The sequence below is a fragment of the Aedes aegypti genome, chromosome 1 (assembly GCF_002204515.2).
Source record: "Aedes aegypti strain LVP_AGWG chromosome 1, AaegL5.0 Primary Assembly, whole genome shotgun sequence".
In the NCBI taxonomy this organism is placed as follows: domain Eukaryota; kingdom Metazoa; phylum Arthropoda; class Insecta; order Diptera; family Culicidae; genus Aedes; species Aedes aegypti.
In genome coordinates this window covers 108,617,854-108,739,749 of record NC_035107.1, presented here as the reverse complement: position 1 = coordinate 108,739,749, position 121,896 = coordinate 108,617,854, and the positions used below count along the sequence as shown (strand labels likewise).

Below are 121,896 nucleotides of genomic sequence, written 5' to 3'. Positions count from 1 at the left end.
AAAATGTAGTTTTCCTCATAAAAATATACGGAAAATCGCTTCAGTGTGCAATTGCATATTTCAAGAATAATATTAAACGTAGCTTAAAGAATGTCTATGTTAAAAATAAGAAGAAAAGTTTTCCCATTGGAATTATTTTCTCCCAGAAATCTTCTGAAAGTTTCAGTAAAAACAACAGCAACTTATTATTATTATAATTATTTTTATAACCGAGACTTTCAGCCTAAAACGGCAGCAAATAATCAAATGATAAATTCAAGCGTGTGCTGCAATAAGGGCGTAAGTTGCATGATCGATTTCTCTTCGTCGATCCTCTTTGGGCTTGTTCATTTATTTCATAACGCTAAAATTGGCCATTTTGGACACCCACCCACCCCCTCGTGACGCTTTTTGTATTGATACTCTACAATTTTTGTATGAGCCGTAACAACGTTCGGACACCGACCCACCCCCTAAAGCGTTATGAAATTTGTGAATGGGCCCTTTTCTGCGAATAAAGGTGACAAGGTGCAATTTTTTAGCAATTTTTCACTTCAGGATGATAGGCGGCGATGCAATCTTGAGAAGAAAATTTCCAACAAACTTGCATCTTGCCACATTTATTTACAGAAGAGATCTGTAAACGTAGTAGCCGTTGGTTTACTGACGTGAGCGCCCGCGCAATTTTTTCAGCCCTATTCCACATTAAGACACCGAAGTGTACAGACCGTTTCCTGTGAATAAACCTTGTTCGTTATTGTTAGAACCCGTGTCCTGGTCATTTCTCCCAGCCTTCTCCGCCTCAGATTCCATCAAGATCAATGAAGAGTAATAGAACATGCGACTTACGCCCTTATTCCAGCATACGCTTGAAATCTATCATTTATTAGTGTATGTCGTCGCAATAAATAATCGCGCAATAGTCCATTTTACTAGCCGTTTTTGAACAGCTGATCGCTTATTTTATTAATGAAATTATGACATTTTGCGGTGTCGTAACGTGTGAGAAAGTAACAGCAATAACATTAGTGTTGTCGTTTAGTAAAATAGACTTTTCACAGTATTGCAATGTTAGGGAAAACTTTACGTTTTACGGTTCAACGAAAAGCTACCGCAGCTGTCACATCACTGATACTATGATTGATTTGTTTGCTACAATGATGGAATGATTTTAAGCCTGCGGTAGAACTTTGACAGCTGCGGCTACCGCAAACCGGAAAATTTTCTTAACAACCGTAATAATTTCCGGCAATCATGAACATAACAAAACAAATAAACAAAAAAATGTCCCTAGAATTCCAATAGTTTGCTTAAATCCCGATTTTATTGGACCCATTTAAAAAATTTCATGACGCTGGAGGGGGTGGGTGGGTGTCCTAACGAGGTTACGGTTCATACAAAAACAGAAAAATATCGATACAAAAAGCGTTACAGGGGGTGGGTGGGTGTCCAAAATGACAATTTTTAGCGTTATGAAATATAAATGTGAACAAGCCCTATTTCACTTTTCCATATGAAAAAATATCTACCTTTATCTTCTCAGCGTGTAGGTATAGATCATTTTCACCGTGAAATCAAAGACAAATTAAAGACCCCCATGTCCCTTGCAGTTGCCCAAAATTTTATGGCTCATAAGGACTGTTCATTTTATAAAGTGGACACCTTGTTTATGCTACATCTTTTATATTTATTGATGAAATCGTAAACGGTTTTCTGTGTATCATTCAACTTTTATTCTACAATGTTATGAAAATACAGAAACTTACAAAATGCTTTCGGTTGAAGAACTAAATAGTTTTTGCAAAAACTCCTAAGAAAAACTGTTCGTCAAGTTTAGGCATTATTTTTCGCATGAAAAAAATCCTAAATTTAATGAACAAATTGTATGTTGGTATCCTTTACTATTCAACTTAAGGTAGAGCTTTTAAAAACATCAATAATATTCCATCAGTTCCTGACGCTGAGTCACTTTAGTGATCTATTCCTTATGGTCAAATTTGCTGATACACCATCTTTTTACTACCAGCAAAAAAGTAAAGTAATAAGCGTGTTCAAAACTGGTTTAGATTACTAAAGAAACTATATATGTATAAAAAAGCAAAATCTTGAGTTTTAACCGCATTCTTGGGTACCAAATTTACTCTTTATGGTCGTTTTATTGAAAAATCCCATACTTTTAAAACTATATACGCATGTTTATCGATCTAGAGCAAACTGTAAGCGTTTTTCTCAAAATATTTTGATAGGTAGTCTTAGAATAACACATTCTGAAAATAATACATGCAAAATAAATTTGATTTAATTCAAGCAGTGTTCCCAATCTTGATGATTGTCATTGTGCTTTGAGTGGTCTTCTGAAAATAAATTATTTGTTTTTCTATTGTGCTTAAAATATGACGTGGGGACTAAATCAGCAACTCTATGAAGGCGTAAGTTATTTTTATTATAAATACTATATTATTACTTCCGTCAGGACGTACTTTAAACCTTAAAATTCTACTCATATCAGTTCCATTTAAATTTAAGATATTTTTCTTTAAAAAAAAATTGATAAAAAATGATTTTATGATATCTGCAAAATTGCTTCTCCAAAAATAACTTGATATTTTTTAGCAAGCTTCTAATTGATGATGCTTTCTAAATACAACCATTTTTTGAAAATAAAAAATATAAATTGTCGAATTTTCCTGCCGATTTTTAATAATCCTTGATTTTGATAACCTCCAAAAATCGACCGTTCTAAACGTTGTGCCTTATTAGTGTGAAATCATATTATTTTGGTAACTTTTTTATTACCACAGCATTGTACAATATTAGTCGAACGATGTACAGAAAACCGATTTCGATTTCATTGATAAATTAAAAAGATATTGCATGTCCAAAGTGTCCACTTTATAAAATGAACAGTCCTTAAGGTAATCTAGAACGCCGTTCAAAGTGTACTGCGATCTGTCAAACTTGGGTACCTTTTGCACTACTGAGGGACCAAATGCAGTACTAGAAGTGATACCCAATCCGAGCCCGAGTGGGACGGACCTGGTGAAATTGTTTCTCTCTTTCGTTCTTCAAAAAAAATCAGAACATAACTGTGCCAGTACCTGTTCAACAGGTACATTGGCACTGCTGTTTTCTGCTTTCCCGCAAAGGAAGGAAGAAGACCGATTTTCCGATGATGTCACCGTATACATTCCTTCCTTTAAAGCCCGCCTTTCTACATACACATTCACGAATCTATCTTTTGCTTACCTGTAGAATACAAAAAGGCTCGTACTTGATCCGTCGTTCGTTCATTTCGTGTTCTCACCCGTAGAAGAACGGACGTGCCGATAAAAATCTAGAGTGTAAAAAAAAAGTGTAGAACATGGCGGTCGTACTGTTCCAATTGCCCTGCGAATATTCCTCTGAAGATGGAACCTAGCGTTCCATCGGAAGGGAATATTTCGCAGAGGCAATATCACGTTTCGAAAACACTTTGTTGTACGAACATAGCGGGAGAAAAGAGAAGCTGACATCAGATAAGGTAGGTACCGAAAATTACAAGTTCGCTGCAATGGCGGCGGCATCAATTGGAAGAAAATGTACTTGAAAATCATGGCGACGCTAGACCGAATTACCACTCTGACACTGCAAAGTACAATTGTTTTCATGAATGTACCTCGAATTTCACTTGTTTTTAGAAAAATAAATTTTTAGTGTCCCGTTTTAGAAAATGTGGATCAGTGAAAGTGGACCCTTAGTATGAGTCAAACCGACCCATATTATGGATCAGAACATTACAACAGCAATTTATCTTCGAGTCAAATTAAGGGGCCTATTTTGTAAATCGAGCAGATTCATGTGACTCGTCTGTATTCATTGTCGATCAAAGCAAGCATGCATATTTCAGATGTCACCCGTCGACTCCCATGGACCGATGCACGGGTTCACTAATTTGACGTTTGAGCGGTGCCGAATTCACTTGTTTCCATGATCACGTAAATAACACGGCACCGCTCAAACGTCAAATAGTGAACTCGTGCATCGGTCCATAGTAATCCAGTCACATAAAGTGACAACTGTCGATAAACTCGAGTGATAGAGCCAAGTCGAGTGAAATTTTTGGTCGACAGTGACTCCAGTCGAGTCGTTTTTGATCGACTCGACTTATAAAATAGGGCCCTAAAATGTATCATAAATCATAAAAAAAACATGCCACAATGTCCTCCAAAGAGGAAATTGTCTCTGATTATGTGCTCTTTCGATAATTACGATGTTATTTAAGAACTTCGTCAATTAATGTGATGTAAAATATTTGTTTTAACAGCTATTCTATGTCAAAAGAACACAAGTCAGTCGAAACATGCAACTAATTAACGAAAAAGAGCGTATTCAAGGGAAGCCTCTCTTTTGCAGGTAGGACCGATTGACATGTTAATTATTGATAGCAAAACTGAATAGATTGACAGTCCACGTTAGTAAAGTGATCTCCGCGTGATTGTAAATCTAGTTGATGAGAGTTTCTGCGTTCAATTCGATACTGATCCAAATCTGTGCGTTATCCGTAACTGTTCTTCATTATTGAGTCGAACAGGAAAGCTGAACATGTCCAGCTCGTAAATTGAACTACATTTTCTCATGATTAACTTTCAGTATTGCTTGATACTTTTCCATAAACTAATTATCATAATTCTTGTCATTTCAGATTTTACAATAATGTCGTTTTCGTTTTTAGGAACTGGGTCGGTGATCAACACATAAACAAACCAATGTCAAGTAAATTGTAGTTCGGTCGAACTCGAATCGGGTTGGGGTTGAAACTGTGATTCAGAACGGGTTGCGCCAGTTCCAACCTAGGTTCAAAAACGAATTCGACATAAGACGAATCAAATCCAAGCAGGAGTTTCGGATGATTTACAAACTGGATCGCAGAAAATACTAAGGCAACTTATTTGTTATTCAACACAATAGTCAGTAATTATAAAACAACAAAAAGTATGATTGCTAATAAACAAGTATTTTAAGCAAAAAAGTCATCCTGCATTTGTTTAAATCAGAAAGAATGCCTACTAGTAATAGCCTAAGTTTGGATTTCCTTCATTGTATTTCAATACGTACACCTATGCGGGTTTCCTGCACCTCATCCTGGAACCACTTATCACCTAGATATTCGTTCATAACGAACACTTGCTTCTGGAAACACTAAAGTGTTTGTGCTTGGTAGTCTATCCTAAGCCAATCTCATCCGCTTCTACGAGCCAAACTGCTGCTCACTGCCATCGATGGGTGCATAATCGTACGCTCCATGTCCATCGAACTGCAGATAGTAATCGTGATGTTTCCACAGCGACTTCCGGTGGGATACGGTGAACAGCGTAATGCCAACCTTGCGGCAATACTCGTACATGCTGCCCTCGACGTCCACCGAAACGGCCGATGTGCATTCGTCGAGGATGGCAAACTGCGGGCTGTGGTAGAACAGACGGGCCATGGCGATACGTTGCTTCTCTCCGCCGGACAAGACATCGATCCAGTCCTCGATTGCGTCAAGACCTTTTTCGCGAACCTGTAGGTACGACAGCTGGACCAGCTCCAGATATTCCTGCAGATCGGCATCCGTCCGACCTCGTCGCTTCATTTCCTGGTGCGTGTGTGGGTAGATGATCTGCAAAAAGGTTGACATTAAAAGCTGATCATACTCTGACTGTGTTCTGGGTTCAATGTGACCCCAGAGCACTTTGTAGAGCTTTAACTTTTTTGTTAATGAATCGATTTGTGATTTTTTTTCACACGTTCATTTTTTTGAAAATAGTAGGTTATATTGACCCCAATGCAAATAACTTTGATAAATCAGAACGTATTTTCTATTTTTTTACTGTTTTGGGAAGGAAAGTTCAGTTTGATGTTGACAAAAATTATATTATACGTGGCGCGAAAAATTTGTCTTCTGCGCGATCATGCCTTGGACAATCAGGAATAATCGCGCAGAAAACAACAAAACGATTTGAAGTAGCTGCGACGATCTACAAGCATTTTAAGAAGTTGTCAAGATCGCCGTGCGATAAATAATCTCGCAAGGGATCGTTCAAATATTACGTAACGCAATAGGGGGAGGGAGGGGGTCTTACATGGTGTTACGATCCATATAGAAATTTAAAATTTTCCATGCAAAAGCTTGCTACCAGGAGGGGGAGGGGGTCTAAATATGACAAATTTTGCGTTACGTAATATTTGAATGAACCCCAATGCACAGTAACAAAATTCAAAAGAGACATGAAGGGGGTTTATATAGAAAAAGGTTAAAGAATAACGAATTTTGAGGTTTTGGACGCTGGTCAGCAAAAATATACATTTTTCAGTATAAGTATTAACATTGAAAGGGCTACTCTGCTCTAATGTACATTAGTTTACTATTTATTGTGCATTCAGATTGAGTCATACAGTTTATAGGAGAAATTAAATATCACCAACAAAAGTTCGGTGTCGGCATTCTAACGAAGTGCTACGGTGCTACGCCGACAAAGGCATTCCTTTTGCGTCGACAAAGCACTAAATTAGAACGCCGACGCCAAACTTCGTTGAAGTTTTAACAGCCAAACGTCTTTAGAAGTAATTTTATTCAAATTTCAAAAGCGACTATCTAAAAACGGTAAACCTTAAAAAGCCGAAAGGACCTAACTGTAAATTTCAAACCCATTTGCGATTTTACTAGTTTTATACTTGTGTTCGATACTCATTATAGTTTATCATGGAGTTAACTTTCCAGTCGTCGCGCAGTTCGCCACCGTCTGAACCACCACGCTGCTGTTGTGAGCGAAAATCGAGCTTTTTTCACCAGTGTTGTACAAAATACAACAGCGCGACGACTGAAGTGTTAAATGAAAGTACAATCGGCTTGGTTGATGGTCTAACGATATACTGCTTCGCGACTAAAAATGGATGAACCAACGTGCGAAGTTCGATTTTTGACCAACTTCGCCGCGTCGCGAGTCACTTCGCTATAGTGCGCATCTATGCTCTCCGCCGTGTGCATTATGCGCACTATTGAGAATTGAGTTGCGACGCGGCGAAGTTAGTCAAAAATCAAACTTTGCACGTTGGTTAACCCATTTTCTAACGCGAAGCAGTATAACTGATAATATATCAAGCGTGTGCTAGAATAAGGGCGTAAGTCGCATGATCGATTTCTCTTCATCGATCCTCTCTTCTGTAAATAAAGGTGACAAGATGAGGGTTTGACAGCATTTTTTCACTTCAGGGCGCTAGGCAGCAATGCAATCTTGCATCATGAGGTGAAAAAATGCCGACAAACCCTCATCTTGTCACCTTTATTTACAGAAGAGAGGATCGATGAAGAGAAATCGATCATGCGACTTACTCCCTTATTCTAGCACACGCTTGATATTTCAAATTAACTTATACACTAGTTATTTCATGGCATACTTGAACATCGCACTTGCACATGCGCCTACTTCAACACTTCTCCTCAAGGACGATGTTCTGCAGGCCGATTTCCTCCCTCATCTTCCGCAGTTTGATCCGGCTCAAGAGTTTTGTTAGCACGTCCGCCAACATATCCTCAGTCGGACAATACTTCCTCTCGACGATCCCAGACGTGGCCAAATTCAGGACGAAATTGTACCTGATATCTATGTACTTTGTCCGTCTGGTCCCATCTTCGGCGCTCAACATACTGATACAACTTTGGTTGTCGTGGATGGTCACTGGGTGTTGGATGTCCATAGCAAAGTCCTCGCGTCAGCTTGCCTGAACAAAAATTCGGAATTGGATTTACGGTCGCCTGTCCAATCGGCGTTCACATATCCCTCGAGATTGCCGCTGCCTCCTAGCTTCAACTTCTGTTTTGCAGTGCTCTTCAAATACCGCAACGCTCGCTGTACTTCCGTTCAATCGCTTACGACTTGCTGACTACGTCCAAGAATGGAGCTAGTAAAGCTCCCACCAGGCTCTGGTACTTTTCGGTGCTGGTCCTTCTCCTGCTTCTCCTCCTTTTTCTCTGCGATGACTTATGCTGGATCCATTGGAATCGGTGATGGCTTCGCTAGTTCCATTTAGAATTTCGAAAGCATTTTTTCGATGTAGCTGTCTTGAGTCATCTTGGCAGTGTCGTAAAAATTCAGCCGAATGATACCCGATCAGTGCGAAAACGAACAAAAACAAACTCCGCTAGCAAGAAGCCAATCTGACTTCGAGTGCGAATGCGACGAGAAAGAGAGTGGGTGCAACACACGCACACATTCAGTTTCGCCCACTGTTGGTGTCATTCCAAAATTCAGTTTCACCTAGAGGCACTGAAATTGAAAATTGAATATAAAAAATTACAAATGAATTTTATATTACTGGTGTAAGAAAACGGCAATGTGATGCCTCCAATTGATGAATCATGATTGTCTTTTAATAAAAAAATACAACTTTTGCAATTTGCGAATGTTTTGTGGGGTATTCTGACGGAAATGATTTTTTTCACTAGTGAAATTGAATTTGAATGTCAGTAGTGGATGAGAATTAGTGTAGCAAAAGTAATTGAAAACTGAATGCACGTTCTACCAGATTCGTGCATGTATTGTCAAACAAACATTCACACAAAGAAGAATTCAACAATGACGGAGCCTACTGAGGATCGGCGTTGTTGACTGTATATTGAAATATGCAGACACTGATCTTGAGTCAATTCTTCGCGTTACCAAGACAACTAATTTCGAATTTCTTTTCCGCTCATACGTAGAGTAGGATGTACGATGATCCATCGGTCTTCGTGAAAAGGCAGTTATCGGTTTCCGTGGCTTCATATCCCAACTCCTTCAAAACGTCGGTGATAGTCCGCTTCCAGACCTTTCCAGCTTGCATCAAGCCATACAAGCTCCTCCTCCATACAAGATTTTCGGAAACTTATCCGGGGTGTTGACGCATGTAAATGGTCTCCGAAAACATGACATTCGAATATGCCGTCTTGATGTCACCATGCTTCACCTGCATTTTCTGTCGTGCTGCAATATTTGTGGTGGCATCCTTGGGCAACTAATCGTATCTCGTATCTTGCTACATTCCTGTGCTCGTCGAACATCTTCTGGAAAACTCATTGGCAGCCTATTGCTTTGCGGTTAGCGGTGAGACGGACGATATCCCAGGTGGAGTTTTCTTGCTGTGCTGCATACTCCTCATCCATCGCGGCCTTCCTTTGTTCCCACTCTGTTCTTGCTAAAGCTTCTGCTAACGGCCTCGGCTCCTTCGTACGCTGATTTGCTAGGCTGCTCGTTTCTCGGAATCGAAACGGTGGCACTCCTTTATTTGCACGGCTTGACACACGAACCGGCGTACTTGTCGTCAAAGGTCCTCTCAGTGCGTTGAGGGGTGTATGCTGGGTGTGCCCCATGGAATAATACAACTTTTTTTTTCCTCATACTGAGCTGGGCCAGTCCAATACCACAAACTTCAAGTGTCCCACTGATCGCTAACTTTTTCCTGAGTAGCTCTTGGACGGCTTCGTTATCCCGGTGGACAAGCTTCCTGACAGTTCGGCGCGTTTTCACCCTTCATCCAGGTTGAGAAAGGAGTACCGCTCGAAGCACATTCGCGATACCGCCCCCGAGTCAACGATCCAACTTCCGGTTCCCTCAGTCCCCTTCACGGTGAAAGCTCAGCTGCCATTCGTAATATCACGAACTGCATTCGCTTGGGTGGATTTTTCCGGTATTTCTGGTCCCTTTTTGTTTCCGAATCTAGATCACTGGCTTGTTTGCGGCATTCCCGTTGCTTGTGACCCGACTTTTTACAGTAGTGGAAAACAATTACCTTCTTACCGGAACCAGCCTTCAAAACGGATTCGCCGAAACTACTCTGCTTCGTCACTTCGTCGATCAGTTTGGTCTTCCCGAGATCCAGCGTCAAAAGCCGTTTTTGTCTGCTTGATGAGGCCATGCTGGTTACTGTCCATCAAGAGAGCGATAGTCACTCGAGCACGTTGATATCCGGAATCTCAAGCTTCGACAGCAGCAGCATTTCCCGGAGCGGTTTCCGTCGCAGCTACTTCTTCCGGTCGGGGCTTGGTGACAAATTTCCAGAGGTCTTTCCGGTTCATCAGCAGTTCGGTGCTCAACTTAGCTGTTATAATTCGATCCATTGACCTTTGGAACTTGAACTTTCTATGCATCAAGATAGGCCGAGAAATTATTGCTGTCGTCATGATGATGGTTGACGAGAGCAATGTCAAACTCATTCATGGTTTCAAAACATTCGGAACAAAATATTTATTTTCACCGCTTACTTCACTTACACTCAAAAAAATCTAAACGTCATTGCTACGTGAAAAATCACGTAGATCATTCGAAATTCATTTTACCTCCACTTCACCTGACTAAGATAAAGATCACTAAATCATTCATAACCACCAAATAGTGACTCGGTAATGTTTACTGAGGTTACCTATCGCACTTACATAGGCCAGGAGAAGTGGATGAACTTGTCATTCATTTTTCTGTCAATTCTCATACAAAATCTACTTTTTCTTTGACATAAATTCACTCTAGGTGAACCACTTCCCCTGGCCTATGGAATTCACGTAGCTGCCTAAGTTCATTTTGACATCTGCATAGTGTACGTACATTCGGTGTTGAGCTCAAATCCTAAGATGGCGCCCGCTTGATTTTTGAAGAACTTCAGAAGCAGCTGCGGCTTTAAACACTGTGTAAGATTGATTTCAAGGTAAATATGATTTGAATACCGAAGAATCCCTGCATTACTTCATATTTTATACCTGATTTTTAACCTCTATCAATTATAGCACGCGAAGGCTACAACAAGACAGACCAAACTCACAAAATAGGGGAAACAGGATTCAAAATGCTCAGATTGACAATAAAAATAGCACAATCTTTAAGTTTGTTTACATTTTCCAATTGGGAATTAGTTCTCTTCCAAAGCCTATTAGAAATAAGATTGGTCTTTATTACAGTTAAATTTAATGCAAAACCATCTAGGTCCTACTGAAACGCTTCGTAAAGTCTACCGGAAAATCCACGTAGCTCTTAAGTTTAGCGACGGTGGAATGGACGAACTTCCAAAGTTCATGCGTTCATTCTGGGCTACCTAGGATTTATGTAAGAGCTACGTGAAAAGTGCGATGGAAAAAATCACGTATGTTTTCACGTAACAATGACGTTTGGATTATTTTGAGTGTACCATTGGATCTCATTCAATTTCATACATACACTCAAAATAATCCAAACGTCATTGTTACGTGAAAACATACGTGATTTTTTTCCATCGCACTTTTCACGTAGCTCTTACATAAATCCTAGGTAGCCCAGAATGAACGCATGAACCAAGGTATTTATAGAAAGGTACATTGATCTAAGCAGTCAGTGGATGCGGGGAATGATAAGCAGCGAGGGGGTAGAAAATGACAGCTGGTGAGTTGGCTGGCTGGCTACTTCCTATCACCTCCACTGATTGATCTCGTTTCCATGGCACAATTATTATTTTATTATGTTTTCAAAAACAAATTGAAAATATGTGCTCTAGCAAAGACAGATTCCGAGTAGAAAGGTTGGTAAGCGTATTTTCTGGTTTAAATCCATGTCTTATTTCAATTATCTAGTTCTAGAATGTCGTGATTGTGCATTGAAACGAAATTCATACTCGAAAAGGACCTACATGCACTCATTCCGTTGCTGCTAATCTGATGTGACATGGAAAATGTCAGCTTGTTTGAGACTTCAATTGGCCACTGTGCTTTACTCGGTTTTATTTCGAATTAAGAACGAAGTTTTGAGCTATGAAGGTGGTTATGATTGAAAACTAAATTATATTCTTCTTTTCAGACTGTTTCTTGCAACGGTGACAGACAAAGTAGAGCATGAAAGTCGCTGAAATGGTGTCTCATTTTGATCGTTTTTTGGAGTTACATTACATATAGTTAATTACATTACATATTAAGGTCTTTAATTGCATTACCATCGAGTCAGCTTTTTGCGATGAAAATGTATGATCAGCACTGAATAATTTAAAGAAGTAATTCGAAAACAGAATTCTCAAACTGCGGTTGATTGTCAGGAAACAAAGTGAAGTGGTTTAAGGGGAAACATGTTGCTAGGATCTCAAGGCTTGCTGACCTGATAAAGCATAACAAACCAGCCAGCTGTCTGATTGTTTTCCAATATGGCGGAATGCCCTATTTGACACATTGAACTACCTCCCTTTTAAATACCTTGGCATGAACTTTGGAAGTTCGTCCATTCCACCGTCGCTAAACTTAAGAGCTACGTGGATTTTCCGGTATACCGGAAGTCTATAGACTTTACGAAGCGTTTCAGTAGGACCTAGATGGTTTTGCATTAAATTTAACTGTAATAAAGACCAATCTTATTTCTAATAGGCTTTGGAAGAGAACTAATTCCCAATTGGAAAATGTAAACAAACTTAAAGATTGTGCTATTTTTATTGTCAATCTGAGCATTTTGAATCCTGTTTCCCCTATTTTGTGAGTTTGGTCTGTCTTGTTCTAGCCTTCGCGTGCTATAATTGATAGAGGTTAAAAATCAGGTATAAAATATGAAGTAATGCAGGGATTCTTCGGTATTCAAATCATATTTACCTTGAAATCAATATTACACAGTGTTTAAAGCCGCAGCTGCTTCTGAATTTCTTCAAAAATCAAGCGGGCGCCATCTTAGGATTTGAGCTCAACACCGAATGTACCAGGGTGGGTGTACGGCTGTCAACTACAATCAAAGCTTGCCTAACAATCATCTCTCCGGCGGGCCGACCCAAACAGCATCATCTCTCACGCGGGTCGACCCAAACAGCACAGGTTGAAACGCGGGCCATGCCAGACAACACTTGCTGATGCATTTCAATACTCAAACAACGGGATACCCAGCAGCGTTGTAAGCCAAACGAATACACCCACAAAACATGAACGGTAGGCGCACCTCGTTGCGTATACCCCCCCTGGAATGTACGTACACTATGCAGATGTCAAAATGAACTTAGGCAGCTACGTGAATTCCATGTAAGTGCGATAGGTAACCTCAGTAAACATTACCGAGTCACTATTTGGTGGTTATGAATGATTTAGTGATCTTTATCTTAGTCAGGTGAAGTGGAGGTAAAATGAATTTCGAATGATCTACGTGATTTTTCACGTAGCAATGACGTTTAGATTTTTTTGAGTGTAGAGAATTCATTTATCTACCCAATGGTATTTTTAGGGGCAGCGGAGAATGTCCCGAAGCGTGTTTTATTCAAGCGCAAAAATCGCTCAGGCGAAAGTTCCAATGAAACTAACCTCACATATCCTGGTTTTCCAACCTCAAACTAGTGCTCCTACCAGCCGGATCTCAATTTTTATGAAAGTAGTGCAATAATACAAAAAACAAACGTATGTAGAACATAGAGAATGGATATTCCTACCTTTTCCGAATAACTGTTTCACTGTTAACCGTCTTATATCAGGAAAATAAAACATTTACCCCACAGCGACATGTGATGGATGCATGAAAAATCAAATCTCTCATCATCTGACTAGTTGCGCTACCAAAGTATAGATGGCTAACAGTATGTTGCGTTTTGCGATTGGAAGCGTATAAAAAATTTTGCAACATTTCGAATACAGGTCGGACTCGTTTATCCGGAATTTTAGACTCGATTATCCGGAGTATGTTTTTCAGCTTTTATGCATAAATTTGAGATAATTTAGTATTGCATTATAAAAATATCTAGTTATAGAACGTCACAGTCTTCTTCTTTCTGGCGTTACTTCCCAACTGGAACAAAGCCTGCTGCTCAGATTAGTGTTCTTATGAGCACTTACACAGTTATTAACTGAGAGCTTTCTTCACAGATTGACCATTTTTGCATGTGTATATCGTGTGGCAGGTACGAAGATACTCTATGCCCTGGGAATCGAGAAAATTTCCTTTACGAAAAGATCCTCGACCAGCGGGATTCGAACCCACGACCCTCAGCATGGTCAAGTTGAACAGCTGCGCGTTTACCGCTACGGCTATCTGGGCCCCACACACTTAAATTATTTCACCGACCTCAGTAAAACTTTTCGCCGAGAACCCAACAGCTGAGAATTCGGTAATTATCAATGCCGAATCTCGGTACTTATTTTACCGAGATTTCAGCAATCCATTTTTTGCCGAGATCTCGGCGAACGTTACCGATATTCGGTAAACGTCTACCGAGATCTCGGTAAAAGTTTGACCGAGAATCGTCAAATTATTACCGAGATATCCAGCTGTTGGGTTCTCGGCGAATAAGGCCGTTTAAGTGTGCACAGTCATTTATTTATTTATTTATTTATTTATTTATTTATTTGACGTCAAGCATTTTGTAGACCATTCTTAATTACATTGTGTTCTTAATATCTATTTGATTATATACAATAAATTTGTTGAGTATACTCGATTCATAATACATTCCTCAGTTACTATTGTTTTGTATATCAAAAAAGTATTTTTTCAGTTTTGTTCGAGACATGTTAACATCAATCATTTCACAATGCTGATTATATATAGTCATCATCTGATTCAACGGACTAAATTTAGCGTAGTTCGTGCGATGATGACCTACTGTGAACAAGTAACGATTGCGCAAGTGACGAGTTGGAGTGTAAAAATTCAGTTTTGAAAGTATATCAGCAGAATCAATGCGCTGTGAAACAATATCGTTAACAAAAGAAACCATAGCATAATCACGACGCACTTTCAGTGATTTCATATTGATAAGCATGCATCGTGATTCATATGATGGTAGAGGAAGTACTGACCAGCCTAAATTACGTAGTGCGTATAATAAAAACTGCTTTTGTATCGATTCTATACGTTCTTCATGTTTTTTTGTGTAAGGTGACCAAACAATACTACAATATTCTAATATTGATCTTACATATGCAACATAAAGTATTTTTAATGTGTAAGGATCACGGAAGTGTTGGCCAAATCGTTTTATGAAATTGAGCATATTTCCTGCTCTATGAGTTATTGCATTATAGTGATCTACAAATGATAGTTTTGAGTCTAAGATAACTCCTAAGTCTCTTATTTTATCACATTTTTTTACATGTTCGTTTCCTAAAACAATAGACATATTTGGTGTGGTTCGTTTTCTGCTATAACTTATGAGGTTACATTTTTTTATATTCAATTCCAATAAACTTTTGCAGCACCACGTGTAGAAAATCTGTATCTCATTCTTAAAAACATTATGATCGTCATCATTCTTTATTTCTAAAAATAGCTTCATGTCGTCAGCATATATAAGGACCCTCAGTTTGTTTAGAATATAAGAAACGTCATTAACATATAAAATAAAAAGAAGAGGGCCTAAGTGTGAGCCTTGAGGTACTCCAGATGTAACATGTATTGGATTTGATCTTTTCCCATTGAATTTGACTATTTGCTGACGGTCGTTTAAATAGGACTTGATCCACTTTAGGAGACTCATTTCGATTCCCATTTTTTCAAGCTTGAAAGTCAACATTGGAATGTCAAGTTTATCAAATGCTTTACTAAAGTCAGTGTAAAGAGCTTCTACGAAGTAACCTTTATCCATTGCACTCAGTGAGTAACTTACAAATTCCAGAAGGTTCGTAGTGGTCGAACGACCTTTGAAAAAGCCGTGTTGAGCGTTTGTTATACGATTTTTTATTTGGGCAAACATATTTTTGTTCACAATTGACTCAAAAAGTTTTGGAATACATGACATAATAGCAATACCACGATAATTTCGAATGTCCGATTTCTTACCTGATTTATATATAGGTATAAGGAATGATTTTTTCCATACCTTTGGAAATTGACCAGTTTGAAGAGACATATTGAATAACCAAAATAATGGAGTTGTGAGTTCAGTTGCTAAGTTTTTAATGAATCCGGGTGGAACTTCATCTGGCCCTGATCCTTTAGTGGCGTCCAAATTTTTAAGACCAAACAAAATGTCTTGAACATTTATAGAATTAACGCCAACATCACTCGGAAAGTCAGCAAAATGTGAAAAGTAAGAATAATCTCGATCGTTTTCCGAAAATGTTGAATAATTTTCTTGAAAAAATTTTGCGAAAAGATTGCAAATATCTTCAGAATTATTTCCTACTTTTTCATCCAAAGTCATTGTTGATGGAAAGTTGCACGATTTGAGTTTAGTTTTAACGTAATTGAAAAAAATCTTTGGACACGACTTTATTTCATTTTCAGTTTTTATGTTGTACTCGGTAAGTGCTGTAGAAATGGCTAAATTGAGTTGGTCGCATTTAGGAGTAGGTATTAGAGAACAATGTTTCCCCATCTCCTGTTGCAAATCGAAGAAAGTAGAATTTCATATGAAACTGTTTGTTTCATATAAAAATTAGTTCCTAAATTTTGCTATTTTCAGATCTTTTATCACAATAATCCCTCTCCGCGATAAATCATCTCTCCTTTTGAATTATTTTTAAGTTAAATTGAATTCAAATTTCTTTCCAAAACAGCAGTGATATCGAAGATCCATTCAGATTACGCGAACTTGGAGTCAATATAACCTCAACGCACAAACAACATAAATATTTTAGGCACAGACAGAATATTAAATATACGAAAAAATGCCTTACCTGATCCCTCAACGTTCCCAGCGTCATGTACGGCCTCTGTGGAATGTAGAACAACTTGCCGGCTGGAGGTTTGGTCACCTTCCCGCCCCAAGTGGGCCACAGCTCCCCAAGAATGCGGAACAAACTGCTCTTGCCACAGCCGTTCGGTCCACACACCAACACATTCATGCCGGACTTGACCTCGAAGTTCAAATCCTTTACCAGTACGTCACCGTTCGGAGTGACCAGCGGTACGTGCTCGAAGCGGATGATGTTGTCCTGGAACTTCATCAGACCCTTGCCGGGACCAATTTCGGCATCGGCCACACCCGAATTGCTGACCATCGTTCGCTCGTACCGTCCGGAGTTCAAGTCCTTCAGCACCACCGTCAGCTCGGTCATCCGTGCGGTGAAGCCAGCCAGGCGGGACATTTCGCGACCAGCCAACACCAGGCGTCCGATGGCTTCCGCCAGTTTGACCAGCATCCGTCCGAAAGTGTAGTATCTCTGGAAAGAGAAAAAACAGCAAGGTTTTTATGACTACGTGAATTTCAGTAATGTTTTGTCTTGTCTGATTTTATTGAAGATTCATCTGCGAAATCCGGCAAATATTTCATCAGAAGTTTTTGCAAAGATACTTGTAGGAAGCTTATCAGCTTAGTGTTCTTATGAGCATATCCATAGTTAGGGCTTTCTTTGCCAGTTGACCATTTTTGCATTTGTACATTGTGATACTCTATACCCTGCCCTTCCAGGCAAAAACTAAAGATGCGTTTGGAATTTCCATGAATTATTCTGGAGTTTTTTCAAGGATAAAACAAGACACAAGTAATGGAAAATAAATAGAATGTTCAGGAATCTCATCATTCATAAGTGATTCTTTCAGCATTGTCGTCAGAATCATCTCTAATATTTTTCATTAAGAATTGGTTTTGCAATTTTTTTTTAATTTCCTTAATAAGTTTCGCAGAGTTTCTGGAGCCTGGACTCATCAAACACTGATGTCGCTCTACGGACACGGAGTGTTAAAAGCTTAATAATGACGATGAGATCATATAAAAGTATCAAACAATGTGTTCTTTTATCTACTTACACTTAAACGCTCGCCAGCTTGGTCACCCGTCAACAGTGGATGGTTCTTCTCGAAGAACGGCAACGACACGGCGTAGAATCCAACCACAGTGGCAATATCTGTAAGAATTTCAGAAAAGAAAAGTTGATAGCAATTCTAAAAGGAAATTAAATTAACTCAATCTTACACTTTGCAACCATGTTGTCAACGATGCCCATTCCGACGCGGAACTCGAGGAATTTGCGCATGTGGCCCACCAGCTTGTTGAAGCTAGCCAAAATGGTTAGCTTTTCGCGGTTGTTTCCCCGGTAGAAGGCAATCTGTCGAATAGAACACAAGGTTTTATATGTTTTATATGGCATAAATTTTTCTTAGATTAAATGTGACGGACTTCAAACGAAGTAATTGGAAGTACGGAACGTGTTTGCCACTGGCCAACGACGAATAGGACGCGAAAGGTTCAATGAAGAGCACCAGTACTTCCCGGGTAGAGGTGAATAAGAAAATAATGGTAAAATAAGAACAAATTTTGCAATCATATCTAGTTTAACCATTATTATGTTATTAATATATGACATTAAATATCTCATCAATAGCAAAACATACTATCATAGCAAAATTTGTCATTGATATGTTATTCTTGAAAGTCATGTAATAAATAATCAATAACAAAATATACTATCATGGTAAAATTTGCTATTTGTGCAAAAATACTAAAAACATTAAATATCTAAAGAATAACAAACATCGTAATCATAGTAAAATATGTTATTATTTTGATATTTGAAAACTTTATTTAAATAATTCATGAGAACAAACCAATATCAAGTTTTGCCATTATAGCTCATTTTACTATTTGTATGATATTCATTAAAGATTCAAAAAGCAAAAGTTGTTTAGCAGGAAAGCTAAAAGTTCATTTTTTAATCATGCTAAATTTAGATATTAAAGTCAAAGAACTAAAATTACCGTCATTTTGATCTACTCGTGAATAGCTTATTTAGTTATTATTTTGTTATCAATATCAAAATAATAACATATTTTGTTATTCATGGTTGCCTATATTTTTGCTATTATTTTGTTATTACAATAGCAAAATATGTTATGATTTAGTTTTTATGCCATACAAACTCAGTTATTATTTTTGTTATTTTATCTCTTATCTCAAACAAACAAAGAACAAATTTTGCTATTCAAACATTCTATTTTAACGGTAAAGTTTGTTATTCTTTTGCTATTTTCCTCTACCCGGGTTGGCTAAACAGTGAACGGTACAGGGCAACGAGTGCTAAAGAAAAGCGAATCTAATGCAGCAAGAAACGGCTGCAAAAGATAATATGAACCGCAACGATATGCGAAGATTTCATGCAACCATCAACGGCAGGCGGTTTAATTCAGTGTCCGGGCCTGCCAGTGGAATTTTTTGATCGATAAAACGGCGGTGGTTGTCGGGTGGAAGAAGCATTCAACAAAAATGTAGCGTGAAATAGGGCGAAGAGGATGACGATCGAATTATCGACCTACTGATCACAGAAGAGGTTAAAAATACTATAAGTGGTCTGAAAAGCTGTGAGTCTGATAGGAAGGACGAAATCCCGATCGAGCTTCTCAAGTATGGAGGTGAGCAACTTTACCGATCGCTCACCGAAAACTTCTGAAGGTATGAAAGGACGAAGAAAGTCCATTGGCCGATTGGTTGGTCTCATACGCCAATCTACACAGACTGAAGCAGTCAAACGCCGAAGATCGTCAGGTCACCAATGACGAGCTTGTAGCAGCGGTGAAAGCATTGCAGATGAGAAAGGCCCCCGGATCGGATGGAATACCGAATGTGGCACTTGAAGTGACGATCCTAGCGTACCCGGATATGTTCCGAAACGTGATGCAGAAATGCTTGGACGAATGCTATTTCCCAGATATATGGAAGATCCAGAAGCTGGTAGTACTACCTAAGCCAGGAAAACCACCCTGTGATCCATCATCACACAGGCCTATATGCTTGCTAGATACACTGGGAAAACTCATGGAACGGGTCATCCTAAACAGGGTGGCTTAATATACGAAGAACGTGCATGGACTCTCAGAAAGGTAGTTCGGATTCCGGAAGGGAAAGTCGACGGTAGATGCAATTTGAACGGTCCTGAAGAGGGCCGAGAAGGCATCGAAGCAAACACGTAGAGCAAATCGTTACTGCACCGTAGTTACGATTGACGTTAAGAACGCGTTCAATAGTGCCAGTTGGGAGGCCGTCGATACAGCGCTACATGGAATGCGGGTTTCTGACTATCTGTGCCGGATGCTGCAGAGCAACTTCGAGAATCGGGTGTTGGTGTATGGTCGGCGGCCGAAAGGAGTTACCAGTAACGGAGGGAGTTCCGCAAGGGTCCATACTGGGTCCGACGCTGTGGTGGATGTACAACGGGGTCCTACTTGCCATGGAGGCAATGGGCACGGTCGAGAACTGGATGAATGGAGTCATGCTGAAGATAGCCCACCACAAAACGGAGGTGCTACTAGTCAGCAATCGCAAAGCGGTTCAACACGCTAAGATTACCGTCGGGGGACAAGTCATAGCATAACAGCGATCGCTCAGACATGGCGTGAAAACCCGGTTGGCCGGATGGCCGGTTAAACTTCAACTGCCAAGTCGACTATCCATGAGAGAAGGCGGCAAAGGCGACCAACGCACTGACAAGGATCATGCCGAACGCTCATGGCCCGAGAAGCAGTAGGAGGCGTCTTCTGGCTAGTGTATAATCGTCGGTACTGAGATACGGAGTTCCAGCCTGAACCAAGTGCAATCGGAACAAGCTCAATAGCACGTTCCGACTCATGGCCATGAGAGTAGCAAGCGCATCCATAACAATATCGTCGGAGGCAGTATGTGTGATCACCGGGATGATTCTGATTTGCAACACCCTGGGAGAAGACATCGAGTGTTATCAGCGGAGAGGCACTAGACAGATGAGGATCGGCTCGCTGGTCAAGTGGCATTAATGGAATGCCTCTAAGAAAGGTAGGTGGACCCACAGACTCATCCCGAATGTGTCGCCAAGGAAGCATGGTTAAGCGAACTTCCACCTGACACAGTTGCTGTCAGGTCACGGTTGCATCAAACAGCATTTGCATCGGTTCGGTCACGCGTTGTCACGTTCTGCCTCGTGTGTAGTGAGAGAGAGGAAGCGCCGTAACACTTAGAATGCCCGAGGTTCAACATGGAACGAAGCGCGGCGGCGGCTGATGGTGGTGGTGAAGATAACGTCTATCTTGCAGAGTAACTGGCGGGAAGAGCAGCGAAACGAGAGACCGAGCATCGGGTCGTCGGGGCATAAATGAACCGGAATCGTTTGACCGACCTCGGCATTCGAGTCAGCCTGACGAAGAAAGAAGAAGAAGATCTCCCCTGCGATAGCCGCCGATAGTCGGGGCACCATTAGTACGGACGTCTCCCCAAACGGTAACAGCCTCCGACGCCGGGGGACGTCAGGAGGAGAAGAAAGCGAGAAGGGAAGAAGAGGATGAACGACGGAAGGAGACAGACAAGCGTAGGAAGATGAAAAGGCGGTCTGCTCAACATGCAAGAGCACAGAGCGGGAAAACGTCAAGAGCGTAATAGAAGTGCAGATGCGCAGCCCCCACCCCAGAAGAAGTCGCATAGTGTGAAATCCGGGGGGATCCAGGCTACCGCCGAAAGTGAGGACATGTGTTTAGTGGATAGGCACGCAAGTGAATCCTACAAAGTGCCAATTCTCTGCAGGCCAGGGTTTTAAAACTTTTTGACACCTCACTATAATAAAAAAAACCACACACAGACTGAAGTGTACCACACACAGAAGAGCATTGAACATTTTGAGATCGCTTGAGGAATTCTTCTTCGGCAAACACCGTTTTGTCTTAATTTCCGGATAGACTCATATTCCGAACACTTGGATTTTGTATGGACATGTTGTTAGGATATTTCACTGAAATATACTCTCAAATTTCGAAGACATGACGGTCAATTGCTACTAAATATTAATGCCTTCAAAGCCATTTCAGCCACTGGGAGTTGTAATTTTTGTTTTGTTCGAGGTCAGTAAACTAGCTCATGTGATTTTGTTTGCAAAAAATGTTCATTTGAATACTGACTGGAGAAGTATTGCATAAGACCGAGGAAGACAATACTTGTGCTTTGCGATCTTTGTACAGGGTATACCAAGCTCTGACATGAAGCTATTCTGCAGTCATTCATATAAGTATCTGAATAGGTCTCCTATCGAGTTAGAATTTAAGAAATTAGAAATATCATCATACTCACTTCTTCCGAGTTTGTAATCAGCCTGCTGTTGACGTACCGGAACTCTCCCTCTAGCTTCTGCTCCATTACCGTAAGTCGACCTAAAACATATACCGTGTCTCATACAATTCTACCATGCTTGGAGCTTCATACGTACCGGTCGGTTTTCTCAAGTTGGTCAAGAACACACCAGAGAAGAACAGATACAGCAGCAAAATGCCCGGAGTCGTACCGCCCAGATTGGTCGTCAACCGGTACACGTATATCACAATGTCCAACAACGGTTTGCAAATGTTGGAATAGAGATCGGTCACGCTTTCGCAAAACTTGTCTATGTCGGTCGTCAACAGTTGGTCGGCATTGGCTATCCGATTGTCTAGGTTGGACATTTTGTAGTAGGTGAATCCCCTGTAGAAGAATCAAGATGTGTTACAACGATTCGATGAAAAAGAAACCGAAAAGATATACTTACTTCAGGTACTCCGAGTATAAATATTGTGACATATTGGTTCTAAACCTAAGCTTCAGTTCACCAATACTCCATTTTAGTACGTTATTAACAACCGCAATCTGAAAGAGTAGCACAACATTTTTAAATCATTATGAATTATATTTTCAACAGAAATATAAAAAAAACTCACAGCGGGAAGCGCCGCGAGATACTTGACTAACGCCGTGTGGAATTGACTTTTGTTCATCGTTATGATGGTGCTCTCGATGGCCGTGGCGTTCTGGATCATCCAGATGTCGCTGATTGAGCGGGCGATCAGCGAGGCAGCTATCACCAGCAGCAGACCATTCTCGGCACTCCATTTCTTCGGAATGATAATTCCTGCAAAGAAACACAGAGAAATAATCGTTGGGAATTAGATACGCGTGGCTTTAAGATTCAAGATTTAACTGCCTTATGATGGCAATGAATTTGGGTTAGAATGTATCTGGTTGATTAGCGATTGTATAACTAAGTGACTAGCACTAGATCACTTTCTTCTAGAAATAGAACAACCATCTTCTTTTGCTGTTTCTACATGATTTGAGCTTTGAGTCCAAATGAGAATAGTAAATCTGGATACACCGGAGCACCGAAACAATATTTTAGGATGTGTACTTGTTCGAATATCAACAGCCGCAGCTGTAAACGTTGTTCAACAAGACTATCCAGGGTTTGAGTCTCGCCGGTTAAGGATCTTCTAGATATGGAAAGTTCAACGCCAGAGAAAAAAAGATCCATATTTTTTTTTATTTAGTCGCAACGCTTTGGGCCATCCCCCTCTCCTTCCATAATTTGTTTACGGCGGCGCCTTGTAGTATTTTTTGACGTTATTCCAGGAGGTGATGAAGAAAACAAACTTAACTTTATGAGGAATTGTTAGCGAAACTCACAAATGTCTAAAAAGTACAAACAAAGTAAACATACATTTATGGAAAATCGTATAATTCTTGGAAGATTTCCTAGAGAAACTTTTTGTGATGCTCTTAGAAGCACTACTGCAAGAATATTTAAAGGAATTCTAGGACAAAGTTTCTTTAGAATTGCTAATAAGTTTCTGAAGAAATTACTACATGTATTGCTGAAAGAATTCCTTGCTGTAATGCCCAGAGGAAGTTCTAGACGAATTCGATACGGAATGCCTAGAAAAAATGCAGCACGAGTTAAATAATGATTGACAATTATTAGAAAAACATTCTTAGAGAAATTTCAAGGGATGTACTTGAAATAAATAAAATAATTCCTGATAAAATCTTATAAGTTACTCGTCAAGGGATACTTGCAAATATCCCTGAGGTTCTCTTCGAGTGGACACTAAGTGAAATTTCTAAGGCCTACTTAGTGAAATTTATGACTGAACGCTTATAAAATTCTTAGAATCAAGAAAGATTTCACAGTAGAGGGAATCGTTACTGTGCCGTAGTAACGATAGATGTTAAGAACGCGTTCAATAGCGCCAGCTGGGAGGTCATTGCCACAGCGATGTACAGAATACGGGTTCCCGACTACTTGTGCCAGATTTTGAAGAGCTATTTCCAAAACCGAGTACTGATGTATGAAACCGACGCCGACCGAAGGAATTAAGAATAACGGCTGGAGACCCACAAGATTCCATACTGGGCCCAACGCTGTGGAATGTGATGTACGACTGGGTCCAATCGCTGGAGCTACCGAAGGGGGTAATGCTAGACGATCGGCTGAACTTCAATAGTCACGTAGCTTATGCATGTGAGAAGGCGGCGAAGGCGGGAGATATTCCTCCGTCGGTGAACGCTCCATCGGAGTAAGCTAGCTTTACCATCGATCACCACGAACCACCGGCTTTGAGTCGTCAAGAAACACAGTAGCATCTATCGAAAAAAATCACACATGACCCAAAAATGTGGGAGACGTTGAAGAGACAAATTGCAGCCAGAGCGAATAGAGGAAGAGGTGACGAAAAGACGTAGAGGCAGCTACAAGCCCTCAGCCTCCTGAAGTAATAACATGAGATAGTTCCAGGGGGCCATCGGACCTGTAGCCCAAACCAAATAAATGAGGCGTGATACAGAGTTCTTTTTCCATTTTTTCTATGTTACCACACTCGAAGCGTGCATCCGCAATAGATCGTTGAGTAATAGAGCATAATAGAACGTTGAGTGAGAACCCCATGAGCTCCCCAAATAGCCGAGTTAGGTGAAAGTTTCTAGTCCAGCGAACAAGTCTGGTTGGTCTCTACAAACATTTTTTTGCCGTAAAAACTACATGTCATCGCTTTGAAGTTTGATTTAAAGACAAACAGGTTCGAAAATTTTAGTTTTTTAAGCAAAATATATTTTGAGTGTAATGAACACATTCTATTTCTGCGCAAGCATGTTTGCTTTTAATTATGTTTTATCGTTGAATTTATGATAAGAATGGAATAAAAAAAAACTAAGGAGTGTCTTTGCTTAATAACTTTGAGTAGATTGGGGCCTTCCTTAGCCGAGTGGTTAGAGTCCGCGGCTACAAAGCAAAGCCATGCTGGAGGTGTCTGGGTTCGATTCCCGGTCGGCCCAGGATCTTTTCGTAATGGAAATTTCCTTGACTTCCCTGGGCATAAAGTATCATCGTACCTGCCACACGATATACGAATGCGAAAATGGCAACTTAGGCAAAGAAAGCTCTCAGTTAATAACTGTGGAAGTGCTCTTAGAACACTATGCTGAGTAGCTGGCTCTGTCCCAGTGGGGACGTTAATGCCAAGAAGAAGAAGATTGATCTACTTTGAATTGAACAGATTGATCATTGATCATATATATATTAGAGGAGGACTACCTATATTCGCGACCCTAAAGAAACAAATAAATCAAGACCTTTGATCACTGTCAGTACGTTGAACGAAAACTTTCAATCAATGTTTAGCAGGAAAACATAAGACTTGGTCCGAGACTTTGAATTTTTTTTTTATTAAAAATTAGGGAGGCGAATACTGGATTTTTAATGTCGGTTCCTGAATTCGCCATTTACGTTGATTTCTTATGAAGGGTTGCGAATTCTGGAACACCATGGCAAAATAAGGTGCATAGGAGCAAAAATTTCAAGGAACATGGTTTTTTTGTCTGAGCAAAATATGAGATTTGTAGGAAGGTTTCCGTATCATTTTAAAGCAGCTTGACAAACACTAAACATTTGCCGGAACATGTTCCAATAATAGTGGAAATGATTTTCTGAAATATTCAATAATTTTATCATTCTGATTAGGGAAATTCCTAAAATCCCGCGAAATGCCCCGAAATTTGTTAAATTTAGGAAATTTATATGACAATCCCAGTAAATTTAGGATGTTTGCTTATGAAAATGGGTAATTCATTTTTAATTCGAGGTTCCATCAGAACTGTTCTTATCGTTTAGTTTCAAGTTGGATGGTTCTCTGGTATTCTTGTTGTGTTTTAAATTTTGTATTGACAATATAATATAAAAACTTATCATTTAAATTTTAAATAAACGTTTAATGAGGTTCCGTTGAATTTACACATCTGAAGATTGTTTTCACTGTAAACATACATTTTCATGTAAAATATGGTCAAAACTATGGGACCGCGACAAAGCCGCGAAATTTTGGTTTCATCGCCTAGGTCACCCGCGAAATTTAAAAAAAAATTGCCGCGAATTTCCATTGTCCCTAATTCTGATATTAAAAAAAAAGAGTAAAAAAGCTTTCGAATTACGTTTTCAGATATGTAAAAATGCTCCCGTAATTTTTTTTTCACAATGTTTCGTTACTTAACCCGTTACTATTAAATCTATCATAGACACTGACACCCTACATTCCCCAAAACCGAGAAGGTTCGATCAAAATCTGCTGAAGAGCTGAGTGCTCGAGGACAAGGCATAGTTTTTTTTGTTTTCTATGCTTCTACTAGATTGAATCTATTGAACAGATCGTTACGCTTTTTCGATTAAATTTTCAACAATAACCATAAAGGTCTTTCTGGTAGGGTAATGAATGTGTTTTTGTCCTCTGATCATATTTAAGTTGAGTGGCTCTATCACGTCACGTGTACTTTTACTATTAGTTATAATATAGGAACAGTGTTGAAGCCGCATTTTTTTATTCGCATTCTGATTTTTAACAAATTTCGGGCGATGAAGTATGCGAAAATCAAGTAGGCGAACCAAACTGCGAGTTGTGGACCAAAATATAGTCATTCCCCTTATGGTATGCTTGAGCGATTTCCAAATAATGTGCATGCTCTTGAACCAAACCAGCAAGACGACCTTGAACGATAGTTGGAAGTTCGATTTGAAAGCGAAATTGATTGAAAAAATCACAAGTACAATCACATGGCGATCATTCGAGAGATCATGTGTACCAACAATCAAACAAATTTTCCATTTCACTGTGGCACTCGAAGTCTCAATGATATAAACCCGTGTCTGGTTATCTACTACAGGGTATCATCCTACTAGAACATGGCTCACGGTTCGACACCACAAGCATTCATTCAGGTTTAGGAATTGCAAACCGGTCAGTCAACCGAATCAAGCAGGTGAGCAGGTTAGTAATATACCGCTTTTGTCAAGTAGCTATCTTGCTTTACGCTGCTTGTGATGCACATGTACCAATAGAGTGAAGCGGGGCAAAAACGCAAACTTCGAATCATGTTAAGGTGAAACAGCTTGGAGTTTAGGGCCTTCCTTAGCCGAGTAGTTAGAGTCCGCGGCTATAAAGCAAAGCCATGCTGAAGGTGTCTGGGTTCCATTCCTCTCGGTCCAGGATCTTTTCGTAATGGAAATTTCCTTGACTTCCCTGGACATATAGAGTATCATCGTACATGCCAAACGATATACGAATGCGAAAATGGCAATTTGGCAAATTAAGCTTACAATTAATAACTGTGGAAGTGCTCATAAGAACACTATGCTGAGAAGCAGGCTTTGTCCCAGTGAAGACGTTAATGCCAAGAAGAAGAAGAAGAAGAAGAAGAAGAAGAAGAAGAAGCTTGGAGTTTAAGTTGAATACATATTGCACCAGAAATTTGAAGGCACAAGCACAGACAAACAGACGTAACACTTAGAACAAATCTCGATCAAAATCATAGTCACGAGGACATGTACGCCCAATGCTAAAATTGGTGTGTTTGGCCGACAGGCCAACAGATGGCGGTAGTGTGTAAACGTCAAACACGAACAAAAACGATGCGAGCGCTGCGGGTGGTGGATTGGCCACCTACCATATTTTTGAATCGGTCGTTAAAAAGGTGGTCGATGGACTATGATGAGAGTGTGACGTCTGTTTGTCTGTGGCACAAGTCTCATGAAAGAAGTTTTGTTTTAGCTTTGGGCACTGATAGAAAGCTTAAAAGTAAGAAAATCATGAAGTTTTGTTTACTATTTCTTCGATTAGTGCCTTTGAAATAGAGTTTTCATTCCCGGGAATTGATATTTCCCGGAATTCCCGTTTCCCGGGAAATGATTTTCTGTTTCCCGGAATTTTCATATATCCTGGGTAGCTTTATAAAAAAAGAGATTACTATCTATTTTCAAACAAAAACTATCGCACCATTTACTTATCATATAGTTCTAACCAATGAACTCACTACATCACTAGTTATATTTCGATGCTGATTTTTGTTTTTTTGTAATGAAATTGTTGTTCATAAAATAGATATTGGTTTTTGACGAATTTTGCTATATAAAATAAAGGAATTTTCAAGGGATCTTTTCAATGAATTCAGTAGGCTTATAAAGTTTTCAATGATGTAACAGTCACAATTTTTAATATAAAGACTCTAGTTGGATCAAGAATAAACTCCACGAGGACTTTTGCTTAATGTATAAACTTTGTTGTTCTGAAGCCTAGCGTTTGAAATGAAGCTATCATTTCTTTAGAGAAACATGAATAAATTACTCATAAAGAACAGAAATAACCAAAAAATTTACTGGTATAAAATACATATAGGGTCGATGAATGACTAAGATCAAATATTCGAATAAAATCGAAAAATAAAGCCAGTGGCTTTGTTTTTACGCCTGAAAGCTTTTATCACGGTTTTGTAAAAAAAAACACAAAAATACAAAAACTTTTTTTTGTGTTTGTTGTCGCTTGAGCTACTATAGCCTATAATACAAAGCAAACTACAAATCAAAATCGTGTATTTACAAAACTTTTACATATTTGCTTTAAAAAGTGGATCAAAAGCTTTTGATTGATATAAAAAAGTTCGTATTTAATTAATTATATTGTTTTATGAAAAATATTTTTTACGAAATACGAATAAAATAAAATTCCACCAAATTTGCTTTATTTTCACGTTTTTTAGAATTTCCCGAGATCCCGGGATTTCCCGGGAAATGGTAATTTTATTTCCCGTTTCCCGGGAAATCAAATCCCGGGAAATTTGAAAACTCTACTTTGAAACAATTGCCATCTTTGGATTCCGAGATGTTTCACCTCAACTGTTATTGAAATTGACATTGTGAATCATCTGGTCACTACATAACATAGGTGAAATGTCCATTAAAACAAAAATTGCAACTAAGGTCGAAATTTTGCCCCATCTTGCTCTATTAGTGGATACCCGGCAAAACATCTGGTTGCGTAACAATACTTGTGGCGATGATGGCATACATATGTACCTCTCTGTATGTTCGGCTCGCTGAACGCATACTGGAGATAGCCGCTTTGTGAAAGGTTATCTAGGTACACAAACGGGTTTTGAAACTGTCGCATCGAATCAAGGTCAGGCCCGGCTGGATGCATATACATAGATACGTTTACGAGGCGATACTATTTTTGGAAACTTTTTTAAGGTCGTCGTTGATGAACGCTTGGACCATTTGCAAATTTGAAAAGTTTAACATTTGTTTGCTTAGAAATGCTAATACGTTTGAATAGATATTACTCCGTTGGGCATATGGTCGTTTGGCCGTATGGATGTTTGGTCGGAATAATGCGAAATAACTCGAAAATTCTTATTGAATCATACTATCAGCTTAGTATCAATGAGTACAACTCAAAAGAATAGCCTATTATCTAAAGAAGAGAAAATTCCGCCAAAAGTCTTTATGTCAAACATTCATTCGGCCGGATGTACATATGTCAAACGTACCTTCCTAGTTTGAATAATGCCACAAAAGGTTGCTATGATATATTTATTGTTAGGAATTCTAGAAATGGGCATGAATTTGCGATGGCAAGCAAGTAAAGCACTGCAGTAAATAAGTGTGATAATATTCATGAGAACACTCGGTAGAATAAGTAAACCAAACTCACATTAGCGATTACCGATTTGACCAGTTAAGATGGCATTTCCAGAGGAACGTAACGTCACTAAGACGTCATTGGCACTACAGGTCGGACTCGATTATCCGGAGACTCGATTATCCGGGGACTCGATTATCCGGGATTCGATTATCCGGAATTTTAGACTCGATTATCCGGAATTTTATTTCTGATGTTCTTGTTTTTCAATTTTTATGCATACATCTGAGATAATTTGGTATTGCAATATTCAACATGAATGGTTTTGCAGTTTTGAACGTATTTAAGAACAGGGGGGTTTGAAAAAGTGATTTTTGTGTATGCTGGTCAAAAAAAATTGTTTTCTTGTAAAGACCCTTACTGTTCTTAGAAATGATTTCTGGCTACGCCACCGCATCATATAAATGAAACAACAAAATAATATAATATTTAAGTTCTTTTATTGAAAATTTCAATTTTTTCTTAGTGATTCGATTATCCGGAGGATTCGATTATCCGGAGTGAAAAAAAAATCGATACTCCGGATAATCGAGTCCGACCTGTATTTTGTCTGATTAGCAATTACCTCACAGCGAAGAGCGAACCCTCGAGTAGCACATGCTTCTGCTTCAATACCCATCAGTCATTCAGGACGCAACTTCGCAGTATCACTAACATGCACTGGAAGCAAGCAAAGCATCTTTTCCTAAGGTGTGTAGATTAGGGTGACTCAAAAATCGTTTTAGATGCACACCACTCTTGCCGTTATAAATCATATAGACGCTGACTCTCATAATTTGAGTTCATTGGGATGAAAACTGAGTTTGCACAAATCCCTCAAATTTTGTTTGAGAATTACGATGAGAAAATCAAGTAATTCATATATTGGTCATATTTTTTCCTTATTTGTATATTTGTCAATTCATCTGACTATGTGTCTTAATGAACAATTAAAAAGACCCTTATGACCCTAGAGATTAGTAATGTGCTAATACTGTTAACGGGTGTTCAGTAAAAAATGAAAATAAGTTCAATATCTTTCTGTGATTGAAGTAAAGAGCGTAACTTTTTTCCTCTCCAAGAGAATTATTGCTCTCTGGACTCCCCAAAAATGGATGGCGCGTGTTTCTTTTAGCGCGTGTGCTGTCAGTTCAATCAAAAATGCCGTTGAAACAACAAGCACTCCGCGAGCATGTTGTACGAAACGCGTAAACCGAACTTTCAAGATGGAGGGCATCATCTGTCGGAAGAAGACTCGATCCCCCGAGTACGTTTTTTTGGCCGGACAAGGCGTCTTTCCATTACGCCAAGAAGACGCTGAAGTATCTTGAGCAGAAAAAGATACCATATGTGCTGTCCCATTGAGGACTTTTTCGGCTTCCTAAGTGCCCGAGTGTGCAATAATAATAGGCGGGCCAAATATACGAAGCAGTTGACACGAAGATGGTTGCGTCGTACGGTTGATCAGGGCCTCTTGTCTTATATTCATTAACATTTTTTTTGTAAAATTGTTTTTAATAAAAAATACTAAATTCTATAAATACTTGGAAACATTTTTGCCGTTATAAATCTATTTTTCTATTGAACAATCGTTGATTTCCATAGAAACTTTGATGGACTTGTATAGACTCGGTTTCTATTCAAATAAGCTCAAACTTTGAAGTATACTCAGAACCTGTTCAAAAATCGAATGAGCTGTTTGGCAAAAATACGATTTTTGGAACCACCCTAATGAAGACACTTGTCGTGAAATTTACGTCAATTACCACCGCGAGAAGTTCGGTTTACCTAGTTCATAGTGAGAGTGCAAAAAAGGGGCATATGTGTAGATGAACTGGCGCTTGTGTCCATATCGAGAATAAACAAAACAAAGTATATAGGGAATATCGAAAAGATCCAGGCAGAGAGTAAACTAAACAGTAAAAAACATTTGTTCTGAGTTAGTTCTCTGTTGCCTAACCATCACGAGATGAATGATTCTGCATGATTGATCGGTTTTTATGATAACCATGTGCGAGGCACATACTTAATAGGATTGGATATTTTTAGGCTATTATTGACGCAAATTTTTGCTGTTTTGCAAATTCAAGATGATGTGGTAATAATTTAAAATTCAATCTTTTTCGATTGGTATATAAGGTGACTGTAGATTTCCTGTAGCAGCAGCAAACCTTGACCGTTTTGAATCCATGGAGTCATATGGTCAAATGTCGCTCGTGAATCGTAGACCAGTCCCATCTGCAGATTTGGCAATGTTAGTTTTTAGTAGATATAAGTTTTTGATCATTTCATTGAATTTCACTAGTGTTACTATGGAAAACGACTTAACAAACTACTCAGTACAAACCTATTTTTTACAAATGTAACAGACTTGTGATTCACAATCACAACAGTATATGACTACTAAACAAAATGTCCTGATTCATAGATAGGCGTGTACCGTAATCCGGGTAACATTGATCATTTTTGTGGATATTTATTAGAAATTTCTATCGAAAATGTATATTTTGCAAGTTTTATATTTTTAAAACAAGTACTGAAACCCATTGCTCCTGTCAATATACTGTATTTTGTTTTCTGAAAGTTTAAAGCATGTTTTCTGTTCACCGGTCATCTGATATGCATCCTTCTTTATTTCAATGGCGGTTCTTTCGAGTTTTACCGTCCTCCACAGATAAATATAGTAAAAGTAAAAGTAAACTAAATTCATCTATTGCTACAGCATCACGTTGAATTTTCAACTAAAGATGCTTGAATGTTACATGGTCGTGATTTTTTTTTTTTTTTTTTTTTTTTTTTTATCTTTATTAACGAGATTTTTAGCCCTAGGCTAGTTCATCTCGGGACCAACGGCTTTACTTCCCTAAATTTTTAGTGACTATCTCGGGGATGGGATTCGATCCCAGGTCCTCGGCGTGAGAGGCGTGTGTTCTAACCACTACACCAGGTCCGTCCCCTCGTGAAAATTTCAAGTGCATTCGATTGAAAAATAAGCGATTTGTCGTTGACATTTCAGCTTATTTTGATGCTCCAAATATGTGTATGACAATAAACTGAAATTAACAACATATTTTTAGCTGTGCGGCATCTTTTGCCAGTATGTGTTCACTTGACAATCAGCAAATATCTCCTTCTTTCACCTGCTTATTGTTCTTTCTAGTTCATCACCCTATCACTGAAGATTATTCCTGCACCTTTTTCCAATTTTCCGGGGAAACGGGTCATTCGGGGAAATGACATTCTGGAAAACGACATTCCAGGAAAAGTAGCACAACCATTTTCTATAGATCGTTGTACGCTTGACATAACCTCCAAAGTCGATATAAAAATGTCAACATTTCCAGCAGTAAATGTCAAATCCATATAAAAAATCTAAACATTTTCTACAGTAGGTGTCAAAGAGCAATATAAATAATTGAGCGTTACGAAAGAGGGAGAGAGAGGAGAATTTTTGTGACATCTCCGTGCACGCTTCTACAGTCCAATTTACGAGACGTTTTTGAACAGCTGATCGCTTATTTTATGAGTGAAATTTTGATAGGAGGCGGTGTCGTAAGTGTGAAAGTAACAGCAATATCATCAGTAGTGCCGTTTCGTAAAATGGACTATAGCATTTGTTTGATCACAGACAAACAGATGCAGAGCTGTTAGCGAATATGTATCAGAGAATAGGACTTTTAGAGACGTCATGTTTAAAATAAGACACAAAGAGAGTGAACAGGAAACAAAACATAATTCCTTAGTTTTAGTAAGGATTACTCAGAGAATACAATCAGCTATTTCTCAGAAGGTATATCTTGGATTTTTTTATTCATCGTGATTTAATAAAAAGTATTACTCTATGTAGTAAAAGTGTACCAGTCATGGCTATAGTGGTTCCCTATTTGATACTTCGTGAATTCTAGAAAATGTTCACATTTTGAAAACTTTTGAATGGTTAAACATCAAGATATATTCGATATCAAACTACTTAAACACACATAATGATGACAATTTTAATTAAACTATCAGGTATGGCGAAATAGGGAACCACTGTATTTATAACTGGTACACCTACCCTATTTTTCATACTTTTTACCATAAATTACATCAGAACTCAATTGAGGTATTTGCTTATAGTTTTTTTTATGTATTACTCCGAAGATTTCTCCAGGAGTTCAACCAGTATATTTGTTATGGAATTCTCGGAGAATTCTTCCAAGATTTTCGTTTAGTATACTTCCAAAAATGCAACCAGGAATTTTGCCTAAGAAAGATATCTTAACTTACTTCAGAGATTCTTAAAGGGCCCAGATAACGATAGCAGTAAACGGGCAGCTAAGTAGCAAGTCCATGCTGAGGATCGTTGGTTCGAACTTCTTTGGTCGAGTTTTTTTTTCGGGTTGTTGCAGCCAGAGCCTTGTTGGGACATAAAACCAGAACGATAAATAATTCCGAAAACAATTTCTCCAGAGAATCGTACAGGAACTCCTCCAAACATTGGTCCTGAAATTTTCCAATGAAGTCTCCAGTACTACCAAATTTCATCCAGATCTCGCGGATCGTTCTCGGATTTGTTCCAAATTTCTCTACTACTCCAGGGATTTCTTATGATTTTACCTATTTTTTTATTTCATTAGATTTTAACCAGAAATTTGTGTAGGAATTACTTAAAAGCTTCCTCCCAAGATTTAGGGTAACGGTATTTTGGATCCCTTTGAGAAGTCATTTTGGATGTTAGTCCAAATTTATGATTTGCACAACCTAATCAAGTCAACAAGCTTGCCAAAATGTGAAGAAAAACTTTCTCTATATGAAAAAATGCGCACATGGTCTTGTGAAACCCAAAGCACGTTGAAAATAAATCAATGTTGAAACCTTGTTTTCTATTGCTTTGAACCTCCAAATACATTTTGGACCCTCAAAGTATACATTTTAAACTCCCGTCATTTACAATCGATTCGAGACAGCTGTTTGATCAATATGCTTGGGCATAGTCCAATCAACCGTTTAACAATGGAAAACCGAAGGAATTTCACGCTTCTAATCTAGAAATTACAAAAAAGTTTTTGTTTACATTCGACTAACTTCTGACGGCTTCAATTTCTGTGTGTAACGCGCTGTAATGGCTGCATGGATAAACCGATTTAATTAAACTTATTTCAGACAAAACATAGACATTTTCTATGTACACTCGATTCTGTTTTTGCACGGATTTTTTTTACACGGCCGTGCATACATTTTTTTCCACCAAAACCTTATTTTTGCATGAAACGTCGAGAACTGGTGTTACTTTTTTTGCACGGTTTTTGAAATTTTGAACTGAAATTTTTTTTTTGCACGGTACGCATCCCCCGTGCAAAAACAGAATCGGGTGTACAGGTTCCATGTACATGTTGATGTAAGTGTAAAACAGTATTTTTTATCCAAACGGCACGGTAAGGTTACACAGCGTAACAAAAATGACATTTTTGCGTGTCTCAAGGATCAAATTATGTGTCTCTAGAAGATTTCGGGTTGCTGAATCTGATGGCATTCTCAGAAATGTTCCAGCACGTCAAGGTAACGCAGCTGAACCTGAACTGTGACGCAGCTCAGCAACTGCTGTACCAGGCAGTTGCTGAGTGGGGGACGGACATCGCCATCATATCGGACCCATACCGAGTACCCGCCGGCAACGGCAACTGGGTCGTGAATGGTTCCGGAAAAATGGCGGCGATATGGACGACGGGTAAATACCCCGTCCAGGAGTTGGTGTCTACTACCTACGAGGGCTTCGTAATCGCCAAGGTAAACCGGGTCCTCTTCTGTAGCTGCTATGCGCCTCCGAGTTGGTCGACCGAGCGGTTCACGCAGATGCTGGACTGTATGACGACCGTGCTGACAGGGCGAAGGCCAGTAGTAATAGCGGGTGACTTCAATGCCTGAGCCGTGGAATGGGGAAGCCGTATCACGAACCAGCGAGGTCCAATCCTGCTAGAGGCACTGGCCGTGCTAGATGTCGATCTGGCTAATGTTAGTACCAAAAGTACCTTCAGCCGAAACGGAGTGGAGTCGATTATCGACGTTGATTTTTGTAGTCCTGGACTAACGAGTAGTTCGAACTGGAGGGTAGACAATGCCTACACTCACAGCAACCACCTGGCGGTTCGCTACAGTATCGACTACAACAACAGCAGGCAGCGGGTTGAGGAAGCGGCTAGGTCAAGGCCAAGCCCTCGTAGGTGTAAGACATCGTACTTCAATGACGAAGTACTTAGAGAGGCGCTCCGCCGTGAGCGTAACCTACTCGGCCTAAGCGGGGACGAACTGGTAGCGGTGCTTTCGCGTGCATGCGATGCGACCATGCCTAGAAAAGTCCACCCTAGGAATGGGAGACCACCGACGTACTGGTGGACTCAAGCATTTGCGAACCTGCGCCGTGCCTGCCTACGGGCCAGGACGGGCGGTGTTCACCGCTGCTAAAGTCGCGCTGAAGTCCGAGATAAGGGCAAGCAAAAAGGCGTGCTTTGAGGGACAACTGTCTCCTTTCGTAGGACAGCTGGGGACTATGGCTGGTGATGAGGAGAGGGTAACCGATGAGGAACTTGCAGGGATTGCTGGAGGTCTACGGTGAATCGATCGAAGAAGTGGAATTGACTGCAGCTCACTCGATCGCAATTGTGGAGGAGTGGATGTGCTCCAGGAACCTGAAATTGGCTCACCACAAAACTGAGGTGGTTGTTGTTAACAATCGAAAATCGGTGCAGCAAGCGGTGATCAGTGTACGCGACTGCACGATCACTTCGAAGCGCTCCGTCAAACACTTGGGGGTGATGATCGACGATAAGCTTACCTTCGGTAGCCACGTTGATTATGCCTATAAGAGAGCCTCTACAGCTATTGTAGCACTGTCCCGGATGATGTCCAATAGCCCTGCGGTGAACGCCAGTAAGCTTAAGCTTCTGACCAGTGTCGCATCGTCCATACTGAGGCCCGGCTTTAAGTACCAACAGCTACCGTAGTAAGCTAGAAAGTACTTATAGGCTTATATGCCTGAGGGTTGCGAGCGCGTACCGTACCGTGTCACACGATGCACTCTGCGTCATCACTGGTATGATGCCTATTGGTATCCTCATCATGTAGGACATTGAGTGCTTCGAAATGCGCGGCACAAGAGGCATACGCAAGACTGCCAGACTGGCCTTGGTGGTCAAATGGCAGCGTGCGTTGGATAGTTCCACCAAAGGAAGGTGGACCCATAGGTTGATTCCGAGGGTAGATATCTAGGTCAATAGGCGCCATGGGGAATTAACATTCCACCTGACACAGGTCCTTTCGATCCATGGTTGCTTTAGACAGTATTTATACCGTTTCGGTTATGTGGTTTCTCCCGAATGTCCAGTTTGTGCAGGTTTAGAGGAAACGGCGGAACACGTTTTGTTCGTGTGCCCGCGTTTCCGCACAATGCGTGACCGAATGCTTGCCACATGCGGTGGGGACACGACTCCAGACAATCTGGTTCAGAGGATGTGTGAAGAACAGGGATTTTTTTTGTAAATTATTGAAGATGCCAGCCAAGATACGGGTGTGAATTTGACAATCATTGACATTTTTTGGAAAAGTTGATAGCCTTAAGATAGTTATAGAACGAAGTTACACCTCAAATTTTCAAGAGCACAGGTCTTGAAAACAAAACAGCGCTCCGCGTTGCAAGCAACTAAGCAATCTGATCGTTTTTCAACACGAACGGTTGTAACGGTCTTCATACTTGTGCACTTGAAAAATCAATGTTTTATAATCACCTGATTCTATACCACTAGGTTGCGCTGTAAGCATAAAATATTTCAAGTCAGCAGCTGTTATCGTCATCACTACGCTCGTCTTATGCTACAATCATAAATTCATGAAAGGTTTTGGAAAGATCCAGCATGCCAGTGCCGGATACCAGGATTCCAGTGTGAATTCTGAGATTTCAGAATGGATCCTGGGATTATAGTGCAGATCATGAGATTCCAGTGTGGATCCTGAGACTTAAGTGTGGAAGCTGGTGGAATCTTTGATTGTAGGGTAGACCCTGGGATTGTAGGGTGGATCGCAGAATTTCTGTGTTGATCCTGAGATTCCAGAAATTCCAGTATGGATTTTTTTTTTTATTAAAATGTGAATTCTAGAATTTTAGTGTGGATCCTGGAACTCCAGTGTGAATCATGGTATTTCAGTGTGGATCCTTTGATTACAATGCGGATCATGGGATTGTAGTATGGGTCGTAGAATTTCAGTGAAGATTCTGGGATTGTAGTGTAGATCGCAAGATTATAATGTAGAATTTGGGATACCTTTGTGGATCCCAGAGCTCCAGTGTGGATCCTGGTATTTCAGTGTGGGACCCTTTATTCCAGTGTCTATTCTGGGATTGTAGTGTAGATCGAAGGATTTCAAAGTGAATCCTGGGACTGTGAAGTGGATCGTATGGTGACAAAGTGGATCCTTGGATTCCAATGGGGGTATTGGAATTCCAATGTGTATCCTAGTCTTCCAGTGTGGATCTTCAGATCCCCGTGATAATGGGGTTTCAGTGTGAATCTTGGGATTACCAGTGTGAATCCTACGATTTCTGCCTGGATTTTAATATTTCAGTGTGGATCCTTTGATAACAGTGTAAATCTTGGGATTAAAGTGTGTATATTGAGATGTTAAGTGAAGAAGAAAAATAAGTCAGGCACAAATAGTAACAAGAAGAAAATAACAAAAATAGTACTTTTGGGCGTCACGGCGTACACATACCAACTCGTGCTATAATGCTATAATAATCTCTGATGAAACTTCAGTAGAAAATCCTGAATAACTTTCGCAAGAGTCGGTGAAACATCCCAATACCTGAAGGGGGTCTTCCTTACCCGAGTGGTTAAAGTCCGCGGCTACTAAGCAAAACCATGCTGAAGGGGTCTGGGTTCAAATACCGGGCCGTCCAGGATCTTTTCGTAATGGAAATATCCTTGACTTCCCTGGGCATAAAGTATGATCGTACCTTCCACACGATATACGAATGCAAAAATGGCAAAGAAAGCCCTCAATTAATAAGTTGAGAAGCAAGCCCTGCCCCAGTGAGGACGTAATACCAAGAAGAAGATGTAGATTTTATTTGAGATTTTTTTCGAGAATTGTTTGGAAGAATTGTAGGAGTAATACGGGGACAAAATGTTGAAAACTCTGGAGTAATTTATTGAAGAACATGTGGTTGAATTTATTGAGGCATTCCTTGAAGCAGTGCTGTAAACATTCGACACTTTGAGCGACGTTCGTTTCGTTGCCATGGTCAGCAGTCACAGCAAGAGCGGTAGAATGAACGTCGACAAACACAAAAAAGTGCATGTTTGTTTTGCATGTTTTGCATAGAATTCAGACATCGGATCATAAAAAAACATGGATAATTTGATCTTGTATGTTATGTCGAATGTGACACACATACAGTGAAAGCAGAACAGAAACAAACAACACCATAACGCTTCCTAACATAGCTATCGTGGTTAGTGGCATTCAATTGACATTTTTCTTTTCGACATTCGTTTGATCGCTCGTGTTGTGAATGTTTGAGCGAAACGCTGCCGAATATCAGCGAAAACGTGTCGACTACCGTGATTGCTTACATCACTGCCTTGAAGAGTTCTCAATACCCTGGAGGAATTGTGGAACAATCTCTGAGACAACCTATGAAGGAATCCTTATGAAAATCACTAAAAGAAAAACTGGAAAAATGGGTATAGAAACTCTTTGAGGAATTATGGTAGCGTTATCTGAGAAAACCCCATAACGATTTTCTTCGAAAATTCCGGAATAAACCTCTATGAATTTTCTAGGATATACTGTCAGAATCTTTGTAAATTCTGCTAGAACAACTGCTGGAGAAATCGATCGAATAATTGGCGAATAGTTTGACATGCTGTACCTTTTCCCTCTATGACCAATCGGCATGAAATTTTGACAGAAAACTACAAATATGGTTAATTATCACAAAAAATGTTTTTTTTTACAGTACCGGTTAAAAAGTTAAGTACCAGGTGAAATCACTCAAGGTAATAGTAGTTTTTCTTTTCTAATTTTTTGTTCAGCAAAAATTGTGTACAAAATTGGCTTGCTTGTAAATTTGTAGCTTGACTGGAAATTGTTGAAACGATAAGTAAACAATAATTTGAAAACTCAACCTACAGAAGATATTTAAATTATTAAACTACTATTATTTTGAGAAATTTCACCTGGTGCTTAACTTTTTAGTCAGTACCGTGAAAAATTTCAAATTTTGTGATAATAAAACTGAGCATTTTTGCATGAAAATGCTTTTACTACTGTTATTCTGAACATAACTGTACATACTGTAGACCAGAATCTCAACAAAGTATAGCAGTTGTATAATAAACCAATCTAAATTACATATCAGATGGACGATTCTAAAATATATCGTCCTCAAGGAGGCAAAAGTCAAAAAAGTTAGGGAAACACTGGCACAGACTGACTACACGTATCTATGGTTGCTATTCCGTGCTTGACCGAAGTCCGCCCAAGTAACCAAATAGCACTTTAACCTTCAGGCTGTCGCGCTGTTGTACTTTGTACAACAGTTGTGATTTATGTGCTATCATTTTGCAACAAAGAAATCTATCGACACCAAACCAAAATGTATTCCTCAATAATCTTCTTAAGAACAATACTCGACGGTTTTTATTTACAGTATGACCCTTTATAATGCGGTACAATCAACAAATGTACATGAAAGTCGCATAATAATGAACGCACTATATACGGTTCGACTAAATCACAGTTTTAAATCGGTATATCCCAAAATCCAGATAATGGTGGGCTTCGTGGCCTTGCGGTTAGCGGCGTCAGTCGTCTAGGCGTATTGTGCCACGGGGTGTGGGTTCGATTCCCGCTCCAGTCGGTGGAAAGTTTTCGTCAAACGAAAAATTCCTCGCCTAATGTTAGTGATCGTTCAGTCTGTGCAGCTTAAGTGCTGAAAACGGTGTAAATTGTCTTTTAAATTGTCTTTTAATATAGAAAGTTGGAGTCTTCAGTAAAGTTGTTCTGGAGGTGATGCGCTATCTGATGGTACCGTTTCTAAGTGATCAGGCTCCTGAGATATTTGCGTAACAAATGTTTTATGCTCACTAGCGCCGCCTGGTGACAAAATTTTGAATCTACTAGCTCTAACAATGATAGTCCTTGAGTTACCAAGCAACTATGCCGAAGACGCCATCTTTCTAAGTGGTCAGGAACCTGAGATCTGCGATACAAAAGTTTCATGCTCACTAGCGCCGCCTAGTGGCAAAATCCCAAATTTCTTGGCTAATATAATTATAGCCCTTGAGCTACTGAACAACTTTGCCGAAGACGTCAACTTTCTAAGTAGTCAGACTCCTGGGATATTCGCAAAACCAAGGGTGTTGTACAAAGTACAACGCGCGACTACTCGCGTTAAAAAAATTCGCGCGACGACCGAAAGGTTAATTCGCCCTCCGTGCTAATGTAGGCCTTTTACAGAGCTGACATGCCCTATAGCAGCCGTATAACAGCCCGAAAACCATAAAGAAGAATTAGCGGGCTAGTGGTTACTTGGGCGGAAGGAATATAACCTTTGTTTACCTCTGCATCTCCATAAAGGTCAGTGGAATGGATGATTTGTTAATCTTTGAGTCACAGGACTCAATTTGGTAAGTGATTAGACCATGGTAAATAATCATTTGTGCGATTAAACATGTCCGTAAATATAATATTTTGAATAAAAATTTAAAAAATCAAATGGAAGAAAATTAATGCCGACACTTGCAGTGACGCACCATTCAAAGTTTGTTGAACAACTAAATAAACGCAACATTTTTACCGTGTCAAGTCAGAAGCATGTGTTATTATATTATTTATATTATATTTGCAAATGATTTGTGCTAGAACCATACGTTTCTATTATCCCATCATTATAGTACGCCTTTCCTTGTAACTGATACATAGGAATTCTGCTAACCAAACATCAAGCCTTTCTACCATAAAATTACCTCCCATACATCTTCCTGCATGAACTGGCATAGATGCAGGGGTATATCTGATCTACCGTGTGCCAGTTTTTAATGCATTCCCCCTTCTCCTCATTGATATGTAACACATTCTATGTATTCTGACGGCCTGCCATTGTTGCCACCAGCACTTATACATTAAGGGTGTCTGTTAGTCCTAAACAGTTATCTGGTTGGTTTTTTTGTGTAAGTGCAGCTGATCTGCCGATACTTATACCACCAGCGGCCAGACAAGTTTAAACTTACGTCGTTTTCTTATTTCGAAAATTAAACGTTACAAAAGTGAAAATCGATTTGATTCAAGGTGAAATATGTAGAATTTCGTCTGAAAAACACGTAGGATCGATAACCTAAGTTTGTTTACTTTTCTGACTTACGATTGTTTGAATAAATTTTCGAGAAATATCGCTATCACCTGAAGGCGCTAATACAAAGTTACTCAAACGTCGAACAACCAAAAATAAGCCATCTCATTCTTCCAAAGAAAGTTATGAAATTCAATGACTCAACTGTGATGACCGGGCATTTGGTAGTTGTTTTCTTTGGTGTGTTTTCTGTTGAGTTCAAACCAGTAGAAGAGTCCACATGGGTACATCAATCAGGAAAATTATTCACAAAGGTTACCAATGTATTGCAAAAGATACTAACCTACTCCAATCGCGCGATATTTTATTGAGCCATAAAGCCAGACTTTGCACTGCTGCTGCTGATCAATATGGGCAGAAATGATAACGACTTTTATTCCAATACAGACAGACGCGGCAATAGCGTTGACTGTGCGCGGTATTCCACATGGTAACAGCGTGACATCGTTAGTAACCTTATAGGTGCTTTCTGCTTCGTCATTTTCGTACAGAGAAACGTGTGTGTTGTCTTTACAAAAGTATATTATATCACACAAACGTTTAATTTTCTGGTTCAATAGCCCCAAGTAGCAAATACATACTTCTAAAACAGTTTAATCGTTGATATCAAGAATGAACGCTCGATTTAGGTGTATGTTGTATAAGACACCTAACACAGTGACCATTCTCTATTCAAAATACATATCCATCCATCAGGGAAATATTGAAATGCACGTTAGGGGCAGTTCACATTGACATTTGAAACAAATTCCACAATGTTTGCCATTTAACAGGAAGACTTCGAATCGAACTTGCGCATTTGCGATCAACACACAAACATCGCACATGGTTTGTTGTGCCCGTTGGCTGGAAGTTAGGTCGATAAATATATTATGAATGGATCATTAAAATAACCAAAACGGCCGCTATGGAAAGCATAGATAGCGCCACCGTAGCCTTGTGTGTTTGACAGAACAGCAATGCTGTCACAATGTTAAATCCCATATACAGTGGTGCCTTTGTTTTGATGCGGTGAGCACTTGCAAAAACTACATTCAATGATCCATTACCGCACGCGCATTGTAAGGGCTTTCTACCATTGTTTTTGTGTTGACGCCAACGATAAATCGTCACGCCTAGTAAGGTCAAGTGATCGAATCGAAGTTGGCTACGATGTGCGGATCAGTTCAACAAAAAAAGTTATATAGACACATCAAATTACGATTTGTAAGCAAATCGTAGCGTGCTGATCACCTCAGCAGACTTGGCTTGCTGTGTTTGGACACTTTGCCTTATCATAGCGAATAGTAAAAACGATGCATTTTAGCGAACATTTCGTGTGAATATTCAATTCATTGTGAAGCCGGCTGGGTGTTGTATGAATGTGCATTTCAGATTTCATAATTTTACGGTATATGTATTGCATCAGATAGCATCTTAACTTTTGTGTAGGCATAATTGCAATGACATGTTTTTCGTACGATGCAGACAACCGGAAACTAATTATAAACTAGCTCAGTACACGTACGTCTGTCAGACTACGTTATCTAAAAACGTGAGGAAGGGGCATATAAGCCCATCGCGTCCATAAACTACGTAATGGTTCTAGAGAAGCTTAGAAAGACATAACAATATACATTTTTAAAACGTGAAAAAAATTGTGGAGTCGTTTTTTTTGCATTTCGTATTTTGTGGACGTTCCTAAGCTTAATAAGTTGAAATGATAATGTCGAACATGATATGTAAAATTTTCCACAATAATCGAGCAAAGATTGTAGCTACTTACTTAGCAATGCGCGCAGTTGTTTGAAAAACAGTGAATTCACGTGTGCTTTCGTTGTGCGCTTTTCCTTCTTGTCACTGATGAAGTACTGAATCTCATCTTCGGGTCGTTGTTTTCTAAAAATAAAAAGTTGAATAGAAGAACAATTAGCGATTAATTCAATTATTGTCAAAAAAATGTTTCGTTTCATTTTGTATATATTTTTTAATAAATCATCAAAATGGTTTGTGGAATGTATAATTTCAATTTTGTACGGCAGAGGTTACCAAACTCTACCTCCACCTAGTTACCGTACAAGGTGTATTTTTCGCGACCCACCAGAGAAACGCGGAAATTAGTTCTACTGTAGACCGAATAAACACGACATTGGAGAAATCTCGATTACTTTTTAAAATCGAAGTGAGTAACTTTCATATGGTTTTGAGAAAATGGAAGTGAGTAGGCAGAATTGTTAAAAATACAATGAGTGAAATTAGGAGCGTGCGCGAAATATGGGTACTTTATGGTATAACTCTTCATTTTTGCATTTGTTTTGCTTAAATGATTAACAGAAACAATATTATTTCGTTTAGTATGTTGTGAGTCTCGCATTATCAAAGATACCTCGTTTTACGGAATTAATTTTGAAAACAACGTTCAAATTGTTCCAGGAAAATGTATGAATAAGGAATTGAATATCATACGTACAATATCGTTCAATTTTTTAAATACCCACTAATTATTTACATACACACGGCGATCGCAGGTTGTGCAAGCAGTCTTGGGAACTGTGACCACAATTCACCACAGTTCATCGATTCTGCCATTCAACCAAAACACAAAGCAGCAGCACCATCAATACCATCAGGCGTTGCGCTGCCAACGGTTCACACACTGCTTGACTGTTTTTGTCTCTCCACTATGACCGTTTTCGGGCAGCCATTCCAAGGTGAATGATTGAAAAAGTGTTAAATCATTCAATCGCTAATATTTCGCTAGTGTTTTCAACTAATTGAAATCTATTAGCTCTAACAGAAAGAGCACAATCATTCCGTTGCGATACATATAAACAAGTTCAATTTCATGCTACCTTTATCGAGCAAAAATGCAAAACCCCGAAAACCGCAAAAATCGTGTCACCACTGTGCTCGAGTCATTTCGCATTAGGGGTTGAAAAACGTTAGGAAGAAGAAGATTACAGTTTTGATGAGCCGTGACATTTTTTGGTTTTGAACGGTCATGGTTTGCTTTGGATTTTGATGGTCGTGTAGAAAGATATAAATGTAGAGGCGATAAATGTTTGCTCCAGTACTTTTCTCATCACTGTGTGCAAGTTATCATTGGCTACAGGGCATAACTCGCACCACTAAAAACTGGAAAATACTTTCCATTCGATGCTGACCTGTGCCCCTTTCAACGTTGACTAGCATTTGCATAGAAAGCAGAAATTGTGTGTGACCGTTCGATACAATTCTGGAATGCACATCGAATCGTGTTTTTGACTGCATAGTGTTCAGAAGCTTATTGGTTGTTATTGTTATGGGTGCGTTTCTTTCTTAAGCGTGGATCAATTGAATTAGGAATAAAAATATAAATTACTTATCTTAATAGATATTTATGGGTACAGTGTACATTTTGGATGCATTTTAGTACCCTTCTACTAACTATTATTCTTCTATAATTGACTCCACGTCTCTACTTGATCTCTGGAATGTATAAGGGCTATCAACAATTATTGATTGATGGCTTTCTGTGTTTTATACATTTGTATAAATTATGTGTGATCTACCTACACTTGATAGACACAGAAGAATGCAGCGCGGGTGGTCATGCTGCAGCAAGGGACCCAGCATAACGTGGAACGTTATAGGCGGAAATGGAAACAGCAGACCCGTCTCTTTCGGGAGAAAAAACGCCGCCTGGATTAGACCGGATGCGAGGAGATGGAACAGCGGTGCCGGTCTCAAGAAACACGTAAGATCTATCAGAAGCTCAACGCATCACGCAACGGCTTCATGCCGCAAGCCGAGATGTGCAGGGATAAGGATGAGAGCATCTTGACTGAGGAGCGTGAGATGATCGAAAGGTGAAAGCAGCACTTCGACGAATACCTGAATGGCTCTGAGAGCACTGGCAATGAAGGTCGGGACAACGGAGGAAATGCCTTCGTCGGTACTGCGGACGATGGAAACCAACTAGCCCCCACTTTGAGGGAGGTTAAGGATGCTATTCACCACCTCGAGAAATGCTGGTAAGGATGGTATCGGAGCTGAACTCATAAAGATGGGCTCGGAGAGACTGGTCGTTTGTCTGCACCGGCTGATAGGCACAATCTGGAAAACAGAACAGCTACCGGAGGAGTGGAAGGAAGGGGTAATATGCCCCATCTACAAGAAAGGCGACAAGTTAGATTGTGAGAACTTTCGAGCGATCACCATTCTAAATGCAGCCTACAAGGTATTATCCCAGATCATCTTCTGTCGTCTGTCACCTGTAGTAAACGAGTTCGTGGAGATATCAAGTCGGCTTCGTTGACAACAGACAGATCTTTACTGTACGGCAAATCATCCAAAAATGTCGTCAATACCAGGTCCCAACGCATCACTTTTTCATCGATTTCAAGGCGGCATACGATATTATCGACCACGTAGAGCTATGGAAAATCATGACTGACAAGACTGATAAGAGCGACGATGGAAGGTGTGCAAAATTGTGTGAAGGTTTCAGGCCAACATTCCAGTTTGTTTGGATCCCGCAGAGGACTACGACAAGTGATGGACTTTGGTGCCTGTTGTTCAATATTGCGCTAGAAGGTGTTATGCGGAGAGCCGGGGTACGATTTTAACGAGATCCAGTCAATTTGTTTGCTTCGCGGATGATATGGACATTGTCGACCGAACATTTGTAAAGATGGCAGACGCGATGAAGTGGAAATTGGACTGGTGGTGAATGCGACCAAGATAAAGTACATGCTAGTTGGTGGGGCAGAGCACGACAGGGCTCGCCTAGGTAGCAGTTTTACGATAGACGTGGATCTTCTTCTTTCTGGCGTTACGTCCCACACTGGGACAGAGCCTGCTTTTCAGCTTAGTGTTCTTATGAGCACTTCCACAGTTATTAACTGAGAGCTTACTATGCCAATGACCATTTTTGCATGCGTATATCGTGTGGCAGGTACGATGATACTTTATGCCCTGGGAAGTCGAGAAAATTTCCAACCCGAAAATATCCTCGACTGGTGGGATTCGAACCCACGACCCTCAGCTTGGTCTTGCTGAATAGCTGCGCGTTTACCGCTACGGTTATCTGAGCCCCAGACATGGATACGTTAGCCGTGAAATTCGGAGGCACATCATAAGTGGATGGCGGGCCTCCATAAGAAGCTGCAGCCAAAAAAGATTCACATTCGCACCAAATGCGCCATGTACAAAGCGTCCATAAGGCTGGTTGTCCTCTACGGGCATGAAACGTGGACCAGCTCGAGGAGGACCTGCAATCACTTAAAGTCTTCGAACGTCGGGTGCTTATGACAATCTTTGACGGTGTGCAGGAAAACGTTGTGTGGCGGTGAACAACGAGCTTGCCCAACACTACGGCGAACCCAGTGGCCAAAAGGTGGCTGAAGCTGGAAGGACAGGGAAGAATGCCGGACAACAGCCCAGCAAATAGTAACACATATATTGAGCTTTTTCGGTAATCCAATCCGCATGGTTATTAAATTAACCAACTCATTACGCATGGTAAAGTGGATAAATTATGGGTGAAATTATAAAAAAAAATCCACGGCTGGGATTTGAACCCAGAACTCTTGCATGCTAGACGAGCGCTTTACCAACTAAGCTACCGTGCCACTTGGTGACCCAATAACTCAGTTTGTTACAAGTTTCGAATTCAAATCCCCACAGATCACGCGGTGGTGTTCGCTTCGGATCCGGTTGGTACAAGAAGGCGTGGAGCGCAGCAAGCTAGGTGGACAGATCAAGTTCACATCGATTTGGCGAGCGTGGGGCAGAATCGAGGATGGAGAGATGCGGCCACGAACCGAGTTTTGTGGCGTAAAATTGTTGATTCAGTGTTATCTGTTTAGATTTTAACTAAAAAAATGAAATGAAAATGAATGAATGATATTCCCATATATTTTTTTCTACGAAATCATGAGTTGGCGAACAGATTTATTTAGATACAATTTATTACCTTCTTACAGAAATTCCAAATAAACTTTTTTGAAAGGATTTTTTTAATTATTGTGGTAGAACTGCAAAAGTTGAACGCGGTATTTTGTTAAAACATTGCCAAAGATGTCATACGGTATTACTCGTAATGTAAGTTTTAACTGAATTCAAATCTTGAAGGAAATTTTTGCATTACTTTGCAAATTTGTTGAGGAATTCCTTATTGAAGACTCGAAGGCAAGAGATATTTCAAAAACACTTTTCGTTGATAATTCTTGAAACGTAGATAATTCTTGTATAATCCAGGGGATGCAGAATTTCGAACATAAACGCAATTTGTGATGTATTTTGGTAACATTTCTGGATAACTTTCGAAGAACTTCGAAAAAAAAATTTATATGAAAATTTTTGGGAAAACCATTTGAAAGAACTTATTGAGAAATTTCTTGTTCGACTAGAAATATCTCAAAGAATTCTTTCAAATCTGCGACATTTCTTAGGATAAGACATAACAGGAACAATGGATTTTTGCAGGAACTATGTGGGAAAATATTGAATTTTTTAAAGGTTAAGTAGTTTTTTCAATTTCTTTAATTTTCTTTTGAAGAATGAGTTTTCACTATGGGATAATAAGTTTGAGCTTATATTACAGTACTAACGTGTTTAGTACATTTTTCAAAAAATTTACATAGTAATTTCCACATATACCTACATCGTCTTTGGGCCACCTTTAAATAACCACCTAGAACGCTGAAAATTTCACAGAACATTATTTTGAGGGTAAGGCGTCGTCCATAAATGACGTAGCTTTTTAGGGAGGAGGGGGTGCTTCACGAATTTGTGACGATGTGTGACGAGGGGGAGGGAGGGGTCCTAGCTAGTGGACGTAGCATTTTGAATCACGTCGGTAAAATAAAAGGCGCTGAAAAAAGGACATACATTTTTTTTTATCAAACTTCTTTTTTCATTGTTTGACTTATAAAGTTGGGTTCTAAAGTGATGATTCAGCTTCAAAACATTCATATGACAAGATTGGAAAAAAATGTAAGAAATTTTGTATTTTCTGTAGTGCAATCAAACAGATTTTTTGATGCTTTAAATATTTTTGTGAACATTATATTCATGTAATAATAAATTTATTTATAAATAAAGATTCAAGATAGATAAATTAATTAAAAATCAAGGCTTTAACGACTTGGAAAACATTGTTTGTTTTATTCATATTTTCTATTAGAGCATATTTATTTAAAAAACATATGTTCGTTTTGGCAAATATTATATTAAAACAAGATATTCATTCCGTGAATTATGCTCTCAATGTTGCAGAAGATCTCCACCCAACCAACTCATCGATTTGTTTTGATATATCAATGCTCTTGATGGAATAGCCTGAATAAAACATGATGGAAAAGCCTGGACAACAGATTCGATTGTTATCGAAATTGTTCTATCATTCAATTTTCTTAATAACTCGGTAATTTGAAGAAAGATTATTTTTAGTATTTATTTGTTTCGTTATAGTTTGTGTAAGATTATTTCAGTATGGGGAACGATAATGAAGTTAAGCTGAAATATCAATAAAGTTGAATAACTTGTACAATAATCGCTAAGATTTTCTGAACATTTCAAATATTACAAGTGTAATCTTTTCTACATCTGGCACCTGATTTTAAAATGGATTTGAATTTGGATGATAATGACAAATATCCATTTCAAATCAAATATATCTTATCTTGATCATTTTCATTGAAATCTATTTCCTGACTACGAATAATTAAAAAACAATTCTCTAATATAAATAAATTTCTTTTCAACATATTATAAAATCTATTGTACCTAACTCGTTACTGTTAGCTTCATCAATCCAATAAAAGATTTTTCCTTTTTTCTATATTTTCAGCTGTAAACTATTTTTTCATGGTAACAACAGCAAAAGTAATACAATGTAGCCAACAACTTAAACAGGAAACTTCATTTAAAACTGTTTTTCAAATTAATTTCGAGCGTTACTGCAAATCAAACATTTATTCGTTAGATTATACTTACGTTTCAGTCAGTAATTAATATCAAAATCTGTATTGAACTTTTGAATTCCAATTTTTTGTTTAAACCCAATTGCTAAGGAAAACAAATTTAAAAAAATGGAAGGGGGGGGGGGGGTTGCTTGATATGCTACGTATTTTCCAAGGGGGGTATTAGCATTTGTGACTAAATGCTACGAGGGGGAGGGGGTGTAAAAATCAGCGAAAAATGCTACGTCATTTATGGACGGCCCCTAAAATAATAATGTTGCCGATCACACCATTGAAGCAAAACAACATGAAGCAAATCAGATTATACGATGGGACTTGGACTTTGGCCTAAGATGAAGTTTTAAAGATCCTTGTCATGTTTCCTCTAAAAATAAAATATATTAGCTACGAAGAAAGACTATGAAAATTTTATAATTTTTTGTTTCGATTATGTTGTTATGAAACAAATGTTATTTCAAATCATAATACTATTTAAAGAATGGGAGAGATGTAGTAGGCTGAGATGAGGAATAATGTCACAGTAGGCTAAGAAAGTAAACCTACAATAAATGTCATTAATTTTACAGTACTAATCTGAACAGGTTGTGTTCTCACATTATTACAAAAGTTTCTAGATAAACCATTATAGATTCTCTTAAAAAAATATTGGTACGAACAGTACATTTGTAGCACTGAAAATTTCAATTTTATTGCTTTAGGTAGTTTTAACCCTTTTAACTTTGAACAAACAATGTTGCAAATGGTACCGTTTTGATTCATATTACGGACACTTAAGGCCTCAGTGGAGTAAAACTGATCAAAAAGCATGTAAAATAAATCAGTTTGTATGATTCCTCCGCATTATCGAGCCTTGAAAACATTTAGCTTTCGAATTGTGGGCGAAGATTTTTATTCCGCAACGTGAATAATTTTAAATTAATACAAATGTGTGGACAAATTTTCCGAAATCGGTGTTAAAATGTTGGTTGTTTTTCAATAGTAAATTGATTGTTCATCAATAGTTTTAATTTGTCTTTGGTTTTACATTTGAAACAGTTACCGTTTTGATTCATATTACGGACAGCTTTCAATTCCGGACACTCTTCTTTGTATGGGAAACATTTCACACGAAATGTTTCAATTTCTGCCGTTCAAAAGTTCGCACTTTTGTAGTTTGTTTTAATAAGCATTTTTCATCGATATCTATGAAAATTAACATTTTTCAACTGCATTAGACGTCTGTTTAGTGGTTTAGCAATTTCAATTGATAATTTGACTTCTTGATTTATGGTTTTCATGAGCTGTCCGGAATTTGAATCAAAGTGTCCGGAATTCAAGACAAAAGTAAGGAAGCGTCCGGAATAAAAATCGTGGAAAGTCCACACATTTGTATTAATTTAAAATTATTCACGTTGCGGAATAAAAATCTTCGCCCACAATTCGAAAGCTAAATGTTTTCAAGGCTCGATAATGCGGAGGAATCATACAAACTGATTTATTTTACATGCTTTTTGATCAGTTTTACTCCACTGAGGCCTTAAGTGTCCGTAATATGAATCAAAACGGTATTTGACTTTTGGATTAATCTGATGAGTAAGACATACAGTGGCCCAATTTCATATTCGTACAGGATACTGATTCCACATCAAGTTAGTAAAAAACTATTAAATGAAGTATTGAGCTACAAATACTTTATCCACATTGAAGGTAATAGGTGTCATCTATTGTTTGCCAATCACAAAATGTTTCCATTTACATTCATCTTTGGATTAATAGAAAAGTATTGAATTGATGTCTAAAATTCACCCAATTCCATATTCGTACACCTACCAAAATTCAAACGCACAACGTTCAAAACTAAATTTAGAAGCTCTATTTGATTACTGAAGTGCTTTGTTATGATGTTCAGATGTAGTGAAATACATTTGGACAATTTATTAGTGGACATATATAAAATTTAGGTAAAATTATGAGAAATGCCAATTTGCCAATGATTTTTGCCATGAAATCCAATAATTCGAACAATTACGTTTATTTTTGTCATTGGATCCAATCTATAGATTATACTCGTAAGCTCTGATAGAAATTTAGTTGAAATATATACACTTTACAGAAATCATAAACAGTTTTTATCCCTTTTGAGTAAAGAAAATTGTTGTGCCATAAGTTCAAAACTCTTCTAAAATGATATTTTTAATCAATCTAAACCAAATTTTCATTCTAAACAACAGGTAAATGTTAATTTCGAATTTGTCTGTAAAAATAATTTGAACTACGAACTTCGTTTTACAATAAAGTACCCTAAACTACGCTGTACATACCTCCACATAATTGATGTCATCGTAATATTCAATTATCTTTGAAATAATATTTAAATTATATTCAAAATAGCACCCTATTTTGCAATTTATTGATTTTATAAGAAAAATACAAAATAACTTGAATGAGCAGAAAGCATTGATACACTATTTAATAGAATATATCCTGTTGTTTTCATCATTTTAAAACACGTTTGTGTTGCGGTTATGGTAATCATATTTATTCTATAAATCTCTATAATCATGTTTGGTAGTAAAATGTAAATTAAAAATGATAATTACGCAATGTTTTGATAGGAACATAAACTATGGATTATGTATATACATTTAGGAGCCAAACATAAAGAAATTGACTAAAATTTTTGGTTTTGGATTTGTTATAAATATTATATTACCTAAGATTCAAAAGTATAAGTTGTCGATATCCACTCTTAGCTACTCTAAAACTGATTATAATTTTTTGAAACTTGTTGCAATATTCGCAATTATCATTTTTAAGGAAGTGATGATGAAAAAAATGCAATTTATTGTTCGACTTACCGAATATTTTAGCAAAAAACATGGGAAAACTGGTATTTTTCTTAAATTTACTTAAGTTTCAAATATTTCCGTTTATAAATTTTTCAAATGTATTCTACTGCATCTGAACAACACAACGAAGAGCTTGACTGCCCATAAATGCATACCAGTCCCACTAGCAAAACAACGCACCTAAGAAAAACGCGATAGAAGTCGTGAACACTTTTTTGCTCTATTTACTCCAATTAAGTTGAAAAAAGGATGTTTTCGCACCCAAATTTGCACTCAAATGGTACAATGAACTATTGATTACAGTATTACATACATTTTGTTTATTAATTTTCTCGAATAATTAGTTAATTTGCGGGAAAATGTACGCGTGACTGATATGCGTTTATTTGCTCTTGAATGTACGAGAATAAACGCATAACGGTATCAGTGCTTACTATGATGCATCGGTCTTCACATGTGAATTATTGATGTTTTGACAGTTTAGTGTCCACATTAAAAGTCGCGGAAATGTTTGCTCTCGATTATTTGAAAAGTTGTGGTACTTCTGCTAGTTCCGAGGATGAGTGCAGGATATTGGCCGATGGCGACCCGTTGGACAATGACGCGGGCTCTGAAGACAACTTCGCTGGCTTCAACAATAAGGACGGCTGTGACCGCAATGCTGGTGGCGACGACACCTTTCAGTTTCCACCGAAGGCGTACCCTGGGTAAGCTATTTGAAATCATTGGAGAACACCGAATATGCGACGGGGAATGATGAATTGGACTCAGACGGAAGTTATACGATGAACTCGCCAAAAACGCAAGAGAACAAAAAAAAAATTGAAAGCGAGATACACCTTCACCAATAAGCGTTTTTCATCACACCAACTAATGCTTGTCGATTATGGGTGTATAATGACCTGCGGGCTTAACATCTCGAAGGACCACCGAATTCGTCTCAACACGGTGCTCTGGGAATTTGATTCACGAGAGCAAACCAGCTATATTTGCCAGAGCGTGAAACAAGTGGATGTTCAAAGACGGCGGCATCGCTACAAGTACAAGAAAAAATCACACGCTTATGATCTGTGAATATCTGCAAAATTTAATTAAGATGTTTCGACAAATTGAACTCTAAAAAGTTGTAGCATTAAGGGGACGAATTGTGGGTAAATATATTTCCCTAACTTGACTTCCTTATAAACACAATTGCTCGCGAGTCCTTATCACACAAGTCGCGAGACTGACATGCGTTTATTAGTAACGTGGGACAGACCAAGTTGGATGTTGTTTTTCACATTTCTAGAACAAACGTACTGTTTTCTTATAATACCATGAAAGTACATACAATTTAATGACTACTAACTAACTAACTAAAAATTGACGAAAATTCACGTGGGACTGTTATGCATTTATGGGCAGTTGAGTAGTCATCTAGTCCATTAAAAATTAGTTTTGAATGCTGTATATTTCTTTTTTGTTAGGTGTACGAATATGGAATTGGGTCAATTATAGACACAATCTCAATACTTTTCCATTATTCCAAAGATTTAAGCAAATGAATACAGTTTGTCATTGCCAAACAATAGATGACACCTATGACCTTCATTATTGATAAAGTATATCGAAGTCCATGCACCATTTAATAGTTTTATACCAACTTGATATGAAAACAGTGCCCCGTACGAAAATGAAATTGAGCCACTGTATTCTAGTAACTATTGCTAAGTATTCATCTAATTCGATTTTTAAGTTCGATAAGTTCGTCGAAAACCAATGGAGCTCTGGAGCTACCATGGGAAAGAGAGGGTTAAAATATTCGAGAGCAGAAAGAATTGGTGTACGCACAGCACGATGCGGACTGAACGCTAATGTATTGTACCTAATTATGTTTATTCAATTTTACTATGCGATGTTTTTTTATTATGCTACATATAATCTGTAGGCGAATTCCGGCGCGTTTTTTCTTCGAAGAAAAGAAAAATTTCTTGCTGGTGTGTAATGGAAGAAAATTTCTTCTCTTCGAAGAAATTGTTCGCCGGAATTCACCTACTGGTATATACAGTGCTGACCGATATTAATTTGAGCATTTGACCTTTTTGCGAATTATGATTGATATTAGAATCGACTCAAATTTACTGATGAACTTATTGATATCTTCATATTATCCAGTCGCCACACAGCTAGAAATAATTGCGCAACGAAGTAAATACATAGAACAATTCAAACACTTACCGTGCCTTATGCACCTGCTTGCCATACAAGATAATCCAGGTGGCAGCGGTACAGCCTGCGATCGCTATCGCCAGGTTCCGATTTCCTCCCGCTATCTTACTCAAACTTGGAGCCATTGCCTGTCGTCAGCAAGGGAGCAGCTCCACTATCCTGCTTTGTAAAACGTGTTCCTATACTATAATTTACTCCCGATTCCTGGTTCAGAACGATTCACTCGATACACCTTTAGGTACACGTTGCAGTGTAACTTCTCTGGGATTACTTTTCACCTTGCTTCACACTTGATTCTTTTGTAGGAGGAAAGCGAAGGCAATAAGGTGAAATTGAATTCAATTCGCTTCTGGAGCACTTGACTTCCTGCTTTGCACTACACCATATCACCAAAAACCAAACCAAGAGGAAGTGACACAGCACTTGCAGGTACAATACGCCCGTAAAAACCGATTTTACGCTCTCCGTGGGGGAATCGATTAGCCACAATATTCGCTTCTATATCAATATCAGTTCGCAGTCAACCTGAACGAGTTGAACTTTGGATGGATGAAGCCAGTTTGCCAATCTGACACTGTTCTTCCACGCGTACACGGTTTGGGGAGTAGCTGAGGCGTGTAACTAATCACTGCACTTCCAGGGAAGGGAGGGCCTATAAGAATGGCAATAGCCACTTGTACCCGGAGGAACGAACCTACGATTTAAGCATCCAATCACGACACGACACGGCGACTACGCGGAACGCAAACCGTACAAGACGAATGGCCTGTCTCAACTGAGGAGGAGTGAGCCGAATCGATATGGCAAAGTATATCTCTGCCTGCCACTGCAACCTTACGCGAACAGAACACAGTCCACTTCACTGCACAAGGAAAAAAAAAGTGGTTTTGACGCGAGCTGGCCAAAAGAAACGCTACTGGGCGAAGGCGGACGGAATCGACGGAGGTTGTAGAAGGATTTTGTGTCAAAACTGGAAAGAGGAGCTGTCAAAACCGTCATAACAAAACATTGACGTTTCCGAACGAGGTACTAGAGTAAGGTGAAGGTTTCTATGTTGGACTCGCCGAAAAATAGCTACCCGTTCGGAAAATCGTATTAGAAAACGAGCATATAAATTTGGAAAACGTATTTTGGACTTAAATAAAAGAAAAACTTAAAAAAATTGAGTAAACATGTGTTTTTAGCCTAAACTTAAGCGTTTGGCACTAAAATTGGGACAGGCCTTTAGGACCCTATTTACAGTACTTTTTATTTCAAATTTGAGTTGTTTCATTTCTCCGTGTAAGCATTGGAAAAACTTTTTTCAATTTGTTTTTGTGAGATGAAACTTGTTAGAATTTTACATGGAAAACATTTTACCTAATTTTTTAGTTGACTTTACCCAAAATTAAGTGTTTATCGATTATTCTCTCAACGTAAAATTTCTCGATATTCTCTCTCTTCCCCACTAATGTTGTCAAAAATAGAGAGAGAGCTGCACCTACCCAATGGGGCTAGTTTTGCCCAATAAGCCAAATTTAAGTAAATGCATTATTTTCAAGCTTGGGTTGAATTTGGGTGAATGAACTTAATTTTGCGTTGAATCAAACCAAATTAAAGTAAACTTTTCTTATGGCTTCAAAAGCAAAGTATCTAATGGAGGCCTTGGAAATACATTCGACTCTCCACATCTCGATGTTCTACATCTCAATATCTCTCCTTATGTCGATGATAGCTTCGGTCCCTTAGGGGGGTCCTTGAGGTTACGCTTTCGCTTCATAAGTGGAAAGTCATGGGTTCGATTCCCAGCCCCTCCACAAAAAACCCGTCCAGCCACCAGAAGACGCCTCACGGAGGACCGTGCGTTGGGGAGCACATCCATCCTCCGTCAGTATCAGATGGTGACTGAGACAAACTGACCCTCTTCGCAGGCAGCTAGCCTCACTAACAGCAGAAACTCTCTCCTACCTGCTCGGTGTGAGAGTAAAAGAGTAGGAGAGAGTGTAGATGTATATATAAAGATAAGTTATAAATAGATCTGTATCGGTTAAGAAGCTACAGATCAACTGATTCCGGCACAGTAGTGGTCATGAGAGAGACTCGCGAAGAGGAATAATATCAACGGCTGCATATGCCCAGATTCCCATCTCACGAAACGTCAAATGCAGCCCACCGTTTTTATGGCTGAGAAAGTGAAAAGTATTGTGTTCAAAGTAAATTGTTATTAAAAACCTCAGTCAGCGGAGCAGTTTTTTCCAAAGTTGCTGATAAATCTAAGCAGAAGATTAATTATTTCTAATATCTGCTACGTTTGCTGGCATGAAATTACACTCAAACGGCTATTTATGATTCGATGTGATGCAAACTCAATCATTTTTTGCTGAGAGGTTCATGTGAAGGTTTGAACGGCTTGCGCATAATTGTTATAAATACAAAGTGGAATAAGAAAAAAACTCAGCAATCACAGAAAAAGAAGACCGTCTTCGCGAGTCTCGTCTCAGGTCACGAGCACAGAGTGCCTTAAAAAAAAAAAAGCTTCGGTCCCTTCATTCTGCATACGATTTCTTTCTCCATATCTCGATATCCTCCTTATCTCGATGTGTTCCTGTTGATTGTTTGTTCCCAATTTTCTCTCCATATGTCGATATGAACATTATCAAAGGTTACTAGACCAGATTGAAGTGATTCAAAACAATTTGAAAACTGGAAATGCAGTTTGTTTGTTTATTATTTTCCTAGTAACGGAGTGATTTTCAATCTAGTGTTCATTTAATTAATGTTCTTTGTCTCGATCTCTCCCTATCTCGATGGTCCCTTCGATATCGAGATGTGAAGAGGCGACTGTATAACCAAATTTAGGTTTGCGTTGAAACAACTCCGGTTTGAGTAGATCCGCGTTGCCGTGTAGGGGAAGTACTAGTCATTGCATTGGAGGTCTATTACCTCAAAATCATGCTCCGCTCCAAGTCAAAATTACCCTCCCGATCCCGATTTCGCGCCCATCCGAAGAGCATAGTCTTCTGTTGATCGTGTGGATCTCGTTGATCCTCTCCAGAATCGCAACATACGCACTAAGAAATTACGATTCTTGTGATTCTCCGCAGTGCCCAAAGTATAGTTTAATTTGTAATTTGAACTTTATTATAAACGATAACCTGTTAGTTGAACTTTACATCGGGTCAAGGAAACAGTTTCCTAATCACAAGACCATGTCCGCATTGGAGGAAATAACCAACAGCAATTCGGCGATGTCGGCAACCGCTCAACAGAAGGCCATTGAAAAGGCAAACCGACAGGTCAATCCCATGGTAGATTTCCCGGACTTTCTCAAGTACGACCAAAACGGATGCCAGCTGGATCTGTACTGCCGGCGGAAGGCCGACATGGACTCCAAGGTGCTGAAGTGGGCCTTCAAGCTGGCGGAGAAAAACGTCGGACCACAGTACAAAAGCTGCAGCCTCGGGTGGCAACCCAAGGTGAAGCAGTCCGACTTGAACAAGGGATGGGCCCGGTATATTGTGGCCGTCGACAGGATATCCAAGAAACCGGCCGGATACACGATGTTCCGTTTCGATTTGGACTACGGCCGGAGCGTGGTGTACTGCTACGAGATGCAGGTTGACGCGGAATTCCAACGTAAGGGACTGGGGGCGTTCATGATGCAAGCCCTGGAGACCATGGCACGGCACTACGGAATGGAGCGATTGGTGCTGACGGTGCTGAAGAACAACGAGGACGGTACGCGGTTCTACAGGAAGTTGGGGTGAGTTACGAAGCGCTATGGTTAATCGGTTTCGATCCGGGTTGAGATTTTCATTAATAAATATAGGAAATCCCATAGAACAGAGGACAGTTATGCGAATATGGGCAGTTAAGAAATTTCTTTAAAATAAATCTTCGCATTTCTTTCAAGGGATATATGCAAATACTCTTCTGAGTATTCAGAGTATTTCCATTTTTTCTCAAGAAAAAGTTGCGCTTCTTCCAATACTTTCTTCAGAATTCCTGGAACTCTGACCTTTGCGTCCAAATGACCCCTAATATTTTTCCTCGGAAGGAGATGTGAGGATGCATAATTCTTGAAATTTGCAGATAAATCGGTTGAAAATTAAGTCAAGAGTGAACTTTGATATTACATTTTTGACCCAGACCGAAATGGAAAAGGTTTTCATTGTTGAAATTATGATTTCTTTCAGGTACGACGTGGATGAGACCTCCCCGGACAAGTCGGACAACGCCGCTTATGAGATAATGAGTAAAAGTATGCTGTAATCCAAGCTTTAGTGTGAGATGACATATTTTATTCATATTGACTGATTAACATCTTAAGGTTAAAATACAACTACAACAACAATTTACATGCGTTGAGTATTACTCTCCATTCCTCTCAGTACTTGCTGGCAATTTCTTCCAGGAACTTGGCCAGTTTAACGTCTCGTTCGCTCAAGCCACTGCAATCGTGGGTGGCCAGAGTGACCTGCACCTTGTTGTACACGTTGAACCACTCCGGATGATGGTCCATCTTGTCGGCCAGCAAAGCCACGCGAGTCATGAAGCCGAACGCTTCGTTGAAGTTCTTGAACAGATACTCCTTGTAGATGGCGTCACGCCCTGTGACCATGGTCCAGCCGGCATCGAGCAGAGGCTGCAGCTGTTCCTTGCGCTGGTCCTCAGTTAGTTTTACGACCTAGGTTTGGGCGGTGGAAAATGGTAAAGTTCATTTAGAGTTATTGGCTTTTCATATTTAGAGGTAATGTATTGATAGGCAGATCAGGATCGTGATGGAAATCTAACGTTAAAACAAGCCATCGTTGAATTTTGTATATGATTTAGAATTCTTATCACAAATATGGTATTTGTTACTCTTCCTATTCTTTTACTACAGTTAAGGCTCACATTGTAGATGAACTGTGATCCATATCACATATATTTAAATCATTTATATAATGCTTGGACTACATTTTACACGTTCATGGAAGTAGTCAGGGGGAAGAGCAGGGAAGTTGTCTTCAATATTTGTATAAAATTGCGTCATTTTTTATAATTCTTGGAGTCTAAGGGTCACGCTTTTTCCAATACCTAATACATGCACTGTCACAATTTCATAGACACCTCTTCCCTAGACACCAGAAGTTCTTTCATGAATTTATATGAGATCTCTTCAAACATTTCACAAAAAAATGCTCTCACTGCCAAGAATTCCAATCCTGACAGAAGTTTCCGCACAATACACAGAAATGTATCGGGAATTCTAACAAAAAATATATTGAGCAGTTCATAGAAATCCCTCCAGGTGTTCATCTAAGCCAGTGCTTCCCAAACTTTTTCAACTTTCGCCCCCTTGAGGCCAACATTTATCCAGAATCGCCCCCCTGATATGTGATTTCAATATTTTATTTAATTAAGTGCTGTGCGTCAAAATATGTCTTCGAATTGCATATCCACAGAATCATGATACAATAACTATCAAGCACATATAAAAATATTTTCTTAAATATCGATATTCCAAAATTATTAGGTATGATTTACTAGATTGCAATTTATAATAGCAATTTTGACAATATTTTGCGTGCATTACAGCTGAATCAGTTTTCGATACAAGTTCGGCCTAGTTTATACTTTTTGAATGTAATATATGCATAGGCTCCAACTTCTGACGTAACTGGGAGATGCTTCGTTAATGGTGATTTCATACTGATTTATGTTATATTTCTAAAATTACTGAGATAATTTTCAGAAATTGTGAATAATAAATGTTTGACGTTTCTGGGAACGATTTTTTTTTCATTCAATCTAAAAAACTGAACAAATTTATAAAAACCCAGAATGTTTTTGAACTCATATTTCAATGAAATATATAAAAAAAGTATTTCCTAACACTAAGAAAAAATTGTCTCATAAGAAATGATATGAATGAGTGCAACCGAAACTTCAAAATGGGTACTGTAGTTTTTTTCTGTAAAAAAGCTGGATGCCAATGAAAGAAGTATTAGCTTCCTAACCTCAAAGTTCACTCAACTCATGCGTAAACCTTTGAGGCCATTGAGAACATTACGATAGGTAAAAGATTTCTGAGATTTTTCAACCATTATAAGACGCAGCTCCAATAGTGTCCATTGCTCCTGCTCCTCTCGTTAAATTTGTTCCTCATCATAGACCTATAATTTTAACGCTTAATCAACGACTCAGCAGTTCAGTAAAAATCCACAAATCACAAGTATACTACGATTTTAAAAACACCGATGACGAAGGAATGGCCAACTTTCTCCTGACCATAGATTGGGACGTTTGTCTCGACCGTAACGACATTCAATCTGCGGCCCAAACGTTTTCCAATATAATGCTGTACGCTATTGACAGATACGTCCCAAAAAAAGTGATACGTTGCGAGAAACAACCATGACAGTCAAACGAACTTAAACGACTGAAAACAGCGAAACGAGTAGCATTGAAGAAGTACACGAAACGTCGCAACCAATCTTCCAAAACTAATTACGTGCGGCTCAACAATAAATACAAGAGAGTCAGTAAACGTTGCTATCTAAACTATCAGAATAAGGTACAAAGGAATCTGAAACATCGACCAAAATCGTTCTGGAAGTATGTCAACGAGCAACGCAAAGAATCTGACCTTCCATCGTCGCTAGAACTGAATGGTGAAACAGCATGCAAAGTTGACGATATCTGTCGACTGTTTGCCGTTAAATTCTCAAGCATTTTCGCCGACGAACAACTATCAACAGAACGAATTTCGCTCGCCGCAAGAAACGTTCCAATGCAAGAACAGTCACTCGCAGTTTTCACCGTGGACGACACCATGATCATCCGAGCAGCACGTCAACTGAAGTCTACATGTAAACCTGAGCCTGATGGAATACCGGCGATTCTTCTGAAAAATAACATCAGCTGTTTGTTGTCTCCTCTTCGCCACTTGTTCCAGACATCGCTAGCGAACGGCGTCTTTCCATATTGCTGGAAATTCGCTCATATGTACCCAGTGTACAAGAAAGGTCGCCGATATGATATCAACAACTATCGTGGTATAACATCATTATGCGCAGTATCAAAATTGTTCGAACTTGTCGTTATGGAGCCACTTTTTTCTCATTGTAAACACTATTTGAGCGAAGAACAACACGGTTTTATGCCTGGCCGATCGACAACCACAAATTTGTTGTGTCTTTCGTCCCATATCACTACAAGTTTGGCAGAACGAAATCAAACAGACGTTATCTATACCGACCTATCCGCCGCTTTCGACAAGATAAACCACGCTATAATGATCGCTAAGTTTCAGAAGCTTGGAGTACACGGTTCGTTTCTGAGATGGATTGACTCCTATCTCACCGATCGACGGATGCTCGTATCCATAGGGGATTCTCAGTCGGATGTTTTCGTAGGAACTTCTGGAATTCCACAAGGAAGCCATCTCGGACCTCTATTTTTCTCGATATACTTCAATGACGTGAACCATGTGTTGAAAGGGCTCTCGTTCGCAGACGACCTGAAAATATTTCAGCAAATCCGCACGACCGCTGATGCAATTACGCTGCAAAATGAGTTAGATCGTTTCGCATGGTGGTGCGATCTAAACCGGATGCTAGTGAACCCAAACAAGTGCTCGGTGATTTCTTTCTCCAGGAAAAAAGAGCCTGTTCGTTTCAAGTACACCTTTTCTGATGTGGAGATATGCCGGGTTAACCATGTGAAAGATTTAGGAGTAATCATGGATTCCCAGTTTACCTTCAAACAGCATGTAGCGTACGTCGTCGATAAGGCATCGAGAACATTAGGCTTCATTATGCGATTATGTAAAAATTTTAACGATGTTCACTGTTTGAAATCGCTGTACTGTTCGTTAGTGCGTCCTATTCTTGAATTCAGTTCACCTGTATGGAGTCCAATTTACCTTAATGGTGCGGAACGCATCGAATCGGTTCAACGGAGGTTCATTCGATTCGCACTACGCAGATTACAATGGCGAGATCCTTATCGTTTGCCGAGCTATGAAAGCCGTTGCTTGTTGATCGACATCGAGACCTTTCGAACATGAAGAGACATCTCGAAAGCGATGTTCGCCGCCGACGTTCTTCAAAACAGAATAGACTGTCCAGCGATTCTCCACGAAACTGACCTCAACGTTCAACCTCGAGCACTTCGGAATAATTTAATGCTACGACCTCCATTGCGCAGAACGAACTACGGGATGAACACCGCTATCGATGGAATTCAAAGGACTTTTAACCGTGTCTCATCTAAGTTCGATTACCACATGCCCGGACTACATTACGCCGCCTATTCTCAGATGTTCTGACTGAAGTCAGAGAAATTTAGTAAATCATGCTCTCTGTTTATCGTTAGGTTCATTTTAATTGTTGACAAGCAATGTATGTTTCTTTTAAGTATTTTAATATTAGGGCAGAACCATTGGGGCCACTGTCGGCCTGTTGGTATACCTAAATAAATAAATAAATATTAGTTTTTGAATTTATTGACAAAACGATAAACTTTTCACTTGCCCCACCTGTGGGGTAAGTGAAAAGTAAGGGGAAATTTTTCGAAAACTTTCTCTGTACTTTTTTCTTTAATTTTACATACAAATCAATTTCAATATACTGCTTATATTTGGTGCGAGTCAAGCTAAAAAATATACACGACGTCATTTGTTTTAATTTAAGGTCTCTAGAATTTAAAGAATCCCAACTATGCGAAATCCATTACCCACTTGCCCCACGGTACCTTATATAATATTGAGCATTTGCAAAAAGTTATAAAAATTCTCAGATACTTTGTACATCCAAATTATGTTGTGTTCTTAATGTTATCTGTGACTAATCATCTGGCCTTGTAAAAATTTCAAATACAGACCATTCTTAAAACTCACCTGAATGCATTACATGTATTTGAAAATTATCAAGTGTAGTCTATCATAATTTTAAAATGACCCTGATTGGAGATATATCGACCAAAGGTAAAATATTCCTTGAATTAGTTAAGTTTGGATATGATTAACCTTCAGATGTATGTCCTTAAAAGATTATGAGTAATTATTTTCAAATGCTCCCGTGTTAGCCTTTCCGCCCCCTTTCTGGATTTTTGTTTTACAAATTTTTACCCCCTTGAGCCTAAAAATCGCCCCCAGGGGGGCAAATTCGCCCACTTTGGGAATCACTGATCTAAGCTGTCTACTTCCGGTATATATCTGCATATTTTTCAAGTTTCCTCATGCATTTTCTCTAAAACTGTCAAGAACACTCGAAACTTGTTGTAGTTTTTATTACTTCATCGTTTTTTTTGTGCATATGCATCATTGATTCGGGTTTAATTGCTAACAATAACAATTGTAATGTGTAATGTCATAGGCAGGGCCGGATTTACATATGTGGGGGCCCTTTTACCAGAAAAACATTTTGTTACTTTAGAATAGATTAAATATTCTTTTCAAAGTTTTCATTACAAGAAGTCAAACTATATTATAACGTTTGAAACAGATCCTTTATTAAAGTTGTCTCTATTTTGATGAAAGTCTCTAATTTTAAGAAAAGGTCTCTACAGTGAAACCTCCATGAGTCGATATTGAAGGGACCAACGACTCATGGAAATATCGAGTCATAGAACAGCAATCCCTTGGAAAGCTGTTTCTAGGGACCATCATAGTAACCATGAAATTTTGTGTTCAGTATGGTTCCATGAGTCGATATCGAGTCATGGAACATCGACTCATGGAGGTATCACTGTATTTAATTCAAAATGTTCTCTAGTGTCTTTTTTTCTTATTCTGACTGTAGTGAATACTGATTCAAAATTCTTCAGGCTTCAGAGAAACATTCAACGACTTTAACGCTGTCTTTAAGAAGGTTCTTTAAAAATTTCGTCTCACATGTCTCAAGGAAAAGCTTCAAGAAATTTTCTAGTAATTTGTCTAGAGATTTCATTTCTGTCATTTCAGGAACACATAGGAAATTCCTTTCTATCCTATTCATAATTCCTCTATCAATTATCCCAGAAAATTTTCTGGCGATTTTTCAAGGGATTTCTTGAGCACTCCAATGGTATTATCTCTAGTAATTTCCTCTAGGATCACCTCGATTTTTTTTTCTAGATCTACATTTTTTTATTTTCCTAATCTTGTAAAGGTTGTACTTTTAACCACTGCTTCCATTATTTAGGAATATTGTGGTATGACCCATATTTTATTTGATGCTCATCAAATATCATTTCACAATTGAGATGTGATAGACATTGGTTGATGTGTCACACTGTCCAAACTGGGCACAACTCGTTTTATAAAGTCTATTACCCTATTAGGACTACCTTGCCAAATTTGCAAGGGCTCTAATAACCCTTTTCCAAATGTTAACATTCTTTGATTAAGCAATGCTCCGCAGTTGCAGAGTAAATGCTCAGCAGTTTCGTTTTCAGCTTGACAAAAACGACATTCAAAGGATTGGATTTTTCAAATCTTTTTAAGATGATACCTATTGTTACCCTAAAATTTCCTTTATTAAAATTTAGTATAGCTCGGGCTTTTGCTAGACTGGGTTTTATGAATCTTTTCGCTTGCTTGGATGGATCCGTGGCGTTCCAATTGGATTCTACCATGGACATTTTCCAATTTTTCAGTTTCATCTTGAGAGTGCACTCAGGAACACCACAGAACGGTTCAGGGCCGACAAAGTTCGAAGCTGCACCCTGTCTTGCTAGATTGTTGGCGATTTCATTCCCCTCAATTCCACAATGGTCGGGCACCCAGTACAATATAACTTCGTTCCTACTGGCCAATTGCTTCAGAGAAAGAGTGCATTCCCACACTAACTTTGATCTACATGTGAATGCCTTTAGAGCATTCAAAGCTGCTTGACTGCCCGAGAAAATACAGACGTTTGACGTCCTTGTAAACCTATAGTTTCTTTTGAGACAAACATTGGTACAGTCAATGATGGCTTGTATTTCAGCTTGGAACACAGTGGGACTGCGACCCATAGCGATTACCTTGCTGATACCAGGACCGAAAACTCCAGCTCCGGTATTGTCGCCCATCTTTGACCCGTCGGTATAAAATACAATAGAACCTGGATCTAAACTTGGCCCACCAGAATCCCCAATATAGCGACTTGGTTTAACCACTTTAAATGGAACATCATAGTTGATCTTCGTTGTCATCTAATCTTCTATTGTTATCATATCTGAATTCAAATTGAATTTCTTGATGATCTTCATGTGACCAATCAAATCACCATCTAGTATTGTATTATAACGAATAAACTGCAATGCATTTTTTGCAGCTTGCAGTTTAATGAATTGATACAAAGGCAGTATGTTGAGAAGGGCATCCAAATCAACCGATGGTGTACTTTTTATTGCCCTGTCATTGATATACAAGCAAGTCTTTGCAACTTAGCCAGCTTCTTCTGAACGGTTACCTCATTTGTCTTGGGCCACCATACCAGTGAAGCATAAGTAATTTTTAGTCGGACTATTGCTGAATAAATCCAGTTTACCATATTAGGTCGCAATCCCATAAGGCATTAGTACCCTTACTTATGACCTTGTTCAGATGCGAGTTCCAGTCCAATTTCTCATCCAAAGTAACCCCATGGTGTTTAACTTCTTCCAAAAATTGAATTTGAACTCCATTCAAAGAAGGCTGTGTAAGCTTTACCTTTTTCCATCTGGTAAAAGGCACGATAATAGTTTTTGAGGGGTTTACGTTTAACCCCTCTTTTCTACACCATTTGAGAGTATTGTTTAACGCAGTTTGCATCCGATCGGAGATCGTGTTATCAAACTTTCAACGAACCAAGATGGCCACATCATCGGCGTATCCTCAGAACCTTGATCTTTTAGCTCTCTAAGGAGTTCATCTACTACAAGAGACGACAGTAAGGGCGATAACACTCCTCCTTGAGGACATCCCTTAGTAGATCTTATAGATATTTGCGCACCTCCTAGATCAGCAGAAATTGTCCGATCCTTGAGCATCGTCATAACCCATTCGATAACACTTTAATCCAAGCCCCTTGCTTCCATGGATGACCTCATAGAGCTATGGGATGCATTATCGAATGCTCCTTCAATATCGAGAAAAGCAACCACGGCTGTTTCTTTGGCTTCAAGGGATTTCTCGATTTTATTTACCAGCGACTGCAGCGCCGTAATGGTAGATTTACCTGATTGATATGCAAATTGGTATTTACAAATAGGCATTTCTATTAAACTTGTTGATTTGATGAAGCTATCAATTATTTTTTCCATTGTCTTTAAAAGAACAGAGGAAAAGCTTATAGGACTAAAGGGCTTTGGGAGTTATTTTATCCTTTCTTCCAGCTTTTGAAATGAAAACAACTCGAACCTTTTGCCACGGTTTTGGAATATATGAAAGCGCAACACTTGCTTTGAGTATTTCGGTTAAGAGCGGACTAAGCGTCTCTTTTCCTTGTAAGCCTGGGAAAATGTCATCTTTCCCGGCAGATTTGAAAGGTTGAAAAGAACTAAATGCCCAGTTGTTACTCTAGGATATCTTACAAAGATTTTTTTTTTAAATGTTCCCAACTCGAATCTTGGAGGATATACTAAGGAAATCTACGGAAGAATCACCGGATAACATCCTGGAAACCTTAGGACATCCTTACAAAATATCTAAAAAAAATCTTTGGAGGAATTTGTTATGTAATCTTCTAGGTAATTTCTATTGTTATCCATGGAAAAATTCAGGTTATTTTATTGAGTTACCCGAAATAAAATTATTGAGAGAATTCCACAGAAAATAACTACCTTGTGAACTCCTGGAGAAATCTTCGGAATAATCTCTGAATCTGTAGGAAAATACCTAAATTCACACGGAATTCCTAGAGAAAACCATGAAAAAGCAGTAATAAAAAAAAATGTCTAGCCTAATTTTATGATGAAAAAACAAACTCTTATCTTCTGGTTAATTTTAAGTTATGTTTGTTTTTTTTTCAGTTTGGTCCATTTTCAGTCTCTTTTTGGTTCCTATCTGGTTTCTTCTTATTTTTTTTTCAAGCTAGAGCCCTCTTCTTCTTCTTCTTCTTCTTTCTGACGTTACGTCCCAACTGGGACAAGGCCTGCTTTTCTGATTAATATTCTTATGACCACTTCCACAGTTATTGACTGAGAGCTTTCTTTGCCGAAGGCCATTTTTGCATGTGTATATCGTGTGGCAGGTACGATTATACTCTATGCCCAGGGAATCGAGAAAATTTCCATGAAAAGATCCTCGACCAGCGGGATTCGAACCCACGACCCTCAGCATGGTCATGCTGAATAGCTGCGCGTTTACCGCTACGGCTATTTGGACCCGGCTATCTAGAGCCCTCTAAAGTTCCTTTATTCAAACCACATAAACACAGCTATGAAGATATATAAATTGCATTCGAACCTAGTCTTAAACTTCGTTAAGAAAACTATTGTTACAGTTGGAAAAATCACGTTAGAAAATCGTTAGGAATTTAAGCAAAAGTATGGCACTCCACTTGTTTATCCAAATCGTTTTTAAATTTTTCCTAATCTTGCGATGGTTGCGATGGATCTTCTTCGTGAACAATGATCGACGCATCTTCGCGATCCAACATTCGCCAAAATTCATTTTTCATTTTTGCGTCACGAAGAGCATCGCAAAAAGCGAACGGATGCAACGTCGAAGAAGCAAAATGAACTCACCGATAAGTGGTTCGCGAAGCCTCTCCCCTCGTAGGATTCATTTATCCACGTGCTGTTCATTCTCGTGATTCATTGCAAGGTTGCTTCTTCTCGTAAAGTCAAGCAAACACTCCACGCTAAGCCAGCTCCACGCAGCGCATGTGTTAAAACTACACAGAATGAGGCAACCAATGCAGAACTGGCTGACTGAGTGAAAATTCTGAGTAGGTCGCACTAATTCTGTGAGTTGCCGACGTTTTCGCCTTCGGCTGTCCGAGATCGATGGAAAGGGAACTGTCAATGATATCCCGCGTGGCAGCAAACAGTTGGCCGTTGGTAAGATGGGGAGTTTTCTGAGATGTTTTCTAGCGAAAAGCCGGAAGGTGGTCGCAAATGCGAAAGTTTTTTCCCCATTTGCTTCCGCTTCGGCTATTCAAATGAAAAAATCTCTGAAAATCTTTAAAATTGGAATGTTTTTTTTTTAATGTTTTCAGAAGCAAAACAAAAATGGAAACGAATTCCGCATTCCAAGCGTTCCTCCTCTGTGCGCAATTCACTCATTCAGTTTTGTTTACCACCGTTTGCACAAAACTATGTACAGCCCCTTTGCACAAAATCTGTGCTGCACGAAAAGAGGCCAATTTTGTGCGCTCGGCACTCATTTTTGAGCGGAGCAAGTTTAGCGTGATTGTTGCAAGCCCACATGAAGATGATCGAAATGAATATTTTTCTGTTCTTCGCGAAGAGCAGGCGGCGTGGATCGTACCGTTCACATTACCAAGCGATGGAAAATCACCCGATGATAGCGTCGGGAGAAACAGCGATCCGAAAATGAAACACGAACGAATGAAGCGCCCGAACGGTTGTTTGTGTTTATTCGCAGATTCTGTTTTGATGCCTACGAAAATTCATCGTGCCTCGCGTTTCTGATTGTTGTTCAGCAACATTGAATCAGATGCGAGTTCCAGTTCAATTTCTCATCCAAAGTAACTCCATGGTGTTTAACTTCTTCCGAAAATTGAATTTGAACTCCATTCAAAGAAGGCTGTGTAAGCTTTACCTTTTTCCATCTGGTAAAAGGCACGATAATAGTTTTTGAAGGGTTTAGGTTTAACCCCTCTTTTCTACACCATTTGAGAGTATTCTCGCGTAACTTTTCAAAACGTCCTAAGTAACAAATGTAAACAAATCGAGATTATCATTACAAAGCATTCGTTGTGAACCACTTAATATCACATTGAAACACTCGTATTGATACATACACAAGTAATTAATCTGTTAAAAGCTTGACGAAATAACCAAAGTACAAATCAGCCTGGCTTTTAATCAATTGTTACTTTGGACCTTTGATCAGAAAATCAGCCATAGGTCCTAAGTAACGCAATTAATAAAAACAATGCTAAAAAGTTACATAGGACATTTTCAAATAGTAATTTTTGACGACGTTCGGTGCGTTCAGAATCCGCTCCGGTGTATTCGGAATGATGCGGAAACCGTTCTTCGTGAACATTGGCGTTTTCACCAAAGCAGACACATTTGGGTGAGCTCATGTGCCGTTCCGGAGATTCCGGTCCAAATCCACTAGTTGGTGATATCACTTACCTTGATCACAGCACTTCCGACCAAATATTGATGCGCTTCGTTCCGTTCTGCTGCTCCTGTCCTTCCTCCAGCTTCCGCCCATCGGTTTCTTTCTTGGCATCGTACTGCTTCATCATGACCCAGATCAAAATCCGTTGTCGCTCGGTTCGGAATGAATCTGTCCCCGCCGGACGGTGGCTGGGCGTTTGAGATTTACCTGCCTTCTTGTTGCTGGATTCACCTCCGGGTTTCTAACTCGGGGTCTTCCCGCTAAGTGTCCCGGACGGAACCGTTTGCTAGCCGTTAGAAACCGACAGCTTCTGGCAAGACGTTCGTTGAGCTGGCGTTAAAATTGCTGCCGATAGATCCATTTTTCTCTGCCACCGAGGGCATGTCCTTTTGTCAAATTGAAAGACATTTTCCGCAACACAAACTTTTTCTCAGGCCACAGACAGGGAACCTTGCAAAAACAGCTTTTCTGAACCTTCTGCACTGACACTCGCTTGCTGTTATTTTTTGTGCTTTTTTCACTCTACACCGATGACAGCAAAGCAGCACAACCCGCCATGCAGAAGAAAACTCTACTTCCATTCCGAGCAAGTGTGAGTGAATCTGGCATCCAAACGAAGGGAAGAATGAGAGAAAACTAGCGAGAGAGCAAAACGTCCTATATACAGCTCAACGTTTCCCCTCCTTCCGTTGCTACATGGGACATATAGACGGAGGGGAAATAGCGACACCGAAGTATCGAACGAATCAAAAAACAAAGCACAGCTGGTGTCTGCGATTATCACACCGCAACAAAATGTGCACTTCAACTTGTATAATTGAGCATGTGAATACCCGGTCAACCAGTCAGTGATTTCGATATCGATTCGTTTTGAATCGTTGGCGATCGTCATCGCTGGACAAAGATCTTTAAAGAAATTGTAACATTGGTTGATCGGGTACTCAATTCTGACGGTAATCAATATCAAATTCTATAAAACAAGATTATTTTGTGAACAATCTAAAATGTCCGATGTACCTATAACTGAAACAAAATGACCAAAGTGAATGTCCAATGTAACAATTGTTGGAACAAAACGACCTATGTAATTCATCCTATGTACATTTTTTTGGTCAAAACGTCCTATCTGATGTTTTTGCAGATTTCACTGCAATTTGCTAACAAATTGTCAAAATGCCCATCCTTACGTTGAACTCTATTACACTGCTTTCCTCTGAAGGCAACACAGTGGGGAAAAAATGTTTCATTTTGATACAGTTTAAAAATGTGTTTTCAATACCTTCAAGCTCGATTTTCTCGAAATGTGTGAATTGTTAGATAGGTCGTTTTGAAAAGTTACGCGAGTATTGTTTAACGCAGTTTGCATCCGATCGGAGATCGTGTTATCAAACTTTCAACGAACCAAGATGGCCACACCATCGGCGTATCCAATTACCTCAGAACCTTGATCTTTTAGCTTTCTAAGGAGTTCGTCTACTACAAGAGACCATAGTAAGGGCGATAACACTCCTCCTTGAGGACATCCCTTAGTAGATCTTATAGATATTTGCGCACCTCCTAGATCAGCAGAAATTGTCCGATCCTTCAGCATCGTCATAACCCATTCGATAACACTTTAATCCAAGCCCCTTGCTTACATTGATGACCTCATAGAGCTATGGGATGCATTATCGAATGCTCCTTCAATATCGAGAAAAGCAACCACGGCTATTTCTTTGGCTTCAAGAGATTTCTCGATTTTATTTACCAGCGACTGCAGCGCCGTAACGGTAGATTTACCTGATTGATACGCAAATTGGTATTTACAAATAGGCATTTCTATTACACTAGTTGACTTGATGAAGTCATCAATTACTTTTTCCATTGTCTTTAAAAGGAGGAAAGGCTTATAGGACTAAAGGGCTTTGGGAGTTAATTTATCCTTTCTTCCAGCTTCTTTTGAAATGAAAACAACTCGAACCTTTTGCCACGCTTTTGGAATATATGAAAGCGCAACACTTGCTTTGAGTATTTCGGTTAAGAGCGGACTAAGCGTCTCTTTTCCTTGTAAGCCTGGGAAAATGTCATCTTTCCCGGCAGATTTGAAAGGTTGAAAAGAACTAAGTGACCAGTTGTTATTTTTGGTATATTGCAAAGATTTTTTTTAAGATGTTTTCAACTCGAATCTTGGAGGATATACTAAGGAAATCTACGGAAGAATCATCGGATAAAATCCTGGAAAACTTAGGACATCCTTACAAAATATCTAAAAGAATCTTTGGAGAAATGTGTTATGTAATCTTCTAGGTAATTTCTATTGTTATCCTTGGAAAAAATCAGGTTATATTATTGAGTTACCCGAAATAAAATTATTGAGGGAATTTCACAGAAAATAATTACCTTATGCACTCCTGGAGAAATCTTCGGAATAATCTCTGCATCTGTACGAAAATATCTAAATTCACACGGAATTCCTAGAGAAAATCATGAAAAAACAGTAACACAAAAAAAAATGTCTAGCCTGATTTTATGATGAAAAAACAAACTCTTATCTTCTGGTTAATTTTAAGTTATGTTAGTTTTTTTTTCAGTTTGGTCCATTTTCAGTCTCTTTTTGGTTCTTATCTGGTCTCTTCTTAATATTTATTTTTTTCAAGCTAGAGCCCTCTTTTTCTTCTTTCTGACGTTACGTCCTAACTGGGACAAAGCCTGCTTCTTATATTAGTGTTCTTATGACCACTTCCACAGTTATTAACTGAGAGCTTTCTTTGCCGAAGGCCATTTTTGCATGTGTATATCGTGTGGCAGGTACGAAGATACTCTATGCCCAGGGAATCGAAAAAATTTCCATTACGAAAAGATCCTCGACCAGCGGGATTCGAACCCACGACCCTCAGCATGGTCATGCTGAATAGCTGCGCGTTTACCGCTACGGCTATCTGGACCCGGCTATCAAGAGCCTTCTAAAGTTCCTTTATTCAAACCACTTAAACACAGCTATGAAGATATATAAATTGCATTCGAACCTAGTAAACTTCGTTAAGAAAACTATTGTTACAGTTGAAAAAATCACGTTAGAAAATCGTTAGGAATTTAAGGAAAAGTATGGCACTCCACTTGTTTATCCAAATCGTATTCAATTTTTTCTTAATCTTTTTCTTTCTCGTGAAGTCAAAGAAAATTCCATTAGGAATGCTCTTAAATATTGTTTCACTAATTTTATTTGAGTTTATTCGCATAAATTTTGTCCATTATTCCAGATTTATTAAAATATTTAAATCTGTTTGATCATATTATGCGTTTCCAAAAAGTATTGGTTCTAATTATTCGTAAATGTTTTACTACAACTATGTATGTCGAGATTTGTGGGGGCCCGGGGGCCATGGCCCCATCGGCCCCCGTAAATGCGGCTTTGTTCATAGGAATACTAAATTTTCTCGAAAATTACATATGCTTGGTTCGAACATTTATTAAATATAATTGAAGCACAACTCATCCAAATTAAAATACTAAGAGGCTTATTCGATCATTCTAATAATTTACTCCATGGCCCGCAATGATGGATCCTTGCAACATGCGGATTTGGAGCAAAACATTCGGTCAAATACATAAAGATTTTTCTGAAAGAATTCTTTAATGAGTGCAAAGTATACAGTGGAAGAAAATAAAAGAAAATCCTGGAAAAATCTCTAAACAAATTCTATCAGAAATTTCTGTAGAATTCCTTGGAGAAAGACTTACAAAAAAACTGTTTAAGGAATGCATGGAGAAATTCCGAGTTAATGGAAAACCTGGCTACGCATATGAACACGTTAACATACATGAAACCAGTGCGTTTATGTTTCACTTCATTGAAACTTGAACCATCAAACGGTCGAATGAAATCAAGAAGCCTAATAATATATGCACATATAAAGCGGCTATTGTAGCTGATAACGAAGAATTTAGGAGTAGTTGAATCGTGATTATTGTGTTCTAGATTCAACACACATTTACGAAGCATAATTAATCTGTTACGAGTTTGTCAGTCTGTTTTTGTGAGGATCCTGTAGAGGTCAGGAAATACAACTGCTCTGTTTAAGGTGGTTTTACAAAATAATCATTTACTACATTATTATCATTTATTCAATTTTACTGACTGTAAGTCATTGATATGGTAGCTTTGACCAGCTATGACCATATTGCCCCGCGGGGCCCTGTTCCTACATAAGTTCTGTTTTAATTGAAAATTCATTTTAAAGTCTACAATTTCGAACACGGAATGACAATTGGTAGTGAAAAAACGAACTGCAGTAATAAAAAATCTCAATATATTGGATAAAACTTTAACTGCGGCCTATACTTCAATACTATCATCTCATGAACAAATGATGTAATTATAGTTTTAAAAATGTCATAAATCAAGTTTGGAAAAAAAAACTATTTTAAGTTGAAAATGATCTGAAATGAGCAGAGTTTTTAAGCTCAAAGCACATCCTGACGGAAGTAATAATATAATCCTTACTACCTATGCTTTCATAGTTCTCTTGATTTAGTATACATATTAAGTTAAATGCAAAACTGAGAAATAGTGCATTATTTTCCTCTCGAAATACAATGAAAAATCCCAAGTTATTTTTTTATACCTGGTTATTTAAAAAAAAAAAAAAAAAAACCGATCGAAAAAAGAAAATAAGGAGAAGAAATAATAAAATCATCTAAATAACGTTAAAAAATTGTTGGACATCGGAAAATGTGCGTACATGGTTGAAAAAGTGTTAAATTTTTATAGCGAGTGAAATTTATAATTTTGAATGCGCTTAAACTCATGATTTTGCTCTCCATTATACAAATATAGATCCTTGTGTAAACTGTTGATAAAATGAAGATGTTATGCGAAAAATAATGTTAAAATAGTAATGTTATTTCGGATGAAGTTGGTCATTTTCACGAATTTTCTTGTTTGTTATAATGTTGAAAATACCAAATAACTGAATGCAAGAAAACAATTGATCACTTGTCAATGCGATTATTGTTAGTTTTTAATAACTCTACATAATAATTTTGAGCTCCCTGAAACCGAATATGCTTGCTAAATTAATTTTTATCAATACAATATTTATAGATATAGGGAATAGTTAAATTTCCAGAATTGCACACAAAACGCATAAATGTAGGCAATTTCCTGATATATAATAGAAATTTAATCATTTCAACCGAATGAGCTGATTGGTACAAGTTTTTAAGATGAAATCTGGGTTTGGAATATATTTTAAGCACCCTCACAAACTTTCAGGTTGAAAATAATGTTCAAATCCTTGTTTGGAACTTGAATTTTATGGATGTTTATCAATACAACACATGAAACAACATTTTACATTATTTTCTTATAAATTTTATTTAACGCAAACAAACATCACAACACACAATTCGACAATAGTTACGAAAAACAACGTTGATTTACTGCAGGTTACATTGATATTTGTGCACCGTGTGATACGGTGATCAATTTCACCCGAATTTATGGTGCTTTTCTCAGGTTTATGAAAAAAGGCAGGGATCTTATATTTCTATAACATCGTATAATAGTAGTTGAAGGATGTACCAAAAACCAAATTCCGATTTAATTTAAAATTAAAAAGATATATCATAAACAAGGTGTCCACTTTATAGAATGAACATTGTCTATCAAACAATCACACAAACAAAAATCGTAACAAGGGGTCGAAATCGGTGTTGGATCGAACTTGTTGCCTATACACTATGGTGTCTGCCGAAAGTGCCTGAAACACATGGTTGTGCAGAAATTGAATGAGTGAGAACCTATTGTACAAAAGACAATGTCTTCTTTAGGTTTTTATGCTATACGCGAATTCAATTCAAGGCTGTTCGAGACACGAAACAACTTTCTAAAATCATCGATTCCATTTTGAAACTATGTAACCAACACGATATAACTAGTAGTCACAAACGAGGAAACTGTACATTGATTTCAAATTCATATCACAGCATCCAATTTAAAAGGTATACATGAACTAGCACTGGTGCAAAAATCAATAATCTCCTATACCCACTTGTTGCTTACCATTTTTCGCTTCTTGGCTGACGCTGAAACCGGTGAAACTGATTGTGTAGTCGATCCGATGGAACTAGCACTACTGCTACTGCTGCTGATGCTGATATGCAACTGGCGACGTGTTCCAAAGATCCCCGCGTACGATCGTTGCTGTGAACAACACAACAGAGGCCAGACCTGAGAGCAAAGAGATAATGATGATTGTAGGGGGACATAGGGCAAAATGCACTAGTCAAGAAGGATGTGATGAAATGAGGACCAAACATGTGGGATACTCAAAGTAATTTGGACAGACCGTAACTCGTACATAATTTGGAAATTTACATTTGATTTTAATGTCCAAAAAATATTTTAAGATAGTGTCTATGTACGAGAAAGGTAACGTGGAAAATATGTGTATGGCAAAATGCATCTAACGAATTATTTTTCAAAATTGGGTACTACAGGTCAGACTCGATTATCCAAAATTTTAGGCTCGATTATCCGGAATTTTTTTTTAGATGTTCTTGTTTTTAATTTTTTATGCATAAATTTAAGATGCTTTGGTATTGCAATATACAATATTAATGGTTTTGCAGTTAAGAACGTATTTAAGAAAAGGGGGGTTTGAAAAAGTGGTTTTTGGTGTATGCAGGTCACATTTTGTTTTTCTCGTAAAGACCCCTACTGTTCCTAGAAAAAATTTCTGGCTGCGCCATCACATCATATAAAAACACACGAAAAAAGATAATATTTAAGTTCTTTTGTCAAAGATTTCAATTTTTTTTTAGTGATTCGATTATCCGGAGTGAAAAAAAATCGATCCTCCGGATAATCGAGTACGACCTGTATTTTCGAAAAAAATATTTGGTACCGGTTGTGCGTAATGATGATGACTATCACGCCTGCCAAATATTTTTTCGTATAAAGCTTCCATTCAAAAGATATTTGAAGTTAGATGCCTTTCCCCAGTGATTGGGAAAACTACTCAAAAATATATATTGGAATTTAAGTTATCTCTGCCATGCTGTGAAAATTCCATTAAACGTGGTCCACAGATAACAGAGATCTAGCTTATTAAACATGCGCTTTGCCCTAACAGTGCATATCACCCCATGCATCCCTATTAAGTATTTCTTCGTGAAAGCTACTCTAGCTCCATTATTTAATGGTGTAAGTGTTGCGCTTACAATCGGTTTCCAAGTGCCACCCTTCGCAGCTCCACATGCCGCCGGCGATTGTTGCGTATTCCCCTCAACAACCACCCACCGACGCAATGGAGTAGCATCGGACCACAGTTGACTTGAGCAGTATCGGGTTGTTGCTTTGGCTAAGCGAGGGCATCTGTAATAAATATTGCAAAAATGTTTCGATTGCATCACTTTGATATTGTATGGATTAATTTTAATTAATAGTAAACTTGCCTTAAACAGATCTGGGAAGTCACATTGCTTGAGATGAACATCATTCGTATAAAGCTTATTTATTTCTGATTTATGACACAACAGTTTCACGGCTCGAACCAAAACAAATGATTTACCACAGTTGATGCTTCGTTCTGTAGCTAATACACGGTGTGGCTGGCGGAAGAATAAAATCATCATAAATCATTGATTGTTCCAAAGTAGAAGAAAATTTAATCGAACAACATCGGATTAGTGCTCATCATATACTCTCGTGCTGTGCGTAACGTAACAACAGTAATTTTCAGTGCTACTTTCCATACAAATCGGACTTTTGGACAAGTGTGCCATAGGGGTAAGTGTGCAAACCTTGCCTTTTTATTAAAAACTAGTGGTCCCGGCAAACTTCGTCTTGCCATCAAGTAGGCTGTTGAAAACCGCTACAAATCGTCCCATACAAAATGACAGTTCCGTTCACTCTCGTTTTCCTGACTTTCCCGGTGAATACCCTGGAACTTTTATACACACAAACACGTCGGAACCCTTGACGAACAAAATGGAGAAAGAATCATCCAATTCCGCTGACCCGTTCGTAAGCCATTTCGTGACATACAAACATCATTCCATTTTTATTTATATAGACTACAAATTATATTTTATTTTTGAGCTTAATCATATGACAAGCCACAATAAAATGATCAAAATATGATGTAAGTTGCTCTATTTTTCACGTATTCACATCAAAATTTGTTGAAACAACCAAATTGCGGTGGATTTTTATAAGATTTTGTTGTTTCTAAATAGCATGGTAAAAGGTAAATCATTAACAGAATTTTCTAACGTTCTGCATCGAGAAACTATTCAAATGTGTAAGTTATTGTGGCATGTGAACGAAAAAAGTATTTTGTTTTACATACGAAATCCAGTTTGGTTGAAATATATACTTATTGGGGCAAGTGTACCACCCATTCAATTTTGTTCGATTTGTACTCCATTATCAAAGATACCCCCAAACAGAAAACCGACTTTCAATTATATGAAAAATTATACATCCAGTCTAAATAAATCTTTTGGCAATCTATCAACTGCAATCGATAGCTAGGATGCCAGTACTTGTTTTAAAAATATAAACTATAATTCTTTGAAACAGCATGCATGAATATTCAAGTTTTCTTCGAAAAAACTATCGAAGTAACACCGTTTTACGGTACTACCAGGTACTCGGGCTCAGATTGGGTACCACTTCTAGTACTGCATTTGGTCCCTCGGTAGTGCAAAAGGTACCCAAGTTCAAGCATGGGAAACATTCACTCGAATATTGCATTTCTCTCGCTCACATCCACAAGCGATCAAGAGCGAGATTGCCGTTTCTCCGACCAAGCTGAGTGTTTCAATTTCCAATGCGCTTTCTTCTTGTTCGCCGAGCAACAAGTTAGACAAAAACGGCAACAGAATGATTCACTACCGACTCCTTGTGCCGAAGGCATCCGATTGCTGAAGCGAATGATTCTTTACATTCCGATTCCGCACGAGTGGCATTCGTATTTGAGAGCTGAAGAGCGTTCACTGACTGGTAATACACAAGGCGAAATGTTTTAGTGAACGCAAAATCTGTACATTTCGCAGGAAACTTTCAGTGATCGAATGGCGAACGCGTTCTTTCGGGTCTCCCATTTAAGAGCGGATAGGTGCTCTCTCCGCTCCGTATATCTTTTCATTTTCGGTTTATCTCAATCGTTTACGATTCGTCGGGATTGCGCTCACCCTAGTAGCGTTCGGCAGTCATTGAAAATTCGGTGGCAGCAGATAGTTGGCAGATATTTTATCGGTAGCGTTCGGGTGAGTGAGTGAATTTTCCCATGCTTGCCCAAGTTTGACTGATCGCAGTACACTTTTCACGGCATTCTAGATTACCTTATGAGCCATACAATTTTGGGGAACTGCAAGGGACATGGAGGTCTTTAATTTGTCTTTGGTACTACATTATGAAAAAGAGAAACCAATCAGGCATTCTTCAAAAAGGGCTTTTTCAAGAATGTAGCGAACTTTAGGGCAAGTGTGCCACCCCTGCTTTGTTAAAATGACAAAATATATTGCCTCTTTGAGTTTAACAATATGTTCCCTCATAGTTCTGAATACAATGATTGAAATATGATGGAAATCGCTTTATTTTCAACGAATTTACATCAAATTTTGCATAAACAACCAAATATCAGAGGATTTCTCGCATAACTAGAGATCTTGCCCTAAAAGCCATTGGTAACCGAGTGTGTAGCTCCTCGTTCCTAAGCAAATGAATCGCCCAGGATGGCAACTATAACCACTGGGAGATAAAAGAGAATCTTCTCTTCATCGTAACAATGTTATTGTGCATTCAGATTAACTTTAGACCGAACTTCATAAGAGATATTAAATATCACCGAAAGTTCGCCGAAGTTCGGCGTCGGCATTCTACCGAAGTGCCACGCCGACAAAGGCAATCCTTATGCGTCGGCGAAGCACCAAATTAGAATGCCGACGCCGAACTTCGCCGAAGTTTTGACTGCCGAACTTCTAATTGTCACTCGAATTGTCAATAAATAACTTGTAAATCCATTAGTTCGATAACAACAAGCTACACACTCGGTTAGCATTGGCTTTTAGGGCGAGATCACATGTTATGCGGGATTTTTAGAAGATTGCGATGAATTTAAATAGCATGGTATAAGCTATAAGGTAAATTATAAAGAGATTTTTTTTATATTCTGTACATCGTGCAACTATTGAAATGTTTGAGCTGTTGTGACATTTGAACAAAAAAGTAATTAATGTTACATACTAAATCCAGATTGTTCGAAATCTACATTTATTGGGGCAAGTGTGCCACCTGCTTGGTAAACAAAAATTATTGGACTAAAATTTATGAAAATGTAAACAACATCGACAAAATCATAATAATAAACCAAAACTAGGCACGGGTGATTTCTGAAGTGTAGAACAGCTAACAGTTTTGTGCTCAGTGATTTTTTTCTTCAAATATTCTTTAATATCATGTTTTTGGCATTTTATATACTTAGCTACTAATCAACATCAAGATTATAGCGCTATTTAGTGCGAATCTAGTGTAATATGATACAAATTCGCCGTAGTCCATGGTAAGACATACTTCGTATGGCACGGAGACAAAAATAACAATTTTAGTTATTAGCATTGCCTGGTGAAGTGTTCAGCATATGATAAACCTTGGTATAAAGCATCCCCTCACCAAGGGTATTGTCTAAACTATGTTTTAAATTATCAATTAGCCTCTGCTTTGTAAGCAACATAAATAGGAAATTCAGAAATTTTCATTACACGTAGAACTAATGGCGATGTTTATGGTGGCCTTCTTGCCCCATAAGGGTGGCAAACTTGCCCAATTATGCTAAAAATACGTTATTTCGGATGATATTTGAGAAGCTTCAAAACTAATACTTTTAGAATTTTTTTTTAAAAGGACAAATTACTTTTAAAAACTTGAGAAACTGAAATCATGATACTAAATTGATGGGTTTGAAAAGCTTCGGATAAAGTTAGAGAACAGTTTGCATAAGGTGGCACACTTGCCCCGAATTCTGCTAATTTAGTTCACTTCAACAAAAGTGATCTAAATAATATCAAAGCTTTAGACAAAGCAAGACTTATGTTCGATGTCAGTGTGAGATGCGAACATTTCCAGAGACCTGGAGGAAATTTGAACCCCACTCAGTGTCGTCGGGAGCAAAAGTGGAGTCATGGTACCGTAAATTCGAGTGAAAATGATAATTTTTCAGGTGTGTTTCCTAGAATGTTGTCAATGCCAAACAACTGAATGCAGGAAAACAAGTACGACTGTGAACCTCATCGGCTCATTACTGAAATTTGCTAAAAATCGTGTTTAAAATAAAAAAAATCGTGAGATCTCATTTCGGGGTGAAATTGATCACTTGTCAATGCAATTTTTGTAGTTTTGAAAACAACTCTACACAACTAATTTGGGGTCCTTGAATCCGACTATGCTGTCTAAATTCTTAACAATACCATATTGATGGACAGATTCAATAATTAGACTTGAAAGATACCGCGGCTGCGCGTTTACCGCTACGGCTATTTGGGCCCTTTATATTATGATAATCCTGGAATACTAGAGCAAGATCCTTTGTAGTTTCATTGATACAGTATACCAAAGTTGGAGTTTTTAAGAAAAACAAAGAATTCAGTACAAATACAAGGTATACGTTTGTTTGAGTTCGGCCGTGAGCTCAACGATTTTTTAGGCAGAGTGCTGAACTGGGGGAAGTGGATACCCGGACCAATTCCGGGACAGGGAAATCAGGAACACACAAGACACTGTACTGCTGCTAATACTAAACTTTATTTCTAATGACTTACAATTAGTTTGCTTAAATGCTCACTTGTTAGCTTCCGGATTGAGACTAATTTGCTCGAGCTGGGTGCTCCCTTTTTATAGCACGCCGGTTGTCTTCTAGAAGCTTCGGAGCCCATCTGTCGCGTGGTCGTTGCTAATGCTGGCGTAGTCGTAGCTACACTGACTGGTGACTACTATTAGAAAACATCCTTGATGGTAGGAGCGCTCATCGCGTACAACGTTGGATGGAACATACTCAAGAATCGTAATATTTCATACATATCTTTATAAACTATTTGAAAGCTTACTAAAAAATCTATCTTAGAAAGTAAAACGATACAAAAATTCGTACTTTAGTTCAGGTAAATCTGGGACTTCACCGAAAAAAAAAAAACATATTCGATTTATACCGAAACTTTACGCATCCCATACTTTTTTGTCCCAAGTTGTTCCAGGCTAAAATTTATTTCCAAGGTTATTCAAGTATGTAAACTTAAGGATCGTGAAGAATTTAGCTGCACATATTTGCACTTTTTTTAGTTAGGGCTGATTGATTTTTTTCAATATTTTTGCCATTTTTTTCTTTATTGTCGGCTAAAGATAATTTCAGGGAATAATTGAATATCGCTAAATGATACATATCATCATTATAATGTAAGTTTTATTATTTATAATGGATTTTACAGCGTTAATTGCATCAGTGGCATATATGCATCATTATTACGAAACGCATTTTTTTCGCTATAAGCCCTTTGAAAAAGTTGGTCTCGAAAACTTGTTCATTGAAAACAAAATATCAAATTTGTACCACAAAACTTATAAATATGACATGAGATGGCAAAACTATTTTTGGCCGCCTTTCTATTTGGAAACTGCCCATGGTGATCAGTTTGCTTTCCTCCATCAGTGATTTTTTTGAAAAGATAATTTTGAACAGAAACATGGTCCACATCAACAAAAATTCAATTTTTCCAATGAATAGTTGGGATTTCGACATGTACATTCGGGCACTCATCAACTTTTACGTGTAACAAATTCGATTCTTTTCAACAAATCTGAGGGCTATTCTACTAGTCTTGTTCTTCTAGACATAGAAAAAGCATTCCACAGTGTTTGGCATGAAGGCTTGATTGTTAAATTAAAAAAAAACTGTAATTATCCAACATACATTGTTAGAATAATTCAAAGTTATCTGTGAAATCGTACACTCAGGGATGTCAAAAATCATTGCTTGCGGATGACAAAGGCCTCTCCGCCAAAGGACGAAGCCTGCGTGTCATCTGTAGTAGTTTACAAACAAGTTTATATATTTTTTCTTCATATGTACTTGCAAGCATGGAAGATTCCTAACGCTTACAAAACTCAACTTATAATACCCACATAAAACAAAAGCTCTTTATTTGTAACCTTCAAGTATACATGTTGTCATGATGAGAGGGTTCCAATAAATTAATCAGATGAAGTTAAGTATATAGGACTCAATCTAGATAAAAATTAAACTTTCAAAAATCACATTGAAGGCATTCAAGCCAAAAGCAACAAATATGTAAAATGTATATCCACTAATAAACAGAAATCAAAACTTTGTCCTTTTTCAATCCTCTATTGTCACGATAAATGCGTTATATATTTAGGTTATGTTAGGTAAATTGAAAGCGTTTTTTCTCTTAAAAGCAGGTGAAATCAACTCACCTGTAAAAATTTTGAACTGCTACGGCAAATGAAATGTAATATGTTGTTAATAAAATGTTTAAAAAAATGATTAATTTATTATAACCAAATTAGGATGATAGTGTTTTCTAAAACAGAATACCTAGACATAAGACATGAATGTAATTTTGGAATGATACTAATGAAGGATTAAAGTAAATCAAATTTGTTATACGCAAAAGTTGATGAGTGGTCGAATGACCTTATCGGAATCCGAACTGTTCATTGGCCAAAAATGAATTTTCGTTGATGTCGACCATAATTCTGATCTAAATGACCTTTTCAAACAGTTTTCTGATGGAGGAATGCAAGCTGATTGAACGATAACTGGAAGCTTTTGCAGGATTTTTGTTCGGTTTTAAAATTGGTACAACCTTGACATTTATCAATTGCCAGGAAAATATTCCAACTGAAAACATTTATCAATATATCAACCAAGAATTATAAGCTACTCTCTGGAAGTTTCATGATGAGGATGTAAAAAATTCCATTATCACCAGTGACTTTCATATTTTTGATTTTTTTTAATAATACCTCTCACTTCTTCCAAATCAATCCCCCAGGAATATTCGAAAACGTTCACATTTTGATATTGCAATGCCCCTTGCTTCAACGAAGGACTTTGTTAAAGTTTCCAGAGCATTGTTTTGTTAGCAAAGAAATGTTAACATGAAGATTACTATCGATGTATGTCTCATATGTACTCCAGTCGGCTCGTAAATTATTGATAGTGGAGTCCAGCATTGACTTTTTTCCAGCTGCGAATTAGAACAGCTACTCGAAGCCCTTTGGCACCCTCTTTGGCTTCGAGTTCTGAAAAGCCTCTCGTCGGTTCCGTTTCAGCTGCTCGATCCAACACGTGCTCCAGGCACAGAACGCACGCGCCATTTCTGTCAGTTCCAATTTTCCAACTGTTTTCCACTCGGAATTTTCCACATATAGCTGTATGCAGTGGAGAAAATTCTACAAACAAAACGGCAGAGTGGGCGAGAGGGCTTCAACAGTTGCTAGCTATCTTTTTCCTACCGTAGAATCTAAAGGCTGGTTCGCTCGGCGATTCGTTCTTGGTTCAGAGGTTCAATCATTATTCGGTCTTGTTCCGATTCGGGCGCGTTTGGAAACTCTTGTTGCGGGTGGTATTTCGCGTGAATTCGACGTTTCGATTTTTTTGGTGTTCCTGTGTGCGATTGCAGCCTGTACCATTTTCACATCCTTTGCTTGGTCTCAGTGTGTTATTTCATAGGATAATCGCCTAAATTATCGATAGCTGATGATTGTACCAGTTCGAGAACGCAACAAAACGCATCAACTGGGTGATATTTAAGGAAAATTTGTAGTGGGAAAATTCCCTCAAAAGGGGTGGGTGCTACATGACGGAAAAATTTGTTCACGGGCTACGAAAACCATTGTGTTACGAGTGTATATTGGAGTTTCTTCGGAGTGTATCACGGTGTTTGATAATGTAGAGGAGTAGAAGTAAAAAGTTCAATAGTGAAATGTTGAGAATGGTTGAATATTAATATCGGAAGTCTGGTTCGCTACCAAAAGGGTATGTGCTGGCAGGGGTACTGAAAATTCTGTATCTACAAGCAACAGTGTCACCTCAAGTGAAGCGAATCCATCTATACCAGTAGTGGGGAATCGAGAAAAAGGATATCATTAAACGCACGAGTGGGGATAAAGAAAAACAAATTTCATTGCTCGAGTACTATCACGCAAAGTGCAGATACCGAAAAGGAGGACAGCAAACCCAAATAGGAAGGGAAGGTTTGTATGCTTAGTATTTTGACATTTATCACGATTTTTTTTTTTGCACGAAGTCATTCCCTTCAACGATGTACAGCGTTGGACTCTTTAAATCCGTACGCTCTCCTCTGATAAGAAAGGAATCATTTATTATACCTAAGTGTAAATTTTACATCACCAGATCACTTCAAAGTCATTTGATATTTAGTTTCATTGTTCGTTTTGATCATTTGTTGATTTGAAAACCTGTATTCGTTTGCCGAACACTGTGGCAATTTGAAACACCGAATTTCGGTAATTAATATAAATAACCGATTTTCGGCACTTCACATCTGTCAATTTGGATCAAGTGTCAAATTCAAACGAGATTTCAGATAAAATACGATTTACAGGCCGAGTTCGTTAATTTGCTTTACCGAAACCAAATTTAACAATTAAGTGTGTACACAGACTCATAAAACGATCCAAACTTGTTTGTTTATCGAAATGATCGTCTGGATGGAGCATCATCTTCTTTTGTCAATGAGTTACATGCATGGCCTGATTCGCTACATACCACATACGCACTTACGCTAGTGTCTATGCACGAAAAGTCGCTAAAAGATAACGCGGATAATATTTGTATGGTGAAAGGCATCTCAAAAATGGGAACTATTTTCAAAAAATATTTGGTACTGGTAGTACGTAATGATAATGACTATCACGCCTACCAGATATTTTTTCCGATAAATGCTTATACTTACGAGAAATTTGAAGTTACATGCCTATCCCCATACAAAATAAAACGAGAAAACTTCTGCTGGTCAACTGTGAACATGAGCAAAGCAGGAAATCCATTGAAAGTAAAGGTTTTGAAACTCTGGGTACTTCTTATGAAACATATCTTGGAAAATTAATTTTCATGATTGCTGAATTGCCTTTTGCTGTCTGTTATTTGTCTTATTCTGACTTTAATTCTGATCATTTCCCTGTTACTTTTCAAATTTTCCATGAAGCGATTCTAAGAGCTGATTGGAATGCATATAAAACCTGTATCGATAGTAATCTTGACGTTAAAATTTCTTTGCAAACGAAATTTGATATAGACTATAATCTCCAACAACATTCTCAATCAAGAAAACGTTTTGTTCAATTCAAAATTGTGAAACCCTCTGACGATGATGAAATGTTTTACATCCTCTTCAAGAAACTTCCAGAAAATAGTTTATCGTTATTTCGATTAATATATTTGATAAATATTTTCAGTTGACATATTTTTTCAGACAGAGGATGCAGAATAACATTTTCAAAATTATTGGTAAAATTATCATGAATTACAAAGGATCGCAGCAAGCTGCGCACGCGAGTGGAAGTGTTTGAAACCAGCTGTCACGATTTTTCTCGTTTCCGCGTTTTATTCTTGTTCGGCTGGCAAAAATGCAAATCGGCTTAAACCAACATTTTAATGGAACTAGCATTGATGCAATTATAATTACATCATAGTACATTGAATTATGTTGTTAACAAAATTTTAATTGTAGCTGCCTAACACAAAACCCTCAGATATGAGAAATGTATAATGCAATGTTTGGACCGATACTAATGAAGGAATTTGAAAAAAGGCATTTGAGACCAGTGCAGATAAAGAACAAAAACTTAAATTTTATACATTTTATTTTTCACCCTGCAAGAGCAAGTTTTGAATGTTGAGCGACATTCTAGAATTCGTCGATTTTATAAAGCCACAATAAAAAAGAAAAAATAAAAAAAAAAACCATGAACCTGGCGAAACGAAAAGTAAATGTATTTTTTTGTATCAGATTGATAAAATTCATTTAACTGAAGAATGTATACTTTTTAAAGTCTCAAGATATAATTAAAGGAATATTATATTATTCAGCAGTGAAATGAAAAAAAATCGGTTCACGATATTATTCTTAACAGGAAATTAAGAGAGATCATTGATTACATAAACGTCGCTTATGCCAATAGGTTTTCATTGACAAACTTTTTTCACAAGAGTCGGTTTATTTCGCGGTCTTCGGAAATATTCGTCACCGTAAAAATTATCGCGGTCTGCGCTTAGAATTTTTATAGAGATCTTTAGGTGACCTCTGGCAAATTTTCTTTGCAAAAATAAGTTTTCCCGTAGTAAATTCCATACAAACTTTGAACGGCTGGCGCTTAAATATAGTTGCACCGATGGAGCTTTAATTTTGCAAGTGGACTGGAGCAAGAATCTAAATTTTATTCCACACTAGCCCATCTTAACACTAGATTCAACTTCTATATCCGCTTGGACCTTTCTTAGCCTAGTGGGAATGTCCGCGAATATAAAGCAAAGTCATGCCGAAGGTGTCTTGGTTCGGTTCCCGGTCGGTAAAGGATCTTCTTCTTCTTCTTGGCATTACTTCCCCACTTTGATAAAGCCTGCTTCTCAGCTTCGTGTTCTTATGACCACAGTTATTAACTGAGGCTTTCTTTGCCAAAGTGCCATTTTTCGCATTCGTATATCGTGTCGCTGGTACGATAATACTCTATGCCCAGGGAAATCAAGGAAATTTCCATTACGAAAAGATCCTGGACCGACCAGGAATCGAATCCAGACACTTTCAGCATGGCTTTGCTTTTGTAGCCGCGGACTTTAACCACTCGGCTAAGGAAGGCCCCCGGTAAAGGATCTTTTCGTAATAAAAATTGCTTTGACTTTCCTGGCCATAGAGTATCATTATACCTGCCACACGATATACGAATGCGAAAAATGCAACTTTGGCAAAGCTCTCAGTTAATAATTGTGGAGGTGCTCATTGACCATCAGAATGAGAAGTAGGTGGTGTCCTAGTGGAACGTAATTCCAAGAAGAAGAATAGGAAAAAAATGCAGATGAATCCAATTTATTTTGAGATTGATTCAAGAGAAATGCCAAATTATAAAAATATATAACTTTGAATCATTTGAACTACAGTTTGTAGCTCTGAATAACCGTTTCTAGTAAAGCCAATGAATCATTTTTATTACTTTTTTTTTTAAATATTGAGGGTGTTAATGAGAACAAATCAAATGAATTTTCAACACCCTGAGATCGATTCACACTTGAATTAAAACTACCGCAAGAAGCGTGATATAATCGAAATGAAAACCGTTATAACACCGAGTGTGAATTTGGCGATTAGCGACTATTAGTAACTATTAGTGGGACGATGAAACCGAAAAACGACCGTATTATAAATGTGAAAATAGCATTTTTGCGATTCCGTTGCAAATCAATCAACTTTTCATTGATAAGATGCACTACATAATGGCCTGCTTTTCCTACAAAAAAACAATGCTGAAAAATGCTACTTTTCAGTACTCTTTGCGAGGCACCAGCAAAACATCCCAGTATATACAGCCATAGGATCTGATTTTATATGTGATAAGCGATCCAGATACAAGACTGGTGGTATTGTCGGCGCGATAAAAAGTTAGAATAAGTTTTTCGTCGTAGTTAGATTTTTCTCTGAATCTATGCGAAATACCTAACTTCGGAAGTGGTGCATTCGATTCGCATCCGGATGCGCTCTAATACGCCCTACTTCCGAAACAGGGTATCTTGCATGGATACTGAGAAAAATCAATTTTAGGTAAATTGCATGTTCAGACCGATCTGACATTACTTGTTTGGGAATGGATTGTCCAAAAAATGTTGTATGCAACTCGTTGCGAAACTCGATTTTTCCAGCACTCGTTGAATAAATGTACAACTCGTGCTGAAAAAAACATCATTTTGCAATTTGTTGCATGAATAACTATTCTAAGAAGCATCTCAAATCAATACTGCACAAATTACTTTTTAACCCATTAGTGCCAAGTGATCTATTTTGAGATCAGAAGCCTCGATCGCCCAATTATCTATTTTGAGATCAGTTACTTTTTATTGAAAACAGTTTTTTTCAGACAAAATGGAAGGATGGTATCTTCGGCAAAGTTCTTCCACTAGGTTGCGTTGTAAGCTTAAAATATTGCAAAAAAATTGTCAGCAGCTTTTGTCGGCATCACCACGCTCGTCCTATGTTACAATAAGGGTGGTTGCCATATCAGAGATTCCTTAACGATTTTTGAAATACCCTGGAAGCCAGTGTGGATTCTGAGATTTCTGAATGGCTACTGGGATTTCAGTGTAGATCCTGGGTCTCCAATGTTGATTCTAGTATTTCAGTGAAATCCTTTGATTCCAGTGAGAATTCTAGGATTGTAGTGTTAATTTCAGACCCTTTGATTTCCATGTAGATATTGGAATTGTAGTTTAGATCGTAGGATTTCAGTGTAGATCATGGGATTTATTTATTTATTTGATTACTTCCATCGGACATCATGGTCTCAATGAAATACTAGTACTAACACAAAAAAAATGTAAACATAGTCAATTTATAAAACGTGTTCTGCTTAAGCGTTGTCTAAAAGTATTTGTCGTCAAGTTAAACTCAAATACACCATAAGCTTGTCGGAATTCATTGCAAATGGAATTTAACGGATCATTTGCTCCATAACCAGTATTCCTGGAAGCTATCTGGATCAGTTGCCTTGTCCGTAATACGCGCTCTGGAGCATAAAATTGCACATGTTGAAGCAAAGCAGGACAATCAACCTCCGTACGAACAATTTTCGATCCATAAACAGCTCGGCTATTTTTGCGCCGGACGTGCAGCGGTTCCAGTCCCAGCAATCTGCAACGATGGTCGTAAGGAGGCAAGTTCAACGGATCACGCCACGGTAGATCCCTCAAAGCATGTCTCACAAACTTACGCTGAACTGCTTCTATTCTGGTTATCCACACTGCCTCATAAGGTGACCATACTATCGAAGCAAATTCTAAAATGGATCTAACCAGAGAACAGTACAAGGAACGCAGACACATCGGGTCGTTGAATTCTTTTGTAATTTTTAAGATGAAGTCCAGTTGACGGTTCGCCTTGTCAATGATAGTGGCATAATGCAGTTTAAATGTCAATCTGTAATCCAACAAAACGCCCAGATCTTTGACCTTGTCCACACGTTCGAGTTCCTGACCATTTATATTGTAATCGTACAAAATTGGTGATTTACAGCGACGGTATGAAATCACACAGCATTTGGAAACGCTAACAGCCAGGAAATTCATGGTACACCAGCGTGCGAACTGGTTCAATAGCTCCTGGAGGTCTCTGCAGTCCGCTTTAGTTCTCACGACGAGGAAAATTTTTAGATCGTCTGCGTAGATTAACAAACCGCCATTTGCAAGAACGATAGTCACATCATTGAAGAACAGTGAAAACAGTAAGGGTCCTAGGTTGCTGCCCTGCGGTACCCCAGATGCAGGGTGAAAAGGATGCGATACAGTAGATCCAACCTTCACACAGAGACTCCTGTTTCTAAGGTACGATTGCAGCCAATTACACATTCGTGTTGAAACACCGAGTCGGAGTAATTTCGCCAACAGAACCGTAGAATTCTGATGTGGAATTTTGGTACTCCAGTGTGGATCCTGGGATTGTAATATTGATCGTAGAATTTTAGTGAATATCTTGGGGTTGTAGTGTGGATCGCAGGATTTTAGAGTGCATCGTAGGATACCATTGTGGATCCAAGAACTACAGTGTGGATTCTGGTATTTCAGTGTGGATCTCTTTATTCCGTGTGAATACAGGGATTGTTGTGTAGATCGTAAAAATTCAGAGTGGATCCTGTGTTTTGGATCGTAGGGTGACAGTGTAAATCTAGTCTTCCAGTGTGGATCCTTAGATTCCAGTGCGAATATTGGAACTCCAGCGTGTAGTAAGTATTTCATAGTGAATGTTAAGATCCCCGTGTATCATGGTATTCCCGTGTGGATTACAGTGTGGATCTGAGATTTTGGTCTGGATTCTGGTACTTCAGTTATGATCCTTTGATTATGAATCTTGTGTTTTCAATATAGATTATGGATTTGCATGGTAGATCTTGGGATCTACCAGTGTAAATCTAGGGATTGTAGCGAGGATAGTAGGAATTCAATATGGATCCTGGGATTGTAATGTGTATCGCAGGATATCAGTGGATTTTTGCTGTGGAAATGTTGCGAAAATACTGCGGAAATAGTGAGCAAATAGTTTGAAAATGGGAATCTCTGGGGAAAGCTGAGATTCTTGTGAATGTTCAGAGAAAATTCTGAAAGGATCCTGTGTAAGTCAAGGAAATCCTGTGAGCATTATTAGGAAAATAATTAGTATGTCTGAGAGATTCCTGTGGAGATACTTTGGGAATCAAGCAAGAATCTTATAAAAGTCATGTCCATGTGAGATTTCACTGACAACTATGCGTGATATTCTTTGAGAATCCTGTTGGAATTCGGTGGGAAACCTTCAAGTGTCCTGTGGGAATAATATGGAAATACCATGGGAATCCTGCTGACCACTTATTAGGTTTTTATTTTGAAGCAAATTTTATTGAAAAACGGTTTTATTATAGGAAGACGAATTATTTTCTGTATAATATGTATTATAAAAATAAATAGAGTTGTGTTTAAACCTTCGACCTTGATGCTTGCTCCTGCGGGGCGGGCGATGAGGGCCGGAACAAACATTTGAAAGGAAAAAGCACTGCGGATCGTTAGCAGTGTTAGATCTATTGATCGCGTCCCTTGCTGTAGGGCGAGTGTCGAACACTTGTTCGGCTTACACTACGATTAAAAGATTATATCGCAAATCCGATTAGGCGTGATTATATCATGGATCGCATCACCAACCATTGTTGACTCCCAGATCTTTACCTTATCCCACTAACCCAATATTTCTTTCCATGACAACTGTGGAGATGCAGAGGTGTACTCGGTCTCTAGTAACAACGGTTGTCTAACTAACATTCCTTCCCTTCCCTGATGACCGTAAGGACGTGGCCGGCGCCGTTATTGACTTTTAAAATTTGAGCTCTCGATTTGTGCACATTGAAGAATGGTAAGCTAATCCCAAGCCACATTCATTAAATCTGTGTGCAACTTCGATTGTTCTGGTCAATCACGGAGTAGCAACTACGAATTGTACGGTCATCTATGCTCAGTATGCATTATAAAATATAAATAAATCAATTTTCTCAGAGTCAATGTTCAACATATTACAGAATTTGCGAAATAAACAAAGGTAACATTTCATGGAACCTTTAAAGAAAGTTGAGAATAATGTCTCCCTGATAAACTTAACTGTCATTAACATGTAGGAAAAGTGATTATGAATCTAACAATTAATCATTGATATAACCAGCACGGCTTCTATAGAACCGCACAAGATCAACAAATCAAACACTACTCTGTGCCATGAGTCGATGTCCATAAATTTTTGACCGGATATTTCGTTACGAATTCAATCAAAAATATCTCCGTGAATTCTACCACATACTTACTTACTTATTTAGCTTTACATCAATTATCTTGATAAAGCCTCGCCAACAATATTTTGCCAATTGGGTCCTAAAATTTTTAATGAAATCTTGTTTTTATTTAATAACCCGAAAAAGCATGTTACTGTAATTACTTTAGCATTTTTTCCCGCTCAAATAATGGCTATATCATGTTTAAGCTTTAATTTAAAAATTTGGTCCATAAATGAACCTTGACACTTTTGATCATGTTTGACGTTCGCTTAGTCGACAAAAACACCACAGGGGTTTTAGTTCGACCACTGGGGTTGTTCCTATTTGACATTTCGTAAGGGACACGGAAAACAAAACACACCCAAAATTTGAGTTTAAGCCAAAGGATGTGACAAAATCCAAAAAAAAGTTTTTTTGGGCTTAAACCAACGGAAAACATTAGAAAATTGAGTAAACATGTGTTTTTGGCCTAAACTTAAGCGCTTGGCACTAAAATTGGGACAGGGCTTTAGGACCCTATTCACTCGGTTCATGGCCGTTTCTCTCCATCCTCGACTGTGACCCACGCTCTCCAGGTCCTGGTGCACCTGGTCAATCCCCCTAGCTCGCTGCGCCCCACGCCTTCTTGTTCCGACCGGATTCGTAGCGAACACCATCTTTACGGGGTTGTTGTCCGGCATTCTTGCAAAATGCCCTGCCCAGCGTATCCTTCCAGCTTTAGCTATCTTCACGATACTGGGTTCGCCGTAGAGTTGAGCGAGCTCGTGGTTCATCCTTCGCCGCCACACGCCGTTCTCCTGCACGCCGCCGAAGATCGTCCTTAGCACTCGGCGTTCGAAAACCCCAAGAGCTTGCAAGTCCTCCTCGAGCATCGTTCACGCTTCATGCCCATAGAGGACTACCGGTCTTATGAGCGTTTTGTACATCGTGCATTTGGTGCGCATATTAGTGTAAGACTACGACAAATTCATAATATTTCGGAAAAAATAGTGTAAGGTACCGTGGGGTAAGTGGATACAGAAAAATCAATAGTTAACTTCATTGTTATGTACAGCTAACGTGAATAATGTAACTCAAATTTTTTTCTGTGGATAACAAATAAGGGACTATTATACTTCAAATCGTCATTTATTTTGATTTTTCTGATTGTTATGTATTGAGTTTGGGAGACTTAAAAATTTGCGCCAAATGATCCACTTGCCCCACCATGGTGGGGTAAGTGGATCACCATAAAAAAAAATCTGTTCTCGAAACAAATGTAGTGTGATTATGTTTAATAAGAATGATATTACCCTCGTTCTTGTTATTAGTGCTAGTAATGTTACATTTTAATACTTTAAAATTAAAAAGTATCTTAATTTAATAAAGGTATAATAAAAAGTATATATGTATTAGTTCATACTAATTTGAACAAAAAAAAACATTGTAACTAGAAATACGCATAAGTTATACAGAAGTATTGTGGGATTATTCCTTACGATATTTTTTAAAAACACTCTTGGTTTAAAAATATTAGTTACATTTACTTTTGAATACCAAACTGAAATCCTTCTATTTTATTTATGAAAATATGTGTATCATCTGTCTAGAACAATTTATATGGTCAAATAAGGTACGATTCTATGCTTTCGATTGGAAAATAAGTATATTTTGCTCTTTTACAACTAACCTTAGATAAACCACGAAAAGTTTCGTGTAAATTTTAAAATTATTATTCTTTTTATATATTTTTTTATACCAAAAAGGTTAAAAAAGCTATTAGGTGGATTAATTCAAATTTTCTATGGTCAATTTGACAAATTCAAGCTGGGAACGGAACAAAATAAAGGAAAACAACATTATCGGATATTAAAGCTTATTAAAACTCACGTAAGCAGTCTGCCAATAGGTGATAATTATTCTTGATCCACTTACCCCACCCCATTAAAAAGTAGGGGTAAGTGTACCATGTCCAATATATTTGTATTTATTTACATAAATTACATATTTTTTATTGTGAATCATTCAATTAGAACTGAAATGCTTACCATGTGTCGAAAAAAATAATAGAATTCGATTTTAGACAGAGATACAATGGATTTTTGATTGATGGAAAACAATTTTCAAATTAATTACTTTTTGCAGCTAACAAGTTTGCTTGTGTTAGTGTACGTGTAGTACCAGTTTTGCAATAGTATCAGTGTGGGCGTAAGAATATAACCTAAAAAGAAGCAATAGTGCGAAAACTTTCAACATATTCAAGTATTTATGCTTAATATTGACAAATGATCCACTTACCCCACTGATACACTTCCCCCACTGTACCTTATTAGCTTTGACACTTGAGATACTACAAGTTGTGAATTCACCAGCTGTACAAACTTAGAATATGGCATCCATTATAACCTTTACGGTTGTAGCTATCAGACCCATCACCAGCATCATCATCATCATTGGGTAAAGGAATCGTCATGTGCTACCATAAACCGTCCATCCGGCCAACCAACAAGACGGTAGCGGCAAAGTGGTTATTTATGCTGCATTACGTTTTGCCCACACGCCTTTTTGCACCGGAAAAGTGTCACCCCCCGAAACAATTTCTCCCCTTGGCTTACCCCGCAGTTTATGGCGACGGTAATGGTGCAGTCGATTTATGCAATTGTAAATATTGACACTTGGATGGTGTGCTGCGAAAATTTACTTATCGTCAGGCGAAATTACAAGCACAGCAACAATGTTTGTTCAGCCGTAACAATACTACGGGTATTAGGGCTTCGGGCTGGCAGTACTTCGCAAGTTTAGGATGGTTTTATATTTTCGTTGTAAGCAATTATAATAACCTAGATATAAAAGAAGTAGAGACCATGTTGGGTCAAATGTCAAAACTTCTGGAGGACAAATCTGGAGAACCAGTCAACCGTTTAAGCTGAAAATTTAATCGATTGGTCACATGCTGGTGGTGATAAATCGATCGAATGCTCAACGCCAATGGCCTGATGAAGCCATTCCTTTTGCTGCCTTGGTCTTCCTCCTCTGCGCCATTCAGGTGTTTATCGTAAACAACTCTACTTACTTGATTTGGTCTCCCTGAATCCGAATATGCTTGCAAAACTCTTAACTATACAATATTTATGGAATTAAAATATCATAAAAGTTCAAGAATACCTACCTACTTATATTTTGAAAATTGATTTTTGTACGTTAGTAGAAAATTACGCTAAGTAGCCGGCTCTGTCCCAGTGGAGACGTTAATGCCAAGAAGGAGAAGAAAAAGAAGAAGAAGAAGAAGAAGAATAAGAATAAGAAGAAGAAGAAGAAGAAGAAGAAGAAGAAGAAGACGTTACAAGAATTATAATATTTATCATTAAAACAATAATATTGGAATTATGAATTTATCGGTTTAGCTGTCCGCTACTGGGGGGATCTGATGTAGATTTTATTTTAAAAGCCTCTAAATGTTGATATAGCGTGCAACTAACTTGTTCTTACATTTTCTTTATACTTCCAGGTGGTTCACAAGAGCGCTATTCCCACGCCCTCCAGTGGTAGTGATTATGCAAATTCATATCAACCCGGTGCGTGGCAACTTGCTGGCATCATGGTCCTAAGCACTGAGTGGTCCCAGGTGGAGATAATCGATCTCGTCAACGATGGCAACGGGCTTGGATTTATGCTCGTTGGAGGCCGCAGCACGGGTGTGGTCATTAAGGCGTTGATTCCCGGATCGGTTGCCGAGCGCGATGGTCGCCTTCAAAGTGGTGACCACGTGCTACAGATTGGCGACGTTAACCTACGAGGCTTCAGTTCGGAGCAGGTGGCAACGGTGTTACGACAATCTGGTCATCAGGTACGGTTGATAGTGGCCCGACCGGTGGAACCAACCTCTCCAGATTATCAAGCCTTAGCCAGCCATGCACCGATCATTCCTACAAAAATGCTTACCGATCCGGAAGAACTCGACCGGACCCTGCTGCAGACGGCCGGTTACACGTCCGGGGCATTCTTGCAATCACCCGTCGAGGAAACCGAGGAGCTCTGTCCGACTCACATCGAAGTGGTCGCCGTGAACAATACAATAAATATCGATAATAATAGTCTAGCTTTAATTTCTCCTTCTTCGATTTCGATTCCACAAGTGCTTAGTCAACCATTGCTGGAAGCAATTCTACCACCGCATTTACGAGCATTTGCAAGTAGCTCTGATTGACACCAGTGCGGCGAGTGCAGCAGCTGCTAGCAATCCTCAGTTATCGCAATGTCACCAGAGATGTTCGATGGTCCAATCTCCGTCGGTAACAACGTTGTCTATCTGTGCGGCAAAATCCGATGCGGATTCAATGGTAACGGAGTGTGGTGAATGTGGGATCGATCCGGAAATGGAGTCAGCCACTACGTTTGACTCAAATGTGTTTCTGCTGGAGAATGGGGATTGTAGTGAAAACGGTCTGTACGAAAATGGTGCCGTAATTGCGGCGTTGGCTTCGTCTGCAGGCGCAACGCCTCTGAGGGAGAACATGGAGTTGGTGTTTGATTCTCGTGGGGAAGAAGTGCGAAGTGCTTCCCAGATGGTAACGCCGATAGTGGAAATAGATCCGGTCATTGAATTGTGGCAACGACAGATGGGGAACAGCCGGGTCATTTTTGCGGATATTCAGAAGTTGTCTGGGCTGGGAATAAGCTTAGAAGGTACAGTGGAAGTGGAAGGAGGCGTGGAGGTTCGCCCTCATCACTATATACGGTCGATTTTGGAAGATGGCCCTGTTGGGCGGAATGGCACGTTGAAGCCTGGTGACGAATTACTGCAAGTGAACGAACATCGTTTGCAGGGGTTGAAACATATCGAAGTGGTGAAAATTCTCAAAGAATTGCCCTCAAAAGTGCGAGTGATCTGTGCACGCGGGTCATCTGCCCCTACTGTGATCAATACATCTCAAAATGCGGAAGCATTCGAAGCGCGTAGTATTCTTGCAGGAGGCCTGCAGAGCCTTCAGAGCTTACAAGGTATTCTAACGAAAGCTCAGTCGGAGAGTTCACTTTACACTTCGAGTACGGCTACGTTGACGGATCAACAGCGTTCAAAATCCGTTGAACAAGTTTCCGGCCTGGCCCTGTGGACCAACGAAGTAATTTACTGCGACATTGAGAAAACGGAACGTGGATTCGGTTTCTCCATCTTGGATTATCAGGATCCATTGGACACCGAAGGAACTGTCATCGTTGTGCGAGGTCTGATTCCGGGTGGTTCTGCCGAGGCCACCTGTTTCATCTTCCCCGGTGATCGTCTTGTTTCGGTCAACGAACATAGTCTTCAGGGCGCCACTCTGGATCAGGCGGTGAGTATATTGAAAGGCATACCTTTGGGGACTGCTCGCATAGGCCTGTGCCGGCCTCTGTCAACATCGGATAACAATCTGTCATCCACACCGGAGACTCCCACCACATAACTACAAATAATTGATCTGTTTTTCGAGCTTGACATCTAATCACCGGAAGCAAGACTCGATACATTGACCAAAAGCAGATCAGTTCCGTTAGTTACAAAGCTATTTTCACAACAATCATTTGACGATTGATTTACTGAGTAGTTAAGAAAAGATAGAGAGTTAGCGTAAAAAATTATGCAGACTTGTAAACCTATAATTATCCATTAGTTGTTGCCCTTTAGTTAGAAAAAAAAGTTTTTGCTAGGTTCATAATATCTGCACTAGGCTTGAACAGCACAAACGGCATAAGCGTACATTAGTTTAGGGATTATCTCATTTAAGAGGTGCAGATGGCTGTTTGGTAAATGTTGCTAGCGAATACAATACAGCAGCTGGAGAAGAGTATGGCGAAAAGCAAATAAACAACCACTGTATAGCGTGGAAACATATTTTTTATTTTTGCGTAAGCAACAAATGAAAACAAGACAAAATTGGATGCAAAAAAGAGCATAATGCAGGCATTGTGTGCGATAAATAAAATCAACTGTAGCATATGCAAAGGATTAAAACTTTATGGCCGAAAGTATGACTGCCTAGTCTGTTTTGCAGAATCTCCATAGGCTTGCGTTATGAGGGAAATGGGGATCGTCGTGAAGTTGAATAATGCCACTATCAAATTGTTGCAGTTCCATTGTATACCGTGAGTCTCCGTTAATACTTTCATCGAGATTTTAATTAAATCGTCTAAAACAGCAAACTTAAATGATAAAGTTAAAGCACTATTAGAATCTGTAAGAGTTATGTGCATCTTTTCTTGACACCGATTTCAAGTCATAACCGGATGTGTTTGGGAGTTTATTTCAAATATGAATCAAACTTAAACTCATCTCCGTAACATATCTATATGATTTGCCTCTACCTACCAGAAGAATTTGCTGCAACATATGACTCTCCAATCCAAATCCAAAACGAAAGGGGAAGCAAAAATATTCTATTAGAACACGGGACACGTGCCGTTTTCGCATACCTCTACAGATAGAACAAAAAATCGGAGGGTGTTAGAAAATAAAAACACTCAAGTGATATACTGTCTAATAGCTTTGGTCGGGGAGATATAAAAATACTCCTAAGGAAACGATACCATGTCAGCAAATATATCAAGAAGATGTTATTTAAAAAAGTGAAGTGAAACGCTTCACCCAAAATATTTCAAAAAATCGCCGGTCAAAAGTTTCCACGTGGGAAGTTCGTTTTCATAAGAATTTTCTATAGATACACTCCCGTGCAAAAGTTTAGGTTCACTCTCAGGAAAAAAAACATACAAATGCATTTTATCCCCACCTCTGGGATAACACGTCTAATTGAAACTTTCTATGTGCATTCGAAAGGAAATAAGTTAATCCTAGTTCTTAGGCATTTAGACATTAAATCGTCTATCAGTACCTATCGGTACTTCAAAGAAGACGTGAACATACACTTTCAGTGTCGAACCATTCACTTTTTTTATGATAAAAATAAGGTAAAACCAAAGGTATGGGGTTACTATTTTAATGTCATGTACAAGAGTTTATGTCGACACTGTGACACAGTGACCGAACTGCTCATATTTTGTCAAATAAATTCATATAAGTGGCATTCCTACCGCTGTCATAATAAAAATACGTTTCATAATAGTGCACAACAACTAAAAATAGAAGCATGAAACGAGCTCATTAAAATGATCGTTTATCCTTGGCTGAGTAACCGTAATCCACTTGCATCACCGGCGATGCGAAAACCCGAACTCGACTGCTTGGACCATCAAGAAACACTCAGAATGCGTGCAAAATAAAACGAAAAAAACTAGCTTTGGTGACGACGAAAAATAAACAAACTTTCTGCTTGGGCCCAGCAGAACACGTGCAAAATAAACCGAAAAAAACTTCGACACCGACGCAAGTAAAACGAATCGAAAACGTGAAAAAACGATCTTTCTTCTTGGGCTTGAATGGAGCACTATCCAGCAGAACCTAAGACAATACGTGTCAGCTCAAAGTACAAAAATGAAACCAATCGCCTGACAAAAAAGACCACTTATCATTGGTCGTTTTGGCAAAGGCCTCCTTTCACATCGTTGAGTTGGATTGCAACAGGGCATTTTTTTGTTTAAAATCCATTTATATTCGATGTTATGTTTACCACATGTGCTCTTACAATGCTATAATAATTTAAAAAGATACATAATTGAAAGCAATATAATGGAAATTGTGTCAATCTTCTCAAAAAATATCGCTTGTTTTGTAAGTAAACCTGTTTTTTAAATAGGCTAGCATCCTTTATTGCACTGTATGAATGAAGCGTGAACGAAACAACAAAATTAGTCTTGATATTTGAATTTGCTTACAAGATTTGCTTAAAAAGGATACTGATAGCACTGGCTTTTGTATTGTCAATGTTATCGACTTAAAAACAACGGGCAGTTTAGTTGAGCTGTCACGTCCTGTTCTAGAGCCGAACACATGCAGAACATATTGAAAAAAAAACTTCGACGCCAGCGCGAGAAAAACAAACTTCCTGCTTGGACTTCAACGAAGCACTCGAATAATTCTCGCGTAACTTCTGATCTCGCCCTAAAAGCCATTGGTAACCATGTGTGTAGCTCATTGTTTCTGAGCATTTGAATGGATGTTCATGTTATTTAACAACGCTATGGGGAAGAAAGGGTCATTATCTACCTGCCCGTAATGTTGGTTTGAATGCTTATTCTTTCATTTGCTCAGAAACAACGAGCTACACACATGGTTACCAATGGCTTTTAGGGCGTTATCTCAGAGTATGCGAGAATTATTAAAAAAATTCAAGAAATCTTACAGGATTTTAGCAATATAATCTTCTTTGATATTTTTCAAACTGCACTGAAAATTCCGTTAGATATTATTCCATTAGATGCCTCTAAAATTATCTCAAGGAATTGTTCTCTACATGCTGCTCCAGATGCTTCTTCTTCTTCTTCTTCTTCTTCTTCTTCTTCTTCTTCTTCTTGGCATTACGTCCTCACTGAGGCAGAGGCTGCTTCTTACGAAAAGATCGTGGACTGACCGGGAATCGATCCCAGACACCAGCATGGCTTTGCTTTGTAGCCGCGGACTCTAACCACTCGGCTAAGGAAAGCCCCATGCTTGGAATATCCAGGAATATTAGAAAATAAAACTCATGGAAAACGACTAGTCATACTCCCAAACATTTCTCTGGAAATTTCTAGAACGTGTTATCTTGGATCCAGCTTTAGGATTGTTCTATAACTTGCACCACTTGCATTATTTTTCAAGCATTTTTTTTTTGGTTTAGCACCATCGGGCTTTTTCCTAAGCTTTCATTGCAAATTCTTTGAAGTTGCTTGAGTATATTAAAGAAATCCTTTAAATAAATTATTCAAAAATCCATTGTTTATTTCGTTTACACTTGATTTATCTATTTTATTTAAGATTTCAGGGGTTCCATTATAAATTCTTTAGGTGAGAGATTTTATAAGAAATTACTCCAAAAATTTTTCTCAAAGGCTAGATTTTTCCTGAAGTTTTCACCATAAATTTATCTAAGTTTTTTTTTCAAAAAAATTTTTCCTGGATCTTTTAATATTGTTTTCACAGGTTTCTGCAGAAATTATGATAAGAAAGAATTGAAATATGTTTTCACTTGGGAACATTTGGGTTTATATGAATTGCTTGTGTCTAGAAGAATTTCGAACGGAACTTCTGGAGAGGTTTATGAGGTTCGATGTGTCTAAGATATTGTTTTAAAAGTTTCTGGAGATAACCTTTAAACAATTCTAAGATTTAAATCAAATTAAATCAAACCAATTTCTTGAACTATTTCCGGTAGAAAATCGCTGATGTAATAATTGAAGATTTTTCACAGAATTTTCGAAGCATTTATGGAGATACATTTGAAATAAATTCATGTGAAATTGTTTGTATTGAAACAACTAATTGCCAAAATTCTGGAAGAAATTAATTTCAGCGCACTTTCGAACAAAAATATAGTGGAATGCATTGACAATCTTTAAACAAAACACCCGAACGAAATTCTATAGGAATCTCAGGAAAGGTCAATTTTAATCCTTCCTAACATTTCAATTAATTTCGGTAGAAGGTCTTCCAAGAATTTTTAACGACATTACTGGAAAAGTCATAGAGAAAATTAAAAATTGTTTGCAGAGTTTCTAATCAAACCCGTTTGAATTATTATATTAAAATTCTAAAGATTTCTCAAAAAAGTTTTTGGAAAATCTGAAGATCTATCAAAGGATTTTTGAAGGTTTTTGATCAAATTCCTCCTGTTGCTACGGCAGTGCTCAAAGTTGTGACATATTTCAAAAAACACATTGCAAAAACATGGCTTATTTTCTCAGCATTGGGTAGACTAAAATTTAAAATTAATGTGCCATTAGAGCCGCAATCATGCTCTTCAAAGAATTACTTGTGAAATTTTGGCTGAAAAATCTGAAAACTATTTTAATTATGATAAAATAGTCATTTAAGTCATCGTTCGAAAGTCTGGTTTCACCCCTCAGTATGATGTATGCATGTATCGTGCAAAAGTTTGGGTGCACCTACAGCGCATGAACATATTTTTTAATAATATTTCTGCCGTTTTTCAAACAATTCTAGCATAATTTTTCAATCCGACGTATATGCGAAAATAAACAAATCAAGATTTGCTTTGCATGTGTCCGACAAGTGCATTATCTACATATTGCGTCTATTTTTTTGGATTTTTAATATAAATTTTAATTATGCCTGATACTTATGTTTAATACTTTACTCAGTTATTTTAATTTGGCTACATACACTCTACGTTTGCAAAGCAAATACCTGTTATTTTTTTATTTTAGCACATACACCTTACATGCGCTCATATTAAAAATTGACACAATTTTAGCATTTTTGAAACGCTTACAAACAATCTGTTGTACGATCACTATTTGATGTACTTTTGAATAGTTGGCAACTTATATTTGGCAGCCTAGTTATCATAGAACTTGAATACGGTCTCAAATCTCTTAGCGAAAAGCATTTTCACAAACTGGGACCATTTTTGTAATCTAAGTCAGAAATTTCCATATAACGTTAAACGCCTATAGGTATGCAATGCCCTACAAATGTTCGTAATTCATTCAATTTTGTCCGATGCATACTCCAGTGTCAAAGTTACCCCAAAACAGAAAACCGACTTTCGATTATATGAAAAATTATACATCCATTCAAAATAAATCTTTTGACAATCTATCAACAGCAATCGATAGGTAGGATGCCTGTACTTGTTTTAAAAATACAGTGAAACCTCCATGAGTCGATATTGATGGGACCATCGACTCATGGAAATATCGAGTCATGGAACAGCAATCCTTTGGAAAGCTGCTTCTAGGGACCATCATAGTAACCATGAAATTTTGTTTTTAGTATGGTTCCATGAGTCGATATCGAGTCATGGAACATCGACTCATGGAGGTATCACTGTATAAATTATAATTCTTTGAAACAGCATGCATAAATATTCAAGTTTTCTTCGAAAAAACTATCAAAGTTACCCCGTTTTACGGTACATCTAACTCAAAACCGACCAAAATGTCTTTTACACCCCTTTGAACCCGACGGGTTCGGGTTTGAAAATTTGAAATTTTTCGAGTTCGGGTTCGGGTCGGGTTTGGAGGCTACAAAACTATCGGGTATGGGTCGGGTTCGGGCTTACAAAAAGTCGGGTTTGAGTCGGGTTTAGGTCGGGTTTGGTGAGAATTGTGAACAGAGTAACAACCTTAAAGCTTCCCTATGCATAGCATAGCATAGACTGACTGTACATGTCAATGGTTGCTACTCCGTGATTGATCGGAACTGGTAAGAATTGCACTACGATCCAAATGAATAAGGGATGGGAGTTTCCGCTTACTCTCGAAGTGCAATTTTAGCAGATCAAATATTATTGATCAATAACGGCGCCGGCCAAGTCCTTACAGTCAGTTGGGATGGGGAAGGAATGTTAGGGTGTAATGACTGTTGCTTCTAGAGACCGAGAATACCTCTGCATCTCCACAATCACCACGGGAAGGGTGTTTATTAGTGAGGGAGGAAAAGATCTGGGAGTCACCTTTGGTCGGTGATGCGATCCATGGACAAGGGGGAAATATACAACATATATTTAAAACTAGTTTTGTATTTTTGTCTCGAGAAGTTTTTGGTAGAAGCTTTAAAAAATACGTCAACATCTATAATGTCGAACAATTCAAAAGACGTTTTTATTAATGACGAAAACTGAAAATTACATGCATATATTTTAAATTATTTGAAACAGGAATAATGCCGACACTTGTAGTGACGAACCATACATAGTTTGTTTGAAAATGACATATGAGTAAAACTGTGCATTTTGTCTCGATATGGTAGAAGTTTTAAAAAATACGTCAACATTCACAATGTCGAACAATTCAAAAGATAATTTTAAATAATGTCAAAAAGAGAAAAATATATGTATATTGAATTGTATAAGAAAAAAGCATAATGCCGACACTTATAGTGACGAACCATACAAAGTTTGTTTTAATATTACATAAAAGTTACGCTTTCAAGAAAAAATGTGTTATCATAAGCATGAAACGAACTCACCAGTTGGTAATCCATTCTTGACTGAACACAAAACTGACACTGACAGCAAAACTTCTTGGCGTCCCGAAAACAAACCGTCTTGCTTGGGCCTTCCCAAATACCTACCCAGCAAAACGCTCCAACAAAACAGGAAAAAAAAAATCTTCGGCGCCGAAAACACGCGCGAAATCGCGAGCAAAATTTATCGGACGACGCAAAACCGAACTGTCCTGCTTGGGCTTCACGAAGCACAAATTCTCCGGCGACGAAAACGTGCGAAATCGCGAGCAAAATCTATCGGACGACGCAAAACCGAAATGTCCTGCTTGGGCTTCACGAAGCACTACCCAGCAAGACGCTCCAAAACAGGGAAACAAATTCTCCGGCGACGAAAACGCGCGAAATCGCGAGCAAAATCTATCGGACGACGCAAAACCGAAATTTCCTGCTTGGGCTTCACGAAGCACTACCCAGCAAGACGCTCCAAAACAGAGAAAACAAATTCTCCGGCGACGAAAACGCGCGAAATCGCGAGCAAAATCTATCGGACGACGCAAAACCGAACTGTCCTGCTTGGGCTTCACGAAGCACTACCCAGCAAGACGCTCCAAAACAGGGAAACAAATTCTCCGGCGACGAAAACGCGCGAAATCGCTAGCAAAATCTATCGGACGACGCAAAGCCGAACTGTCCTGCTTGGGCTTCACGAAGCACTACCCAGCAAGACGCTCCAAAACAGGGAAAACAAATTCTCCGGCGACGAAAACGCGCGAAATCGCGAGCAAAATCTATCGGACGACGCAAAGCCGAACTGTCCTGCTTGGGCTTCACGAAGCACTACCCAGCAAGACGCTCCAAAACAGGGAAAACAAATTCTCCGGCGACGAAAACGTGCGAAATCGCGAGCAAAATCTATCGGACGACGCAAAACCGAACTGTCCTGCTTGGGCTTCACGAAGCACTCAGTAACAACCTTAAAGCTTCCCTATGCATCAGAAACGATGAATTTACCATCTTTCCAAACTCGGGTTTTTCTTACAAAAAAATTTCGGGTTTCGGGTCGGGTTCGGGTTTACACAGCAAACATTTTTCGGGTTCGGGTCGGGTCAATTTTTGTCTCGGGTTCGGGTCGGGTCCGGGTTTGAAGAAATAAAATAAGTCGGGTACGGGTCGGGTTCGGGTTTGAAAAATGAGCAATTCCTCCGAACATGACGATTTTTTTTTTAAATTTAATTTTTGTATTTTTTGAATCGCCTGAAATTTTGCATACAGATTCTTTATGACCAAGAATGCCATTTTGCACTTTCAAACCGCCATTTTGAACCTCGCCTTATTTTTGAGAAGGGCGTATCGGAAAATGCATAGCAAATCTTTAAAAAACTGTAACTAGAAAACGTTTTGTCCGATCGATTTGAGATCTTCTACAATAATTTATAAATTACTAAACAAAGATCAAGGAAATGGGTACTCTTGGCTGTTTAGACTTATACCTAACCTTCACACACACAATACATAAACACATTGATTGACCACCTGCCAAAAACAAGCAGGAATTTGTAATTTTGACAATCCTTTCATTTGATTAGGTACACAATTAAAAAATGACCTCCTGTATACGATTACAGGTAGAATCTAGTTCTAACATACCCACACACTTTTTCTAGTATAAATAATAAATCTATGCGATGTTCTCTTCAAGTCGAGCACTCGACACTGAAGAAGTCTGTAAGTCGCAGACGAAATAGGCCTATCTGTCAAGATAAGCAACACATATTAGAGTTTAAAGGTATTTGCTCACCTTAGTGATTTTAGTATTTTATTTTTTTTGCAAAAAGTGAAGTGTTTAAGTTCATTTGTATCTTCTACAAAGTTGTAGGTATTGCTTAGGACTATATGGAGAAAAATATGCACAGTAAAAAAAAGTTTATTATATTATTACAGATTATTTTTTATTTCAAAAACAAATTTTTAAAATCGATTTTCTCCAGAAACGCGGTTTCGATTTTTTTATTTTTGGATATGTTTTAGGGGACAACTTATGTGATTTATTGCACAATGTTTCAAAATGGAAGAATTATGGACAAAAAAGTTATGATTTATTAAAAAATTACAGATTTTGAAAAAAAATATCGAAATAGAGGAAAACAATATTTTTTATGTGATTATTTAAAAGTACAGAAAAATTGCAATCGAAAAGTACTTAAGTAATTTTTTTCTAGGTTGCATCAATTTCGAGATATACTCATATTTATATAAAAATTTCAAATAAAAAAAGTAAAATAGGCCCTTTTCAAGCGTATTTCGTGTTTCTCCATTCCAGAAATATTTTATTTTGATTGAGTGAATCGAAGCTGAATTGTTTTTTGTTTGATCAAAACCTATATACTTAAGAATTAAAAAAGTATGCACGGTAAAAAAAAATAGAAACGAAATTTTCAAATGAAAATTTGAAGTTCATTGTTCTTAAAAACTGAAAAATTGATGTTTTTAATTTTTGGATATGTTTTGCAGCATATTGTTTGTAATTTCTTGCACAATGCCTCAAAACGGAAAATTTTTGGATAAAAAATAAATTATTTAAAAAAATAAATTAAACGATATTTTTGGTGCGTTTTTTTGAGTACAGAAAAATAACTGTATATTTTTAAATATGAAAAATTTCTATCGAAAAATACTCAAGTAAAATTTAGTTGAGATGCATCACTTCCGAGATATACACGGTAAATCTAAACGTGGCATTAAAAATGTGATTCTATCACAACGGTGTACCTTTGGTCCCCAGGGCTAAGCCCGGCCGATGGGTAAAGCCCTCTCATAGCGGCAAGATCGTACAACCATGGAGAAGGAGTTTGTTTTTTTGTTTTTTCAATGATGATTGCTACAGTGATAAAACTTGACAACATAGCGCATTATTTTTGTACCCATGAAGTACGTTTAAAAAAAAAGTATCGTTTTTCTTCTATTCATTTACCATGTCCAAATGTATGGGTATGGGAAAAACGTGTTTGTTCATCATACCTACTAACACAGGCAAAAGTGATGAAAACCCTTGTGGAGCCTGTTTAGTAGAATGCCTGTAAATATACAAAAAGATGAGTAGTAATGTTCCTTTTAATTCTACTATTGTATCCTTCGACAGATACGCGTATTTCAACCTCAACTGTAAAGCCGTCTTCAGTGTTGTATACTTGACTTGACTTGGTTTGTGTTGTTGAAATCAAAATAAAATTTTCCGGAATGGAGAAACACGAAATATGTTTGAAAAGGGCCTATTTTTCTTTTTTTATTTGAAAATTTTATATAAATATGAGTATATCTCGAAATTGATGCAACCTAGAAAAAAATAACCTAAGTACTTTTCGATTGCAATTTTTCTGTACTTTTAAATAATCACATAAAAAATATGGTTTTCCTCTATTTCGATTTTTTTTCAAAATCTGTAATTTTTAAAAAATCATAACTTTTTTGTCCATAATTCTTCCATTTTGAAACATTCTGCAATAAATCACATGAGTTGTCCCCTAAAACATGTCCAAAAGTAATAAAAATCACAGATGCATTTTCATAGAAAATCGATTTTAATTTTTTTTTATTAAAAAAATCTGTCATTATTTTTTACCGTGCATATTTTTTTCCAAATAGTCCTAAACAATACCTACAACAACCGCAAAATATATCCAAAAATTAAAAACATCAATGTTGCGGTTTATAAGAACTATTAGCTTCAAATTTTCATTTGAAAATATCGTTTATATTTTTTACCGTGCCCTCTTTTTTCAATACTTAAGCATAAATGTTTTGATCAAACGATAAACGATTTAGCTACGATTCGCTCAATCAAAATATTTTTTTTTCTGGAATGGAGAAACACGAAATACGCTTGAAAAGGGCCTATTTTTCTTTTTTTATTTGAAAATTTTATATAAATATCAGTATATCTCGAAATTGATGCAACCTAGGAAAAAATTACTTAAGTACTTTTCGATTGCAATTTTTCTTTACTTTCAAATAATCACATAAAAAATATTATTTTCCTCTATTTCGATTTTTTTTTTTCAAAATCTGTAATATTTTAATAAATCATAACTTTTTTGTCCATAATTCTTCCATTTTAAAACATTGTGCAATAAATCACATAAGTTGTCCCCTAAAACATATCCAAAAATAAAAAAAATCAAAACTGCGTTTCTGGAGAAAATCGATTTTAAAATTTTGTTTTTGAAATAAAAAATAATCTGTTACTTTTTTTTTACCGTGCATATTTTTCTCCATATAGTCCTAAGCAATACCTACAACTTTGTAGAAGATCTCAAATCGATCGGACAAACCGTTTTCGAGTTACAGTTTAAAGATTTGCTCTGCATTTTCCGATACGCCCTTCTCAAAAATAAGGCGAGGTTCAAAATGGCGGTCTGAAAGTGCATAATGGCATTTTTGGTCATAAAGAATCTGTATGCAAATTTTCAGGCGATTCAAAAAATACAAAAATAATCGGGTTTGCGAAACGGCGTGGAACCGCTCAAATGTGAAACCCGACCATCTCTACAAACAAGGTGTATGTAACAATCAAGGTATGATATCGACGTTTCATCACATACATACATACACCATGTGACAAGCACTAAGCCAAAGGGTTTATTGATAATTTTATCAATTTTTCAATCTAATTCAAAACATATTGGCATCACCTAATAGCGGTTAGAAACAGTGTTGTTTTCCTACTTATAGTAGATACAGCAATAGGAAAAAATGCATAACCTTTTAACAGGATTTAAAATGCTTTGCAAAATACTGCATTGTAATTCTCTCGAATTTTTCGAAGTGTAAAATACGTCGTTTTGGAAAATTATGCTTAAATTTGTTTTGTTTACGACATATTCAAACGTGAATAATGGGTTCTTGTGAGCACAATACACCATACTTAGGGGTGAATCCAAATAGCTGCACGATGACTTGAGGGACTATTTTATCATAATAAAAAGTTTCCAAGGTCTTTCACCAAAAATTTTGCACGTTTTCTTCTAAGAATATAAGATAACGGTACTAATGACGCATCAATTTTTAAATTTTGGTCGATCCTATGCTGAGAAAATTGCTCAACTGCCTCAGACGTCTCTCTAATGGATTGATGAGTTGTATTGATGATTTGAACATTCTAATTATGATATAAATCAGCTATCCGTTTTTTTGAATCGAAGTGTCTTAAATATGAGGCAAAAGTGAGGAAACGGCTACAGAAAAGCTACATGTAAAGTTATTTAAATTGCAAAATCCAAATCCACTGTCCCAGTGAGGGCGTTAATGCCAAGAAGAAGGAGTACGCTGAGGTATCATAGAGAATAATAAATTTCATGTGGTTTTTATTAGTAATTCTTAACTGAGGACTTAAGGCCGTCATTGAAATTTGTACGCGTCATTGATGATTGTTGCTAATTCATCTCACGATTTAGAATCAAAGAAAATCAGTTGGTTTTGCACTGACACAGCTGAAAAAGTATCAGCATACTTTATGCATGTTATCGCGTACAGTAATACTTTTTCAAGTCAATATAAACTATCAAGACTGAGTATTATCATTTTGAAATGCAAGCTGAAATACCATTATTGTTGCCAAAACGAATGACTGGCTTCTTAGCCTTAACTATCCGAAATATGAATCAAAATAGAACCTTCTTTAGGATTCACAATTCTCTTTAGGAAATTTGCCCATGATCTTAAAAGGATTTAATCCATCATAAGTAAAATATTATGAATTATTCCAGAATCTTTGGAAAACTACTAATAAGAAGAATCTATAGAATCATAAATAATACCATGAGAAATCCGGAGATCTACATTGAAACATTTCTAGAATACATTGGAACTTTTATTTTTTTTCCAAGAATTCCTCCGGGATTTTCTTAAGGAATTTTTCAGGGGGATTTCCAAGAGTAATTCTTACGGTGATTTCGGCCTTTTGGATTTCATTTTAAAAAATCCTCCGATGATTTTCTCCAGAAACTACTCTGGGGATTAGCTCCAGAAATTTCGCCACAAATTTCCTCCAGGAATTTCTTCGGGATTTCCTCCAGAAATTGCTCTGGGGATTTCCTCTAGGAATTCCTCCGAGAATTTCTCCCAGGAATTCCTCTAGAGGTTGCCTTCCTCTGGCGATTTGCTACAGGAATTAATCCGGGGTTCTCTCCAAAAATTCCTCCGGAGATTTTTTCCATGAATTCCTTCGGGAACATCCTCTAGAGATCTCCAGGGATTCCTCAGGGGATTTCCAATAGCAATTCCTTCGGTGATTTCGTCTATGACTACCTCTGTGGATGTCGTCCAGGAATTCTTCCGGGGATTTCTTCCATGAATTTCTCCGGAGATTTCATTAAGAAGTTCCTCCGGGTGTTTCCTCCAGAAATTCCTCCTAGGATTGTTTCAGAGAACTTATCCGGAGATTTTCTCCAAGAGTTTCTGTGGGGATTTGCCCCAGGAATCGCTACGAAGCTTACTTACAGGAATTTTTACAGAGTTCCTACAAGATTAACTTCGCAGTTTCTCCAGGATTTGCTTCAGATTTCTTCTAGAAATTCCACCGGATTTCCTTCAGGTATTCTTTCTTTTTGCTGGAAATTCCTTCAGAATTCCTCCAGGAATTTCTTAAGATATTCTCCAGAGCTCCTTCGAGATTTTACTCCATAGTTCCTTCAAGAACTTCTTGGGAAATTATATCTAAAAATATTTGCGTACCAGCACCGAAGTCCCTGCAGGAATTCCTTTGAAGGTCCTCTAGAGTTCCTTTGGGAATTCTTTTGGAGCTCCACTGGGAATCACTTCGGATTTCCTTTATAGTTTTTCGGATTTAATCCAGAAATTCTTCAGTGTCCCTCTTTGGAATTCCGGAGTTCCACAAAAAAATCTCCTGAAGTTTCTTCAAAAAATTCTCTACATTTCCTCCGGGAAATTCTCCAGTATTCCTCCGGAAATTTTCCAAAAGTTCCTCGGGGAATCCCTTTGAACGTCCTCTGATACTTCCTCCAGAGTTTCTCGTGTAATTTCTCCGGAGTTCCTTCGGTATTTTTTATGTTCTTCCAGAAATTCATCCGGGGTTTCTCCAGAAAATCATCTGGATTTCATCATGCAATCCCTCGCAGCTTCCTCTGGAAATTATTCTAGAGTTCTTCCAAAAACTCCTCTAGAATTCTTTCAGCAATTCCTCCGGATTTCTGGAAAGTTTCTTCGAAGAATGGTTTTTATGATTTTAAAGAAGAAGGATTCCTGGAATAATTTGTGTGAGAAATTGTAAAGTATTGTCTTAGTTAATCGTTGGCGCAACCTTGAAGAAATTGAGAATGAATCTTTGGAGAAATATTTTAAGATTAAGACATTCATGTAAAAATCTGTAAGAAACTAGAAAGGGAAAAATAAACATGTTTTTTTTTTCAAAGGCACTCTGTGCTTGTGGCCACTACTGTGCCGGAATCAGTTGATCTGTATCTTCTTTACCGATACAGATCTATTTTTAGCTTATTTATATTTACATCTTCTTTCACTCTCTCCTACTCTTTTACTCTCACACCGAGCAGGTAAGAAAGAGCTCTGCTGTTAGTGAGGCTAGCTGCCTGCGAAGAGGGTTAGTTTGTCTCAGTCACCATCTGATACTGACGGAGGATGGATGTGCTCCCCAAAGCACAGTCCTCCGTGAAGCGTCTTCTGGTGGCTGGACGGGTTTTTTGTGGAGGGGCTGGGAATCGAATCCATGACCTTCCGCTTATAAAGCGAAAGCGTAACCACAAGGCTACAGACCCCCCTATAAAAATAAACATTTGTAGAAGTTGAAGATGAACTTCCTGCAAATTTCCATTAGAAAATCAGTAGAAATTGTGAGTTAATGCGTAGAAGTTATTTCAAAAGGCATTCCTGAATAAATTTGTGGTGGAATTTTTACAAGGACTTTCATAAAGGAATTGCGTGTGAGAATCTCCTAGAAGAACATCTGCAGAGATCACCGCAAGAATATTTTGAAACATTTGTAAAAAAGCTCCGCGAAGAGTTTGTCGAGAAATTCCTGATGTAATTCCTGATGAAAGATTTCTGTCGAAATTCGTGAAAGGTTTCTGGAAAGTGTCAATTTGTGGGTAAGAAATGGGTAATTTTCTGAAATGATCATTGGGAAATGGGATCGTTGGGCACTTCCATGATTCACTTTGGCAGGGAGGGGTTTTCTCGGCCGAATTGTCTCAAACTTTGCAATTAGTAGCGCATCAGTACTACGCATATTGTGGCCAAATATAAGCTCTGTAGCTTTCAGAAAACCCCACTGCCGAAGTAAATCAAATGTGCCAAGGATAGGATCCAGCTCCCTTTGTTCCTAGAAGAAATCATAGTGGTATTTATGTGGAAATTCTTGACTTCTTTTTCGAGGAATTTATTAAAGTGTTTCCCAAATAATTCAGACAATTATTCTTAAAGGAATCTCCGAAGTATTTCTTGGAATGTTTTTTTATAATAAACATTTCCGCGATCCTTCATGAGTGTCTCACTTTCTAGAAACCATTCACATCTTCAGCACAACCAAACTAATATTTTCATAATTCTAACCACCGCCAGCCAAACAAGGGCACTGGTTGCACTCACACGCACTCACACGGCTGCCGCAAAATTCAACAGTGAAACATCATACATAATTTCTCGTTGTGGCCATTAAGCAAAAGGAGGAATGAATTACATTCACTTGCATGTTTATACGAACGAGTACCCTACAACAACTGTCTGTCCTACGTGAACCCCTGCAGCGCACAGTGTGTAGGGGGAAGTCTTCCAGTACCGGATACCCAAGCCGATAAATTCATAATTCCAAATTTACTGGATTTATGCGATTTTGTTACCTATTTATGATAAATATTTACATTTTTATAACAAATAAGAAATAATTAGAAAATATAAATACAAATGACGTTAAATTGTTTATAATATATTTTAGTAGCAAATTGACCAATCTTGAACGGCCTTCCAACACCATAGAATAGCATAAACTGACTGTATATTAGAGCGATTCAAAATTTAAAAATGGTAAAACATCCAATCTTCCATGTCTTCCTTACCATCCTTATCTTAAAAATGTGTTCTGTGAAATTTTCAGCTTTTTCGGTAGTGATTTAAAGGTGGCCCAAAGACAAAGTAGGAAATTACTATAGAATATTTTTGAAAAATGTTCGAAACACGTTAGTACAGTAATGTAAGTACAAGCTTATCATCCCATAATGAAAACTTATTCTATAAACCTTAATGAAGAATGTTGCTGACGAAACAAATCCCTTTGAGCTAATTTTGTTTGGGATTTTTGTAGATGTTTACAGAGCTATAATCCCATATGAAGCTAATAGAAACGAACTCATGCATATCTCTTCTCCTATCCATCAAATTTAATTGCTCTCGTCAGCAAATTTCTTTATTATGGTTTGAAGAATGAGTTTTTACTATGGGATTATGAGTTTGTACTACATTCCAGTTCTAACATGTTTGGAACATTTTTCAAAATTTTTCCATAGTAATTTCTATATACACCTACATTGTCTTCGGGCCACCTTTAAATCTGAACCGTCCTACTGTATATGTCAATGGTTGCTACTCTGTGATTGATCGGAACTGGTAAGAATTGCAATTCGATTCAAATGAATAAGGGATGGGACTTTCCGCTTACTCTCGAAGTGCACACTTTGGCAGCTCTCATATTATTGGTCAATAACGGCTCCGGCCAAGTCCTTACAGTCAGTTAGGATGGGAAAAGAATGTTAGTGTGTAATGATTGTTGCTGCTGCTAGAGACTGAGTATACTTCTGCATCTTCACAATCACCACAGGAAGGGTGTTGATTAGTGAGCGAGAAAAAGATCTGGAGTTACTTTAAAAATACGAATCTTACTTAAAACTAGTTTTGCATTTTTGTCTCGTGGTGAAAAGATATTGGTAGAAAATTAAAAAAGTACGTCGACATTCATAATGTAGAACTATCATTATTTTTAGCAATGAAGAAAAAAGAAAGCTATATGTATATTAACATAAAATGAAATTGGAATAAGGGTTTATCTCACCATTTATAGTGACGAACAACCCATAGTATGTTTCGCACAAGGGAGTGACCCATTTCGCATAAAGACGTTTCGCATAAGGACGTTTCGCATAAGGACGTTTCGCATACGGACGTTTGGCATAAAGCAGTTCTATACAAGAACAGGTAACATTTTGAAGAAGTCATATAATTCTGATTATGCCAAATGTCCATTATGCCAAACGTCCGTATACGACACGTCTTTATGCGAAATGTCCCACCCTCCTCGCACAACGTGAACCGAACACGATTGATCCTGACTTTGTCAATCGCCTCCAGGAGCATGCAAACGGCATCAAAAGACCAAGCACTACTCCGCACTTGACTCCGCACTACTCTATAAAACGCAAAAATAAAAAGAAATAACAAACAATCAGCGGTGAAAATAACAAAATCGCTTGCTTTAGCTTTCAAAGCGGAATCCTTAAACGATGGCCTTCAATTCCTTAGCTAGCTTAGCTTAGCTTAGACTGACTACACATATCAATGGTTGCTATTCCGTGATTGACCGAAGTCAGTGAAAATGCACAAAGAATCAACTAGAAGTTCGGCTGGGATTGGCCATAATCTTCTTCAGTGTGCATAATTCAGTGCCTCTATCTATACAGGGTCAATAACGGCGCCGGCCACGTCCTTGCAGTCAGGTGGGATTGGGGGAAGGAATGTTAGTGTGTAACCTTTGCTTTTTGGAGACCGTGTTTGCCTCTGCATCTCCACAAAGGTTACTGGGAGGGATGTTTGTTAATGGGGAGGATCGTTGGGTCATAGGATTCACTTTGATAAGCGATTAGACCATGATAAACAATGATTTGTGAGATATATACATGCTTATACGTAAATATAATATTTTCATTTGATATGAACAATTTATATGTAGAGGAAAATTATGCCGACACTTGAGGTGACGAACCATTCAAAGTTTGTTGAACAAATACCTAAATGTAACATTCCTACAGCTGTCAGGACGAAAGCATGTGTTATTATATTTTACTCATTTGAAAAGAAACAAAAAACTCGATTGGTTGGGACATCATAGAAAACTCTTATTCTTATGCCGACACTTACAGTGGCAAACCATCCAAAGTTTGTTGAATAAAGTGAACCTTTCGCAAGTCTACACTTGTAGTGTCGAACCATTCAAAGTTTTTTTTAATTACAAAAATAAAGGTATATAAGAGGTGTTCTGAAAAAAAAATGTTAAACATAAATAAATCATGAATCAGAGTTTGTGTCGACACTCACAGTGACGAACCATCCATAGTTTGTTGAAAAATCATATTTACATCCCACCATTGTAACGATTGAATGTGCAGTCATACATATTTTATAGATTAGAAATAGTAGCATGAAACGAGCTCACCAATTGATCCGTTATCCTTGACTGAGCAGCCACAATCCACTTTCGGCTTCACTCGTTTGCTCGGCTATAAAAAAGCACTCAGGGAAAAAAAAAATAAGCGCGCGACCCAAAAAGAATAAAAAAAAAACTGTGCGGGCTTTCTTGACGCACTGCCCAGGAGCAAGCGTCAAGGTCGAAGGATCAAACAGAACTAACCGATCGCGGCACTTTTTCAGTTACTCCAACCGAACTCACCGATCACGCCACTTTTTCACTTACGAGACCGACGCGCGACATGTTTGATCCTGCCCTCGTCGCTCGCCCCGGCAAAAGCCCCTTAAACGATGGCCTTCAATTCCGGACACAAACTAGAAACGTCCCTAATTCATTAAATATATACATTACTAGGTGCTGTCCGGTACTGGGGGATGTTCCCCTATGTGATTGCCCCCTAGTAGTTGAGTAGATGGTTTTCATTTTTAACACATCACCAACCGGGGAGGATCTCGCCAATGTTGTTGCAATGCAACGCTATACGGAATGATTCACAATAGCTGTGTTCAATGACTTTGATCGAACTTGCTCGGGGTTGGTTGTACTAGCTCGTATTTTTTGTCAACAAATAACTGTCAAAGCTACTTCGAGCAACTCCAAGCTGCTTTCTCAATGAACGCTCTTTTTACTCTTTTTACTAATTTACCGGAATTCCACGTGAAAAAAATTCGCGCACTTAACAATCCGTATCGCATCGGAATTTTGCTTTTTTTTCTCAATGTTTACGTTTTAAACGTCAAAAACACGAGCTACTGCGAGCTGGTTGAACTAGCTCGGACTCTAGCTTCCAACCTGTTTCGAGCGACTCGGAGTTGGTTGGACTCGGCTCAATGAACACAAACCCGAGCGACTCGAAGTAGGTTGGAGTGGCTCAATGAACACCAAAAGCTGACTCGCAAGTGGTTGCAACCAAGTTCGAGCAGCTCGTTGAACACAGCTAATATGAGTGGGGCCTTTGTATTACCGGCAAACGCTTCTTGCTGGTCTTCCGGTTGCCCTTTGGCATGTGACAGCTGGTCATATGCAGAGCCTTCGCTGGCATATGAACTCCATGCGCTTGTTGTATCACAATTCCAGAGCATCCGAGTATGTAGGTTAGAGGTATCTATAAGTATGCCCAGTAGTTACCACCATACCAGTTGATTGCATCTGGTGCAGTCCAATGGGCCAACTCACGTACAACACATGCAGCAGTCAGATATTTCTGGTTGATCCGTAATTAATTGAAATAATAAATTGAAGCATTTCCACGCTACAAGCAATATATTTCCCAGTTTACATATGGATGCTATCATACGAATATAACTTTTGCATGTGAACATTCAGTTATGGACAGCTGATTGTTGAACCATATTAATTCAATCTTCTTAATTATTTTTATGCTCTTGGTCGTCTAAAGACTTTGCTTAGGGAGAGTTTCAGCGCTAATAATGGATTTTTAGTAAGGCGTAGCTTGATGGGGTTTTGCGAGTTTGAATAAAACGTCAAACTTGACCAAATATTATCAGTAAAAGACACGTATACAATTCTTTCAAGATTCCTTCATGGAAATCTCTAGAAATACTTCCAGCACTTTTCCAAAAATAACTACAGAGACTTGTCCAAACATTCCTCAAGAAACTTTCGAAAGATTCCTTCAAGGAGTTTTTGTACACATTCTTTGAACATTCTTCCAGGTATCCCTAGAGATACTTTTCATATGGAACTTCTATATGAATATTTTCAGACATTCTTCAAGAGAATGTAATTAGGTGACACTGAAGAAGACTACAAGTGGTCGCGAAAAACGTGTATCTGTCACAGATGATTGTTTTACTTTTCCCCAAATGTCTTTTCTTTGAATGCCAGTTCCCCGAATGACCCTTTTCCCCCGAAACAGGGGTTGAATTCTGAGAAAATTGAAAGTATCTCTCATTTATCGCTCTCTGTAACAATCATGATTCGCAACATATCATGCGAGTCTGTTTGTTGTGGAACTCAGAATCGTTGTTGGCAAGCGGGTGCCCCACGAAGAACCTTTCATTCCATTCTGACGTTACTATAGGAGTTAGGCGTCGAAGTTATGCCATGCCTACTAGATCGTTTGATGTCAGATCCGATGCTACATTCTCGGAGTTCTTTCAACAGGCTTTTGATTGTCAGCCATCATAACAGGGTTGGAAGACAAGATCTACAGTGAAACCTCCATGAGTCGATATTGAAGGGACCATCGACTCATGGAAATATCGAGTCATGGAACAGCAATCCTTTGGAAAGTGGCTTCTAGGGACCATCATAGTAACCATAAAATTCTGTTTTTAGTATGATTCCATGAGTCGATATCGAGTCATGGAACATCGACTCATGGAGGTATCACTGTATGACAATGTTCATTCAGTACCACACATTTATAGCTACAGCTTTGATTAAATCGGGAAATAACAGTGCACAGTTAAAAATAATGAAGATTACACGTCATGTAAACTTTATTTATGCGATGTAAACATAACGTCATGTAAATGTATGTCTGACATCATGTAAAAATGAGTTATATGTCATGTAAGCACACAGAATCCTGCTGGATTACATGACATATAATTGAAGTTTACATGACATATCATGTAAAAATCCATGATATTCCACGCTCCAATTATGTGCATTATATGCCTCAGAAATTTACACGTTTCGTTCGAACTGTGTGCATTATAAAACAAATTAAAACAGGCTCCTAAGGGGCGGTCCAATTATCCAATAATTGAAAACCCTGAAGAAATTTCTTCAAGAGTAATTAGAAAATTCATAGGTAGAATCAACTATGTTTATGTAACCCTGAAAAGATTTTCGAAACTGTAGAGTAATTAACAAGTCCTAAAGAGTTTCGGAATTTTAAAAAAGATTCATGGTACAACTAATAATGAATTTTATTCCTGATCAATATTAATTATAAACTACCTGACTGCCTACCATTGCTTACGCAGCTACCTTTACATGTCAGGCCACGCGATGGTCCGATACTCCGATATCCAAGTCCAGGATCCACTGCTGGCTCATCGATTCCTATCGAGGTTCGCGTCCGCATGGTCGAAGTTGCCGAAAATGCTACCTAAGCTGAATTAAGTGGTTGATCCTTTAGACTGGTCGATTGGATTGTTGTTAACTGAGTTACTGGTACATGTTCTGGACGAATTCCAATAGAATTTGCTGGAACAATTTATGCAGATATGTTTGAACGAATATTTGATGGAATCCATGATGCATTTTTGTCAAGAACAAATGCCGAAATAATTTAAAAAAGTAAACCTAGTAGGAATACTTTAAATAAATCCTTGAGTTATTCCTTGAAGAATTGAAGTACCCCTGGATAATATAATCTTCAGTCCTTGAATATGTGAAAAACTCCCGTCATCCTAGACTAAGTTTGTGTTCGGTTATAACGATCCAGTATGTTTGATGATTCGAGCTTTTACTCAGGTTGGGGATCTGTACGATTTCAAAGAAACATCGTTGCGCAGTTTGAACCAGAAGATTTGTCGTTCATCATTATTATAACGGTACTTTTATGTTTTAATTTCATTCTTTAGGACTTCAGTGCTGGATGGATTAGAAAAAATAAGTAAAAAAAAAATAAAATAAATCTTTTGTGAATGCACAAACTCCTTGATAATTTCTTGTACTTTTGTGATCAAATACTCAAAGGAATTAAAGGATGAATTGAGGAAAATTTTTGGAGAAATATCTGAGAAAATGTGTAGAGTAATTGCCTAGAGCAGCTCATCGAGGTATCATGACAATACTTCTTACAGCAAATATTTGAAGAGTTCCTGAAGGAACACACTTAAACAGACTGTGAGTGTTCGGTAAATAAAATTACCGTACTCAATCTGTAATTTACAGAATAACTGATGTTTCGGTAATCAGCTAGCTTTTGACAGAATGTCACTATTGAAATTTCTGAATTTCGGTGAACTGCGTTGATCTGTCAAAAAATTAACGAAACTTCCGCAATTTTTTATTCTCACCGAAATTTGTGAAATATTTTACAAAAAAAAATCGGTAATCGTTGTGTCAGATCACCGAGATCGGTAATTTGGCTAGATGGCAGAGATTTGTTTTCATCTTTCATTTTCTCTGATATTGCTGTATAACTGTTTGCGCATACGCATTCAATTTGCTTCGATTTCAAAGTGTTGCAAATGTGTTATTACAACGAGGGTTAGTAAAAATTGTTGCCGGATGTTTAACGTACTAATCGATTGAATTATTTGCAGTTCGGCCGTTATCGACGACAGATTTTTTTTCAGATCTTTGTACGCCTTCGTTACCAACGCATGTCTTTCCGACAGAATCTCATGCCGTTCCTAGCAAATCGAATGCTTTCTGGATGATCTTATTCTCAATGTTATACCGAGAAGCAATTTGTTTTCTTCAATCATCCAGCCAAATAAAGAAGTGTAATAAGTTTATTTCGTGCCTATTTTATTTTGTACATGATATATTTAATCTCAAAGAAAATATCCTAAAGACCGCAACTAAGGATTTTCGGTAAACGATTACCAATCGATCGTTTATTTTGACAGCTGTGCTCGAATCTGCAAGTTACCGAACAATCAGTAAACGTTTGGTTTACCGAAATGGCTTATTTTTCAAAAGTTATCAAAACTAAAAATTCGTGTACTACAATGAATTCAAATCACATTAAAAGAGAAACCTCAAAGTTTGAGCCACAAATATTAAGATTTAGCTTCTCGAAGATGAATTTTAAATTTATAAAAAATGGCCTTCAGTAAATTCACCATAACTTCGTTATTTTCCAACCAATTTTGAAACTTTTAGCACCATTATCTTCAAAATTAAATTTATGAAATCTTTGTAGAACACCAAATTTGTCTAAAATTTAAACTAGTCTAAGTTAAAAATAGCTTTTTTCAATTTTTTCCCAATTTAACTAAAAATTTTATTTTTATTTGACCATAACTTCGTAAATACTTAATCAATTCCAAATCTGTTTACATGTTTTTGAAGAAAATTCAGTTTTGTAGTGCATATATTTTTTAACATGTGCAAAATGTTTTTATTTGAAAATTGTTGCAAAGTCCTTTTCAAAGGTTTAACAAATGAGAAAAACCTGTTTCAGCTTTAGCGATAATGTTTATCTGTCAAAAACTTGAAAATATTAACATTTTTCATTCAAAAATCACGTGATTTTTTGAAGTTTGTATTGAATAACTTGGTGAAAACATTTTTTTAGTAAAATGTGTTGTATGAACAGTTTGAAAACAACTAAGTTTGCTTCAAAAACATGTAAAAAGATTTGGAATCGATTAAGTGTTTGTGAAGTTATGGTAAATCAAAGATGAAATTATTAGTAAAATGAGGAAAAAATTGGAGTAAACTATTTCAAACTAAATCTTGTTTTGATTTTAGACAAATTTGATGTTCTACAAAGTTTTTATAAATTTAATTTCGAAGAAAATGATGCTAAGTTTCAATATTGGTTGAAAAGTAACAAAGTTATGCTTACTTCACTGAAGGCCATTTTTTAAAACATGAAAATTCAACTTCAAGCAGCTTGTGCCACCTCTAAATGTTAATATCTTCTTCTTCTTTCTGGCGTTACGTCCCGGACAGAGCCTGCTTCTCAGCTTAGTGT

At 38.1% G+C, this 121,896-nt stretch overlaps 4 protein-coding genes and 1 long non-coding RNA gene across 5 annotated transcripts; 3 read left to right on the top strand and 2 right to left on the bottom strand.

Moving 5' to 3' along the window:
* The first annotated feature begins 3,262 nt into the window (after nucleotides 1-3,262).
* On the top strand, nucleotides 3,263-4,989 carry LOC110676569. Its single transcript, XR_002500523.1, has 3 exons — nucleotides 3,263-3,499; nucleotides 4,661-4,673; nucleotides 4,837-4,989. It is a non-coding gene; the product is annotated as an uncharacterized LOC110676569 (long non-coding RNA).
* Nucleotides 4,892-55,912, bottom strand: LOC5576486 (ATP-binding cassette sub-family D member 3). The gene is made up of 10 exons (XM_001662629.2): nucleotides 54,968-55,912; nucleotides 43,742-43,854; nucleotides 22,536-22,726; nucleotides 22,367-22,464; nucleotides 22,052-22,302; nucleotides 21,916-21,995; nucleotides 17,806-17,938; nucleotides 17,640-17,737; nucleotides 16,568-17,053; nucleotides 4,892-5,620 (listed from the first exon to the last, which is right to left on the bottom strand). Exons 1-10 carry the CDS (start codon nucleotides 55,081-55,083, stop codon nucleotides 5,207-5,209), a joined length of 1,980 nt encoding a protein of 659 aa, XP_001662679.2. The 5' UTR covers nucleotides 55,084-55,912; the 3' UTR covers nucleotides 4,892-5,206.
* A 1,990-nt stretch (nucleotides 55,913-57,902) lies between these two features.
* On the top strand, nucleotides 57,903-59,295 carry LOC5576484 (N-alpha-acetyltransferase 40). The gene is made up of 3 exons (XM_021844972.1): nucleotides 57,903-58,055; nucleotides 58,129-58,700; nucleotides 59,134-59,295. The coding sequence occupies exons 2-3, from the start codon at nucleotides 58,147-58,149 to the stop codon at nucleotides 59,207-59,209; spliced, it is 630 nt and encodes a 209-aa protein (XP_021700664.1). The 5' UTR covers nucleotides 57,903-58,055; nucleotides 58,129-58,146; the 3' UTR covers nucleotides 59,210-59,295.
* Nucleotides 59,217-77,762, bottom strand: LOC5576483 (putative pterin-4-alpha-carbinolamine dehydratase). The gene is made up of 4 exons (XM_001662626.2): nucleotides 77,625-77,762; nucleotides 77,391-77,544; nucleotides 76,231-76,398; nucleotides 59,217-59,624 (listed from the first exon to the last, which is right to left on the bottom strand). The coding sequence occupies exons 1-4, from the start codon at nucleotides 77,666-77,668 to the stop codon at nucleotides 59,325-59,327; spliced, it is 666 nt and encodes a 221-aa protein (XP_001662676.2). The 5' UTR covers nucleotides 77,669-77,762; the 3' UTR covers nucleotides 59,217-59,324.
* Nucleotides 77,763-84,754: 6,992 nt separating this feature from the next.
* Nucleotides 84,755-98,722, top strand: LOC110676561 (patj homolog). Its single transcript, XM_021844950.1, is given in 3 exon segments — nucleotides 84,755-85,446; nucleotides 96,254-96,936; nucleotides 96,938-98,722. Coding segments are annotated over 2 exon segments (1,845 nt in total). The 5' UTR covers nucleotides 84,755-85,446; nucleotides 96,254-96,343; the 3' UTR covers nucleotides 98,190-98,722.
* The last annotated feature ends 23,174 nt before the right edge of the window (nucleotides 98,723-121,896 follow it).

What these genes read in the sequence shown, in the direction of transcription:
- LOC5576486 (XM_001662629.2), bottom strand. Translation starts at nt 55,083, where the DNA reads ATGGCTCCAAGTTTGAGTAAGATAGCGGGAGGAAATCGGAACCTGGCG. An exon ending in ACAACTGCGCGCATTGCTAA is followed by an intron (nt 22,727 to 43,741) that starts GTAAGTAGCTAC and finishes GTTTCTTTGCAG; the next exon opens with GAATTATCATTCCGAAGAAA. An exon ending in TGGGAACGTTGAGGGATCAG is followed by an intron (nt 5,621 to 16,567) that starts GTAAGGCATTTT and finishes ACCTTTTTGCAG; the next exon opens with ATCATCTACCCACACACGCA.
- LOC5576484 (XM_021844972.1), top strand. Translation starts at nt 58,147, where the DNA reads ATGTCCGCATTGGAGGAAATAACCAACAGCAATTCGGCGATGTCGGCA. An exon ending in CGGTTCTACAGGAAGTTGGG is followed by an intron (nt 58,701 to 59,133) that starts GTGAGTTACGAA and finishes GATTTCTTTCAG; the next exon opens with GTACGACGTGGATGAGACCT.
- LOC5576483 (XM_001662626.2), bottom strand. Translation starts at nt 77,668, where the DNA reads ATGATGTTCATCTCAAGCAATGTGACTTCCCAGATCTGTTTAAG. An exon ending in ACTTCCCAGATCTGTTTAAG is followed by an intron (nt 77,545 to 77,624) that starts GCAAGTTTACTA and finishes TATTTATTACAG; the next exon opens with ATGCCCTCGCTTAGCCAAAG. An exon ending in CAGCCAAGAAGCGAAAAATG is followed by an intron (nt 59,625 to 76,230) that starts GTAAGCAACAAG and finishes GCCCAAACCTAG; the next exon opens with GTCGTAAAACTAACTGAGGA.